Genomic DNA, 140,732 nt, shown 5'->3' on the forward strand with positions numbered 1-140,732 from the left:
AATCATTTGGTAACCATGACATAAACCTTTCTTTATATATTTTACCCTCTTAAATTTCTCTTTTTTACCTCTAGCATCTTTACTACTTCTTTGGTGCCAAGAAATTTTGTGAAGAGCTGAGATAGAATTTGAGGTGTATGTTGATCCTGATGACAAGTGGAAATGTACTTTACCATCAATGGAGAGCATTCTTACATGTAGTTTAGGAATATAAAAATAATACCTGTTCATCCAAAGCTTTAGCTAACTTGTGATGTTTATTCTTTTTTTTTTTTTTTAAGGAGTTTTATTTATTTATTTGACAGAGATCACACGTAGGTAAAGAGGCAGGGGGGAGAGAGGGGGGGAGGAAGGAGGCTCCCCGCTGAGCAGAGAGCCTGATGCAGGGCTCAATCCCAGGACCCCGGGACCACGACTGGAGCTGAAGACAGAGGCTTTAACCCACTGAGCCACCCAAGCACCCGTATTCTTTTTTTTTTTTTTTTAAGATTTTAATTATTTGACAGACAGTGATCACAGGTAGGCAGAGAGGCAGGCAGATAGGAAGGGAATCAGGCTCCCTGCTAAGCAGAGAGCCCTACGTGAGGCTTGATCCCAGGACCCTGGCTGGGATCATGACCTGAGCTGAAGGCAGAGGCTTTAACCCACTGAGCCACCCAGGTGCCCCTATGATGTTTATTCTAAAAGTAGAGTAAAGCTGAGGACTTCCCAAAATGTGACCAATGGTCTAGGCTATGCTTAACTGAGGATTGCCTTTTCTCTGAACTTCTCTGAAATCTGCTGGCATGATTTCCTAAACACTATTTTTCTTTAACTTTGGTTAGAGAAAATCTGGTAATACACTTCTTTCCTTGGCCTTTATTGGACCCCTCTTTTCACGCTATATTAAAGGCCTCTTTGGCCCTACAAGTGATGTACTGGGCAGAGAAAAAGGGAGATTTGCTACCAAGCCTGATGCATTAGGACTATTCTGGTTGCTGGAAGGCAGCATGGCATGGCATAACACAGGCTTTGGATTCAGATGGGCTAGGGCTTGACTTCTCTGAGGATTGTCTTCCATATTTTAAAGGGAGCATAAAAATAGCTATTACCTGTCAAGATTGTTCTTGGAATTAAATAGGATAGTGAAGGCATAGCACTTGGCACATAGTAGGTGTTTGGCGATATTCTGGATGGAAGGTAAGAGCAGTTTTAGGGATAAATGTTTCCCGGACAAATGGGTTAAAATTCCCTGAAGCTGAGATAAGGCAGTTACAAATCAGAAATTGTAAAAGAATCACTGATAAATGAATTGGCCCTGGCTGGCTTGCTATTCCTTGCTGGCTGCCTGGCTTGTTTCCTACAAGAAGAATGCAGTAACTCCTGACATTCCTTCCTTCCTCCACTGCAACACAAGTTACACAGGTGATGATGAAGTTGTTGATTGATGGGCATCCCATGAGCCCTCAGTTCAGTGCATTGCACACAGTAAATCAGTACATGTTTGAAGGATGAGAGCAGGGAGCTGCCATAACAGTGTAGCCTGTTTATTCTACCATCCCTCTAGTATTCCAAAGGAGGACGAGGTGGAATGATTAAAGAATGTATGTGTCAATAAATGTATCCTTTGGAGTTTGAAGTCAATACAGTGATTGATACATTCTTAATGCAATGATTATTGAGAACCTATCATTTTGTCACCTGCAATATAATATTCCCATCCCTTTTGGGGCAAAGCCATGGGAAAAGTTCTGCCTGTTGTCCCACTTTCTGATGTCATTTTAAAATCCTGTCTACCTTTTTCCAACCCTCCAGACCGCCCCTCCCACACACAAGTGATTTTCCTCTTCCACAGTTTTGTCTATATCTTTTTGTCTTTCAGGATGTCAGGAGATGGAACCAAGATGCCAAGTGGTGCCTGTGACTCAAGTCAACTACCGTCTACCCCAGAAAGAACTTCTGACCTCTGGAAGCCTAGATTAAACAGCTTTCTCTGACAGCTCTTTCTCCACAATCCTTGATTCCACTACCATTGGAAACTTGAGAACCATCTCCAACCATCCCCACCCCCAGGTGAGGGGACAAAGGAGAGTTATTGAGAACCTTACAGCTGCCCCCAAGTCCATTTCACCTCATACTTGACTACAAATGTGATCGTGTTTCAATTTTTACTGTGCAAAATAAATCAGGTATACCTGGTCCTCTGTCCAAGGTCTTGTGTAGGAAGCAGCTAAGATTCTAGAGTCAGGCACCTCTTTCTGAAGTGATGCGTAGGTATATTTGAGGTAAACTCTATAGAAAGCATAATGTGATAGGAGAGTGTAAGACATGGTTTCAAAATCTAGCATCAGCACTTACTGTTTGACCTTAAGTCACTTAACTTCTCTGACCTTAAATTCTTCCACGTGTAAGATTAAGAGATCTCTAAGGTCCCTCATATGCACTATGACTATGAGGTGATTTAGTTTTTTTTTTTTTTTTAAAGATTTTATTTTATTTATTTGACAGAGAGAGATCACAGTAGGAGAGAGGAAGGGAAGAGATCACAGAGAGAGGAAGGGAAGCAGGCCCCCTGCTGAGCAGAGAGCCCGATGTGGGACTCGATCCCAGGACCCTGAGATCATGACCTGAGCCGAAGGCAGCGGCTTAACCCACTGAGCCACCCAGGCGCCCCTGAGGTGATTTAGTTTAAGTGCCCTCTGCAGATTCGTTGCTCCAGCCCCAACGCTGTTAAATTCATTTATTCTAACAGCTTGTCGCTATTGTAGCCATTACCGTGTACCATGCACGATTTACATGAACTTAACTTCAACAGTTGGAAGTGTTACTAGTATTATTCCCATTTTATAGCTGAGGAAATTGATGCTTAGAAGAAATTAAATAATCTACCTAAAATTACACAGTGAATGGGAGATAGATCCAGGATTGATACTGTCTGGTTCCAAAGACTGCCCTATCTGTGTTCTTACCTGCCAGTAAAGACTACGTAAAAGAAAACCTGTGGTTCAAAGGAAATGACTAGCTAGTCTTTCCCATCTGTTTTTCTCCTACTCTCATTTCTCAAGAGTTTTCCTGCCGCAGTTCTCAAAGCTGCAGGATAGGTAACTGCTACTTTGGGCTAAAACTTCAGGTTTCGGCATTGCTGGTGTGTGTAACAGTTTAGGTCTTCCGCTCGCCCGGAACCACCCACACAGCTGTTTGTGCTGTGTGGGGCATACCTCTTCGGAGATCCTGGAGGTGGTCCCAGACTAGAGTGGCAGCTATAGGAACCAATGGGCCATGGGTATTGTCGGGCCGGAAGCCAATGAGGAGGAATCCGGTGACGGAGAAACGACTGCAATTTGTTTAAGCATGTAGGCACCGGTCTGAAGGAACATGGGGTTTTATCAGAGGTGGCGGCGGCTCCGGCTCCCAGGCTTGCAAACTTGCGTGCTGCACACGGTGCGTGAGGTACCTAAAAGTTATGAGCCGCGTCGCACCCAGCCCTGCTGTGGGTGTAGACTCTAAACCCAGCCTGACATCCCTTACCTCTGCCTTGAGTCGCTGGACCCGGCTACCCTAAGCTCTTAGTTGCAGCCATTTCTCCTAGGGTCGACAGACTGGCGAGCATAGGACTCCCACCCCTGTATGTCGTAGTCCTCTTACAGACTAGGGATTAGGAACCAAGATCACTTCAATATTCTCATCTCCCAGCAGCCCCAGTCCCAGAAAGGAATGATGGGACCCATGTTACCTCCTAACCTCTTTCCTTCCAGGCAGCTGTGCCGACCCCTCCACACTGGTTGACAGAGCGGCTTGGCCTTTTTGAGGAGCTATGGACTGCTCAGGTAAAGAGGTTAGCAAGCATGGCACAGAAGGAGCAGCGGACTATTAAGATATCACTCCCTGGAGGCCAAAAAGTGGATGCTGTGGCATGGAACACAACGCCTTACCAACTAGCCCAGCAGATCAGGTACCAGGCTCATTTTATACCTGCCAGGGTTATCCTTCTTCCTCTGTACTTCGAAGGACTTGAGCAGGAAATGAAAATTCTGCTTGCTTCTATTCCGTCCCTATCAAGATTGCCTTTTCCTGAGGATTCCTTTTTATTTGCATTAGTTTCATAGTGTCTACCCTCCGTTTATTATCCATCGGGAAAAGAAATGATAGGTTTTATTGCTCTGGTGACACCTTTCCCCATTTTCATGTTTGGAGTTGTTGAGAGATAAGTCCCTCTCTTCCCCTGTGGATTGTAACCATGTCTTTTTCTTTATCATCACCCCTCCTTTGGCCAAGTTCAACACTGGCAGATACTGCAGTGGCTGCTCAAGTGAATGGAGAACTTTATGATCTGGAGCGGCCCTTGGAGACAGATTCTGACCTCAGGTTTCTAACATTCAGTTCTGCAGAGGGCAAAGCAGTAAGTCTCTTCCTTTTTGGGAACACCGTGGCAATTCAGCTAAGGGATATACATATATGTAGAGAGAGCTCTAGCTATCTATATATATCTTTATATACTTTTTTCCCTTAATTTAAAATTTTTGTTTATTTGAGGGACAGAATGAATGAAAGATAGAGAAGGAGCAAGGGGAGGGGCAGAGGGAGAAGCAGACTCCCTGCTGAGCTCCCAGAGAGCTAGACGTGGGGCTCGATCCCAGGGCCCCAGGATCATGACCTGAGCTGAAGGTCAACCAACTGAGGCACCCAGGCACCACTCTATGTGTGTGTGTATTTTTTTTTTAAAGATTTATTTATTTTAGAGGGGGAAGGGGGGTGGGGAGAGATGGGAAAAGAGAGAGAAACCCAGCAGTCTCCGTGCAGAGCACAGAACCCAACACAGGGCTCCATCTCAGGACCCTGAGATTACAACCTGAACCAAGAATCAGATGCTTAACCAACTGTAACACCCAGGTGTCCCTAAACTAAGGGATATTTAAGTGGGCATATTTCTAGTATTTTGCCTCAGTTTCTCCATTTGCAGCTGGGACAGAGACATAACACACTCTGCTTGTCTTAACTGGACCTGGCTAAGCCAGAAACTTAGGAAACCAAGTCTATTAAGTAGACATCATTTGTACTAGTAAAAAGGAGAGATCATAAGCTGAAAATAGAAAGGTAATGCTGAAAATAGAAAATAGAAAGTTTAGTCCTTGCAACTCTACAGACATACGTTACAAGTTATCTGTAGCATGTATTTTTTAATTCTTTTTTTTGAAGATGATTTATTTATTTACTTATTTGAGAGAGAGAGAGAGATTGAGAGAGAGCATGAGCAGGGGAGAGAGGGAGAAGCACGTTCCCCACCAAGCCAGGAACCGGAGCTGGGGCTCAGTCCCAAGACCCCGGGATTATGACCTGAGCTGAAAGCAGATGCTTAACTGGCTAAGCCACCCAGGTGCCCCTACATTTTTTAATTCTAACTTGACTTGCACAACTGAGCACACAACTGGCCTCCTTCCCACTTTGTCGTCTTCATGTCAGCTTAGGTAAAATAGAGCTCATCTGTTAGGATCCAGAAAAATGGAATTTTGTCACCTATGTATAAAAGGTGATCAAATCCTGGAGGAGGGGTTGCATCACATTAGATTTCTGGAATGGTAAAAAATAGAACTAAAAGACCAAACAGAGCCCTTAGGAACTACCATCTTAATCTGAAGCCCTAAAAGGGGATGTTGTAAGAGCAACAAAAGAAGCCTGGGCTCCTGCTTCTATGCTCTAGGACTGGGAAGCACTGAGGAGTGGGGCAGGGGGCTACTGTCATCCGTGCATTGCTTATACTAGCCTTTTGTTTTCTATTCAGTTTTTTTTTTTTTCTTTTACTATTTAGTGTTCACCTCCAAGGTCAGGTTCCCCATTTTGTGGTAGTTTTTTCTGGAAGAGCCTTACTGGTTTCACACCAGCTTCTCTGAGGAGAGGATCAGAGAGTGAGGGGTTAAAGGAGATGATTATGAACTCCTTTCTTGTGAACCCAGGTGTTCTGGCACTCCAGCACCCATGTCCTGGGGGCAGCAGCTGAACAACTCCTTGGTGCTGTCCTCTGCCGAGGTCCAAGTACAGAATATGGCTTCTACCATGATTTCTTCCTGGGAAAGGAGCGGTAAGTAGTGCAAAGAAAGAGAACGATTCTGGGGTGCTTTCTTTTTTAGATATTTTACCGTATTTTATTTCATTTTTTGACTTTTTGGAGTGTAATTGACAAAGTAATGTATTTTTTTTTAAAGATTTTTAAATTTATTTGACAGACAGATCACAAGTAGTCAGAGAGGCAGGAAGAGAGAGAGAGAGGAGGAAGCAGGCTCCCTGCCAAGCAGAGATCCTGACATGGGGCTCAGTACCAGGACCCTGGGATCATGACCTGAGCTGAAGGCAGAGGCTTTAACCCACTGAGCTACCCAGGCGCCCCCAAAGTAACGTATTTAAAGTGTATAGTGCTTGCTTCGGCAGCAAACACACTAAATTGTACAGTGTAAGAGGTACTGGCTGGCTCAGTCAGAAGAGTATGCTACTCTTCATCTCAGGGTTGTGAGTTCAAGCCCCATGTTGGGTGTAGAAATGACATAATAAATAAACTTTTAAAACTAAAAAAGTGGGGGTGCCTGGGTGGCTCAGTGGGTTAAGCCGCTGCCTTCGGCTCAGGTCATGATCTCGGGGTCCTGGGATCGAGTCCTGCATCGGGCTCTCTGCTTAGCAGGGAGCCTGCTTCCCTCTCTCTCTCTCTGCCTGCCTCTCCTTCTACTTGTGATTTCTCTCTGTCAAATAAATAAATAAAATCTTAAAAAAAACTAAAAAAGTGTACAACCTGGTAATTTGATGTTTATATACATTGTGAAAGGATTCCCACAATTGAATTCATTAACATATTCATTACCTCAGTTCCTCACTTTGTGTGTGTGTGTGTATGAATGCTTAAGATTTGCTCTTACAAATTTCAATATATATACAATGTGGAATTATCAACTATATTCACCATGGTATACGTTAGCTCCTCAAATGTAATTCATTTTATAACTGAGTGTGTACCCTTTCACTGGGGTGGTTTCTGTCCCTTTTCTGGGGTATCAAGCATGTTCAATTTGGAGGAGAAAGTTTGGGGAGGAGCCTCTCCAGGCCTCAACTGTGACATTGGTGACATTGGTGCCATTTTCTCCACTAGTCCGTGCATTTCCTTTTCTGTCTAATTCTGCTTGAAACTTCTCTAGTCTTTAGGAATTAACTTTTACTTCCTCCTTCATTACTGTTGCTCTAATTTTGTCCATCCATGTTGCCTACATCCAGCTTTTAATTTCATACATAGAGCTTTTCCTCCTGCAGGAAAATTTATACCTGTCTGCCTTTGCCAATAATTCTATATTCTCTAGAGAGCAGGATTTCACCCCCTAGCCAACAGTTCTGGCACCCAGGTGATGCTTCTCAGCAGATGCAAGCCACCCAATTCTCATCTTTTCAGGACAGTCCGGGGCTCAGAGCTGCCTGCTTTGGAGCGGATTTGCCAGGAACTCACAGCTGCCGCTCAACCCTTCCGGAGGCTAGAGGTGTCTCAGGATCAGCTTCGCCAGCTGTTCAAGGTGGGGTGGAGGTGCACACATTTAGGAGAAAGACCCAGAAACGTGAGGGAAAGGGTAGCTCTCTCCCAGGACATCTATGTAGGAATAAAGACTTACCCTCATTCTCCTTCCAGGATAACCCCTTTAAGCTTCGCCTGATTGAGGAGAAAGTGACAGGTCCAATGGCAACAGTATACGGGTGAGAGTTGTCCAAATGGGTGGAAAGGGAGAGGTGGGATGCATCAAAGAAGGCCAGAATTGGGATGAGGGAAAGAAGGTAGAAGGTAATCTGTTGCTCTAGAAAAGGAATAGGAACAGGAAATAATTTTATATCCCATTGCTCCTGCTCTTCGTAGTACAGTTCTTCACTTTTTTTATTTGTCTGCTGAAGTCCATGAGAGGGAAAACACTAGAAGCTCAAGAATTTGGAAACCACTAAGTGGCCTTTTCTTTCTCCCAGGTGTGGCATGCTGGTTGATCTTTGCCGGGGCCCCCACCTTCGGCATACTGGACAGATTGGAGGACTGAAGCTGCTAACGGTCAGTTTTGAGGGCAAGGTTAGGTTGAGATCCCTGTGTTCACTGGGATGAGCAGGGGAATGGGAAGATGATCTCTCCCAGCCCCTTCTCTCCTCTAATAGCTGAGCGGAGAATCCAGAAGGAGAAAGATTTTTAGTTCCTACAAATCCTTTACCTTTTGCAAACATCCTTCCCGGGTCCCGAAGCCAATTCACATTCTGTAGTTGGACTTCAGTGGTAGGGAGATGGAGAAGGGAGTGTGTGAACAGGTTGGACAGAGTCACATGAGGAAGGCTTCTGTGGAGAGAGGGTGTATAGAACATCATATGAAGGGTTCAGGTAGAATACTATCAGTGAAAGCCATGCCTTTTATGACAATACTGTCCCTGGGCCAGGTGCTTTATTTATTAGTTGGAATCAGGAGCAGGAAGCAAGGGGAGAGGCAGGTATATAGAGCCAAAAGCGCTGGACTGAAAACCTAGCCATTTGTGCTCAGTCCTAGCTCTGCCACCAGTGAAGTATGTGGCCTTGGGTAACTCTCCTTACCTGTCTTCCCCACCTATAAAATAAGATTGTTGTAAATTTATATCCTGTCAGTAAATCCACATCACAGAGACAAAGTCAGCTAACATGGGAGAAAGTATTTGAGGAAAAGCTAAAAGTGCTTATAAAACATAGGCTGTTTCTTGTTAAATGGCTCAAGAAAAGAGCAAGCAGAGGCATTTGAATTTCATGTGGCCAGGAGTAGAACATAGTGTGGGAGGCTGATAAGTGGACGGATAGACTGACATCTGACCAGAGCTTAAGGTTACTCTGGTGAGCAGTTACTGGGAGAGGAGGGGGTGGTCCTAAGTACAATGGTGCCTGTGGGAGAATGGGAAGAAAAAGAAGTGGCAGGTTAAAGTTAGGCCTAAGCAGGACACAAGTAGGGATTTGGAGTCTGAGTGTCTCTGAGGCTATAAACATGACAGGAGGTCTGGGAGGATAGTGGTATGCTGGTGGGGGCACGGGGAACAATGAGCACTGAGAAGGGACACTTGCGATGCTTAAGCTCAGTATCAGATAAGCATCATCCAAGGAGAGCTTAGGTATCTACAGTCAACCCATCTTCTCTCTGACTCCCTTGTCCTCCCATAGAACTCCTCATCCCTGTGGAGGTCTTCAGGTGCCCCAGAGACACTACAGCGGGTGTCAGGGATCTCCTTCCCCACAGCAAAGGAGCTGAGGGCCTGGGAAGAATGGAAGGAAGAAGCAGAGTTACGGGACCACCGGCGCATTGGGAAGGTACAGAGATTGGGAGGAGAGGAGTGGGTGTGAAGGAACCTGATGGTGAAGTTGGGAGCAGATTACAAATCCAAGAGATTGAGCAGCTCCTTCGTCCCCACTTTGTCCCGTGAGTGACACTGCCATTCCTGCACAGGCACAGGAGCTCTTCTTCTTCCATGAACTGAGTCCTGGGAGCTGCTTCTTCCTGCCTCGAGGGACAAGGGTGTATAACGCACTGGTGGCTTTTATCAAGGTAAGGGGGACACAAATTGAGAGGAAGGAAGACCAGGGAGGAAATCAAGGCCCAGAAGATGCCAAGTGTTAAAAGTAAACATTGTAAAGTGCTGGTGTCCTTTAACAAGGTCCTAGGGTGGGAGTGTGGAGAGAGAACATGGTACTTAACAGATTGTGGCTGAGAGCAGCATGGCTTGAGATCTCAGGAGACTCACATACCTGCCAGCCATCCACCTCTCCCCCAGTCACTCTGACCTTCCACATCTATACTCTTCTCTCCAGGCCGAGTATACCCGCCGTGGCTTCTCAGAAGTGAAAACTCCCATGCTGTTTTCTACGAAACTCTGGGAGCTTTCAGGACACTGGGAACATTACCAGGAAGACATGTTTGCCCTGCAGCCCCCAGGCTCTGACAGGCTCGCAAGCTCCCTGAGTGACCACTCTGCTAGCCGTCCCACAGACACACTTGCCCTCAAGCCCATGAACTGCCCTGCACACTGGTGAGTGAGGAGCCAGGAGGCCTGGGTCCTCCCAGGACTGGGGATGGCAGCCAGGTTGCCCAATATGAAGTAACAGAAAGCGCCTTTTGCAGAGCACTGGGACACCTGATTTGAGTCTTGAATCTACCCTCCGGCTAACGAGAGGTGAATTTGGGGAAACCATACCTCTCTAAGCCTAGTCTCCTTGTGTAACATCAAGGGTTTGGGGTTGCTGTCCAGAGTTCCTCTTTCGCCTCAGTCCCTGTCACAGAGTAGGGGTGTAGTAAATGAGTCCACTGCTGCTATTCCTAAAGAATGTACTTTCAGCCATGCAGGGCTCAAATTGTGCTGAGTGGGATGAACAGGGCTCAGCAGGAGGGCATGCTAAGGCTGGAGAGGGTGCTAGCTGATGGCACAGAGAAAATAAGCATATTGGGTAGAGGAGCAGTCTGCAGGGGGTCCTTTTCCCTATGGCCCTAACCCTTCCACACCCCATCCTCAGCCTGATGTTCGCTCATCGGCCCAGATCCTGGCGAGAGCTGCCTCTGCGACTGGCCGACTTCGGGGCCCTCCACCGGGCCGAGGCCTCCGGCAGTCTAGGGGGACTGACCCGGCTGCGGTGCTTCCAGCAGGACGATGCTCACATCTTCTGTGCACCAGATCAGGTGGCCCTTGCCTAACTCGCCTGAGCATTTCCGAACCACTTTCCACTCTCCACATGAACTGCCAACACTCCCGACTGCCAGTCTCTCTCTTCATATGCTACAACTCAGTTACATGATACCCCTAACTGTCCTACGTGTTTGCCTTGTGTTTCCCCCCAAACTCCCATCACTCCAGAGCTCTAGGTAGCATATAGCTCACCCACTCGATTTTCTGCCCCCAGCTTGAAGCAGAGATCCGAGGCTGTCTTGATTTCCTCCGTTCTGTCTATGCTGTCCTTGGCTTCTCTTTCCGCCTGGCACTATCCACCCGGCCGTCTGGCTTCCTGGGAGAGCCTTGCCTTTGGGACCAGGCTGAGCAGGTATGTAGGTGAAGAGGCAGATAAACCACTCTCTGGTGGGGGAGGGGAGATGGGAATCAGGGTCCTCCTTAGAGGCATATGCTAAGTGGGTCATTTGTTGGGGACTGGAGAGATCCTTTGCTCGTAAAGTATAAGATGACACAGTTCTCTCTTGTCTCATTCCCTCATAAAGGTCCTTCAAAGGGCCTTGGAAGAATTTGGAGAACCCTGGGACCTCAACTCTGGAGATGGGGCATTCTATGGGCCTAAGGTAGGTTGGGGACCCTGCTAAGAGTTTTATTCATTCATTTATTATTTTGCTTTATTAGGTATTTAATAGACAGGAATATTTTTAAACTTGTGTAGGATGTAAAGAAGAGCAGTACGTCTCCTGCCCCCATGAAGCTTGTGGTCTTGTGAAAGGTATGGGAGGTAAATAGGCATTTGGGGGCCTCTGAATCTGCCCTGTGTAGGTACCAAGGGAGCAGGTCACTCAGGAAGGTCAGGAAAGGTCTCTGCAGGATTCTCTTTCTAACCTGAAAGTTCACTGTTCGCCAAGTCCAGAGGAATTCTAGGTGAGAACAGTGCAGGCAGAGGATGAGGTCAGGGTTCAAACTTGAAGACCAAGTTGGAAGAAGTAGAAGTTAGGGGGAAAAAAGGACCGGAAAGTGTCTGCTGGATTTGGTGAAAAGGCTGTTAGATATTGAAGGACCAGGGTGCCTGTGTGGCTAAGTCGGTTAAGAGTCTGCCCCAGCTCAGGTCATGATCTCAGAGTCCTGGGATTGAGCCCCACTTCGGGCTCCCTGCCAAGCAGGGAGCCTGCTTCTCCCTCTCCCTTTGCACATCACCCTGCTTGTGCTCTCTTACTCTCTCTGTCAAATAAATAAAATCTTTAAAAAAGAAAAAAGATATTGAAGGATCATTTTTGGTAAAGTGGAGGCTGGAGTTGGAGTATGAGCTGAATGAATGAACATAACTCTTTTGAGAATTTGGGGTCTTAAAAAAGTAAAGGAGAGGGCGCGTCGGTGGCTTAGTTGGTTAAGCGACTGCCTTCAGCTCAGGTCATGATCCCGGGGTCCTGGGATCAAGTCCTGCATTGGGCTCCCAGCTCCGTGGGGAGTCTGCTTCTCCCTCTGACCTACTCCCCTCTCATGCTCTCTCTCACTCTCTTTCTCTCAAATGGATAAATAAAATCTATTAAAAAAAAAAAAAAAGTAAAGGAGAGTAGCCAAAGGGGCATGGGTAATCAAAAGAGATTTTGGTGATAAAGGGAGAAATTTGAGAATATTTAAATGCTCTGATGAAGGAGAGCCTGTTAGGGTCAGGGAGAAATTGAAGTTGTAGAAGGGTTTCAGTAGAGGGAATTTCTTAGGGAGCTTTGAGGGGGTAGGATTGAGAGACCACCTTTGGCATCATATTGGAGGCAGGAAGAAAAGTTGGGGGTACATCCAAGGAAGTCTGTAGATGTGGTGACAGGAAGTTGAGACATCTTTCCATCTCATGTTATCATTATCTGATTTCCCCGTGAGATGGGAGACAGGATCATTTGCTGAGATGGGAGATGGGCAGAGGAGAGTTTCCAGTGAGGCAGTGAAGATAGGAAGAGGAGAAAGAGAATCCTTGAGAATAGGACACAAAACTGACTAGGGCAGCAAAGGACTGCTGACAGTAGCAAGGCCCCAGTTAAAGTTCAAACAGGGACTAGCATGGTGGCATCAGTTCCCATTTATGCATGGGGTAATGCATGCTAGGTGTGGTATGGGGCATGCGAGGCAGCTCGGGGGGTTTCTGTTGTAGGGCCAAGATGGTGGGAGGCCAGAGTGCCACCAGGCTGGGGTTTGCCGTGGGCATGGGACAGGAGAACAGTGGTAGAAGGGAACCAGGAAGAGTGGTCCAAGCTGCATGGGGAAAGAAGGAAAGGTGGGTAGGGAATGGGCTGTGAATGGGAAGGAACCTAGGAACTTACAAGCAATTCGTAGGAATAATTGTCGGAGCCAGAAGACCAAGGACGGTCATCAGAGGAGCGGGGTGTGTGATGTGGTCTTCTGGAGGTGCACAGTTCGGGGCAGTGACAAGATGAAGGCTGTATCTGTGCATGAGTGCTCATAAAGATCTTGAAGATGATGAAGTCAGGGAATTCAGAGCCCAGGGTGTGGGTGGGTCATTTGTGTCAATGTTGATGTCCCTTAAAGTCATACCATTACTGAGTAGAAGGAACCACTGCTGGAGTGCCTAGTGAGTGAAGTAATGTATGTTATAGCAATGACACATCTCAAAACAGCCTGCCATGTGGGTCAGTAGAAGGTAGGGGGCACATTCAGTAGAAGCTCCTGCTTCTGGTTGCCCTTACATCCTCCCATCTGTCTCCTCCAGATTGATGTGCGCCTCCACGATGCCCTGGGTCGGCCCCATCAGTGCGGGACAATCCAGCTTGACTTCCAGCTGCCCCTGAGATTTGACCTCCAGTACAAGGGGTACAGAGCCTCGCCCGGTCCCCTTTTCCCTTGGCTACCAGCAGAATAGGTGGAGAGCAACTTCCCCTTCTATCTTTGTCCCTAAAAATGAAACCCGAATCCTCTACACCTTTGCTGGAGCTAAATATTTCTTGGAAACTGGATGGTGCTCTTGGGTGCACATCTTATGACTCTTCCTCTGTTCCATCTATCCTCCTCTTTCCCTCCAAGGCAGGCGGGAGTCCTGGAGCGTCCAGTCCTCATTCACCGAGCAGTGCTAGGTTCTGTGGAAAGGATATTGGGAGTGCTGGCGGAAAGCTGTGGAGGAAAATGGTGAGACCTCTGGCCCCTGATTTCTGCTCTGGTCCTCAGAGCAGATGGTGCATGCTCCAGGTCCTGGTCTCCTCAGATCGCCTCTTCTGTTTTCCTCTCAGATCAACTCTCCGCAGCCACAGTTGCAGTCAGAGCCAGAGTAAATAGTTTGCCTTCCTCTCCTCTCTCCACCAGGCCATTGTGGCTGTCCCCATTCCAGGTGCTGGTCATCCCTGTGGGAACCGAGCAAGAGGAATATGCCAGGGAGGTGAGGAGAAGCTGGGCAAGGTGCACAGGGGCTGAAGCAGGACTACCTGGAGTCCAGAGCTGATCAGTGGGTAGGAAGGTGTCACATAGTAGAGTGGAAGGGAAATAGTATTTGGAGCCACTGGACTGGGCTGAAATGGCTGCCTGCCTTTATGCTGGAACCACATCTGAGAAATGAGACTTAATTCCTTGCCTCTGGGGATGCCTGGAAATTTAACAAATTAACAAATGTTAAACGCTGACAGTAGAGCACTTGGCACAAAAGGGACCTGGAGAAGTGTTGGTTTCATATTTCCTTTCTAGAGAGAAGTAAAGATGTGGATAGTACCAAAGTCAAGTAGCTAGTTGGGTAGTGCTGTGGCTAGAGCAGGCAGAGTTGGGGAATTGGTGGCAGGCTTGGCTCCAGTAGGAAGGAGACAGAAACTACGGGGGAGATGGGGACCGGCCTCAGTGCAAAGATGAACAAAGAGGGGTTGTCCGCAAGAATCAGAGACCTTTGAGGCAGAGGATGGAGGAACAGATCTGGGGCATGGGGAAGATTGGTATCAGACTATTCTAGCTTCTCAGCCTTCAGTCCCTGGCACCAAACCTCTGTCCCTCTGCCCCAGGTACAGCAGAGGCTGCAGGCTGCAGGTCTGGTCTGTGACCTGGATGCTGACTCAGGACTGACCCTCAGCCGGAGAGTCCGCCGGGCTCAGCTTGCCCACTACAATTTTCAGTTCGGTGAGTGACTAGCAGCACAGACCCTCAGAGCCCTGCACTCTCTGCCGGCCTCCCATGCTATTCTTTCTTATTAAATTTGCTTATTTGCTTATTTGGGTTAATTGGGGTTCATTCATTACCTGAGCTGGATTCAGGACCCCTGAGCCATTTGGGCCTTGGGTTCCTTTACCCCCTGACAATCAGTTCTCACCCTCAGAATAATTTCCTTTTTCTTCTTTTTAAAAATATTTTATTTATTTATTTGACAGCGAGATAGAGAGCACAAGTGGGCAGAGCAGCAGACAGAGGGAGAGGAGAAACAGGCTCTCCACTGAGCAGGGACCCTGCCTCGGGGCTCGATCCCAGGACCCTGGAATCTGACCTGAGCTGAAGGCAGACCAACACCTAGTACAAAATAATATTCTCAACAGAACAAAAAAAGTACAAAATCATAGACACTTGAGAAAACATTTGGTGAGATTTAGATTATTACAATGTATGGTGGAAAGTGAGTACCTTCAAGACTAGGGCTGGTTTTGTGTGTAGCCAGCCAGTGTTTGAATTTTACCCGATGGGCCCATATTTTCAGACATCTCCACTAAAGTTCCCCTTGAGACTGAGTGGGACAGTTTGAACCACATTGGCTCTGGGGATGTTGCCCAAGGCTCACTGTATTTTGATGCAAATACACTATTTCTTTTTGGACTCAATTTTATCCTTATAATTTTTGTATGTTTTACCATTTATTTCTAATTATATGCATAGTAACTCTAACATTAATTTCTTTCTTTATTTTTTTTAATTAAATTTATTTATTTTCAGCATAACAGTATTCATTATTTTTTCACCACACCCAGTGCTCCATGCAGTCCGTGCCCTCCATAATACCCACCACCTGGTACCCCAACCTCCCACCCAATTTCTTTATTTTTTAAATTAAATGAAAAAATTTTTAATTGACATATATTTGACACAATATTACATTAATAGTTGACACAATGTTACATTAATTTCAGGTGTACAGCATAGTGATTGGACACTTCTGTACATTACTCAGTGCTTATCACAATAAATGTAGCTACCATTTGTCACCATACAATGTTACTACAATAACATAGTGATAATGACATATGGGGCACCTGGCTGGCTCATTTAGTAGAACATGTGACTCTTGATCTCAGGGTTGTGAGTTCAAGCCCCAAGTTGGGTGTAAAGCTTACTTTAAAAAAAAAAAAAAAAAGTGAAATCATATGGTTTTTGTCTTTCTCTGACTAACTTTACTTAGCATAGTATCCTTTGGGTCCATCTATTTTGTCACACAATCTCACCCCTCCTTTTTTTTTTTTTTTTGGCTGAGTAATATTCTGTTTTGTGTATATGTATTTGTGTTTACCCCCCCACATCTTTATCCATGTATCTGTTGATGGACACTTTTGTTGCTTCCATATATTGGCTATTGCTAATAATGCTACAGTAAACGTAGGGGTACATACTTTTTTTTGAATTAGTGTTTTCTTTTAGCCAGGAGTCGGGGAGGTGGTAAATACCATGCAGTACCAATACTAGATATCTTATGGTATTTCTTTTTCTATTTTTATTTATTTATTTATTTTAAAGATTTTATTTATTTGACAGAGAGATCGATCACAAATAGGCAGAGAGTAGCGTTTCCGTAGTGTAGTGGTTATCACGTTTGCCTCACAAATAGGCAGAGAGGCAGCCAGAGAGAGAGAGAAGAAAGCAGGCTCCCTGTTGACCAGAGAGCCCAATGCGGGACTGGATCCCAGGATCCTGAGATCATGACCCGAGCCAAAGGCAGAGGCCCAACCCACTGAGCCACCCAGGTACCCGGTATTTCTTTTTTTTTTTTTTAATTTTTTGAGGAACCTCCATACTGTTTTCTACAGTGGCTGCACCAGCTTGCATTCCCACCAACAGTGAACAAAAGTCCCTTTTCCTCCCCGCCCCTGCCAAAACTTGTTATTTCTTGTCTCCTTGATACTAGCCATTCTGACTGGTATGAGATGATATCTCATTGTGGTTTTTTTTGCATTTCCCTGATGATTAGTGTTGTTAAGCATCTTTTTATGTGCCTGGTGGCCATCTCTATGTCATCTTTGGGAAAATGTCTATTTAGGCCTTTTACCTAGTTTCAAGTATGACTGTTTGGTGGTTTTTTGGTGTTTTGTTTTGTTTTTTTTAAGATTTTATTTATTTGACAGACATAGATCACACGTAGGAAGGAAGAGAAGCACACGGAGAGAGAGAGGAGGAAGCAGACTCCCCAGTGAGCGGAAAGCTCGATGCGGGACTCGATCCCAGGACCCCGAGATCATGACCTGAGCCGAAGGCAGAGGCTTAACCCACTGAGCCACCCAGGCGCCCCAGTTTTTTTGTTTTTTGTTTTGTTTTGTTTTTTGGTGTTGAATTGTATGAGTTCTTTATATGTTCTGTATATTAACCCCTTACCAGATATAGTGTTTGTGAATATCTTCTTCCATTCAGTAGGATGCCTTTCCAGTGTATTGACAGTTCCTTTGCTGTGCAAGAGCTTTTTAGTTTGATGTGGTCCCAGTAATTTGTTTTTGCTTTTGTTTCCCCTGCCTGGGAAGACATCCAGAATAACATTGCTAAAGCCAATGTCCAAGATATTATCACCTATGTTTTCTTCTAGGAATTTTATGGTTTCAGGAAAACGGTTTTCTTCTGACCCTCCTCCAAGCTGTTGGTGTCTGTTAGGTTAATTAACCAAAGGAGCATTAGAGAGAAAGGGACAGGAAGGACTAATAAGGTGTTAATTAGTTAGCTTTGTTTATTCTAGACCCAGATGGAGTCAGCCCTAAGGGATGATGAGAAAGAACTTAAGGAGAAGAGTCAGGCCACCTTGTTCCTTCTTTCATTTCTCCACTCGGAGCTCTGTCTTGAAGACAAGGAGCAGAAACTCCTCTTATCAGATCACTCAGCTTTCTTGGCTTTTTGTTTGTTTGTTTGTTTTTGTTTTTTTTAGATTTTATTTATTTATTTGAAGGACAGTGATCACAAGTAGGCAGAAAGGCAGGCAGAGAGAGAGGAAGGGAAGCAGGTTCCCTGCTGAGCAGACAGCCCTACGCGGGGCTCGATTCCAGAACCCTGGGATCATGACCTGAGCCGAAAGCAGAGGCTTTAACCCACTGAGCCACCCAGGCACCCCTCAGCTTTCTTGTTTTATACACCTACTCGCCCAGTGGCACTTAGAGCAAGTTGCCCCATGACCCCCTGGGCTTGCCTGTGAGTCTTGTACGGCTGTCACCCTTCCCTCTCTTTAATGCGGGGGGGCATACACACACAGTTTCTCTCTGGGTCTGCTACTTGCTCTGTTTGTCTCTCTCTGGCTGACCCTACTATCTCCAACCCCTAGGCTCCTGACTGGAAGTGATAAGGCATGGAGGGCATGTCTGGAACATTTCCTTATCTCGTCAGGATGATCAGGGGAACTGGAGAGCAAGAGACAGCTAAATATACCCTTTTCCTGAACTATATCTGGGCTGTGCTCAGACCCTTTTTAAAGATTGGGGTCTCTTGAATTTTTGCCTATCCCATGTGGGTAAGTGTGCCCTGACAGTCGCAAACCTCCTCTCTTCCTGCAGTGGTTGGCCAGAAAGAGCAGAGTGAGAGAGCAGTGAACATTCGGACTCGAGATAACCGCCGACTCGGGGAGTGGGACTTGACTGAGGCTGTGCAGCGGCTGCTGGAGCTCCAGAACACCAGGGTCGCAGATGCTGAGGCAGTGTTCTGAGCTTTTGTGTACAGATATGGCAGGAGCTGCCGGCTTCCCTTCACATGGGGAGACCTTGACCTAACTGCCAGAGTCTGGAGGCCCCCAGACCGATCAGAATTCATGTGGAGGCACAAGTTTGCTCTCCTGGAAAGATATTTGATCTGGGGGAAGCTCAGCTGTTTGGATGTGAGGAGCATGAAAGTATAAAGAATAAACTTGAAGCTCTTGGGTATGTGTCTTCATCTTCATCTCTGACTCCTGAGAGGGGAATAAAAGGGAATTGGATTCTGTCTCCGTCTCATTTGTCCCAGGGCACTGGGGAAACAGAAAGGGGGCAGCCCTGGCCTCTCACTGGTAGGGGAGCTCCTGGGGTAGCTGTCCTGTCCCCCACCCTGGACTCTTTAGTTCTCTATTTCCCCAACCCCAATTCAGCAGGCTGTACTGCTCCACAGTAGGCAGCATGAAGACAGGGAACCGAGGCATGAAATAATCTCTCTCTTTTTTTTTAAGATTCTGTTTATTTATTTGAGAGAGAGAGAGCACAAGCGGACAGGAAGGTCAGAGGGAGAAGCAGGCTCCCCACTGAGCAAGGAACCCAACGTGGGGCTCTATCCCAGGACCCAGGAGATGGTGACCTGAGCCAAAGGCAGGTGCTTAACAGACTGAGCCACCCAGGTGCCCCAGGTCTCAACATCTCTTACTCCATGAATCTCAGAATCCATTTCTCTGGGAATCATAAGAACGCTTTCCTCTTCTCAGCCTTGTTCTCCTCAGTCCTCTTAGGAGACCTCGGGGTGAATTTGGGAGGAGTGGCCACCAGAGGAGGAGCAGCTGGGACTGAGTCATGGCAGGAAATAGGAGGGAGGGAGTTCTCCCCAGATAGCCATATAAAAGGAGAAGGAACCAGCCCCGAGGTTCACAACAGCCGTAGCAACTGGAGAAGCAGGCTCCCAGTAGCCCAGCCCTTCAAACCCAGATCTACCTAGGACAACCCACCCGCTGGGTGCCAGCAACAAGTCTTTGCCCCAGGATGGGGACCATGTCCAGAGCAGCCTTGGTCTTGGCCTGTCTGGCTGTTACTTCTGTAGCCTCTGAGGGAGGTGAGTTGGGGTTGGAGCCAGTGCTTGGGAAGAGGCCCTGACCAATGTGGGCCTGGGGCCGAGGGCCAGCCATCCTCTATATGGCTCATTGCCAGTAGGGTAATTGCATACTTGGCCTTGCATTTCTCAGCAGATCTAAGGCGGGGCTGGGCACTGGAGCTTTTAAACTGGGAGGGGGAGCAGGTGCACAGGAGAGGGGTTCCTAGAGATTGCTGCCAGGAGACAGGAAATTGGGAGTCAAATGGACAACTCTTCAGAGGATGGGTGGATTCCCAGAATGAGGGGTTCCTGCCTCAAGAAAATATATATATGGGGCCTATCAAGCAGGGGAGAGAGAAAGAATGGGGCCTCCAGGCTGATCAAAACTGAATTGCTGGGCGCCTGGGTGGCTCAGTGGGTTAAGCTGCTGCCTTCGCTCGGGTCATGATCTCAGGGTCCTGGGATCGAGTTCCGCATCAGGTTCTCTGCTCAGCAGGGAGCCTGCTTCCCTCTCTCTCTCTCTGCCTGCTTGTGATCTCTGCCTGTCAAATAAATAAAATCTTTGGAAAAAATAAACAGCTGAATTGCTGACCCAGAGAGCCTTGACCAACTCCTTTCCTGGTTAGGAGGAGTTGAGAAGGTGTCCATCCACAGGGGACCAGGCCCAGTAACTCTATCTAGCACACACACATCTGCTGGATGCTGGACAAAACGGTACCAAGGGAAACAACTATTGAGATCTGGTATCCCTAAGGCCTGTGTCATTGTCCCGCCTAGGTGCTTGTCTTCTGTGATTGCAGATCAGCTCCAGGCGAAACCTTTCCCTGTGGCTGTGGGGCGATTTGCCTCAGGAATCCTAAATCATCCCAGTCCCTGGGTCCTAATTTGAGACCTAAGCTGAGGAGGAACTGGGACCAGCTAAAGGGGTGGCACTTAAAGTTAGAGGTGGCCTTTTCAGAAGGCCCGCAGATATTTAAACGGCCTAGAGTTGGTGAGCATTTGAAGCCCCAACCAGTTCAAAGTCCAGACTTGCTCCTCTGGAAAACTAGAGAGGCATCCTGGCTGAGAGACTGAAAGGAAGAGCCCAGAAGCCCTGAGGGAGAGACACTGACAGGAGATTAAGGCCTCCACCATCTCACTCCCCCCTGCTCCCAGTCCTATCCGTCACATTCCCTTCAGGCCTGGACTCAAGACCCAAGGCTTTGAGCCTGGTGGAGGTGAGGCTGACAGAATAGCATGGCTTTCTCAGAACCCAACTGGCACACTTAGGTGGGTTTGGACCGGGGGGTGGGTATTCATTAGGGAACGGGACAAGAGCAATACAGAGGGGCATCTGGCATCTTGCTCATCTTGCCTATACCCTTTACATCTACTGCCCCCACATCCTATGCTTGGGAACAAGAATGGGCTCCTCAAGCCACCTCTGACTCACCTTTCATCTGCCAGGCTCCGAGTCTCCAGGGCAGAGGGAGCTGGGCCCAGAGACCCTCACCTACCACATTCAAGAAGGTAAGAGTTTGGGGGAGCAGCAAGAGATGGGGGGCTAGGAGAAACTGTCAGCTCTGACCATCTCCCCTCTTAACCTCTAGTTGGCTATGCAGCACCCCCCTCCCCACCCCGGACCCGAGCCCTCCCCATGGACCACCCTGACACCCATCAGCGTGGCTCTGACTTTGAGGGACAGGGTGAAGGTAAGTCCACCATGCACCCTTCTGTTGCCCCTCCAGGTTTCTAGTCTGGCTTTACTTCCCATTCCTCACATGGGGTGGAGTGGGAAGGCCCTGGCCATTTCTTGCCCTGGCTGGGAGCACGGGTAGTCTGCTCACATACCCCCCTCCCTTCTGTAGTGCAGCCCCCTCGCTCTCTGGAAGCCATCCCTATCCAAGAGGAGGAGTTGCCTCCTCCCCAACTCCCTGTGGAAAACAAAGGTGAGCGCTCGCCCTTTCCTCACCACCAGCCCACTACAATCTTGCTGATGTCAGTCTGATCTTTGCTTCTTTGTGCCCTCACTCCTATCTTGTAGTGGACCCCCATTTCCCTCAGGAAGCCATCCCTCTCCAAGAAGAGCTGCCCCCTCCCCAGGACCCTGTTGAACAGAAGGAAAGTAAGTGACTCCCTCTCCTCATCACCCTCCTGCCTGATGAGCATGGGCTTTGGGGCTCTGCTACTCGCTAGCTGTGTAACTTCGGGTGAGTTGTCCCTCTAAGCCTTAGTTTCCTCATCTATAAAAATGGGGAAATAAGACCTGTTTTATAAAGTTATGAGATTAAATGGCATAAAAGTAGCATTTATTTTCACTTGCTTCTGTACTGACTTCCTCTTTATGAGTGGCATTTGGCCAGGTCCCCCTTTTCTAGCCCATCCCATGGCTTCTGCTTACACATCTCCTTCTATCCCAGTAGAACCATCTTTCCTACATCAGGAGGAAATGACCTTCCCATCTAAGCAGAGAGAGGGTGAGTGACAGCTCTGGTCTGTCCATTCCTCTGCTTTCGTGCTCAGGACCCTGAGGAGGGAGGTAGGGAGCCTGAGCCATGGGAAGCAGCACAGGGAACAGGCCTGGTTTGTGGGGCTATAAAGGGGAATCCTTTCATGCCCCGGTTCTCTTTCCTTTCCATCAGTCATTCTGAAGGCAAAAGCCACAAGTTCATTTCTATCCCCTATCCTCCCAATCTTTTCTCCTTAACCCCAAGTTCTTTCAGTCCTCTCAGCTCAGCCAGACTTTCTGTATCCCACTCATTCCCCTTTACACTCTGTTCTCCATTCTAGAAAAGCCAGCTCCTTTCATGGATCGTAGCCCCCCTGAGCCTGAGTCTTGGAATCCAGCCCTGCACTGCCAGCAGGGCCGATCCCGAGGGGGCTGGGGCCACCGGCTGGATGGCTTCCCCCCTGGGCGGCCTTCTCCAGACAATTTGGACCAGATCTGCCTTCCTAATCGTCAGCATGTGGTGTATGGCCCTTGGAACCTGCCACAGTCTGGCTTCTCCCACCTTACTCGCCAGGGTGAGACCCTCAATTTGCTGGAGACTGGATATTCCCGCTGCTGCCGCTGTCACAGCCACACAAACCGCTTGGACTGTGCAAAACTCGTGGTAAGTGTTGGGCTCTTGATGCCAGGGGTGTCCTATAACCTCCAGACAGTATGTGTATGTTTGAAGGACTTCTAGGCCTGGGAATGTAGGAAACTCAGGAACTTTTTCTTGGCCCTACCTTGTGCCTCCGCATTGTGCTGGGAGGGCAGAAGACAGCCTCTGCTTCTTTCTTATCTACCTGCCCAGGGTCCTTTTCTGGAGCCTGGGAGGAAGACAGGAATGTGGACAATGGGCTGCTGGGCTGATCCATCCCTCTTGCTCTAGTGGGAGGACGCAATGACCCGATTCTGTGAGGCCGAGTTCTCGGTCAAGACCCGACCCCACTGGTGCTGCAAACAGCAGGGGGAGGCTCGATTCTCCTGCTTCCAGGAGGAAGCTCCCCGGCCACACTACCAGCTCCGGGCCTGCCCCAGCCACCAGCCTGGTATCTCCTCGGGCCCCGAGCTGCCTTTCCCCCCCGGGGTACCCACACTGGACAATGTCAAGAACATCTGCCACCTAAGACGCTTCCGTTCTGTGCCACGCAACCTCCCAGCTACTGACCCCATCCAAAGACAGCTGCAGGCATTGACCCGGCTAGAGGGGGAGTTCCAACGCTGTTGCCGGCAGGGGAACAACCACACCTGTACATGGAAGGCCGTAAGTGGGCGTCCCGGTCCCAAGAACCTGTCTGCCCGCCTGCCCATCTCCGACCTCTGGTCCTGCTGATCCGTTCATCCATGCACCTCCCCAGTGTGAGCACGTCTACCCGTTCATCTGCTTGCAAGTGTCCGTCCATCCATTGTTTTCGTCATTTGCGTCTGTTCACCTTGAGCCTTCATCCTGCACTTCTGGCCTGGTCTACCCATGATCCCACACATGCACCCATGTGCCATCCATCCTTGCAGCTTTGGCCTTATCTGACCCCTTCGTCTACCCCAGACTATGTCCTGTGGCCAGCTCCAAGCCTCATTTGTGCTTCCATCCTTCCACCTTCCCAGCATCATACATCCACACTTGTCAGTCCTTGTCCTCTGGTTCCTTACCCTTCCCTTTTGGCACCTGTGGCCGGTCCCTCATCTCATAGCATAGGGCAGTAAGGGAAGCAGAGGGTCAGAAGAGAAGGGGCCAAGTGTCCAGGCTTCTGACTTCCCTCTCTCTGGCCCACAGTGGGAGGATGCCCTTGATGGATACTGTGATCAGGAACAGTCTGTCAAGACCCACCACCACTCGTGTTGCCACTACCCTCCTAGCCCTGTCCGTGATGAGTGCTTTGCCCGTCGGGCTCCCTACCCCAACTATGACCGGGACATCTTGACTCTAGACCTCAGCCGAGTTACCCCCAACCTCATGGGCCATCTCTGTGGAAATGGAAGAGTTCTCAGCAAGCAGTGAGTCTTGCCAAGTTCTTCCTCAACTCCCTTCCCTTCCCCAAAACCTCCCTCCTGGGGTACCCTGTGGGGCACTATTGATAAGAACAAAACCGTGGTCTCCGAGCACCATTTTGAAGCCTAGGGATGCTTAAAGACCCTGATCCTCTCCCCTTTCCCACCAACATAGTAAACAAATTCCTGGGCTGATCCGGAACATGACTGCCCACTGCTGTGACCTGCCGTTTCCAGAGCAGGCCTGCTGTGCTGAGGAGGAGGTAAGTGGGGCAGCAGGAGGTCATAGTCTCCCAAGAAAGGCAGGGAGGAGGGGAGAGAGGGCTAGAACTGCTGGCTATCCCTTCTCTTTAGTACCTCAGACCTGCCCACAGAAATAAAGAGGATGAGTGGGGAAGATCTTTTTTCTTGATTCCCAAAGTCTTCATTCCTGACCTAATCTGCTCCCCACTTCTGAGTTCTTATTATGTCTTTTCTGGGCCGCAGGCTTCAGGCATTTCCATATGGGCACATGTCTGTTACAAAAAATCTAACTGTGGAAGCCAGGGTTGAACTTTCTCTGGGCCCCAGGAGGGGACCTAGGGAGACAGCAGTAGAAGCTGAGGGAAGGGGAAATTTGAACAACCAAGTATTGATGCTTGACCTTAAACACTCCTCTCCCCATCATCTCTGCTTTACTTTTCTCCTTCAGAAGTTGGCCTTCATTGAGGATCTGTGTGGTCCCCGACATAATTTCTGGCGAGACTCTGCCCTCTGCTGTAACCTGAATCCTGGAGATGAACAGACCAACTGCTTCAACACTTACTATCTGAGGAATGTGGCTCTAGTGGCTGGAGACAGTGGGGATGACAAGGGCCAGGGCAAGCAGGGCCAAGTCGGGGAAGAAGTATCAGCCCCACCCCAGAGCCCAAGGAAGAGTGAGTCACCCCAGAGCCTTGGAGGATCAGATTGGGGGAACCCCACCCTCCTTGAGCACGCATTACAGTAAACACCTCTTGGATTTGGCATCCTCATTGTCTTTAGCATCTCACATACAAACACACCCTCCTAAGCCTGCTTGGATTTTCTTCAGGGACTGGCCTCTGAGGCCCACTGCCCTGCCCCTTCTGACTGAGCAGAACTATTCCACAGGCTATGATGGTACCATAACTAAATGTCTTAACTTCATTATTTGTCATCTTGAAGTTATTCATATATTTGAAAAGTAGTATCACCTTGTTAGCGAGCTATCATTTAAAGGCAAAAAATTATATATATATATAAATATATATATATATATTTATATATATATATATAGTTTCATGTCTTTGGTGAGCCCCCAAAATACCACAGCCCAGCCTAATATTTTAATTTTAATTTAGTTTAATTTTACTTTTTTGGGGGGAGGGGTGGGAGAGAAAGGATCTTAAGCAGGCTCTGCTCTGAGGACAGAGCCTGATGTGGGCTGTAGCTCAAAACCCTAAGATTATGACCTTAGCTGAAAAAAAGAGTCCCACACTTAACTGAGCCACCCAGGCACTCCCTACCCTGACATTTTAAAATTTTCACTTTTGATCCTTGGAGTCCACACCTTGATTCATCACTATCCATTTACTGAACACTTACAGTGTGCTATATGCTAGACCAGGGGATACACATCCAGAAAGCATGCACCCCTTCTGTCAAGCTGCTCATATCCCAGGAACATAGCAGGTGTGATAAGTGGTGTTGCATTGCATGGGGCTGCCAGATTGCCAGTATTCTCCGGGTACCAGAAAAGGCGGTCGGAAATGGGAGTAGGATTGAGGGCAATATGAGTACAATGGGAAAGTCTCTGTGGGTTTGAGGTAAGAGGTCCTCCAGGAGAAACAGAAGGCGCAACGGGTAGGTAGAACCCAGGCAGGATGGTTCTGGCAGAGAAACACAAAGGCTGAGAGGGGCCTAAGGCTGTGGTGGTCTCCTTCGGAGATGTAGATAGAATGGTAAGCAGGAGGTCCCTACGAATGCCTCATCCGCAAGGGCTTAATAAAGTGGATTCTGGTGCCTCTGCCCACGAAGACACTGGCAGCCTCAAGCAGAGGTGGTGTTCAGATTTGCGTTTTCCAACCTGCCTGTCTGTAGACAGACAAGCAGGAACCTGGAAGTCCAGTTTGGAGAGTATCGCGCCCATGCCTGAGGGGAGGGGGTTGGACCACAGGGTGCCAAGACCCTTCAGCCCTTAGAGGCTGCCCAAGAAACCGGAACCGAAAGAAAAGAAATGAAGACTCGTGAGGACAAGTCCTCTGTGATTCTGTCGCCAGGACAAGTCTCCAAAAAGGGGGACTCCCTGGCCCCAGCTACGGCGGAGGAGGATGAGGCACGGACTGCCGTCCTGACCCATCTAGAAACAAGCTGAAATCCGGCAGCTCCCAAAAGACACCTGGTACTTCCCTCTCCCAGGTCTATTATTTACTTATGCATCCTCCGCGGGATGGCTGTTTCTAACCACGCTGCGTCTCAGCCGCTCCTTTGTCTATCAGCACCGGGTTCAAAAAGCGCAGGAGAGCCGCGTGGGTGCCGCCCCTGTGCGGGCCACTGCGGCCTCTCGCTGAGGGTCACATGCTTGGAGAACATTATTGCGCCTGCGCGGGCGTCGGGCGGCGGTCTCGCGATCCTCCGGCGGCCGCTGAGACCCGGGGACGAGGCAGGGAGAGGCCAGGCCCACTCTTCCCCTCACCGCTCACGTGTTCCTGCCACTGAGCCCGGGGCTGGACTTGAGAAGGCGGAGCCGTGACTCAAGGAAGGGCGGGCGGATACGCTGCAGGGACATCTCTACAGGGCTCTGTCCCTTCAGGAGCTTCCCGGAGATGCTTTACGGCTGCATTTGCAACGCGCAGCGCTTCCAAGTGCTGGTGGGGCAGTCAGAAAGGTAGGACCGCCCTCCGAGCCGCTAGAAGATTAAGGTCTGTGGAGTGGACCAGGAGGGGCGCGGGACAGCGATAGTGAGCCGCGATAATGAAAGCCGCTCAGGTGCTAAATACGTGGTAAGCATCGTGAGGTGAGAGTTAAAAGAAGTCATTCTCTCTAGGAATCAGGGTAGTTGGCCGTGTATTGAAGAGTGCTGTTACGTACCAGAAATAGAGTGTTAACATTTACGGCAGTTAGTTGTACAGATAAAAATATTAAGATATAATTTATTAAGCTCGGGCGCGGGGGATAAAGGAGCCAGAGCCCCCTAAGTACTTGGAGGGACCCGGGAAGCTTCAGGAAGGAATCGAAGCTTGAGTAGGATTTTGCAAGAAAGAAAAGGGAGAGTGTACAAAATACTAGATATATGCATAGCTCCCCTAAAATAAACAGTGTTTTGTGTTAGGCAGAGTATTCTTAGGTAATGAGTCTAAGTATTCTGGCCATAAAGATGACTAAAGCACCGACCCCAAAGATTTTTATATCTGTGGAGACTTGTATGTCTAATGATAGATATATTCTTGGGATTCTGTGGGAGCCACCTAGCCTAGCTTCCAGGGAAGTCTTTGTGGAGGAGGCAGTAAGTTTGAAAAAGTGTGGTTGGTATATTTGAAGTGCTAATAAGTAGTAAAAATGGTGTGGGTGGGTAACTAGGCGTGAGGTGGTAAATTTAGGCTTAGTAATGCTTTCTGGCAGATCTTGAAGTTCTATGGAAGTCACGCAACCTGGGTATAAGCACCTGTAAAAGATTGTTAATGAAATTAATGATGTATTATAAGTCGGCTAATTGAATTTAAATTTGAAAAAAAGATTGTAAATGAAAAGTGATTTGACAGACTTTTAAATTTTATTTTAAATAGGCTCCACACCCAGCTTAGAGCCCAGTGCGAGGGTTGAACTCACAACTCTGAGATCAAGATTTGAGCTGAGATGGAGAGTTGGCTGGTTAATTAAATGAGCCACGCAGGTGCCCCAGTGAACAGACTTAAAAAAAAAAAGTAAATTAGTTGGATAGACAGGTAGACATGACTAGATACGCCAGAGAAGGAATAGAGATGGGGACCAGTTCAGAGGTTGAAATTGTAGTTCTTCGATAGCAATAAAATTTTGAGATCCAGAACTTTAATGGTACAGGGGATGAAGACAGAGAGGATATCTTTTTTTTTTTTTAAAGATTTTATTTATTTACTTGAGAGAGAGACAGTGAGAGAGAGCATGAACGAGGAGAAGGTCAGAGAGAGAAGCAGACTCCCCATGGAGCTGGGAGTCCGATGCGGGACTCCATCCCGGGACTCCAGGATCATGACCTGAGCCGAAGGCAGTCGTCCAACCAACTGAGCCACCCAGGTGTCCCCAGAGAGGATATCTTTTAAAGATATTTAAGAGGGGCACCAGGGTAGCTCAGTTGGTTAAGTGACTGCCTTTGGCTTAGGTTATGATCCCAGGGTCCTGGGATGGAATCCGGCATCCAGCTTCTTGCTCAGCAGGGAGCTTGCTTCTCCCTTTCCTTCTGCCTGCTACTCCACCTGCTTGTTCTCTCTCTCTGTCTTTCTCTCTGTCAAATAAATAAATAAAATCTTTTTTTTTTTTAAAGATTTTATTTATTTATTTGACAGAGAGAGATCACAAGTAGGCAGAGAGGCAGGCAGAGAGAGAGAGGAGGAAGCAGGCTCCCTGCTGAGCAGAGAGCCCGATGCGGGACTCGATCCCAGGACCCTGAGATCATGACCTGAGCCGAAGGCAGCGGCTTAACCCACTGAGCCACCCAGGCGCCCAATAAATAAAATCTTAAAAAAGAAAAACAAAGATATTTAAGAGATGGGACTGACAGACCCTGCTTGATGCCGGAGATATCTTAAAATGACTCCCAAACTTGAGGATTGGGTACCTGTAAGGTAGAATGTACAGAAGGAGGAACAGGTTTTACAGGAGGATGATAACGAGTTCAGTTTTGGAGTCTAAAGTAATCAGTGTCTTAGTGAAAACACCTTCAGGGGGCTCCTGGGTGGCCCAGTGAGTTGAGCCTCTGCCTTCAGCTCAGGTCCTGGGATCAAGCCCTGCATTGGGCTCTCTGCTCAGCAGGGACTGACTTCTCCCCCACCCCCTGCCTGCCTCTCTGCCTGCTTGTGATCTCTGTCTGTCAAATAAATAAATAAAATCTTTAAAAAAAATTTTTTTTAAAGCACCTTCAGAAGGAAGATGTTAAAACCACATTCTACGGGTGCCTGGGAAGTTCAGTCGGTTAAGCGTCTGCCTTCAGTTCAGGTCATGGTATCAGGGTCCTAGGATCAAGCCTCATATTGGGCTCTCTGCTCAGCAGAGAGAGCCTGCTTCTCCCTTTGCCCCTCCCCCTGCTGGTGCTTTCTCCCTCTCTGTCAAATAAATAAATAAAATCTTAAAAACAAAACAAAACACATTCTAGGGGTACCTAGGTGGCTCAGGCAGTTGGGCATCTGACTGACTCGGGCCATGATTTTAGGTCCTGGGATCAAGCCCCAGTGTTAGGCTTCCTGCTCAGCGGGGAGTTGGCTTGTCCCTCTGCCCTCTGTCCCTCTCCCCTTCTCCCCGACTTGAGCTTACTCTCTCTCTCTCAAATAAATAAACAAATAAAATCTTAAAAAAAAAAAAAAAAGAGCCACATTCTAGGGGCACCTGGCTGGCTCAGTTGGAAGAGCATGTGACTCTTGATCTCAGGGTTGTGAGTTCAAGCCCTACGATAGGTGTAGAGATTATTTAAAAATAAACTTTTTTTTTTTTTAAAGATTTTATTTATTTATTTGACAGACAGAGATTACAAGTAGGCAGAGAAGCAGGCAGAGAGAGGAAGGGAAGCAGGCCCCCTGCTGAGCTGAGAGCCGGTGTGGGACTCGATCCCAGGACCCTGAGATCATGACCTGAGCCGAAGGCAGCGGCTTAACCCACTGAGCCACCCAGGCGCCCAAAAAATAAACTTTTTTTTTAAAGCCCAATTCTAGGTAATTGAGTATGAATGGGACGTGAAGAAGAGGAGGCCGCATGTGCAGCCTGCTCTTTTTTTTTTTTTTTAAAGATTTTATTTATTTATTTATTTATTTGACAGAGAGAAATTACAAGTACACTGAGAGGCAGGCAGAGAGAGAGAGAAGGAAGCAGGCTCCCTGCCGAGCAGAGAGCCCGACACGGGACTCGATCCCAGGACCCTGAGATCATGACCTGAGCTGAAGGCAGCGGCTCAACCCACTGAGCCACCCAGGCGCCCCCAGCCTGCTCTTTAAATGTACTTCTGTCCTGTAGACCACTAGCTTACTAGATATGACACTTGGAAATATCTTAGGTACAACATATTTCAGCTTAGAACTCCTCTGGGTATGTGGGAAGATTTGAGAAAGAAGATAGAACAGTAAGTGAGTTGTAGAACCTAGGCAGTAGGTATATGCATATTCACTATACAATCTGACAACTTCTCTGCATTTTTGAAATTTTTCATAAAATATTGAAAAAAATAAGTGATCATCTCTACCCTCCAGCTGTTCCTGTCCCAGTGGGCCCCAGTTATTTAGGCAAGAGATCTGGGAATATCATTCTTCAGTTTCCTCCTTCCTTCTATTCCAGTCAGTCACCAAATCTCCTAAATACCTCTTAAATCCATCAACAGTGGAGTTGTCCCTTATACCAAGGTTAGGTTCTGAAGACAGTACTTAAGGCAGAAGTTACATAGTCAACATAACCTTTGAAAATCCATTAAACCACTCAGAAAATACAGTGGCCGTAGTCTTGTGTTCATAACTCTGTACCCAAAATGTATATACAAGTTTATATGGTAGGGTACAGTATGTCGTAGGATATACAGTATACCATTAAGATAAATTTTTTTAAGATTTTGTTTATTTATTTGACAGAGATCACAAGTAGGCAGAGAGGCAGGCAGAGAGAGAGGTGAAACAGGCTCCCTGCCGAGCAGAGAGCCTGATGCGGGGCTCGATCCCAGGACCTTGGGATCATGACCTGAGCTGAAGGCAGAGGCTTTAACCCACTGAGCCACCCAGGTGCCCCGATATTTTTAACTTCATAAAAAAAATGGGGAGATAGTGCTACATATAGTTGAACAAAGTTGTGAAATGAACACAAGGCCCAAGGACATTGTATTCCTCACCTCTCCAGTGTCTTCACCCTCGTCCAAGCTTCCACCAACTGTCATGATTATTTTTTCTTAAAGATTTTATTTATTTATTGGACAGAGAGAGATCACAAGTAGGCAGAGAGGCAGGCAGAGGGGGAAGCAGGGTCCTACTGAGCAGAGAGCCCTGATGTGGGACTCAATCTCAGGACCCTGAGATCATGACCTGAGCCAAAGGCAGAGGCTTAACCCACTAAGCCACCCAGTTGCCCCAACCCTCACAATTATTGAAGTGGCTTCCTAAATGGTCTCCTGGTGCTGTCCAGTCCATTCTCCACAGTCCAGGCAGAATGACCTGCTAACTGGTGCGATCAGGTCGCTTCACTGCTTTAAAATATCTCTGCGATAGGGCTTCTGAGTGGCTTAAGTCGGTTAAGTGTTCACTCTCCGTATCAGCTCAGGTCCTGATCTCAGAGTCCTGGGATCAAGATCTGCATAGGGCTACACACTGGGCATGGAGCCTGCTTCAGATTCTCTCCCTCTCCCTCTACCCCTTCCCCGTTTCTCTCATTCTCTAAATACATATATATATACCTCAGTGATATCCCACTGTTCCCTTACAACAGTGTCTGACACACCACCATTTGGCTGCCCAACCTTCCACCATCTGGCCTCTGCAGTCCTTAGACTTAATCACATATACCTCTTCCCTCTTATTCTGAAGGCCTCTTCAGAACTCGGCTGCTTACCTTTCCGTTCCTCAGATTCTCCATGTTCTTTTGTACTTGGGGGGCTTTGACATGCTGTCTTCTGAATGGAGCTCTGTTCCCCTCTCTGTAAAATGGGTAAGCTCTGTACCTCTGTGGCAAGACATCTCTTGCCTACTAAACAAGCCATCTTCCAATCCCCTAATACCTTGTTCTTGTTGAATTTTTAATTAAAAAAAAAAAGCCTTGTGTAAAATAACACATTTAAAAATTGTACTGAAAATAAATGTGTAGTTCAGTGGGTGATTATAAAGTGAAACTCCTTGCAACAACCACCTAGGTTAAGCACATGGACACTGCCAGCATCCAAAAGCCCTCCAGAATGCTGTTTTCTGTTCAAGCTCCTCACCCCTGTAAAGGAACAACTCTCCTGTCATCATATTTATTGTAATCATTTACTTGCTTTCTCCTTCCTTCCTTCCTTCCTTCCTAAGATTTTATTTATCTACCTGACACAGAGAGAGAGAGATCAATCACAAGTAGGCAGAGAGTCAGGCAGAGAGAGAGGGGGAAGCAGGCTCCCTGCTGAGCAGAGAGCCCGATGTGGGGCTCAATTCCAGGACTCCGAGATCGAGACCTGAGCCAAAGGCAGAGACTTAATCCACCGAGCCACCCAGGCACCCCTTGCTTTTTCATTATATTTTTGCCACCTAAATATGAATCCTAAAAACAGTCATTTAGGGTTTTTTGGTTGTTGGTTGGGTTTCGTTTTTTTTTTTTTTTTAAGATTTTATTTATTTATTTCACAGAGAGAGAGTACAGGCAGGGGGAGTGGCAGGCAGAGGGAGAGGGAGAAGCAGACTCCCCACTGAGCTGGGAGCACTACACAGGGCTCGATCCCAGGATGAGCTGAAGGCAGACTCTTAACAGACTGAGCCACCCAGGCACCATTTTGGGTTTTTTTGGTTTGGGTTTTTTTTGTTTTTTTTTAAAGATTTTATTTATTTATTTGACAGACAGAGATCACAAGTAGTCAGAGAGGCAGGCAGAGAGAGAGGAGGAAGCAGGCTCCCTGCTGAGCAGAGAGCCTGATGTGGGGCTCGATTCCAGGACCCTGGGATCATGACCTGAGCCGAAGGCAGAGGCTTTAACCCACTGGGCCACCCAGGCGCCCCATGGGTTTTTTTTAACAAACATTTGGCATTTTGAAAAAATTATTATTATCATTTTTTTTTTTAAAGATTTTATTTATTTATCAGAGAGAGAGAGGGGAGAGATCGAGCACAGGCAGACAGAATGGCAGGCAGAGGCAGAGGGAGAAGCAGGCTCCCCGCCGAGCAAGGAGCCCGATGTGGGACTCGATCCCAGGATGCTGGGATCATGACCTGAGCCGAAGGCAGAGGCTTTAACCCACTGAGCCACCCAGGCGCCCCATGGGTTTTTTTTAACAAACATTTGGCATTTTGAAAAAATTATTTTTTAATAGAGTTGACACACACTGTTGCATAGTTTCAGGTGTATGGCACAGTGATTTGACAAGTTTATACCTTGTGTTGTGCTCACCACAGACGTAGCAATCATTTAGTTTAGTTTTTTTTTTTTTTTTAAGCTTTATTGGCCACCTCCTCCCTGCCCTTAGTAACTTCTCATCCTCTTTCTGTCTCTATGACTTTGCTTATTTTAGTAACCTCATGCAAGTACTTCAATAATGGAATTATTTCTGGGGTGCCTGGTGACTTAGTGGGTTAAGCCTCTGCCTTTGGTTCAGGTTATGATCTCAGGGTCCTGGGATCGAGTCCTGCATCGGGCTCTCTGCTCAGTGGGGAGCCTGCTTCCCTCTCTCTCTCTGCCTGCCTCTCTGCCTACTTGTGATCTCTCTCTGTGTCAAATAAATAAATAAAATCTTTAAAAAAAATTGGAAGTACTTCTGTGTCTTGCTTATTTCTTTTAACATAATGTTTTCAAGGTTCATCCATGTTATAGCATGTAGCAGAGCTTCATTTCTTTTTATGGCTGAATAATATTCTGTTGTATGGATATGCCACATTTTCTTTATCCATTCATCTGTTGATAGATATTTGGAATGTTTCCACCTTTTTGCTATTATGAAGAATGCACAGTCACTTAATTTTACCCATTTGGGGACTTCATAAGAGTGGAATTAGAGGGGTACCTGGGTGGCTCAGTCGATTAAGTGACTGCCTTCAGCTCAGGTCATGCTTTAGCTCAGGTCATGATCCCAGGCTCCTGGGATCCAGCTCCGCATCCGGCTGCCTGCTCAGTGGGGAGCCTGCTTCTTCGCCTCCCTCTTCCTGCCACTCTGCCTACTTGTGCTCTCTCTCTGACAAATAAATAAAATCTTAAAAGAAAAAAAAAAAACACCTGGGTTGCTCAGTGGGTTAAGCCTCTGCCTTCTGCTCAGGTCATGATCTCAGGGTCCTGGGAACAAGCCCCATGTTGGGCTCTCTGCTTAGCAGGGAGCCTGCTTCCCCCTCTCTTCTCTGCCTGGCTCTCTGCCTGCTTGTGCATCTCTCTTTGTCAATTAAAAAAAAAAAAAAAAAAAAAAAAACCTTAAAAAAGAATGGAATTAGATCATATTTTTTGTATGTCTGGCTTTTTAAGCATGCATTCACATTTTTCCATATACCATAGTTCATTAATTTTCATAGAATTCCTTTTAGAAATATGCCACAATTATCTGTATTACTGTTGATGGATATTTGGCTTGTTTACAATTTTAGGCTATTTCAAATATGCTAAAATTTTAAAAAATGTGTGCATTTCTCTTGGGTGTACAGGGGAGCTAGGAGTTGGATGACTGAGTCAGTCTCCTCAGCCTAACTAGATAATGCCAAAGTGGTTGTACTAATTTTTATTCCTATCCGCAGGGTTTGAGAGTTCCTTTTACACATTCTTACCAACTCTTAAGGTTGTGTGTTTAGCTATTCTGGTAAGTTTGTTTGTATTGGGTTTAATTTGCATTTCCATATCTATAAATGAGGTTAAACACTTTTTATGTGTTGATTGGCCATTTGGATATCCTCTGTGAGATGTCTTCTCAAGTCTCTTGCATATTTTTTTCTGTTAGACTTTTCCATATATATTTGTAGTTCTTCCAGATACAAACTCTTTGACAGGTAATATATTGGAAATATTTTGCTTCTTCACTCTCTTAACAGTGTCTTTGGTGATGAAATGTTTTTAAATTGAATGTAATTGTCATTATGTTTAGTGCTTCTTCCATTTTTTCTTTCTTGTTTTAAGTAGGCTCCGGGGCACCTGGGTGGCTCAGTCCTTAAGTAGGCTCTATGCCCAGCGTGGAGCCCAGTTCAGAACTTGAACTCACCACTCTTAGATCAAAATCCGCTCTGAGATCAAGGGTCTGAGCTGAGATCAAGGGTCGGATGCTTAACTGACTGAGCCACCCCAGGTTTTCCCACAGTCTATAGCTTTTCTTTTTTTTAAGTCTTTTTTTTTTATTTAGGGCTGCCTGGGTGGCTCAGTGGGTTGAGCATCTACCTTCATCTCAGGTCATGATCCCAGGGTCCTAGGATCAAGCCCCACATCCGGCTCTCTCCTCAGCGGAGAGCCTGGTTCTCCCTCTCCCTTTGCTGCTCCCCCTGCTTATGCTCACAGTCTCTCTCTCTCTAATAAATAAACAAAATCTAAAAAAAAAAAAAAAAAAAAGACTTCATTTGAGAGAGAGAGCATAAGCAGGGGAAGGGGCAGAGGGAGAGGGAGAAGCAGACTTCCCACCGAGTGCAGAGTCCCATTCAGGACTCAACATCAGAACACTGAGATCATGAACTGAACCGAAGCCAGACACTTAACCAACTGAGCCACCCAGGCCCTCCCAGTCTGTAGCTTTATAACAAATTTTGGTATCTATAAGGCAGTCCTCCCCCATAGTTCTTTTTCAAGAGTGTCTTGGGGAAAAAAAAAAAAAAAGAGTGTCTTGGCTCTTGTCTAATGATCAGTATCAAACGTTAAGAATAGTCTGTACAGAGTATTTTATGTAAGTATGAAAAACAGAAAGCCCACATTGTCGTAATCTTTCTCTGAATGTTTATTCCGTGTCTTTCCAGTTTAGTAGCTGGCCGTGCTGTCCAATAAAGTAGCCACCAGTCACTGTGGGTATTGAGTACTTGAGATGTGGCTGGTTTCAACTGCCGTAGTCCTCTAAGTGTAAGGAACACCAGATTGCAAGGACTCTGCATGAAAAAAAAGAACGCAATGTATCTCAGATATCTTGTTAATAATTTTTGCATTGATTACATGTTGAAATGATATTTGGGGTATATTGTGTTAAATGAAGTAGATTATTGAAATTATTCTCATCTTTCCCATTTGATTTTTTTTTTAATTCCAGGATAGTTAACTTAAGTGTTAAATTAGTTTCAGGTGTACAATATAGTGATTCAACAATTCTCGATATGACTCCGTGCTCATCATGATAAGTATACTATTTTATCCATTCCCACGCACGTCCCCTTTGGTAACCATCAGTTTATCCTCCATAGTTAGCAGTTGGTTTTTTGGGGGATGCCTGGGTGGCTTAGTCAGTTAGGTGTCTGGCTCTTGATTTTGGCTCAGGTCATGATCTCAGGGTTATGAGATGAGCCCTTTGTCGGGCTCTGTGCTGAGTGTGGAGCCTGCTTAAGATACTCTCTCTCCTTCTGCACCCCTCCCATAATAAAAAAATTTAAAGAAACAGTATAGTTTTCATTTATCTTTTTTTTCTTTGATCATTTGTTTTGTTTCCTAAATTCCACATGAATGAAATTGTGTGGTATTTGTCTGATTCTGATTTATTTCACTTAGCTTTATACTCTGTAGACCCATCCATGTTGCATATGGCAAGATTTCATTCTTTTTTTATGGCTGAGTAATACTCCCGGGTGTGTGTGTGTGTGTGTGTGTGTGCATGCCTGTGCATATACGTCTACATTCATTCATCTATTTTTTATAGAATGTTCTTTTTTTTAAGATTTTGTTTATTAGAGAGAGAGAGAGTGCCTGCAAGCACAAGCAGAGGGAGAGGCAGAGGGAGAGAGAAAAGGAGAAGCAGGCTTCCCACTGAGCAGGGAGCCTGATGGAGGGCTTGATCCCAGGACTCTGGGATCATGACCTGAGCTGAAGGCAGACGCTTAACTGACTGAGCCACCCAGGCAGCCCTCATTCATCATTGATGGACATTTGGGCTACTTCCATAATTTGGTTATTATAAATAATGCTGAGTAAACATAGGAGTGCATATATCTTTTTGAATTAGTGTTTTTGTATTCTTTGGGTTTGACTTTTTAAATATTTTTCTATTTTTAAAAATTTAAATTCAGTTAATTAACATATAATGTGTTATTGGCTTCAGAGGTAGAGTTCAGTGATTCATCAATCTTATATAACACTCAGTGCTAATTATATCATGTGCTCTCCTTAATGTCTATCACCCAGTTACTCCATCCCTCAGCCCCCCTCCTCTCCAACAGCCCTCAGTTTGTTTCCTATGATTAGGAGTCTCTTATGGCTTCACTCCTTCTCTGATTTTTTCTTGTTTTATTTTTCCTTCCCTTCTCCTATGATCCCCTTTTGTTTCTTGAATTCCACATATGAATGAGATCATATAATTGTATTTCTTTGGTTGACTTATTTTGCTTGGCATAATTACCCTGTAGTTCCATCCATGTCATTGCAAAAATATGAATGTTTTTGATGGCTTGATAGTATTCCATGTTTGACTTTTTTTTTTTTTAAGATTTTATTTATTTATTTCTTAGAGAGAGAGCGCAAGCACATGAGGACAGAGTGGCAGGAAGAGACAGAGAGAGAAGCAGGCTCTTTGCTGAGCAAAGAGCCCGATGCGGGACTCGATCCCAGGATGCTGGGATCATGACCCGAGCTGAAGGCAGCCATTTAACCAACTGAGCCACCTAGGCGTCCCAATGTTTGACTTTTTTTTTAAGATTTTATTTATCTGACAGAGAGAGAGATCACAAGTAGGCAGAGAGGGAGGGGGAAGCAGGCACCAAGCTGAGCAGAGAGCCCAATGTGGGGCTCTATCCCAGGACCCTGAGGTCATGACCTGAGCCAAGGGCAGAGGCCTAACCCACTGAGTCATCCAGGCACCCCCCCCATGTTTGACTTTTTAAAATATGACTACTAAAGTATTTGGAATTATAAATGTGACTTGTATTTGTGACTCACATTGTACTATATTTGTACTAGAGAGTGTGGTAAGCTGATGGATGGCCCCCAAAGATGTCCAGGTCCTAATTTCTGGAATCTGTGAGTGTTACCTTTACATGGCAAAAGGGACTTTGCAGAATGCGATTAAAAGTATGGACTTTTAGGGGCGCCTGGGTGGCTCAGTGGGTTAAGCCACTGCCTTTGGCTCGGGTCATAATCTCGGGGTCCTGGGATCGAGTCCCTCATTGGGCTCTCTGCTCAGTGGGGAGCCTGCTTCCCTCTCTTTCTCTCTGCCTGCCTCTCTGTCTACTTGTGATCTCTGTCTGTCAAATAAACAAATAAAATCTTTGAAAAAAAAAAAAAGTATGGACTTTTATTTTTTTTTAATTTTTATTTTAAAGATTTTATTTATTAATTTGACAGAGAGAAATCACAAGTAGACGGAGAGGCAGCCAGAGAGAGAGAGAGAGGGAAGCAGGCTCTCTGCTGAGCAGAGAGCCCGATGCGGGACTCAATCCCAGGACTCTGAGATCATGACCTGAGCCGAAGGCAGCGGCTTAACCCACTGAGACACCCAGGCACCCCAAAAAGTATGGACTTTTAGATGGGGAGATTATTTTGGATTATCTGAATAGTCCCTGAATGTAAATCACAAAGGTCCTCATAAGAAGGAGACAGGATGGGGCATCTGGGTGGCTCAGTTAAGCATCTACCTTCAGCTCAGGTCATAATATCAGTGTCCTGGGATCCAGCACTAGCAGGGAGTCTGCTTTTTCCTCTCCCCCTGCCCGCTGCTCCCCCTTCTTGTGCTCCCTCACTTTCAATCAAATAAATAAATAAAATCTTTTAAAACATTAAAAAAAAAAAATGAGGCAGGGTGAGATATGGCATCAAAAGGGGAAAAGGCATTTGACTATCGAAGCTGAGTTTGGAGTGATGTGAACAGCAACCAAAAACTGAAAGAAACAAGCAAAAGATTCTTCCCTAGAGCCTCCAGAAGGAACCAGTCCTGCTGTTTGCCCCTAGAATTTGTCTCTTAAACACAACTACACTCTGGTCTTGGGTCTCCTTTGCAGAATGATTTGCTATCCTTCACATCTTTGACAGTGGTAGTTTAGTTTCTCCTAATACCTTTGGTAAGGTGCTGTGAAAGCCTGGAAATTTTTATTGAGTAGATGGTGTGTATAATATTAAATTTAAATAAAAATTTAGAGGGGTACCTGGGTGACACAGTTGGTTAAGGGTCAGACTCTTGGTTTTAGCTCAAATTGTGATCTCTGGGTTATAAGATAAAGACCCACACTCCACATAAAGACCCAGACACCACACTCAGTGTGTAGTCTGCTTATGACTCTCTCCCTCTTCCCTTACCCCTCCCCATGGTGCTGTCCCTCTAAAATAAGTTTAAAATTTTTTTAAAAAAATTTAGACTAAGGGGCACCTGGGTGGCTTAGTTGGTTGGGCATCTGCCTTCGGCTCAGGTCATGGTCCCAGGGTCCTGGGATTGAGCCCCGCATCGGGCTCCCTGCTCAGTGGAGAGCCTGGTTCTCCTTCTCCCCCTGCTACTCCCCCTACTTGTGCTCGCTCTCTCTCACACTCTCTTTGTCTGTCTCTGTTAAATAAATAAAATTTTTAAAAAATTTAGACTAATGCTATCTGTATTCATTTGTTATAGGTGCTGTAACAAATTCCTATAAATTCAGTGGCTAAAGGGGCACCTGGGTGGCTCAGTCAGTTAAGTATCCAGCTTTTTTTTTTTTTTAAAGATTTTATTTATTTATTTGACAGGCAGAGATCACATTTATTTATTTGATAGGCAGAGAGGCAGGCAGAGAGAGAGGAGGAAGCAGGTTCCCCGCTGAGCAGAGAGCCCGATGTGGGGCTTGATCCCAGGACCCTGAGATCATGACCTGGGCCGAAGGCAGAGGATTTAACCACTGAGCCACCCAGGCGCCCCTCTTTTTTTTTTTTTTTTAAACATATAATGTGTTATTTGTTTCAGGGATACAGGTCTGTGATTCATCAGTCTTACATAATTCACAGTGCTCACCACAACACATACCCTCCCCAGTGTCTATCACCCAGCCACCCCATTCCTTCCAACCTCCTCCACTCCAGCAAACCTCAGTTTGTTTCCTGAGATTGAGTCTCTTATGGTTTGTCTCCATCTCTGGTCTCGTCTTGTTTCATTTTCCCCTCCCTTCCCTTATGATCCTTTGTCTTGTTTCTCAAATTTCTCATATCATGGAGATCATATGATAATTGTCTTTCTCCAATTGACTTATTTCGCTCAGCATAATAACCTCTAGTTCCATCCATGTCATTGCAAATGGCAAGATTTCACTTTTTGATGGCTGCATAATATTCCATTGTGTGTGTGTGTGTGTGTGTGTGTGTGTGTGTGTGTGTGTGTTACATCTTCTTTATCCATTCATCTGTTGATGGACATCTAGGCTCTTTCCATAGTTTGGCTAATATGGACATTGCTGCTATAAACATTGGGGTGCACATGCCCCTTCAGATCACTACATTTGTATCTTTAGAGTAAATACCCAGGAGTTATACATCCACCTCTTGATTCTGGCTCAGATCATGATCTCAGGATCATGATATCAAGCCCCACATTGCTCTGCATGCTGCGCTGCTCTGCTTAAGATTCTCTCTTTGGGGGCACCTGGGTGGCTCAGTTGTTAAGCAACTGTCTTCGGTTCAGCTCATGATCCCAGGGTCCTGGGATCAAGCCCTGCATCAGGCTCCCTGCTCTGCAGGAAGCCTGCTTCTCCTCCCATTCCCCCTGCTTGTGTTCCTGCTCTTGCTAGGTCTCTCTCTGTCAAATAAATAAGATATTTTTTTTTAAAGATTTTATTTATTTACTTGAGAGAGAGAGAGTGAGACAAAGAGAGCATGAGAGGGGAGATAGTCAGAGGGAGAAGCAGACTTCCTGCCAAGCATGGAGCCTGATGTGGGACTCGATCCCAGGACTCTAGGGTCATGACCTGAGCTGAAGGCAGTTGCTTAACCAGCTGAGCCACCCAGGCACCCAATAAATAAAATATTTAAAGAAAAAAATGGAGCGCCTTGGTGGCTCAGTGAGTTAAAGCCTCTGCCTTCAGCTCAGGTCATGATCCCAGGGTTCTGGGATTGAGCCCCACATCGGGCTCTCTGCTCAATAGGGAGCCTGCTTCCTCCTCTCTCTCTCTCTCTCTGCCTGCCTCTCTGCCTACTTGTGATCTCTGTCTGTCAAATAAATAAATAAAAATATTTTTTTAAAAATAAAGGATTCTCGGGGCACCTAGGTGGCTCAGTGGATTAAGCCTCTGCCTTCGGCTCAGGTCATGATCTCAAGGTCCTGGGATGGAGCCCCACATCGGGCTCTCTGCTCAGCAGGGAGCCTGCTCCCCCGCCCCCCGCCTGCCTCTCTGCCTACTTGTGATCTCTATAAAATAAATAAATAAAATCTTAAAAAAAAAATTCTCTCTACCTCAGCCCCTATGCTACTTTTTCTCTTTCTCTCCCCCCCCCAAAAAAGTGACAATTCTGATGAAAAATAACATGGGTGTATATCCAGAAGAGAATATCAGAACTCTCACACCTCAGTAATAAAACAAACAATCCAATTAGAAAATGGGCAAAAATTTGAATGGACATTTCACCTAAAAGGTATAAAAATTGCTGATAAGCATATGATGACATGCTCAGTATCATTAATGATAGAGACATGGAAATCCAAACTATGTGCAAACCTTGTCACACCCACCAAAATGGCTATAATCTAAAAAATCAGACAATAGCAAATGTTGGCAAGGTGTGAGGAAATGGGAAGCCTCAAACATTGCTGGCAGGAATAAAAAATGATAGTCACTTTGGAAAACTGACAGCTTCTCAAAAGGCTAAACATATTTACCATATGACCCAGAAATTCTACTCTTTGGTATCTACCCAAGAGAAATGAAAACATATCCACATAAGGCCTTGCACATAACTGTTCTTTTGGGGGTAAGATTTTATTTACTTATTTGAGAGAGAGTGCACAAGCGGCGGCAAAGGGAGTGAGAGAGGCAGGCTCCTCACTGAGCAGGGATCCTGATGTGGGGCTCCATCCCAGGACCCTGGGATCATGACCTGAGCTGAAAACAGACACTTAAACCGACAGCCTTGCTTGTGCTGTCTCTCTCTTTCTCTCTGTCAAATACATAAGTAAAATCTTAAAAAAAAAAAAAAAATCTGAAGACTTATCCTTTCTTGTCTTTCTTACATAGCTTCCATTTTTTACAGAGAAACCTTGCCCATCCCCTGAGGATCTTTATCTCCCCCTTAGTGGAACGTGCTGTCAGTGGAATTGGCTTGTGACGAGCAAGGTGAAAGCTGTTACTTTGGCACCCTGGGGTTGGCTATGAGAGGGAAAGATGTGGAGTCTTTGGGATTTTCTGCACACATAGTCATTCTCTGTAAATATCAATATTTTTACGCCTTCATTCTAATCCTTTTGCCCCTGCATTTTTTTTTTTTTAACGTAGGGTCCATGCCCAATATGGGGCTTAAACTCATGACCCTGAGATCAAAAGTTGCATGCAGTACTGACTGAGCCAACCAGTACCCCAATCATTTTGCCTTTTACTTCTTTTTCTTTCCTTTCTTTCTTTTTTTCTACTCTGAATAGACCTCTAAGTAATGTTGATGGGAAGTGGAGATAGAGGGCATACTGATCTTATGTGGTAGCCAGCCTTCCAGATGGCCCTCAATGTCAATACCTTCTACTGGTCTTCACACCCTCATGTAGTCCCCCCTCATATTGTTTGTGTGACCAATTGAGCGTGGTAAAAGTATGTCGCTTGTGTGACTAGGACATAAAAGACATGGGGACATTTGCCTCTCTCTCATGGAAACTAGTTCTAGGGGAAGCCACTTCCCATCTTGTGAGAAGAGGTCTATGGTGAGAAACTGAGGACTCCAGCCAACAAGTAAAGAACTGTGGCCTCCTGCTAGCAGTCATGTGAGTGGCCTCAAAGGGGTCCTCTGACCCAAGTCAAGTCTTCAAATGGCTCTAGCCCCAGCTCACTTCTTGACTGCAACTTATGAGAGACCCTGAGCCAGAGCCACTCAGTTAAGTCACTTCCAAATTCCTAAAGCACAGAATCCATGAGATAATATATACATTTGTTGTTTTAGTCCACGAAGTGTTGAGGTAACTTGCTATACCATAATAAATCACTGACCTCAAAGGAAAAGCTTTCAACATTTCACCATTAACATGATGTTTGCTACTGGTGCTTTGTAGTATCCTTTGTCCTATTAGGAAAGTCCCCTTTCAGTCCTAGTTCACTAAGAGTTTAGTTTTGTTTTGTTTATTTTTTTAAAGTAATCTGTACCCCAACATAGGGCTTGAACTCGCGACCCTGCGATAAAGAGTCACATGCTTTAACAACTGAGACAGCCAGGCACCCTCGCTAAGAGTTTTGTATCATTAATATATGTCAATTTTTTTTAATTAAATATTTTTCCTGCAGCTATGGAGATGACCTGTGATTTTTCTTGTTTGGTTTGTTAACGTGGTGAATTCATTCATTGATATTTTAAAAATTAAACTTAGCTTACATTACTAAAATTGTAATAAACACAACTTGAACATGATGTGGCATTCTTTTTTTTTTTTTAAAGATTTATTTATTTATTTGACAGAAATCACAAGGAGGCAGAGAGGCAGGCAGAGAGAGAGGAGGAAGCAGGCTCTCCACTGAGCAGAGAGCCCAATATGGGGCTCGATCCCAGGACCCTGGGATCATGACCTGAGCTGAAGGCAGAGGCCTTAACCCACTGAACCACTCAGTGCCCCTGTGGCATTCTTTTTTACATATTGCTGAATTCAGCTTCCTAATATTTCCTTGAGAATTTTTGTGTCATTTTTCATGAATGAGATTTATCTGTAATTTTTCTTCTTCCATAGCGTATCAGGTTTTGGTATCAAGATTACATATTTTGGGGCACCTGGGTGGCTCAGTCAATTAAGCATCTGCCTTCAGCTAGGGTCATTATCGTGGAGTCCTGGGATTGAGCCCTGCATTGGGCTCCCTGTTCAGCGGGGAGTCGGCTTCTCCCTCTGATCCTCCCCTCTCTCATGCCCTCTCTCTCTCAAATAGATAAAGAAAATATTTTTAAAAAGTACATATTTGGGGCACCTAGGTGGCTCAGTGGGTTAAAGCCTCTGCCTTTGGCTCAGGTCATGATCCCAGGGTCCTGGGATCGAGCCCCATATTGGGCTCTCTGCTCAGTGGAGAGCCTGCTTCCTCCTCTCTCTCTGCCTGCCTCTCTGCCTCCTTGTGATTTCTGTCAAATAAATAAATAAAATCTTTTTAAAAATAAATAAATAAATAAATAAATAAATAAAAAGTACATATTTTATGTTTATGGTTTATATGAGGTGGTCGGTCAGATGCAGCCACAGAGGAGACAGAAGAGAGCGGGGGGAGCCCCCTAGAATGCACAGGTCCTAGAGACAGGAGACACAAATCCACCTTTTGCTAATTAAAAAAAAAATTGGGGGATGCGTGGGTGGCTTAGTAGTTGAGTGTCTGCCTTTGGCTCCGGTCATGATCCCAGGGTCCTGGGATGGAGCCCCACATTGGGCTCCCTGCCCAGCAGGGAGCCTGCTTCTTCCTCACCCACTCCCCCTGCTTGTGTTCCCTCTCTCACTGTATCTCTCTCTGACAAATATGTAATTAAAATCTTAAAAGAAAAAAATAAATTTTACAGGGCCACATTGGAAAGACACCAGGGTGGTCAGGAGGCAGAAAACAGTGGGATGTGGGAATATTTAGGCCTTTACAGGGGTTTCTGGGGAAAAGTCAGGGAAGGGTGTAGGACTGGCTAGTTGAGTAATTTTGGCCAGCTTTGGGCTCCAGGGTTGGTCCCTAGTTGCCTGGCACCTGGCCCTGGGATGATTAAGGCAGAGGAGTATTGCCTCCTGGGTTGCAGGGGCCGGACAGAGGAGAGACGGCCCTGGATGATGCTCCCAGCTGGGCCCTTTGCCATCTCTTAAGAATTGTCTCTCCCAAGCCGGGAAAGGGTTTTTCTAGGACGTCAAAACATAGTAAGATATAGAAAGTTTTAGGTTATTTACACTGATGTGTTATCTAGTTGTATCTGTGGGACAAGGTGAGCTTAGAGTTCTCCTAAGTCCTCCATCTTCTCTTTCTTTGAAAACTTTAAAAACACATGTATTTTTATTTTTTTTTAAGATTTTATTTTTTTTAAAGATTTTATTTATTTATTTGACAGAGAGAGAAATCACAAGCAGGCAGAGAGGCAGGCAGAGAGAGAGGAGGAAGCAGGCTCCCCGCCGAGCAGAGAACCCGATGCGGGACTCGATCCCAGGACCCTGGGATCATGACCCGAGCCGAAGGCAGCGGCCTAACCCACTGAGCCACCCAGGCGCCCCAAAGATTTTATTTACTTATTTGACAGACAGAGATCACAAGTAAGTAGAGAGGCAGGCAGAGAGAGATTGGTGGAAGCAGGCTCCCTGCAGAGCACAGAGCCCGATGTGGGGCTCGATCCCAGGACCCTGGGATCACGACCTGAGCGGAAGGCAGAGGCTTTAACCCACTGAGCCACCCAGGCGCCCCAATACATCTATTTTTAAAATGTGTGTGTTTGTGTATGTGTGTGTGTGACATTGTACTAGGCTCAAAATTAATTACTTCTTTTCTCTGAAAGAGTTTGTACAATATTGACTTATATCTTCCATAAATATTTGATAGAAGTTGCTGATGAAGCCATGTGGGCCTGGAACCTGTTTGTAGGGAAATATTTTTCCACCTTTCTTTATTTAAGATTTACTTATTTATTATTTTGAGAGAGAGTTAGCAAGAGAAGAAAGCATGAATGGGGGGGCGTGCAGAGGGAGAAGGAGACTCCCCACTGCGCAGGAAGCCTGATAGGGAACTCCATCCCAGGACCCCAGAGTCAAGACCTGAGCCGAAGGCAGATGCTTAACCAAAATTTTTAAACTAGGGTTTCAGCTCTTTTGAGTTATTGGTCTATTCAGAATTCCTGTTTCTTCTTGGGTATTTTATAAACTATCTTTTTCCCCTTGGGAATTTGTCCATTCCATAAAAATTTTCCAATGCTTTAGCTTAAAGTTCATAATATTCTCTTGGTTTCTTCCAAGGATCTGCAGGGACTATAGTAATGCCTTATTTCTCATTCCTGACAGGGTTCATTCCAGCCTTCTGTCTGTCTCTCTCTCTCTCTTTTCTATTTCATTTCACCAAAGGTTTATCAGTTTTATTAGTCTTCTCAAAGTACCAACTTGTTTTATTTTTATTCTATTGTGTGTATGTATGCTTTCAATTATCTTTGTTATTTCCCCATTTCTACAAGTTTAATTTGCTGTTCTTTTCTACTTTTTGATGCATATTTAGTTCATTAGTTTTTATATTTTCTTCTTTACTGATCTAACTATATAAGGCTATAAATTTCCATCAAGAGAATAGCTTGTATCCCACAACTTTTGATATGTAATGTTTTTAAATTATTTATTTCAGACTTTGTAATTTTATTATAATTTCTTCTTTAATTCATGAATTATTTAAATTTTTTTTGATTTATGAATTATTTAGAAATATATTGTTTTATTGCCAAATAATTTTCTGGGGTTTTCTAGCTGTCCTTTTGTTTTATATTTCTAGCATAATTGTGTTGTGGCTAAATAGTGCTAAATGATTTTAATTCTTTAGACTTGTTGAAACTAGCTTTATGGCTTAGTATATGGTCGATTATCATAAATAATAAACTCTACCCTCAACATGGGGCTCGAACTTATGACCCTGAGATCAAGGGTTGCATGCCCTACTGACTGAGCCATCCAGGTGCCCTTTCTTTTCACTTTTTTGATGGTATCCTTTGAAGCACAAAAGCTTTAAATTTTCATACAGTCTAATCAATCTATTTGTACTTTTTTTTAAAAAAGATTTTATTTATTTATTTGACAGAGATCACAAGTAGGCTATTTATTTGACAGAGATCACAAGTAGGCAGAGAGGCAGGCAGATAGAGGGGGAGGAAACAGGCTCCCCGTTGAGCAGAGAGCCTGATGCGGAGGACCCTGAGATCATGACCTGAGCCGAAGGCAGAGGCTTTAACCCACTGAGCCACCCAGGCGCCCCTCTAATTTTACTTTTCTTTCTTTTTTTAAAGATTTTATTTATTTATTAAAGATTTTATTTTTGTTTTTTTATTAAAAATAAATTTTATTTTATTTATTAAAGATTTTATTTGTTTGTTTATTTATTTATTTATTAAAGGCGCCACACCCCCCCTCTATTTTTACTTTAATTGTTTATGCTTTTGATGTCCTATCTAGAAAACCATTGCCTGGGGCGCCTGAGTGGCTCAGTGGGTTAAAGCCTCTGCCTTCCGCGTGATTCCAGGGTCCTGGGATCAAGCCCGGAATCGGGTTCTCTGCTTGGTGGGCAGCCTGCCTCCCCCTCTCTGTGCCTGCCTCTCTGACTACTTGTGATTCCTGTCTGTCAAATAAATAAATAAAATCTTTAAAAAAAAAGTTTAGAAAACCATTGCCTAACCTGAGGTCACAAAGGTTTACTTCTGTGTTTGTTTTCATCTAAGATTTTTATATTTTTAGCTATTACACTTAGATCTTTGTTCCATTTTGAGTTAATATTTGTATATTACATGAGGCGGGGGTCCACTTTTATTTATTTGTAAATGGATATACAGTTGTCCCAGAACTGATTGCTGTAAAAACTGTTTTTTCCCTATTGAATTTTTGACACTGGTATTGAAAATCAATTGGCCATTAAATGTAAGGATTTTTTCCTGGGCTCTGAATTCTGTTCCACTGACCTGTGTGTCTACCCTTATGCCAACACCACACCGGCTTGATTACTGTAGCTCCATAGTAAGTTCTGAAATAGGGAAGTGTGGGTCCTCTAAATCTTGTGGCTTTTAAAGGTGATTTGTCTGTTTTATTCTGACTGCTTTTACTATTTTCTCCTTCTCTTCGGTTTTCTGCAATTTCACTAATGTATAAGGCAGTGAGTTTCTTTTTTATTTTTCCTGTTTAGGAGTCGTTAGATTCTTAAATGTACGATTTAATGTGTTTCTTCAATTCTGGAAATTTTTGACCCATTTTTTTTCTTCAAATATTGCCTATGTCCATTCCTTCCTTTCCTTTCGGATGCTTCTTAGAACTTTTCATTATGACATCCACGTTTCTTACCCACTCCTCTCCATTTTCTTTCTTTTTACTCCATTATGCATCATTCTGGGTATTTTCTTCTAACCTATATATTCCAGTTCATTAATTTTCCTTTCTGCTATCTCTAACCTGCTGGTAAAACTCTCAGTTCTTAATTTGGGGTACTGGGTTTTAAGTTCCAGAATTTACATTTTTTTCCTGTTTAATATTTACAATATCTTTTTTTTTTTTTTTTTTTTAAGATTCCGTTTATCCACTTGACAGACAGAGGTCACAAGCAGGCAGAGAGAGAGGGGAGAAGCAGGCTCCCTGCTGAGCAGACAGCCCAATGCGGGGTTTGATCCCAGGACCCCGGGACCATGACCTGAGCCGAAGACAGAGGCCTAACCCACTGAGCCACCCAGATGCCCCTACAATATCATTTTTTTTTTTAAGATTTTATTTGTTTATTTGACAGACAGAGATCACAAATAGGCAGAGAGGCAGGCAGAGAGAGAGGAGGAAGCAGGCCTCCGGCTGAGCGGAGAACCCGATGCGGGGCTCGATCCCACGACCTGGGATCATGACCTGAGCCGAAGGCAGAGGCTTTAACCCACTGAGCCACCCAAGCGCCCCCTTACAATATCATTTTTAAAAATTTCTATTTCCCAACCAAATTTTCCATCCTTGGCTTTTATTCCTTGCACATAATAAGCATAATTGTTTTGTAATCTGTGATAGTCATCTCAGTATCTGGAGACCCTGTGAGCCTATTTCTATTACCTACTGTACCTACTGTTCTTACTTGTGCTGAAATCCTTGGGTTATCTTTGTGTACTAGACATTGTTTTAGAAAATTATTTATAGAAACACCCTGACGTTCAAGATAATATTGTCTTCCTCTAAATAGAACTTATTCTTTTGCCATCTCCTGAGGGCACTAGCAGTTGGAGCCACCTGACTTTGAAATTTCCACCCTAGCCTCTGGAGGAGGCTTCACTTCTCCGCTTTCCCATCCTCTCCAGTATCTCAGCATCTCAATTCAGCAATTCCTCAGATCTTGTTACTTCTCTCATTCTCTTAAGATGACTTTTAAAAATTTATTTTTATTGGCATTCAGACATATTTATTATTTACATAATAGCTAGGTGTCCAAATCCAGAATTGGTAGACCCTTTGATTTGAGGGATCCAACAGGCAGGAATAACTTCAGGAAGGGTGGGGTCCTCACTGTGCTATGGGATCAATCCTGATTGGTCTGAGTCAGTCAGGGAAACCCCTTCTCTCTGTGCCTGAGGTGGGCCTATGACCCATTTTTGGGAGAAAATAACACAAGAGGAAAACTCCTGGGAATTTGTGGATGAATTTTTGTGCCCATTTGAAAGAGAGCTGCATGGGAACCAGAGCCCTTTCTCCTCTTTTTGGGCTTTGAGATGATGTTATGTAAGGAAGTCACACTTGAATCTATGGCAACCCTCTTATGGCTGAAAGAAAAAACAAGAAGGGATATCCACTCATGGCCCTTGATATTGTTGAGCCAACTAAAAGCCCTGAAACTCTGCTTCCAGGCTTCTTAAGGAAATAATAAACATCTTTATGGTTTCACTGTTGGTAGGATTTTCTGTTGTGTGCAACCCAAAGCATTCCAAACTGACTTGTCATCCTTTGGGACTCAGCTTGAAATGCCACTTCCTCAGGGAGGCCTTCCTGAAACCTCCACATCAACACATTTGACAGTCTCTCTACTTTCCTTTTAGTGTCCCTCATCATATTTGTAATTATATGTGGAATGACAGTCCTTCTCTCTGGGCTGTAAACTGCATGGGAAGAGAGACCATGGTAGGGGCCGAGAGCCCAGCCCAGTGCCAGGCATGTTAGCCTCTAAATCAGTAATTATCCAAATAAACAAACAAAATAAAGGGTCAAGAGGCCAAGTAGAGGGAGGAACTGGATAAAAGTCCTGGTGGATGTGAATTAAAATTTGTGCATTTGTGCTTCTAACACATGAAAACTCTTAAAGATCAAAGAGTCATTATAGACGGGTTGGAGTGGCCATTGTGAGCATGGGTGTGAGTGTTTATCTGGTACAAATAAGAGCTGCCAAGCTGTGTTAAAGACCCAGCTGGGATTAGACCCCATAAATGTGCATTGGCATAAATCGGCAGAATTAAGAGATTTTCTCCAGCAGTGTCCAGCTGGCTAGATGTGTGAGACATGTTGGGTAATTAAGTTTATCCAAAGATGGGGACTCTCAGGACAGGCTGTTTTCTTTCTTTTTTTAATTTTAATTTTTTTAAAAGATTTTATGTATTAGTATGACAGAGAGAGCGTGTGTGCACAAGTAGGGAGAGGGTGGAGGAGCAGAGGGGGAGGAAGAAGCAGATTGCCCACCAAGCAGAGAGCCTGACCTGGGGCTCAATCCCAGGACTCCAGGATCACGACCTGAGCTGAAGGCAGATGCTTAACGGACTGAACCACCCAGGTGCCCCGAACAGGCTGTTTTCTAGTGAAGTAAATAGAAGTAGCTGTAGAATTTCATTTCCATTTTCTCAATAAAGTAAATCTCTTAGAATTCAAAGTCTTTTTGACTTTTTGTTGACCTTTTATGTTCCAAACTGCAGAATACCCCCTGGCTGGAGCATTCACCCCCAGAGCCTTCCCCCATCACCCACTTGCCATGGAAAGATTTGAGGGGGTATCTGAATTTCCTAAGGGGTGTTGGTGTGTGTGCACATGCATGTTTTTCTGGGGAGAGTGTCCAGAAAGGCGAGAAGCACTGACTTTGGGTTAACTCCTAGCCGTGGAGCACTGTGGGGGTCAGGGCTTGATGGCAGAGGAGTCATGGTCCTGCTTGTTGACAGGAGGTGGTGGCACGGTGGTAGATGTGCAGACCCCAGGGACGGAGGCATAGGCCGTGCCACATAGCTCCTCAGTTTTCTCCTCCATAAAATGGAAATGATAATCACATTCCTTACCTCAGAGGCTGATATACTAACATTAAATGAGTTAATACTTGCAAATGTTAGGATGCTTCCTCACACTTAGTGAGGTCCGATTTTTATTATAGCTAATTGTGAGTGATGCATTGGAATGCACGTCGTGGACAAAGACCTTGAATCAGAAAGCAGCATTTGAGGGTGCCTGGGTGGCTTAGATGGTAAAGCGTCTGCCTTCGGCTCAGGTCATGATCCCGGGGACCTGGGATGAAGCCCCACGTCGGGGTCCCTGCTCATTGGGGAGCCTGCTTCTCCCTCTGCCTCTTTTTCTGTCTCTGAATAAATACATAAAATCTTAAAAAAACAAACAAAAGGAAGCAGCATTTGAAGGCGCATGATTGTTGCTGATCTTGTGCAAAGCACACATCTAAGCATTCTCTCCCTTCTGGCACTTAGGGCAAGTTCCTTAACTGGCCTGTCTGTGCCTCAGGGATCTCACCTGCAGTATGTAGATGATAATAGTAACTACCTCACCGGATTGTGATAGGGGTTCTTGGCAGGCTCAGAGCAGCGGCTTCAACTCAGTAAATGGTAGTATTTTTTTTTTTTAATTTTTTAACCAGGCTCTAACGTGGAGCTTGAATTCACAACCCTGAGATTAAGGGTCATATGCTCTATGACTGAGCCAGCCAGGAACCCTTCTGCTGGTATTACGATTATTGCTGCCTAGGTACATTCAGTCTCCTTGTTTTGAGAGAGGCCCTTTCCAGGCGATTCCCACCGCCTTCCCTCACGCCGAAACTTCACAATTCACACAGCACCTTCACGCATATGCCATGTCTGCCTCCCAGCGGCAGAGAGAAAGTGACTACCCTAGGCCCCTCCATCTGCCCCTGCCTCATCGTATTCCCTTCCAAGAGTCTCCCCCACCCCGTCTCTCCCCAGTTCCCATCTATAGCAATCCCACTCCTGAAGCACCACACTGACCACAAAGCCTTCCCAACTGAGAATCCCCCTGCAGAACCAATCCCATGAGAGATGTCTGGCCAGTCCTGCTCAGCCTGCACCTCTCACCAAGATTCCTCCCACAGCCAAGGCCTTTGCCAGAAAGCTGCTGAATGAAGGAAATCAGAATGGTGATGATTCTCCCACCCCAAGATGTTCCCATCTTGAAGGGAGGGAAAGAGGAGACAACGAGAGACTGATCTGCACCGTGGACTAAGACTGAACACACAGGCAGTGGCCAGAGCAGATGGAAAAACAAAATTCCAACCCATGACCTGCAGAAACCTGCCCAGCAAACCAACTCCTCATCAACAAGAAAACACCCAGGCTATCCATAGGTCACATCTGTAAGAAGACTATCTCTAGTTACAATTCAGAAAGCGAAACGTGAACTTTCTGTAACAATTGGCTCAAAATGGCCAGAACGGTCAACTTCCCCAAGTTTTGTCCACATTGCAACTTAGAGCCAAACAATGTGGAAGACAGTAAATGGCCAAATATGCACCCCCAACCAGTCACACAGGATGCCTGGCTTCTAGGTACCTGCCTTTACAGCTTACCCAGGCAGACAGCCTGCAGAGAAGGCACATCGGAATCCTTCCCTTTTTCCTGCTATAAATAAAGCTTTCCCACCCCTCTGCCTGACCTTCAGTCTCTTTGAGAACAAGTGACCATGGCTGACTGACTCCCTTGATGTAACAAGCTCTGAATAAATAGGCTTTGCTCTTATCTGGTTGGTGTTCGTCTATTTCCCCAAGACCCAGGAATGGCAGCTCAGGGAGCAAGGCTCGGACCATCCTCCGTCAGTACCCTTGGTCCGCCTGGGGTGGAGCTCAAGCCCTCAGACAGCGGAGCTGCTGGCTGGTCCACTGGAAACGCTGATCAGACCTTTGGACTCCACTGAGCCAGAGCTGGAGAAGCCAAATTGACTCAGATTAAATCTTCCAGGCATAAAATCACAAAAGAGTTTTTGTTAGATGCTGATTGGGAAGGAGGGGCCCCAGAAGTCTGGGAAAAGGGTAGGACATCTGGGAATAGAGAAATGAGGGAGAGGCCGGAATTTTGCCTAGAACAGGAGCCAGAGATTGCCTGGGGCTGCTTTGGTGGGATGGAGAAGGGAGTCCAGATCCTTTTTTTGGGGGTGGGGGGTGGGGGGAGTCCAAATTCTTATCTAACCTCCACTGAGATCCTTTATTCAGTCCACAGACATTTACTGAGTGCCTAGGTTGTGCCAGGCCCCATTCTGCAGTGCTGGAGATGGGAGTTCACATCCTAGTAGGGGAAGACAGTAAATGGCTAAAGAAGTAAAATAACTTCAGAGTGGTAAGTGCCCTGAGGACCGTGGATGGGATGGTACTGTGGAAGGGACACGCCATGAGAAGGGGTGGCTGGGGAGGGCCTCCTGGAGCCACAACCTGGGGGCTGACCCAGAGGGAACCAGGGGTTCTGCCATCAGGGGAAACAGTTTTCCAGGCAGAGGGAGCTGCTGAAGCAAAGACCCTGATGGGAGACCTGGCTCTGACAAGTTCAATAAGGAACAGAAAGAAGGTTGCTGTGGCCAGAGCTGCGTGGACAGAAGGTGAGAATGGTGGGATGAGACCAGGAGGGACGTTCAGGGACAGCAGGAGTCAAGGGCCTTCCAAGCCATGCTAAGAGTTGAGATTTTATTTTGGTCTCAATATAATAGGAAGTTACTGAAGGAAGACACAAAATGGCTGTTTTGCTAAAGCTCTTTTGTCAAGGCCTTCAAAGCTCGCCTCCGATGAAATCTTGCGAAGATCTAGGTAGGTGAGGGATGTGTGAATGTGGGCAGACAGTGTTAAGGAGAAAAAATAGGGGTCAGACCCAGTTGCTGCAAGTCACAGCCAGAACCCCTTGCTGAGCAGGACAAAAGTGGTCATAGAGTAAACCCCTGAAATTATACACTAATTCTGTGTGTGTGCATGCCTTATTTTAGGGAGTAACCCAGAGTTTTCCAGACTCAGAGGAGTCTGCCACCAAAAAAGGCCAGAAAAGGAGAATATTGACCTGTATGCCTGATACACACGTGCCGCCTCAGTAAGGACCTGTGCACGATGCCCTGCAGAGGAGAGTGGGGGGCAGGGCAGGATGGGAAACTTCACTGAGTACCATGTGCTTTACCTATTTTTAAAAGTCCACTTCAGTGTAAAGGACTGAAGCTGGAGAGGAATGGATGGGTGGGGAAGAAGGTGCCAAAGCCTTGGTGTGGCCTGGGAGGGGCAGAGACACATACAGGCTGATCCTAAAATTGACTCTCCCACCCCCAGCCTGTGCACACATGCCTCACGCCTAGAGCAGTCTCACCCTGAGTCCTCAGAGGGCTCGGCTGCCCAGTGAGCACCACCTGCACTGTTCTGGGAGAGTGACAGAAACAGCTCTCCCAAAGATGCCCTTTGGTCAGGTCACTGAAGCCACTGTCCTCTGTCCATGCCCCAGGCTCCTCAGAATCCCGCACCTTCAAAGAGAGAATCCTGGACCCCCTGAGCACCCCACTGAGTCCCCCAGGAGCTCTTGGCTCAGATCCAAGCACACTTCAACTCCCAACGGCTTGGTTGGTCATTTTGCTTTGAATAGAAGTTCCCCGGTTCTGCCTGGGTTCGTGCCCGGCCCTAGCCTGGCGAATGGAAGCTGAGATGGGGCTGTTTTTCTCGAATTCTCTCCAACATCTCGGCTTGGATATGCTTTGCCTGCCCACAAATAGGTCTGGCCGGGCCTTCAGGACCCAGCTGTTCTCAGCCATCAGCCAGGGGTAGGAACCAGCCACCCTCGGGTATTCTGATCCCCGGTAATCTGGGGCCACAAGTCAGGGAGTGGAGTCAGCCGCTGATGAAAGGTCCCTGGCAGGATGCAGAGCAGGCTAGGGCCTCCTGGTTCACACTTGAGGAGGGTACCAGGGTGGCTATGTGCAGGTCAGTTAAACCCCAGAGCTCCTGTCCTGCTGCGGAACAATTGAGATCTTTCCACAACCTCCTGAGGCCTCTGGACCACATGGGAACCGGCACAGCCACTTCCACTCACAAAGCCAAACAGAATGTTCCTGCCCCTTCTTCTACTCCAGAATAAGTACATAATAACATCAACCAGTATTTTGTGGGGAGTCACTGTGGCAGGGCCCGATTCAGTGAAGACTCCATGTGTATCACCTCCCTAAAAGTCCCGCAGAACCTTTAGGTGGTGGCACAAGGAGGTCCCCTTGGCCCGTAGCCAACCAGGGAGCTGCAATGCGAACCCAGGCAGCCTGGGCACACCATGCCGGCAGCTGGTCGCAAATGAAAACAAAGTGATCTGCAGAAGGACCCTACAACCTCGCACCAAATGGTATCCAGTCCTCAGCCTGGTAGCCAGAGAACAAAAGTACGGGTCCTTGACGGTTCCACACACTGAGCTCAGAGCGTGCAGTGTGGGGCGCCTGCCAGCTCTGAAATAAGGGGACAGCCTGTACTTCTCCAGCCTTCCAGGCTCCCAAAGGCTGCTCATCACTTTGGATGACGGTGTCCATCAGTCCATCCTGCAGGGGTGCTCGGAGCTGGAAATCCTGGCTGACCCTCCAAACCTCTTCCCTACCCTGGGCACAGGGCAGGTGTGTGGGAGGTGCCTGGCTGGGAGGCGGGAGACTGGAGGGAGGCCTGGCTGCCTGGCTTAGTGCTTGGGGTCTCCTGCTTCATTTCTCTCATCTGATACATGGACTATCTACCAACGCGTCCTCACTTTATGAGGTTTGGGTGATGAATCTGAAAACTCTGTGGAGACTGTGAGGCCCAGGGCGAGTTCACGAATTTGGCGGTGTGGCGTGTCTCTTAGCCTCTCTCTGCTTGCGTTTCCCAGCCTCTGAGGCGGGACAGGATGCAGGGAGAGGACAGAGGCCGAACTGGGCATCACCAACACTCCATCCCCTGCCTCTGGCCAGTGGCCTCCAGTGGAAGGGACCCTTCCCGCGGGTGGAAGAAAGCAAGACAATCAGGTGTGAGAGCCTTCCATTGGCCAGATTGAGGCGCAGACACCGAGGAGGGCTGAGGAGGAGCTCAGATATGTTTTTCTCCTGACACCCGCCCTGGAGCTCAGTCCTCAAGGCTTCAAAGGAAGAGTCTCAGGGCCCAGATAAGGCAACTCAGTCGTCAAACACAGTCATCGCTTGGGCACTAGGTACCCGAGAGAGGAGAAAAGCAAGCTGCAAACTGCTCAAGGCAGAAGGCCTGCTGCCCATGTTAGGACCACAGGGGCGTGGAGCCTGCTGGCCATGGGCACAGGGAGCAGGCCCAGGGAGGCCAGAGTGGGAAGGCCTTGGAGCCTGGCTGAAGTCCGCACTGACCAGGTGGCCGCTGAGCAGAGACCAGGAAGGGCAGTGGTCACCTGAGAGCCCTGGAAATACCCTGGGACAATGGCACCTCCGACTCTAGGTGCACCCATGCATCTGTGTGGGGGGGGTACCCTGAGGCTGCGGGAGCTGAGTTGCCTCCCGCCCGTAGCAAGCCTCCACCCTCCTGGCTCTGCCTTTCTGTCCTCAACGTGTTGAGCCTCCCCTCCTGTTCTGCGACACCTGCTGGCCCCATGCACCCTTTTCTCCCCACAGAGTGCTTTCGCCACTCTCGGAGCTTGCTCACGGCACAGGGCAAACACTTCCTTTTTGGCGTGTGTCCCCAGTTCTTTTGGACTAATGTCTCTGTGGCCATTTCGAAGACTTTTGCTAAGGTTTCCCCTCTGCATACGCCACACACAAGAGGTGACTGAGAGCCGGCCCTGCAGGTGAAACCCAGAAGTTTAAAGCAAAGCTCCGGCCCTGAGCAATGGAGAAGCCAGTTACTGACGCAGTGCGCTTGCAGTCCGCGGAGAGCCGCAGGGACTAGCAGAGCCGGGTGCAGCTGGAGGGAGAGAAGACCAGCAGGGCTCCCTGAGAGAGGTGCCAGTGGAGCTGACCTTAAAGAAGGTCGGGTGTGAGGAAGGGGAAGGCGAGAAGGCATTCTGTGGAGGCTGTGATCACAGTGTCAGGCTTCTGCATCGATGTAGGAGGCCAGGGGAACTTCATTAGGTGATGGCCATGGAAAGAACGAGAACACATAACTATGTGAAGGCCAGAAAGTCAGTCTCTGGGCTCAGAGCCCTGGATTTCATATCTGTGAAATGACCTGAGGTCTAACTCTGGCTTTGCCAGGAACTGCCACAAGTGCTTCGCCTGTAAAATGAAGGACTGGGCAAAATGTCTCTAACGGTCCACACTATTCTAGAGCAAGGAGAGAAAGGACTCAGGTGACTCTAGGCTTCCGAAGAACAGTCCCAACAACAGGAGGTGAGAAATCAGGAGAGGAATCAGGTTTGGGGAGAAGACTTGAGTTTTAAGTAAACAGGCTGGACCCCACCCTGACCCTGCCTTCCACTAGGCTGACTGGGTCTGTCCCACAGCGTCCCCTCCTCTGGGAGCGTGACCCCACTGGCAGGAAGGTCAGAGCAAGGAAGAGGAACTGGCCTTTGCTCTGGGAGACTTGTCAGCTTCTCCCTCGGTGAATAAACACCTCTGTTGTCACCCACATGGTCTTTCTGGAAGAGGAGCTGATGCTGCAGAGTGCTTGAAGGCTGGGGTGGAATCCCCTAAAGGGACAGTTGAGTTTCCATCATCCCAGGGTAAGGGAAGCTTGAGCAATAAATTGTTGGGAAGTAAATTGAAATGTGGTTCCTTCATGCCCAGGTTCCTGCACCTACGTGAGTACCTGGTTCACAGGCAAACCTCCAGTGAGTGGTTCAGAGGGGGGCATCATGCTTAGGCATGAACACAACCCCTTGGGAACAGGATTCCCCAGGCTGGGGACTCGGTCCCTGTGATTTAATTATCCCCGTAGGCAGCTGTCAGTAGCACCAAGGTGAGAGGCTCCCTGGCTGGGAGACAGCTGCCGTGGCCAGGGATTGGGGCCAGGACAGGGATGGATGGAGATGGTCCTGGGAGACGAGGGGTTGGCTCAGAGAGACTGAGTGGGGGTTTGGGGATGGGGTGGATGTTCCAAGCGTAGAGGGGAGGGAGGGCAGAGGGCACTCCAGGCAGGGAAGGAGACACATAGGCCCTGGCTGAGGGGCTCTGCCTGTTTGGCGGGGTGTGAAGCTGGAGAGGCAGGCTGCGGTCACAGGGCAAAGCTCTGAATGCCAAGCTCAGAGCCAGACTAGATCCTGAAGCTGCCAAGAGCAGGGAAGGCTGTGAGCAGAGAGGGGAAACCATCTCCAGCACTAGGCACAGACGTGGCCCTTATTTGTCCACTCAGGGCACTTGAAGTCCCCAAATGAGCCGTGGCCTGTGGTCAGAGGGCAAGCCCACACTACCTCCTGCCTCGACTCGCCTTGCCTTCACATCATGCCCAGACACTTACATTTCTGACTTCAAGGCCTTGGTATGTATGAAATTCTTGCCCCTCCTTTGGCAGCCCTGCCCGCCTCTCTGGCCACAGTTTTGAGTTTGTACCCTTATTCTTGCCCTTTTATGTCTGCCTTTCTTGGGCCTTCAGCACAATCTGTCAAGATTAATTTGACACCAAACTGGCTTTCTCTAGAAAGAGGAAAGGCAGGGAAACTTCTAGGCACGAGAGCAAAATTCATGTCATATGGGAAGAATTACCGTGACCCCTTCCTTAAGGCAGTTAGAGTCTTCTGTGTCCCGTGACAACCCATTGGAGAAAGAAGCCATTTCTTGAGGCACAGGTAAGTAGGAATATGGATTCTGGCCCATGGAATCTGGTGCTCCGCTGGCCCTTCCCTGTTTTGTTCTGTAACTGCAAATGAGACACCTTCTTCAAACCACGAATAGGACCCTCATCACTTCCAGAACCTACTTTCTCTGTTTACCTCTGCTCTGCTTGGAAAATTCTTAATTTACATCTGGAATTAGGTATGGGGTAGGACATTGGGTCCAGTTATCACATGGACCTTTATTCTCTTGTAGGAGCCTCTCTGGGCTGGGAAGATAGGTTTCTGTCACCTTACTGGGGACAACATGCACTATTTCCTGCTTTTAATTCACATCTGTAGTTGATCTTGGAATTGGTCACAGTACTTTGTGTGGCCAGGACACTAAGTGCACTTCCAGACTCAAGAACGAAACAATAGGTTGCTCTGTTTTCTCAGAACGCTTGGAGTTCTGAAGCCTGGTCCCCACCACCACTAGGCAGTGCCTGCCCTTCTTTCTGTAGCCTAGCCCTTCTGCCCAGAGCATCTCTGCCCTGGGTTCAGCTCCCGCTGAACCCAAGCCAGCCCTTGTCCACTCAGGACAGAGCATCTCACGCTCTGGTCCAAGAGCCCCAAGGCAGCAAGGAGCCTGCCAAGTGGGGAAGACATCACAGAGCTCAGTCCTGGTAGTGGCTCTGCAGCCAGAGATCTTAGTAAGGAAGACAACTTCTGCCCAGACAGCAACATCACTTTTTTCCCCAGTCCCTGGCACAGAGGCTGCCCCCACCCCCCGCCCTCCCGCCATCTCAACCTGCTAAGAGAACACACGAATATGTCACTTTATCTCTGGCAAGTCCTTGCTGAGTCATCCTGGGCAGAGAACTCGGGGCCTCTAGACAGAACAGCTTGTAAGTCTTCACACAGGGCAGAGTCTTGATCTGTATGGCACGTCAGCTGGAAAACAATTTGAACAGCATCGTTAACCATAACACTGACCACCTTTTGTACAGGACTCTGAGCTCACATACACATGCTATCATCTTTATTTTGGTTTTTACAAGAACCTATGAAGTAGAGAAGCTGGGCACTGTTGTTAGTCCATTTTTAGAGATGACAAAGCTGAAGCCGAGCATGCCTGAGGCCACACAGGTCCCCAAATGGCAAAAAAAGGAACTGGAGTCTGGATTGGTGCCGGTTCTCCAACACTTCGTCTCTTCAGGACCAGGTGCCGAGTATCACCAGCTCGCAGTGGCAGCAACAGCTTGGACCTGGTAGCTGCAAGGGCATGTGGATACTTTTGAATGTTCTCTAAAATCCTAATGACAAGGCTGATTGGGAGCTTGCATCAGAGGGACAGGTGCTGGCCAGTCCTTCCCATCCCTGGAGACAGGTACCATTTTATTAAACCTGTTAAATTGGTTGTGTGGAGACTATCACAGAGGATATGGCCTGAGAAATCTTCCAACTTAGCAGACAATGAATATCCACAAACATCTCAGAGGACTGGTCCAGAAGCCCTAGCTTTATGGCCATGTCTCAAACACATATGGAAGAAGATATGCATATGAGCCCAAACCACTTAACACAGTTGTCAAAGTACCGACAATATTATAAACCTAATGGCTGCCAAGTTCTGTCCAATCAATTCACTCGATTCCACTGACATTTGCTGAGTGTGTTCGGTCTGTAGAACGCCGAAGAACAGACAGACACGTGCTCAGGGAGGTACTGAGGAAAAGTCTGTCACCGAGGACCAGGGACCTACCTGAGGGGCACTATTAGATTGAAATATGGAACTCAAATTGAGAAGAATTCTAACTTTGGGAGTTTCAGACCACATTTAATGTCTCCAGAGCAGTGACTAGGAAACCAGAGCGTCCCACTGTGTCTTGGTCCTTGGTCCTTGGTCCTTGTTTGCTGTTAGCAAACAGGTCACATTCTGTTTCTGCGTCATTTTATGACCCTAGAGCCCCTGGAGCCATGCTAGGACAAGACAGCCAGCAGAGCTAGAATGTGGCCGGAGCTAAGACGGTGCTCCCTATTTCTCATTCATGGGTTCATCCCATAAGCTTTTATTAAATGCTGCTATGTGCAGGGTGAGGTGCCCAGTGGTCCCACCCACTGGGTTCCTCGCAGGGAAAAGGTCACAATCGGTTGTTTTAATAACCTGTGGGAAGTGAGCTAAATGGGCCAAGGCAAAGCCTAATGGTCAGAAGAATGGCCTCAGTGAAAGAAAACAGCATGAGCCAATGTGACAGGATACTGGGAATCAACAGCTGGAGACCAGCCTGGTGTGTAGCGATTGGGAAAAGAGCGGCTCTTCTGGAACAAAGGAGTTGAGCAAACCATGATTCCGAGAGGCAGAAAAGCCAACACCAGGCTTTCTGAAAATGGTTACTGTGACCACAAGCCAAAAGACAGATGATTTCATACGGGTTCCTGGGCCCCACCTGTACACAGCAACATTATCTGGAATAAGGACAATGTCTCACAGGAAACAGTTAAAATTTTTACTTACTTCAAAACACAACTCCCTTAATCTACTACTAGAAAAAAAAAAGATTAAGCCAACTCAGCTAAATTTCTCAAAAATCTGTACATACATACATACATATATAGAAAATAGCTTCGACCTGTGAGATTTGGGGCAGACTACTGCATTTCTCTTGGTGGTGTTCTTTGCAGATCTGTTAAGATGAGCACCGTGCACAGAGTAAGTGCTGTACACATACATGTTAGCTCTATTATCATTAAACTGCTGTGTTAAGTTAAAAGTCAGACGGATACTCAGCCTGTCCCCCTCTTTTTCTTTTATCTGTCCTATCTCTACAGATGCTTTTGGGTGAACATCTAATTCTCACACAATCTTTGAAAAACACTTCTTTTTATCCTCGAGGCAATGTCCACAGATTTAATCTGGTACTTCACAAGTTGCTGAGCCATAGGAAATTCTTTCCTTTGTACGATATTTTCAGACCACCGAGTCACAGGAGGTGACAGCTGTAGTAAATCTTGTGGGCTCTTCAGTCCACAGCCACTTCTTAATGGAAAGGACTATTTCTGACCTTCAGTTCATGGCAGTTGCAAATGTCAAAGGCAGATCTTTTCCCTCCTCTCCCAGGCTCCCTCCTGTTCCGCAGTTTGCCTCCTCTTAGATAAATGAATGCTGATGGGATGTCATTCCCCGGACACTGAAAGATCCCTGACCTAAAATATCTTCCTCTGGCCCTGTGGGCTGGGTGTTTCGTCACCTGCATTGTGCTCTAAGGCCTGAGCAAAGGGGGGGCTTCCCCTCCAAACCCAGGACTATAAATACGTCTCTGGGTTAGGACTGTATCATCCACAGTCCCTAGATAAACTAGCCCTCCTGCGAGGGCAGCATTAACCCATTATCTCCCCAAGCTCTTTAGGAACACATGACCATTGCTAAAGATTTTTTTTTTTTTAAGATTTTATTTATTTTATTTGACAGAGAGAGAGATCACAAGTAGGCAGAGAGGCAGGCAGAGACAGAGGGGGGAAACAGGCTCCCTGCTGAGCAGAGGGCCCGATGCGGGGCTCGATCCCAGGACACTGAGATCATGACCTGAGCCGAAGGCAGCGGCTTTAATCCACTGAGCCACCCAGGCGCCCCTGCTAAAGATGTTTTAAGGAGAGGCACAAATTCGAGGCTTGTAGACAAATCTGATCAATAGTCATGTTTTGTGGAGTGTACTTACTGTCCTAAGAAATTTTTTTAGTGACTTTTCGATATTTTCAAACCAGGGTATAACTTCTCCTGAAAAAAACAAAAACAAAATACAGAAGCTCTCGCAACATGGTCTTGAATCCCCAGAAAATCACAGCAGTCTCTGGTGTCCCCACTCGGCTTACCTACCTGCCCACAGGCCTCTGAGCTGCAGTGAAAAGTTGGGAGAGAGGGCCTGGGCACCTGGGACTCATTTGTTCTGTAACATTCCAATTCAAATATTTATTTTAACCCTACAAATACAGGGGGGGAAAAGCACAAAGTATGAAAAAATAGAGATGATACAAAGTAGCCTAAATAGTCCTTGTCTGGAAAGAATGTAAGGATTTATTGAGAAAGCAAAATATGCATGCTGGGTTTCAAATAAGGAAACAATTCTAACATTTTAAAAGCACATTGTATTTTCCCTTTCCTCATCTTTTCCAGATAACATTTATTTTGGTTGAGTTCAAGTGTTTAGTTCCCCATGGCTAGCTGTCTCCAACTAGACCCAGCTCCTTGAGGCCATATACTGTCTTCTGTGTCCTCAGCACTAAGTGCAAAAAGGTGCTTTAGAATCCTTAGGTGTGGGCGCCTGGGACCCTATGATTTTGTGGGATGTAAGAGGTTGTTTCTGGAACTTCTATTTTTATGTTTTTCTTCTTCTTTTTTTTAAATTTGACAGACAGAGATCACAAGTAGGCAGAGAGGCAGGCAGAGAGAGAGAGAGAGAGAAGGAAGCAGGCTCCCTGCTGAGCAGAGAGCCCAATGAGGGGCTCCATCCCAGGACCCTGGGATCATGACCTGAGCTGAAGGCAGAGGCTTTAACCTACTGAGCCACCTGGGCAGCACCCTCCCTCTTTTTTTTTAAGACTTTTTTTTTTTTTTTTTTTTTTGACAGAGAGAGATAGCAAGAGAGGGAACACAAGCAGGGGGAGTGGGAGAGGGAGAAGCAGGCTTCCCACCAAGCAGGGAGCCGGATGTGGGGCTGGATCCGAAGACCGCCCCCTCCATCACAACCTGAGTGGGAGGCAGATGCTTAACGACTGAGCCATCCAGGCGCCCCCATGTTTTTGTTTTTCAAGAGAAGCTATGAAATATCTGGTTTTAAAATATTGAAAAGTCAATGTAAAAAACAAAGTTTGAAAATACTGAGCACCTGGGTGGTGCAGTCCACTAAGCTTTAGTGTCTTGGTTTTTGCTCAGATCAGGATCTCAAGGTCCTGATATCCAACCCAGAGTCCTGGTTCTGCATTCAGCACAGACTGCTTGAGTATTTTTCTCCCTTTCCCACTGGCCCTCCCACTAGTGCTGTCTGTCCGCCTGTCTCTCTCTCTCTCTCTCGGAAATAAATGAATAAATCTAAAAGAAAGAAAGAGAAGAAAATACTGAGTAAACCCAACAATGCACGACTGTGGTTCACAAGTAGATGGCAATTAAAAATTTTAAATAGTAGGGGCGCCTGGGTGGCTCAGTGGGTTAAGCCACTGCCTTCGGCTCAGGTCATGATCCCAGGGTCCTGGGATCGAGTCCCGCATCGGGCTCTCTGCTCAGCAGGGAGCCTGCTTCCTCCTCTCTCTCTCTGCCTGCCTCTCTGCCTACTTGTGCTCTCTCTCTGTCAAATAAATAAATAAATTCTTTTAAAAAAAATTTAAATAGTAGTGACCATTTCTTCTCTATGCCAGCCATTTTGTATAAATTATTGTTTTATTAACAAAACTAATAACATAGATAATGCTCCTGAGTGAAAATTCAAACAGTATATAGGCGTATGGACTAAAAAGCAAAAGCCTATTTTTTCCTCCGCAGGTGTTGCCACCCATTCCGGGTTTGGGGTGCATTCCTCCAGCTACGGATGGACAGACATATCTGCAACCTTGTCATAGTTATCAGATTAGTCCCATTTTACAGATATGAGGAAACAGCACAGAAAGGTGGGAGTCTTCATCTAAGATCACGGAGCTGCTCCTGGAGGGAGCCAAGATTCAAATCCAGATCCTATGACTCACAGGTCAGCGCATTCTTTCTGCTACGCCCCATGTGTAAAATTTTGTGGATAAAGAAACCGAGGCTCATGGAGGTCTCCGAGCTGTGTCACACCACACAGCTCGCAGCCCAGTCCCGGAGAGGCAGGGGTAACCGGGCTCTCAGGAAGGCGAGCGCGGGGACACCCGCTGGCCCGGGGTCCCATGGCTCATCCCGCTGCAGCGCGCAGCTCCTCTCTGCGCGGGGCTCGCCCACGCCGCTCGGCGCCCCTTGCGCAGCCCGCCCCGACCCCGCTCGGGAAGCCGGGGTCTCGGGAGTCCAGAGCCCCGGCCGGGTGCAGCGTACGAGCCCAGCTACGGCTGCCTCCGCAGGGGGTAGGGACCGCCGCGGCTTCGCCCGAGCCATGGTCCGGAGCCCGGCACGCGGAGGTGGTCGAGGCCCGCAGCCCTGGGGTGGGTGGCCCAGACGAGCAGCGGGTGTGGGGCCGCCGGGGGGCGCGGGCTGGGCGCGTGGCGGGCGGGGCGCCGGCGGGCGGGGGCGGGCGCGGGCGCGGGGGCGGAGCCGCGGCCAGAGGCAGCAGTGTCCCGAGCCCGGCTCAGGGGCCGGAGTGGCCGCCACGGAGCCAGGCTACCTCCAGGCAGCGCCCGGGCACAGAAGGGTTAACGGGCCACCGGGGCCCGCGCAGAGCAGGTACAGACCCCGTCGGGACCCCCGGTCCTGGCCGCCCTCTCTCCCGGGTCCCGTTAGAGTCCCCGCCGCGCGCGCCCGCGCAGCCCCAGCTCCCCGCGTCCCGCGGTCGTGCCCCAGCCGCGACCCCGGCCCCAGCTCTGTAGCCTCGGAAGATCTTCTAGTTCCTGGGGTCGAATTCCTGGGGAGGGGGTTTCGGATCCTGTGGAACTCTGGCCCCATCACCCCGGCGGAGTATCCGCCAAAATTCCTACTAAGTCACGGAGTAAAGTTGGAAAACATACCCAGGACCTCCCCGCACTCGCCGGGGCCTCCTTCGAGGATGTGTGCCCCTGTCACCCCCCGTAAATCCAGGAGCTGGGGTCAGGGACGCTGGGAGGGTTGCGCAGGGGTGCCCTTGATCTGGCAAAGCCTGATGACTGGAAAGGAAGGACACCTGTTTGGATCGTCCTCCAAAACCCATGAATGGAGGGCACAGTGAGGACCAAGGAGTTCTGACCCAGGGCAGGGACTCTCCAGCCAGCCCTGAAACACGCTGCCCTACCCTCTCCCTTGCAGCAGCAGCCCATTTTCCAGAAGTGGGTCCCTCTGGGGTTGAAGGGGTTAGCCCTGCCCAGGTCTGTCCTTGATCCTCACTGGCTGGTGTGGAGGTGTGGCCAGGAGGGGCCCAGGTTTGTCCAGACCAGTGTCCGGCCTGCCACGGGGATGACCACTTTTGACCTCTCCTTTCCTCACCATGGGCAGTGAGACACACCAGATGAGGAACATGAAAAGGGGTGAGGAGCACAAATGTGTGTCTGTTTCTGCAGTGGAGGGGGTGTGGGTCCCCTGCCCAGCTGTGCAGGGGGTGGGGTAGGACTTTTCCAGAGAGGGAGCCAGGCCTGGCCAGGGCTCCAGGAGTTCACGTCACCCCCACCCCCCACCCCTCACTTCTCCAGGGAACTGCCAAAACCAAACCCAGCTCAGGACAGGATTATGTGTACTGGGTAGACCCATAGAGAGAGAGACAGCAAGATGGGGGGGCCGGTGCTGAGGGGGGCAGAGAGAAGCAGAGCCTGAGAGGGAGTGGAGAGGGTACCCAGCAGTACAGAAGGGGCAGACAGTGACCATCCGCCCCATCTCTCCTCTTTGACCTCAAGCAACAGGGCCAGGGAGAGAGCTGAAGGATTGGGTGGACCGTTGGCCCTTCTCTGGAACCCCTACGCCCCCATCAGGGTGGAGTTGCTGACCTCAGTGGCTAGCCCAGCCAGGGGAAGGAGCAGTCATCAGCAACCCCTTCCTAGCCCCAAACAGCTGCGGTGACCCTGGGAATTCAGGCTCGGCCTTTGCAAACCCCCCCCCAAACTTCCAGGTCTTGGGGTCTCAGGGAGGGGAGTAGGACTGAGAGTGTTGCTACCCCCAAGTACATTCCTGCCCTTCCCTCTGTCATTTTCCTGCCCCTAAGCTGGCCCACCTCGGCATTAGCTCCTTGGATTCCTCTCCCGGGTGCCTTTCAGATCCAACAGAAACATTTTTTTTTTCCTGGAAAGCAGAACTAAGAGCGGGTTGAGGAGTGGGGGTGGGAAGGGCTCGTACTGAGCAGCAAGGGGCTGGAGAGGACTGGGGAAGCGGTGGCTTTGAGACCAGGCTAGGGTTCCAAGCTCCACTTCCCTGATGATGAAAGCTAGACTTCAGGATGGACTTCCTGGCTCCTCAGGATGATAGGACTATGACTGGGGAGCAAGGGCTGCATCTCTCCTTCCCAGGTTCCCCCAGCCCATCATCACCTGGCCTGAAATGAGCCCTCACTGAACCAGTGCTGAGGGATGCTGGTCCCTAGAGGGAGGTTAAATAAAATGGGAAAAGCACCTGGTTCTCTAAGAGATTAAAGCATCAGCCCATTTAGTTTATCTCTTGGCTACAAAGTGAGGCCAGCAGAGATGTGCCACGGAGTTCCAGAAGGAGCCTAGTTAAAATAAAACGGAAGAAGAGGCTGGGAGGCAAGTAAGAACAGGAAACCTCAAGGGACTTCGTCTTAGCTCCTTAGAGTAGGTATCTGCTGCCCTCACCCATGCCTTCCTTAACTGTCCAGGACCTTCCAGAGGGCAGGAGGCAAACGAAGTAAAAAATAATCTTAAGGAAGACACGTGTGCATGTATGGCCTGAGCTGGCCGGTAAACAGTCACTAGTCGAGAGGAGGGAGGAGCTGAGAAGTTCCTGCAGGCTGAGGGGAGGGGACTGTGCCACAGTTGGGAGGTTGAGGTCAGACCCCTCACCCTTTAGCGGACAGGAAAGGGCAGCATTACTTCCCGCTGTTACCCTTAGGGTCATAAAGGGATGGGCCAGTCTTCCTCCACCCCTCCATCCTTACTGGGAGATGTCCTTCTGAGGAGCCATCCCTGCCAACCCCTGGCTCTCTGGAGCCTGGAGAGGTAACCACCAGGCTTCTGTCCCTACAGAGCGCGCCCACTCCAACCCAGATGCCTGAGTAGTGTGTTTACTTCCGGTCCCCTCTCCCAGGCCCGGGGCATCGAGGGAGGAGCGATGGAGAAGTGGGCGGGCAGGTAAGTGCGGGGCTGCGGGCAGAGGGGCGGCTCTGTCTCTGCAAGTGAGGGAAGGCCATTACTGGGCTGGGCGGGGGCAAGTAATAAGAAGCATCTGCTTTCTGAGAAGCTGGCATTAGGATGTGGGGAGCCTGCTGAGGGGGAGGGGGCGTCATAACACCATCTCTGGCTGGTTTGCAGGCCTCAGTTGTGTCTGATGCTGCTTCTGTCCCTCCCTGAGCTCGGCCTGGATCAGGAGGTGCGCCAGGGACCAGAGGTTGTGATACTGTCATCCTCCCTAGCACCCACCCCACTTCTTCAGGCCGGGCCTCCCGTTTTCTGAAGCTTCTGATAAAACATGGCGCCTTTCACATTTGCCTTCTCTTCCCACTCCCCCACCCCCAACTAACTCCTTGCCAAACAATATCAAGTCTCACTTCCGCTATTGACTCTGACCTTGGACCAGTAACAACTGCCCCCACCCTCGGGTCCCGGACTAGATACCCTGTACAGTTCCCTCGAAAATCCTTCTGATTTTGTCTGACTTTTTTGTCCACATAGGTGTTGTCTGGACACTCTCTTCAGACACTCCCCGAGGAGGGCCAGGGTCCTGAGGGTGTCTGGGGTCCTTGGGAGCAGTGGGCCTCTTGCTCCCAGCCCTGTGGAGTTGGGGTGCAGCGCAGGAGCCGGACATGTCAGCTCCCTACAGCTCAACTCCACCAGGACCTGCCCTTCCCACCCCGGCCCCCAAGACATCCAGAAGCCCTGCTCCCCCGGGGTCAGAGCCCCAGACCTCAGACTTCCCGAGGAACCCTCCCCCTGTACAGGCCACAGCCTAGGGGAAGAGGTGGCCCACGTCGAGGTCCTACTTCCCAACTAGGGAGAGCAGAAATCCGGGAGATTCCAGGAACTCGGAGGTGAGGGGTGGGGCTTCGAGGGGGAGGGCGGAGCCTGTCGTGAGGGGTAGGGCTTCAAGGGGGGCGGGGCCTTGCTTGAGCGGCGGGGCTTAGCAAATGAAGGAAAGGGAGCAAAGGATGCAGGGCTTAGGGAGGCTTATCTTGGGTGCTAGAAGTAGGCTGGGGAGGCTGGGCAGGAGTTGGCCAGAGCTCTGACCCCATGTCTGCTACACATTCTTAGGTCCCGGGTTCGAGACCCCATCAAGCCAGGAATGTTTGGTTACGGGAGAGTGCCCTTTGCTTTGCCACTGCATCGTAACCGCAGGCACCCCCAGAGACTGCCCAGAGCTGAGACCTCCCAGACCTCAGATCTTCCATCCCTGACTCCAAGAACAGAACCATTCTCCACAAACCACACAGCTCAAACTCAGCTCGCTCCTACAGAACTTTCTGCCCGGCCCCCACACCCCCCAGCAGAACCCCCAAACCCTGAAACTACTCAGACAGAAGTGCCCTCTAGAACGAGGCCTTTCCCCACGCAGCCCCACCCCAGAGCCCAGGCCTCTGGCACAGAGCCTGCCTCGTCCATCCCCTACCCAGGAGAAAGTAACTCCTTCCATGTGTCCCCTCAGCCAAGAATGCCAGATTCTCAGGGTTCGGCCAGTCTCCAGGTGGCTGAGAGATACCCTAATCTTTTCCTTTCTGTCCCTCGGGGCAGAGGCCACCAGAGCCAGGAGCACTGGAAACCTGGGGGGAATCTCCATGGGTCCCTCATGGAGCCTGCCCCCCACTATCCAGATGGCTGGCTGCCTCTGCTGAATGATGGCCCCCACTCCAGTTCGCTCTGGAGCCTCTTTGCTCCCAATAGCCCTGTGCCAAGGTGTTCTGGGGAGAGTGAGCAGCTGAGAGCCTGCAGCCAAGCGGTGAGTTCTTCCTTGGACCATCCCCTCTCCAGACTTGCACTTCTGCTTTCCTTGGCCCTAAGTCTGGGTCCTTAGCTTGTCAGATCTGGACCTGAGGGTGAAGGGCCTTGGCATCTGACCTCCTCAGGGTAGGGGCATTGGAGCTCTTCCACGGACCTGACCTCCCCCCCACCCCCAAATCCAGCCCTGACCCATACCCCCATTTTCCTCCCCAGCTTTGACTCCTCTGTATCTCCCCACCTCAGCCCTGCCCCCCTGAGCAGCCAGACCCCCGGGCCCAGCAGTGTGCCGCCTTTGACTCCCAGGAGTTCATGGGCCAGCTCTACCAGTGGGAGCCCTTTACCGAAGGTGAGGTTTCCAGCCCCCCTCCACCCCCCACCCCGGGAAGATGAGCTGGTTTCAGACTGGGGGATGATGGGGAGAGGGAGACACCAGCCCCTCTATTTCTCTTCTGTAGGCCCTTGCATTTCTCCTCTGTGTAATATTTTCTTTCTTATTTCTCAGGGTTGGGGTGAAGAGACAGCACAGGCTGGGAAAGGGGAGTGGGTTTCCGACAGGGCCCAGCTGTCAGATGGTGAGGGATAACCCCGCAGAGGGATCAGGCTGGGAGAGGGAGTATACAGAAGTGCCCTACGGCTGCCTTCCTCCAGGAAGAAGTCCATCCCAGGAGGTGGACCTGACAGGAGGAGGGCATGGCCAGAGAGATCCTGTCCGGTGATGACATCAGAGTGGGGGTGTACCGTGGGCCCTCGCTAATACTAGACCACTTGTTCCCAAGTTACTGTCCACTTAATTTTCGGCCTGTGTCAACCCAACGCCAAGAAACCCCTTCATGAGCTCATGTAATCATAGGTTTCAGGTATCTGTTCTCTCTCACAGCTCACAACCCCTTTGCTGATCTCAGTGACCTCAACTGACCTGACTCAGTTTTTGTATGACCCTCAAAGCAACCTTTCAGAATACAGAATTTTTTTTTTCCCTCCATCCATGGCGACGTAGGCGAGCTCAGGATGTCCTATAGCCAAAATGGAACCTTCGCCAGCCCCCCAGCCGGGACCCCAGCTAACCACTCTCCCACCCTGCTTCTTAGTTCAGGGCTCCCAACGCTGTGAACTGAACTGCCGTCCCCGTGGCTTCCGTTTCTATGTCCGTCACACGGAAAAGGTCCAGGATGGGACCCTGTGTCAGCCTGGAGCGCTAGATATCTGCGTGGCTGGACGCTGTCTGGTGAGAGAGGATGGAGTGTGTGTGTGTATGTATGCACACATGCGTGCACACACGTGGGCATGCACACAGTCTCCTCAGTCATCATCACAGAAACAAAACCCCAGGCTGACATTGCAAAAAGGAAAGTTCTCACCTACCCGCTGGAGGTGAGAGCAGAGCCAGAAGTGAATTGCAGGAAGGAACCCCACAGGCGCGTGCACGCTTCCCTGAGGCTGGCTGGGGGTGATGGGCTGGCACAGGAACACCTTCTCCCTCACAGTGTAAAGATCGAGATGCAGGGTGAGCTGGAGGGTCCCGAGAGGACCAGGCGGGGTGCGGCGGGGTCTGGCTTCAGGTAGCCCCTGCCTCACTCTCCCCCAGAGCCCCGGCTGTGATGGGATCCTCGGCTCTGGCAGGCGTCCAGATGGCTGTGGGGTCTGTGGAGGGGATGATTCCACCTGCCACCTCGTCTCAGGGAACCTCACAGACCGGGGGGGCCCTCTGGGCTATCAGAGGATCCTGTCAATTCCTGCCGGAGCCACGCAGCTCCAGATTGCCCAGCTCCGGCCCAGCTCCAACTATCTTGGTGAGCTCTCCAGATTCTCCGAGTCTTGGGTCCTGTTCCACTCCTGGTCTCTTGGTTCAGCCATCCACAACCCCACTGAGCACAGGAAATGGACCAAGCAGAGAGAAGTCAGGGGCTCCTTCCCTTGCGGAGGTGGGAGGAAGCCGAGAGAGTGCGGGGTATCGGGCTCTCTGTGGCTAAGTGGGGTGTAGGTGGAGGACATTATGACTGACCCTGTGCCCTGACCTCCAATCTTCAGCCCTTCGAGGCCCTGGGGGCCAGTCCATCATCAATGGAAATTGGGCCGTGGATCCCCCTGGGTCCTACACGGCCAGTGGAACTGTCTTCCTGTACAACCGGCCTTCCCGAGAGGAGGGCAAGGGGGAGAGTCTGTCAGCCAAAGGCCCCACGACCCAGCCTGTGGATGTCTATGTGAGCTTGGGACCTGGGAAAGCTGGACTGCTGGAGAGGGGGGCCTTTCCCTCTGGGGGCAAAGCTGTGGGGCACAAGATGGCGGAGAAGACTAGCAGTATGCCCCCCAGCCTCCTCCCCCAGACAATTCATTATCTTCTCTCTCCCCAGGTGATCTTTCAGGAGGAGAACCCAGGCATTTTTTATCAGTATATTATCTCTTCAGTTCTTCCAGACCTTGGGAGCACCACCCCAGAGCCCCACTTCCCCCAACTCCAGCCAGGTGAGACTCTGCTCCCCAGACCTAGGAGGTGGGGAGGGGCTGCCGGGGGAGCTTCAAGGCCGTGGGGGGTATTTGATTTGCCTACGCAACTGTCCCTGCACAGAGATTTTGAGGGTGGAGCCCCCACCCGCTTCGATGCCCCGCCCTGCCCGGACCCCAGGCACCCTCCAGCGTCAGGTGCGGATCCCCCAGATGCATGCTCCACCCCATCCCAGGACACCCCTGGGGTCTCCAGCTGGATACTGGAAGCAAGTGGGACACTCGGAGTGCTCAGCATCCTGTGGAAAAGGTGAGACTTCATGCACCAGCCTGTATTCCTGGCACCCTTAGCTCACATCCCCGACTTGGCACTCCTGATCCCACACCCTGGACTATGGTCCATGCCTTGACTCTGTAACAAGTCAAATCCCAGCATCTGGGACCCCACCGAGCTCTGAGCCATCCTGCCTCCTGTGGCTTCCCTCTCATCCCCTTCAGGTGTTTGGCGCCCCATCTTCCTCTGCATTTCTCGTGAGTCAGGGGAGGAGCTGGATGAACACAGCTGTGCCATGGGCGCCAGGCCCCCAGCCCCCCTGGAGCCCTGCCATGGTCCTCCATGCCCCCCATAGTGAGTACGGCCCACAGGGAGGGCTAGGGTCTTAGGAGCACGAGAGCTGTCCCAGGCAGACACGTCCACACTGCCGTAGGATCTCACCGTGGGCTCTGCACCCAGCTCATGGGATCAGTGACAGTATTTGATTAGGAAGGCTTATATTCCTGGGATGCCTGGGTGGCTCACTCGTCTGACTGCCTGCCTTCTGCTCAGAGCATGATCTCAGGGTCCTGGGATGGAGCCGCGCATCTGACTCCCTGCTCAGCGGGGAACCTGCTTCTCCCTCTGCCTCTGCCTGCCCCTTCCCCTCCTTATGTGCACACACTCCTTTTCTCTCAAATAAATAAATAAAATCTTTAAAAAAAGAGAGAGAAAGGCTTACATTCCCTAGACAGGAAGAAAACCCTGGCAGCCTGAGCCCCACAAGGGACCTCAGACTCAAAGTGATGAAGATTCCCCCTCTCCTCTGTGGGTCCCCCCAGCCCAAGTCTGTCGTTCCTTCCCCACTACTCATCTCTGTTTCCCTGCTCTGTGTCTCTGCCTCTTCCACGTCTGCTGTGCACGCGCAGCTGGGAGGCAGGCGAGTGGACGTCCTGCAGCAGCTCTTGTGGCTCGGGCACCCAGCACCGCCAGCTGCGCTGCCGCCAGGAGTTTGGGGGCGGCGGCTCCTCGGTGCCTCCCGAGCGCTGTGGACACCTCCCTCGGCCCAATGCCACCCAGCCCTGTCAGCTGCGCCTCTGTGGCCACTGGGAGGTTCGCTCCCCCTGGAGCCAGGTGAGTGGGACCTGGCAGGGAGGCTGCTAGGTGAGGAAGGAGCCTAGGTGAACGGGCACCCGTGGGTAGGCACAGTGGTCTCTCCAGTCCTTTTTAATTAGCAGAGACTTTTTTTTTTTTTTTTTTTTAACTAACGAGACCTCTTGAGAAGCCCCTATCTATAAATCCAAATAAGACCCTGGACAGGGTTTGGGGGCCCAGAGCCACCAGCCTGCCCCTCAGCCCATAAAGCCATGGAACCGCTCAGTCAGGGGTCAGAGGCAGGTCCTGGTTCAGAGGCCGTGGAGCTGGGGGCCCAGGGAGGGGGGGTTGCCGGGGGTGTCGGGGGGTGGGGTGGGGAAGTCTGGGAATCTTTCAGAGGCTCTCCTACCCTCAGTGCTCAGTGCGGTGCGGGCGGGGCCAGAGGAGCCGGCAGGTTCGCTGTGTGGGGAGCAACGGTGATGAAGTGAACGAGAGGGAGTGTGCGTCGGGCCCCCCGCGGCCCCCCAGCAGAGAGGCCTGTGACATGGGGCCCTGTACCACAGCCTGGTTCCACAGCGACTGGAACTCCAAGGTGGGCCCTGCACCCCTCGTCCCAGTCGTGCGTCCCTGGTGCCCCTAACCTAAGATCTTTCCAACACGTTTCCGTATGCATATACTCAGCAAGCCCTATTATGGGCTAGATGCCACTCGTACTGGGAACTGCGATATAAGTGAGGAAGAACTTGCATTAGGGTCCTCAGCCCCCAGGACAGGTTCCGCTTAGCTGGCTGGTAGTCGGGGCCCTCCCTAACTCTGGGGATCCAGGATGCATCACCCTCAGCCCCTCCTCCTCCCCCCCAAATCCATCACCTTCTCAACAGTGCTCAGCGGAGTGTGGGACAGGAATCCAGCGACGGTCTGTGGTCTGCCTTGGGAGTGGGGAGTCCCGTGGGGCAGGCCAGGAGGAAGCAGGAGTTGGGACCACTGAGCAGAGCTGTGCACCGGGAAGCCGTCCCCCGGACATGCGTGCCTGCAGCTTGGGACCCTGTGAGATGACGTGGTGCTGGTATACGGGGCCCTGGGCCGAGGTGAGTGAAAAGCCTGGGACAGGACTGTCCATCAGTGGGAGTCCCTGTGGGCTGGCAGGAGTCACCCCTGTTCTCCCTTCCTCTTGCACACCCTCCCATTCCTTTGCATCAGTGCTCCTCAGAATGTGGCTCTGGCACACAGCGTAGAGACATCATCTGTGTATCCAAACTGGGTATGGAGTTCAATGTGACTTCTCCCAGCAACTGCTCCCACCTGCCTAGGCCCCCTGCCCTGCAGCCCTGTCAGGGGCAGGACTGCTACGACCGATGGTTTTCTACGCCCTGGAGTCCGGTGAGTGCCTGGCCCCCTTGTCCTACTAAGCGCGGACTTCAGGGAAGGGGAGGCTCCTCTCATGGCATCCCCACTGTGTCCTAGGACGAGGCCAGCTGCAGTCGGTTTATCATTGTCCTATTTCCATGTAGACATGGAGGACAGGTGGGCCCCGTCCATGTGGGATTTCATAATGTTCAGGAGAGGCCCCACATGCACACACTACTTTGAGAGAAGGAGGTGGCCTGGGGGTCAGGAGGAACCTGGATCATAACAAAGGTCTGATTTGATAGCGGGGTGTCCACAGTGCTCTCGCTCCTGCCAGGGGGGTATTCAGACGAGGGAGGTCCAGTGTCTGACCGCCAACCAGACCCTCAGCGTCCGATGCCCTCCTCACCTGCGGCCCTCCAGGAAACGACCCTGTAACAGCCAGCCCTGCAGCCAGCGCCCCGGTAAAGAGCCCTTCCCCCACCAACCCCCCAAACAGTGGAGTTAACTGAAGTATGGGAGGGATGAGAGAGGACCAGTGGGAGTGGGCACTGCACCTCCAGAGGGAAGGGTCTGGGTGACGTGCCCACTGGCCTCCTCTTGTCCCCAGATGATCAATGCAAGGACAGCTCTCCACATTGCCCCCTGGTGGTACAGGCCCGTCTGTGCGTCTATCCCTACTACACAGCCACCTGTTGCCGCTCTTGTGCCCATGTCCTGGAGCGTTCTCCCCCAGAGCCTGCCTGAAATGGGTACAGGAGACCCTCTCCTCATGGTTTCCTCATGCCACCATCAGTCACCCACCCATCAGCCCACTCTGTACTCTCTGGCTCTCCGGCCTGCCCTAGTCTCATCAGGGGTGTCCCCTAGGATGGTTGAAGGTGGCAAAGACGACTGTCAAGATATGTGGCTGTGTGTGTGTGTGTGTGTGTGTGTGTGTGTGTGTGTGGTGTGATGGTCCGTGTGCACACGTGCACCACATGGGTATTGGGGGCCTGCATGGATGGATGTGCTCATACACATACTATTTTTCAAAAAAAGAAGTGAAACAGACTGAAGAGGAGTGGAGAGTGGACGATGCCTGTTTCCCTGAGACTTTTCTAGGCTGAGAGGAAAGCAAGTTTGCAGCTCCTTAGTAATCCAAACTGCACAGCATCTGGTCTCCCCATCAACCTGACTTTGTGCCCTAAACTTCAGTTCTCATGTTCAGGCCTCACCTCTTCTAAAGCACCATTTACCATCTGATCCCTCCTCCCCACACTTAGTCTCTCCATCCCTACCTCTCAGAATCAGCTAGGGATGGGCGTAAGCCACTGCCAGTCCTGCCTTACCCCAGGAAGAGAGACTATCTCCCCAGAGCAGGGACCAGCTGGGCAGAGGATGGAAAAAGAAAAAAATAGAACAAGACACCCTAGCCCCTGCTTCCACTCCCCACCTCCGAAAATGGTTCCCCCCCCAGAACTAATTTATTTTTTATTAAAGATGATTATGACAAATGAGAAACAGGCTCTTTATTGTCCTGATGGGAACCCATTCACCTGGGCCCTAAACAAGCAGTGTGAGGTCAGAATGAGCGGTGGGAAGGGGGAATAGTACCTATAGCCCAGGCAGAGAGAGTTTGGGCCCAGATAGGATGTTAAGTGAGCCCCAATCCCGGGAGGGGATCCTGGCCAACCATAGGCCCTGCAGGTTGGCCATCGACCACTAGAGGTCACCACTTCTCCCACTTTAGGTATGGAGTTGGGAGCTTGGTTCCAGCGCTGAGGAAAAACTGCATGGCCTGTGGTGGGTTTCTCCATAGACTGAGTCTTTCTGTAAAGTCTCTTCGAATCCAGTAGCCCTGCTTTCCGTCTGGGGCTGAGCTGAATAGCAGTTGGCTTTGCAGGGGTCTTTTCTCCTGTTCTCTTTTCTTTGGCCCTCCCTGCCTGCTTCACCCATCTTTTCTGCCCTCATTTCCCATTTCCGCATTAAGCTCTCGGTTTATTGCTTTTGCTAGGGTGGGGCAAAGGAAGTGACTTCTGCCCCTCCCTGCTTCCCTCTGCGGAAAGGACTGGAGGAGGAGGAGCCTGGCCTGGCCCGGCTCTAGGGGACTTAGGGCGGGGTCGAGGGTGGAGCCAAGGCAGTACTGGATGTCCTGCCAGAGACATTCTTCAGAGATGCATCATGCTAGTCTCCCTTCCTGCGGTCTTGTCATCGCTCAAGGTAAATAGCTTGCTAAAGGTGGTATGAGAGCGGGCAGCTTATTCCACAGTACGGACCTCTGCAATTCTGAGGTCTGAGTTCCAGATCTCTGCTTCTGGAAGCCAGATTTCCTGGGGGTCCCTGTGTCTAGGAGAGGAAGGGGGGCAGTGCAACAGAATCAGATTCATCCCCATTGGAAGCATCCCTCCCCCAGCTCTGCATCTCTACAAGTCTGACCAAGTAAGGCCATTAATAAAGGCCTGTGGAAACAGTTGAACTCAGTGATGACCGTTTCCTTGAACACACTAAGACCCTGTGAAGGATACCAGAGTTGCCCAAGGATAGAAGATTTCTACTCTAGCAGCAGACTGGGGTCATGCTGTTGCCTGGGGACTTTTCCTGGGTTGGAAGTGGCTGAGAAGGAAGACTTTGGGCAACATCTTGGAAGGAAAATGGGTGAGGAAGGAGGCCAAGGGAGTGGAGGGAGAGGAAAATGAAACTGACTCACCCTGGGGGAAGGAGTGAGGAAGAGGGCAAGTGCAGTCTCGGTGTCTCTGTTCTGCCTTAAGAGGAGCTATTAGACATATTCTTCTGTCTCTGGGTGAACCTGTAAGGGGATCAGAGATGGGGAGGATCAGGGAGGGAAGTGGGCTCTGCCCCAGCCCAGTAGATACAGAGGGCAGAAGGCGGTGTCCCAAGACCGAGGGCGGGGGTGGCAGTGACTAGCTGGGGCCCTCCCAGCGATTCCTGGAAGCTGCAGCCTGGGTGGTGGCCCCAGCTCAGCTGACTTCTCCGAAGTTCCCCTCCCTCTTAGGGCCTCTTAGGGCTGTTGCTGGGCAGGTTTGGAGTTTGGCCCGAGTCTGAGAACCAATCACAGGTGGGGATCGCAGCCGCAGCCCCTCTTGGGGCACCCCCAGCTTCGGCACCTCCCTGCTCTTTGTGGCTGCCCCTGAGCTCCCTGACAGCCACCAGCCTCTGACTTCTCAGAATATGGGTTTTCGTTTGGGGGGTTGCCCCCTCCCCTTTCACTTTAAAGCTAGGATTCAGTGCAGCCCCTAAGGGTTCTTTCCTCTGGTCATGAAGTCAGTATGGGGTCAGTGTGGAAGCTTTCAGGAAGGGGACTTTGACCCGGAGCAACCCCTTTTCTTAGTCCCTTCTAGGGGAGTAGTGTGGCCAGACACCTCTCCTTTGACCTCTGAAACCCTCTAGAGGGACTTGGGAGAGAGGAAGCTGTGAGCCAAGGCCAGAGAGATGTGGTAGAGTGGCCCCGAGGTCTGGCATACTGGGGGGAATTTAGGGAAGGACGCAGAGGAAGTGGACCTCTGAGAATTGAGGTGGGGGTGGGGAGGTTATAGGAATAATCTTGGTATGCACAAGAGAGATCAAGTGTGCAGAAACTGGCCAGCGTCATTTCTGAGTGCTTGCTGGGGGAAGGGGATTGTGGTTCTGTATCTGTACTTGGGGGTGAACTTGTGAGGTCTCAGTTCAGCTGGGTCAGAATTCCTCTCCTCTCGCCCCTCCCAGCTTCCCCAGGGTAACTACCCATTCGATAAGCAGCAGCCTTCAGACTAAATTTATCTCCTAGACTTCCCCACCCGCCTGGGCCTCCCTGCAAGCAGGTGCTCACAGCTGGGTCTGTGGAGACCAGCACTCTTCACTGAACCAGCTTCAACCTTCCTGCTAACTAGGGGTGCGGCAGAGCGCAGGGCCCACAGGCTGCCCCAAGCGTGAGTGGCCAGCCTTGAGGCTCCCTCTGTCAGGAGCCCTAGAGAGCAGAAATATGGAGGGTCTAGACAGGGGGACAGAGAGGGAGGGATAAGAGTGAGAACAACATGCAAGAAGCTCCCCTCCAGATTCTCTCTGACCAGATCCTCTTTCATTTCTCACTCTCCCCTTCTGCCTGGTTTTACAGATAGAGACTTCATTTTATTTTTACTTATTTTTTTTAAAGATTTTATTTATTTATTTGACAGACAGTGATCACAAACAGGCAGAGAGCAGGCAGAGAGAGGAGGAAGCAGGCTCCCCGCTGAGCAGAGAGCCCGATGTGGGGCTCCATCCCAGGACCCTGGCATCATGACCTGAGCCGAAGGCAGAGGCTTTTAACCCACTGAGCCACCCAAGCGCTCTATTTTTACTTATTTTTTAGACACTTCACTTTAACTTAACGTGCTCCCGCACTAGAATGAACTGAGTCAGGGAGCTGCCCCCTCTCCTTGAAACACGGAGAATCAGCCTAGACTAGAGATTGTAGTTTGGGTGTATGTGGTAGGGGTTCCCAGGTTCCCACGCTCTCCTACCAACACCCCTCAAATCCACCACCTCTGGAGCTGGGAGGCAACTGGGTGGGCGAGTTAGAGAAGAGGGGGCTTATTTGTCACAGGCAGGTGATGAAGAGGTGTTAGCTTTAAAGGGTGGGGGCAGGGGAGGGGCTTCTTCCACAGGAAGTGGAAAGCCTCAGGAAAGTACCTAAGTCGGAGTCTATCAAGAGCAATAAACAGTTTGGGTTAACCTCAAACTAGACAGCACAAGTTCTGAATCTGACTTTGGGCCCTTGACCCGGGAGACTGGGGAAAATCTAAAGGGTGTTCTGGGGCTGAGGTCTGAAAGTAAAGAGAATTTGAGGGATGAATGTGTAACACTAGTCCAGAACAAGGTGCGCATGAGGCATGGCAGTCAGATCCCAGTGAAGCAAGCAGGCCTCAGGGGAAGGGGAGGTGTAGTAAGAAGCTGACAAACCAGGGGATTTTCTCAGGCAGCACCAGAGAACTGTTGGAGTGGCCTGGGGAAGAACCTCAGTAGTTAGAGGCGGGATGGGTGCAATTTAGGAAGATCCCTGCCTGGGGTTAGATGTGCAATGCTGTACTCTTCTGTGCCTTGCCTGAATCTCTTTGAGACACAGCTTCACAGGGCACCTGGCTGGCTCAGTCAGTGTATGTTTGGGGTTGTGGGTTCGAGCCCCACACCGGGTGTAGAGCTTACTTTAAAGAGAAAAAAAAAAAAAAAAAAGACACAATGCTATAGAACTTTGAGGAGGAAACGAAAACCAAGAAAGATGGTAGGATTATTCCTAAAATGGAGCAGACTGTGTCCCTGGGATCTGTGGGCTAAAAGGTATGGTGCAGAACGCCCTGCCACTGACCAGAGGGACAGAACTGATCTGCTCTTGGAACCAGAGTACCCCTCCTTGTTTTCATCTCTCCCTCCCCACCCTGCTACTGACTCCTGGTTGACCTGCGTCTTTCATCACACAATGTGACTCCTTTTTGGCTCTGGTAGGGGAGTGAGCAAACTTTTTCTCTGAAGGACCACAGAATAGGCCATAGTATCTCTCTGTTGTGACCAGTTGACTCTGCTCTTGTAGCACAAAAGCAGTCAGAGACAACCTATAAACAAATAGGCCATGGCTGTGTTCAGATCAAATTTATGACACTGAAATTTTAATTTCATGTCATGTTAACATGTCACAAAGTGTTTTCCCAACCACTGAAACATACAAAAATCACACTTAGCTTCCTGGCCACATAGACACTAGGGCAGAGTTGGCAGGCGGGTAGTTTACAGACCCCTGGGACTTTTTCCATCTGGCTGAACTTCTGCTCCACCTGGCCATGGAGAATCCTGTTTGTGTCACCTCTGGCCTTCACAATATAGCTGTAGAACCCTTTCAAGGTCCTGTCTAATGATGGCTGCTTCCTAGTGGCTTCTTCAGTGACTTGGAAATGGCCAATAGAATAAACCCTTAAGGGACATTTCCTAAAATTCCCTATGTTTTGGATAAGTGCTTTAGGGTAAAGCAATTGTATATATTCTCTTTAAATCATCACAATAATAAAATAGGGAGGACAGTTAAATCCAGTTTATAGGGGAGAAAACAAATGCCTGAGACCTAAGGTAGTCGTTTCAGTCTTCAAATTCTACCCAATTCCTTTGTTCTATTACTCAATTTCACTCCCATAAGGTACCCTTTATCAAAATATTCAGTAATTTGGGCTGCAGTGATCCAGAACTTGGATGGCTGTAAGTGTTTTTGTTGTTTTCAAATGCCTTTCATGACTTGCCAGCATTTCAGGAAAATCCTATCTAAATTTTCTTTTTCAACCCAAAGTTTCAGGGAATTAAAAATACTTTCAAATGTATTCAGCATTTTAGCCCCAAGGAAATAATTACATATACATGGTCTTTGTTTAAGGTACACTGTCATGAAACCTACACTTGGGTATTACTAGAGTCACAGCTTTTTCCCTTAGACAAACTTTATCGCTCCAAGTTCTGTCCTTAAAAGGAATGCAGCTGCATTTCTTTTTAAAATAACCTATGTCTGGGGTGCCTGGCTGGCTCAGTCAGTAGAGCCTGTGACTCCTGATCTTGGGGTTATACGTTTGAGCCCTACATTGGGTACAGGGATTACTTAAAAATAAAATCCTTAATAAAATAAAATAACCTATATCTGGGATTGCTTACCAAATCCTTATTCTGTATTTGGAGTTTTTCTTTGATTCAGTAGCACTGATACATCCTACATGGCTCATCATGGGGAAGGAAGATACAGAGATCTTTTCTGTTTCAGACTTGACCCCAACTACCAAACTCTATAAAGACGGGGAAGGGGTCAGGGAAGCCAGGGCAAGAAACCTTTCTCCCCATTATAACCAAGCTCCTCCAGAGCTGTTCCTTAAAGCTGAAAATAAGCCACCTCATTTCAAAACACACACACACACACACACACAAAACATTTCATTTCGACACGAAAGTTATTTCCCTCTTTCTGTTTCTCTGCTTTGCCTGATGAGGGATTTCTGAGAAATGACATGTCACCTCCCACAACCTCAGTCTGCAGTTTTGTTTTTCGAAATGAAGAGAGAGGGGGTTAGAAGAAAGGCGTATTCTGCCATAAGCATACAGTATTAATTCAAAACTTGACCACAAGAGAGAATTGCCCTTCCCAAAACCCTTCAGCCTGGGTGGGCCCACCTTGCCTTAGATCTGGGCTTTCAGGGGCTAAGGAAATAAACAAGCTATCTTCTCAGGAAATGTCAATAACAAAGCAGTGAAACCTAACAGCTGCTCTTTACAGCACCCCAGCTGTCCTCCTCCCCACGGTTCCCACCAAGGGTAGGAGAGGGGTAGGAATTGCTCCAGGCAACCTCAGAAGTGGAGGTGGGAGCTGAGGATGGGGATGCATAGAGATTCAGGAGTAAAATGCACACGAAGCTAAGGTTCCCAGATAAAACCCCTACCTCCTCATGAACTCTGAACACCACTGTCAGATCAGCCAAGTAGGGGAGACTGAACTGGGTAGCAAAATTTTTGAAACCAGCTCCTCTTACTAGCAAAGAAACTAACTTTTTTTTTTTTTTTTAGGGGCACAGAACTGAGGTGTTTCGTAATCAAAGTGGAAAAGTCATCAAATCCAGGATGAAACACAACAGTTAAACATTCTTTTCCTTGTCTGCTTCCTTGCCCGGCTTTCCCAGCACACCTTGTCCCAGGCTAACTTGAATAAACACACACATGTGACCACAGGAGGGCGGGAAGAAAACCAAGTGGGGGTGGCGAAATTCTGAATGGAATGCAGCCCCAGCTAGTTAGGGGGCCCTGGCTGAGACCTCTGGCACTGGCAGTGGATTTATACAGACAGAGAAGCCAAAACAATGAGCTCATGGGCAAGAATGCAGCCTGTGGGGAAGTCTGGGCAGTCAGAGCAAACTGGTTTTTTAACTAGGATGGGAATAGCTGTAATCGAGTCTCCCACGGGAATAGGATTAGAGAGCGTGGAGCCACCATTCAGTATCTTGGGGTCCAGTTTAATAACTTTTGAGGGCTGTCCTTTATTCTCAAAGTCTTCTGCAGAGAGCACAGCACTCTTGGGTCTATATTCAAGTTGGTTGCTTTCCCTGGTGAGTGAACTACCTACTCTAGATGAGGCTCTTAAGACAACCTTACTCAAAGCAACTGGATCTAAAGCAGGTTTGCCAAAGCCAGCCCTTCAACCAAGATCCAGCGATAGCTGTGAGCCCAGAGACTCTGTGTACTCAGGGCTGCCACTTGAACATGACAGAGGAAACAATCAATGGCGTCTGTCTTTCTGTCTTTTTTACTTCCCAAATAAACACAACCCACCCAGCTGTGTCATTTAGACCCAAGTCAGACTTCCAAGACCAAAGACACATTTTTTTTTCCTCCACCAGTGTTTTTCACTACTTTTATAGAAGACCCCAAAAGGAAGAAATTGAACAGATACTACATTCAGTGGCTATGTATGGTAAAGGGGAAGGAAGGCAGGGAGGGAAGAAATGAGAAGAAAAAAAATTATCTGCATCTCCCCACCCTCCCCCTTCGCTCCTGGAGGTTCTTTCCTAACACCATACTTTTGTGCATTTTGTTCCCTTTTCATTTTAAGGTTCAACCTAAATTTTTTTTCTTAAGATTTATTTATTTTAGAGACAGAGAAAGTAAGCATATGGGGGAGGAGCAAAGGGAGGGGGAGAAATAACTCAAGCCAATTCTGTGCTGAGCAGAGCCCAGTGTGGGCCCTAAAAATGTTTTTTTGAGGCCTTGACCATATCTGCTTCCAGAAGTGGTCACCCTTTGTCCCACTCCTTATCTTAGAATATCTTTATCATGGCACTTTATGCAATGTATTCTATTTTTGTCCATGGTTGTCACTCCTACAAGACTGGAAGCCTTGACATCTTTTTTTTTTTTTAAAGATTTTATTTATTTATTTGACAGAGAGATATCACAAGTAGGCAGAGGGAGGCGCAGAGAGAGGAGGAAGCAGGCTCCCTGCCCAGCAGAGAGCCTATTGCGGGCCTCATTCCGAAGACCCTGGGATCATGACCTGAGCCCAAGGCAGAGGCTTCACTCACTGAGCCACCCAGGTGCCCCTAAGCTTTGACTCTTGCCACAACTGGCTTTCTCATTCTATGGTTTTGTAATACAATCAACTCTTCAGGCACGTATCCCGAGAACAAGAACTTTCTCTTACATAATCAATCATACTATAATTAAAACACACTCAATTTAACACTGATACAGTACCGTTTAACATATTGTCCATATTAAAATTTCCTCAACTGTACACATGTCCCTGATAGTTTTCATCTAGGATCCAATCAAAGATCGTTCTACCATTAGCTGTCTGTTTCTTTCCACTGTTCCCTATTTTTTTTAAAGTAGTCTCCATGCCCAATGTGGGGCTTTAACTCACAACCCTGAGATTAAGAGTTGCATGCTCCACTGATGAGCCAGCCAGGCACCCCAGTTCTCTACTTCTCTTTCTTGAGGAAGTATTAGTCCCTTTAAAATTTCAGTGTCCAACAGTGCTTGGTAAACAGCAAGCAGTCCACTGCCATGTAATGAATAAATGAAGAGACTCCAACGAACATCTGGCTGCCTAGAGCTCATTAAGTGTCCCAGCTCATTGCAGAGTTGAAACATTCTTAAACTACAGTAATCCTTGAACAGGAAATGAGAGCAGGCAAAGTGAGTAATGCAGAAATACGCCATGAAAATGGAAACTTGGAAGGGGTAAAATCTGGAGTAGTATCCGTGGTCCTAACAGGTTTCCCACCAGTCAGGAACAATTATTCTATGCAGGTAAAGAAAGGAACTGCAAAGGGAAACCAAGTATAGTGTGGGAACAAAACCTGCCACATGTATTCTTTTTTTTACCTCCCAAGAATCATGAGTAAGGAACACTGAATTCTCAGGGCAATTGGCTGACTCAGTTGGTAAAGCAGGTGACTCTTTATCTTGGGGTTTAAGATTTGAGCCTCATATGGAGTACTGAGCTTACTTAAAATATATATATATTTTTTAAAGATTTTATTTATTTATTTGACAGACAGAGATCAGAAATAGGCAGAGAGAGAGAGAGGAGGAAGCAGGCTCTCCGCGGAGCGGACAGCCCGATGCGGGGCTCGATCCCAGGACCCTGGGATCATGACCTGAGCCGAAGGCAGAGGCTTTAACCCACTGAGCCACCGAACAATGTATTTAAGTAATCTCTACACCCAACATAGGGTTCAAACTCATGACCTGGAGATCAAGAATCACACACTCCGGGGCACCTGGGTGGCTCAGTGGGTTAAAGCCTCTGCTTCTGGCTTGGGCCATGATCCCAGGGTCCTGGGATCAAGCTCCACATCGGGTTCTCTGCTCAGCAGGGAGCCTGCTTCCTCCTCCTCCTCTCTCTCTCTCTGCCTGCCTCTCTGTCTACTTGTGATGATCTGTCAAATAAATAAATAAAATCTTAAAAAAAAAAGAATCACACACTCCTCTGACTGAACCAGTCAGGTACCTTACTTTTTTTTCATTAAACTAGGCTCCATGCTCAGCCTGGGACCTGAACCCACAACCCTGAGATCGAGTTGCATGCTCTATCAACTGAACCAGGTAGGTGCCCCCCAAAATTCCAAAGTCTAAAAAAAACAAAACAAAAATACCCCCCCCAAACCCCCACTGAATCTTCAGATGCCTGTTCCATCTGCATTCCCAACCCCCATCTTCCCACATGCTTCACATAACTAAGATAACAACTCTGAAACTACAAAGCTGGTCCAGTTAAATTTTCAAATCTTGAAAATGAGAAGCCTTTGAACAGTGCGGGAGGATTCAAGAAGACAAGTTCTGTCATTGAACAAGTGGGGCCAGAAAGAACTAGGGATAAATTAAGACAGCAGATCATTCTGAACTCCAGGAATTAACAGCCCATGCTCTGAGCATCTGGCTGGAGCCATGCAACACACCAGTTGTGCAAGTTATTTCCCTTTAATTTTTGTAAGATATACCAGCTGTCACAACTGCTTTAACATTTTCTGAAAGGAAACAGTATGAAGCAAGAGCTCTAAAGTCACAAAACAGGAACTGAAAGACAAAGTCTGGTTGTGTTAAACGAAGGGAAGTGTTGATTACTTTGACTCCCTCAGTGACTCATGTTACCTAGTTACCATTTGAGCCAATGTTCAACTACAGAACTGGCTTCACAGCACAACCTACCAATGGAGCGACTGCACTGCACAGAACTCAACAAGGGCCCAGATTTACACCCTTGGGTCCAATGTTACCCTCCCTCCAACCCTCTGCTTAGGAGTGCACTAGTGTGTAACAGCTCTGTAATGATAAAAAGTTGCCATCTCCTAGGAGGGGCTTCCAAGCAGAAATGAACTTCTAAATGCACAAAAGCACAGAATCCTGTTTGTACTATTAGTACAAACTAATGGTGCTCAGGGCTTGAAACCAATATGCAAACTTCACATTTGCACATTTCCATGGTGATTCAGCTCCATTTCATGGTAGCTGAAAATAAAAAAGACAGGATAGGGTTTCTGTAATTAATGTACTTATTCTCACCTTTGTTTTGGGGAGACGAAGAGGGAAAAGTACCAAGAACCTTATCAAAACCCTTAACTGTGGGTACTAATTCTTCTAGCTCCTTCATCTAAGAAGGCGGAGATGGGGAACAGAGGAACCACAGTAATGAATCTGCTCATGGTGACTAAAAAACCAGGACAGGGATTTTGACTGTTAAAATGTATGAATTACAGCAGTTAATACATTTCAAAACCCAATACCTCTAATTTGAATGAAGGAAGGGGTTATTTGGAAGGGAAGCATCCTTTGCTCTGAAGCAAATCAGCTTTATGAGGCTTTTGCTTGTTAATTCACCTGTTATTTATTCACTCAGCCGGACTTCCTTAAAAGGCTTGTCTAAGTGGGGGAAGGAAGACAGTCATGGATTAGAAAACACCCGTACCACACCTTGCATTTGAATAAAAGATTTATTATTTTCTTCTCAGGAAAAACAGGAAGTTAGGGAAACACACTACATTTTACAGCCCACATTAATTTGTAGTTGGTCCTAACCCTTCCTGGCACAGCTGTCAACAGCATTAGCTGTTTTAACCAGAACCAAGGTGTTCACCCCCAACAGAGTGTACATGGGTACTAGAGGATTGCATGTTTTTCCCTGAGAGAAGCATAAGACAAGTTGCTGAGAGCCAGCTTTCCAAGCAGCCCCTCCCTTTCCATTCTGGAGGATTTGCTTGAATTATGCAGCTCGTCAGCACTTAGAACACGTGCCTCCTCCTCTCCCTAGAAAACCACCCACCCTTCCCTAAAGCACTTGGGCTCCCTAAGCCCTGAGAGCCCAACCCAAAGTTTCAACTAACATCCTCCTCTACATTTCAGCAGTTAACACCTAGTAAATAGGGAGGTGGGTTCCCTAAACTCCTCCAATTTACATCTATGTGCTTATTTCCACAACTGCATATGGGGAGACAGGCCTTTTAGTCACCTTCACCAGATTTTAAGATTAATTAGAAACTACATAAAGTGCTTTTAGGTCCTTAGAGATAAACCTGACATAAATAAATGGTTCATGATCAAGAATGATAAATACATAGGTAAAAATAGCTCTAGCTAGATGACCTTATGGCTCGATGATGGGCAGGCAGGGCAATCCTTCCCTATTACATTCTTAGTCATTTTATTCATACCTATTTTCATCTGGAGTCCATAGACTAAAGGTCATGTTCTATGGATGAAGCTTTCAAATGACCCTAGGTCTACTACAGAAGCTTTCTTCAGTTTACCAGTAGCTTTTATGTAAGTCTTTGAGGTTTAACAGAGCCCGTCTCTATGATTTTAAATGAGCATTTTTGAACGCAAAGGAACCTACAGAAAGTCACATAATTTGCTGTCCCTTCCTTTGAAAATTCCTAAAGGGACTTTTAAAACTCCCCCCTCCCCGCCCCAGACAGGACAAAGCAACTGAAAAGGTACCAATCCAAGGAAAAGGGACTCCTCCTACCACGTGACTGTTATGGTCATGGCACCCACTGTACCACCACATCCCAAGAATAAAATTCATTAAGGATGAAGGTCTCTGGTCTCCTGGGGTGGGGGTTTAGGGGCTTACGTAGGGTTCATAGTGCCAAAAATTAAAAGGGCTAGTAAGAGTTCAGGGATGGCAGGGTAAGGGTATTAAGAACTGAAATAACTATCTATAGAGGGAGAATTAAGCAGCAAAGACAGAAAATAAAAAGTCAGGTTCAATAACATGTCAAGTCTGAAATCCAAAGAGATGCCAATACAAAAATCTGAAACAAAGTTTGGGAATCATTAATAGAAATGAAACATAAGTATTTGTTTTATTCATATACTAGGCTTAGACCTGTGTTTAAACAAGCAAGCCTAATAATAGCACCATGGTTAGAGTGTAAGCCTGCTTTTCCAAGTCATCATTTTACAATTTATTAAGCAAACAAGGGATCAAATATCTCTCATCCACTGATGTGATCTTTTTATATACATACTGTTAGTAAGTCCCACTTGGAACAGCTGAAAATCTTTTAGCAAAAGTTTTGAAGATGAGCTCATAAACTCAATTTAAATTTCACCAGTTAAATTAGGTCAAATATAAGGAACTCAAGTGAGTAGCTACTCACCAACCAGAGCCCATTATTTTGTAAGTTATCAGCCCACATGTGCCCCTGCCCCAAACTTAAACTCCACTTTGACTCAATTATTGAAAACCCGCATGTAAGGAGGTGAAAAGGAAGAATTTCCACTCCTCAATTTCTCAATCCCAAGTTTAAAAAAACAAAAACAAAAACTGAGGAATACTTACCAACCAGATAGCAAAATTAAAGTCTGCATAGTTATGAATCAGTATTGTTCCATTATAACCAAGTTGTGTATAACTGCACCAATTGGTTCTGTATACAATCTAGAACTGACCAGGACAAAATTTAGAATAGTAAAGCTGTAAGAAATAGAGTCCTAACTACAGAAGTTGTAAATTTCAAACGGGTATGAAAAAACTAATGTATTTCGAGACTCTTCATCCCTTTACATTTCAAAGAAATAGACTTTCTGTAAAAATATATACAATTTTTACAGACAATACAAATGTATTGTCTGTAAAAAACAAGTTGTTTTTGCCTTAAAAATTGAGGATATTCTCATATTTGCAACTCTGATTATTGAGCCTTAAGTCAAGTATTCTTGGCCATTACTAGGCTAATAAACTAAACCATTCAACCAAGCCAAAGTAGAACAGGTATAAAAGTCCTGAACACTTGGGACTTTCCACTCAATAAGTATACCTGGGAAGGCTAATTGCAGAGAAAAAGCTTCCCTTCACACACTGTTGTACAGTACTGAGGCTTCTAGTCATAGTTCTATTACCTGTAGCTAAAATCCATTTTATACAGATCAATGCCATTGTTAGTGCTTCTCTTTTAACACTTTAAGAAGTTAATGAATTCAGTGGACATATTTATTGGACTCTATGACTAGCCTGGCTACTGGCCACTCTCCTGCTCTAGACAAGGAAATTAAGTCTCTTCAACCCTACCATCTTCACTAAATCTAAAAGTTCTCCTCCATGGCCTCCCAAAGTTTGCCTGTTGCTGAAACTGAACTTTGCTTCTTTTAGACAGTGACTCTTCAAGGGGGACTACTTTTCCCATGTATTTATTCCCGTTAGCCATAATCCTCTTGCCACTTGCTGTTCTACGTTGCTGGAGAACTCTCGGAGGTTACAGCCTGGACAGCTCTAAGTCCAACTTCATAAATACATTTGATTTCACAGCAGTCACACATGGTTTTGTTGCCTGGGGTTGGTTAAAAGTCAGTTATTGCACTTAAAAGGCTATCTTATTAGATATGCCAAACCAGCTCCTACTCCAGCAACACCTGCAAAAGCCAGCAGCACATTTCTGATGCCACCTTCTAGGTCCTCTACATGGAAGAACTCCACAAACCCATCCTAGAAAACAAAAAAGAAAAGCACATTTTCAAGTATGGGTTTCCGTTGGCTTAAAAACACTATTCATAAAGAAAAGAATTTAAAAAATCTAAAGTTCTGCCCCCCTCAAAACATAATGAACCAATTATTTACCCAGCCTACAAAAGACACATTCATTTGGGGGGGGGGGGATTTGCAGCGCAGCTCTCAGAAATTTAGTTTACTATTATCCTCAAGTGACTAGTTTTTTTCACAATTTGAATCCACCGAAAAGTATCCAGTCAAATTACAATACCAAAAGCAAAAGACTCAACACCCAGTAAAATAGCCTACAGAAAACCGGATTTATTTTTTATTTTTTTTAAAGATTTTATTTATTTATTTGACAGAAATCACAAGTAGGCAGAGGCAGGCAGAGAGAGAGGAGGAAGCAGGCTCCCTGCTGAGCAGAGAGCCCGACGAGGGACTCGATCCCAGGACCCTGAGATCATGACCCGAGCCGAAGGCAGCGGCTCAACCCACCGAGCCACCCAGGCGCCCCAGAAAACCGGATTTTTGATGAAACAATTCAAGTCGGTCATACACACTATCTCTGTGAACTCACTACTTAAATCAAGGTTAGGCAAACAGAGATCCTAAGTTGGGAGGCTGAAACCTGAGTTGTGCATCCTAAAAAGCTTTAGAGAGAGAGCCCCAGACTTTCTCTATAAAATCCTTCATTCCATTTCCACTCCAAAACCCCTCTTCAACCTTAAAACAAACTTACCCAGCCTCTTTGTTTGACTAGCCAGTCTCGTTTTGTCCTTACGAGAACATCTGTGATGCTTTCTGCTAATGGTTCGATGCAGCTTTCTTGGTTTATACTCTTCAAGTGTTTGGCCACAAAGGCACCAAAAGAAATAAGAGTCACAATCCTGCCCCAGTTTGTTACTCCGTCACTGAAAACATGGACCATCACTCGAGACAAAGATTTGACATCGTCTTCGTTTTTGATGTCCAGTTTCCGAAGCATGCCTGAGAGGAAGAAAAGCATGCAGGTTCTCACGGCCTCCTTTGTCTAAACCAGGGCATGATTTGTCCGCCCACCCACGGCGGGGGAAATCGCTATTTGGGGTCTATAGAACTCAGTCCGACCCCAGTTGAAAACTGACATCCCACCCTTTCCGGGCTTTGAACAGAGCTGCCATTTCCAAAAGAATTAAGATGGGCGGATACAATGACTCACGGCCAGAAAATTCTGGGTTCAGAAATAGATTACGAGTCATTTCAACACAGACTTGTTTTCGGTTTCCACCCACTTTTGGTGGGTGAGTCCAGGGACAGGTGAAAAAAGGCAATGCAGCCTCGGCGACTAACCCCCTTACCTTGGAAGGCCGTCTCGTGGTTGCGCTGTACCCCGTCCCCGACCCGTCGGAGGGTCTCTAACGCCTTCCGGCTGGCAGCCCCAGGCCCGCCCAGTGGTTTCGCGTCCTTGGCGCCCGTTGCCTGCTCCCGCAGGTACCGAGAAATAATCTCCAGGGACTGCCGGTACAACTCGTCTTCCTCCTCCTCTGCTGGGGGTGGCGTCGAGGGCAGTGAGCCGTCCGTGCAGGGGCCACTGCTGGCCTCCCCCACCAACTCCAGCAAAGGCAGGACAGCAGGCCTCTTCCCCAAAGGTTCCGGCTCGTACCCATCCAGCTCCTCTTCGGGCGACATGATGGCGTCGGCAGCTGGGCCTTCCATCTCTTCAGGCGGCGACACGCGGCGGGTAGGCTCGAAGAACAGCAGCCTCGGGGGGGTCGCGGTGACGTTGGGGCCCTCGGCGCCAATGGGCGAGGGCCGCGCGACCCTCCGGGCGTCCGGCGCGAGAGTGGCCGGGGTACTCGCGCCGGCGCTTCCGCCAATCACCGCACCGGCTTCCCCTCCCCCTACCTCCCGCCGGGCCGTGGCCTCCTTCCCCGAAGCCAAAAGCCGCCCTCCCGAAGAGGAGGCGCCCCCGCTGCCGGCCCCTAGCCCGGCCCCCCCACAGTAGAGGTTGAGTCCGATTACTGCGTTTCTTTTGAGGCCAAACATCTCAAGCTGCCGACGCCGACGCCGCCTCCCAGGTGAGAAAAATGGGGGATGAGCCTAACTCCTCGGTGGAAGGAAGCGGAAGTAGGACTGTGAGAGGAGCTTCTGTGTCTTAGTTTTAGGGCCAGTCCTATGGTGGCGTCAGCAAGTTAAAAAAAAAAAAAAGTGTAGTCCCATAAAAGGGGAAAGGGGCGGCAGCTTCCGGAGGTTGCGCACGGCACCTCACCGGCCGGTAGAGGTAGGGGCGGGGCTTAAGGGCTGGGCGGGGTCTTCCGGCGCCCGAGCGGAGCGCGGCGGGTTACGTAAGGGCGGCGCGGACGCTTAGGCTCTTGGGTTCCAGTTTTTCGCAGGTGCGGGTGTGGGCCTGCTAATGGTTTCCTCGCTTTACTTCCCAAACACCTGGTTTCGAGCCCCCGCTGTCGCTCTGCCGCAGAGGCTTTTTTTTTTTTTTTCGGTGCTAAAGTCTTAACCCATTGAATCACTCGGAGATTGAGGAGAGGGGATGGGACAGTTCTGGCACGGCTGGGGAGCAACAGTCTAGCTATACGGGTCCTTAGGGGCACTGTTGGGGACCTGAAGTTATTTTGCACAACCTTTGCTCTCAGTGCAACATTGTTTGGAGATGGGGACGCTCCAAGAACTGCCCTATGGATCATTTATATGTAAGTTGACTAAATGAAATTGTTCTGCCCCTGGTACGTTTTATTCCTGCCTCCCTACTTGTTTCCTCTCATCCCCCATCTATGCTCCACGGTCTCTGGTTATTTATGTGTAAGCCTTACTCTGTTGGCACCTATTCCGAGACTCCGGACACCTTTTATTTTTTTACTGAGTAGGAGGCACTTTTGATTCTAGGGGTAGAAACCTCTTGAGGATAGGGATCCTGCTTGTGTGCCATATGTGTGAGTTGACATTAAAGGAAGCAACCCCTTTTTTTGTTAAAAACGTCTGTAGAAATAATAATAATACCTAAAATTCAAGAGCCAGGTGATTGAGGCACATAAGCTGGAAAGGTGAGCAAAATATCACAGTTTAATAAGGAGATAGGGAACCCATATCCCATAATTATGTATTTGGGCAAGAACTAGAACCATGGGGATTTATAATATGTGGCAGAGAGGATGGAGAGAAATATCCCGTGGTTGTAATGAATAAGAAATGGTTTCTCCAAACTGGTGCAGCCACTGTGGAGAACAGTATGAAGGTTCATCAAAAAACTAAAAATAGAACTACGCTGTGATCCAGCAATTGCACTATTAGGCATTTACCCAAAGGGTATAAAAATACAGATTCAGAGGGGTGTATGCACCCTGATGTTTATAGCAGCATTATCAACAACAGCCAAACTATGGAAAGAGCCCAAATGTCCATCAACTGATGAATGGATAAAGATGTGGTAGACACACACACACACACACACACACACACACACACACACGGGAATATTACTCAGCCATCAAAAAATGAAACCTTGCCATTTGCAACAATGTGGATGGAGCTAGAGTGTATTATGCTAAGTTGAAGTAAGTCAATCAGAGAAAGACAAATACCATAGGATTTTACTTACATGTGGAATTTAAGGAACAAAACAGATGGAAGTATAGGAAGGGGGGAAAAGGGGACAGGGAAACAAACCATAAGAGACTTAATGACAGAGAATAAACTGAGGGTTGATGGAGGGAGGTAGGTGCGTGATGGGCATTACAGAGGGCACTTGTGAGGAGCACTGGGTGTTGTGTGTAAGTGATGAATCACTGAATTCTGAAACCAATATTGGACTGTATGGTAACTAAAATTTAAATAAAAATTTAAAAAGAATCATTTCTCTAGTTTAAGAAACTTTTTAAAAAAGATTTTATTTACTTATTTGACAGACAAGTAGGCAGAGAGGCAGGCAGAGACAGAGAGAGGAGGAAGCAGGCTCCCCGCCCAGCAGAGAGCCAGATGCAGGGCTCGATCCCAGGATCCTGGGATCATGACCTGAGCCAAAGGCAGAGGCTTTGACTCACTGAGCCACCCAGGCGCCCCTAGTTTACTAAAGTTTTAATCTTGCACAGTACTAACCATGTGAGATGAAATATATGCTCTCTAGGAGGCATCAACAATTTATTTTTGGAGTTGAGAGGTTGGAAAAATCACTTTGGGCTAGGGGAGCCAGATGACCTTATGGAAGATAGCTTTTTTTAGTGGGCTTTCTAGAATGCAATTTTATCGGATAGACAAGGGGAGAGAGAGTGAGGAAACAGCAAGTGCAAATGCTTTATCTTTCTAAAGGCTGAAAAAGGAAATGCATTGCTGGTTTCATTTTAAGTTTACAGCCAGAAATCTCAAGTGCTCAGCATTCCTGTTGCATTTCTTCAGTTCACTCCCTTATGGTCCAAGATGACTATGGCACACCTTCTCTTCTGTCCCCAAACCTCCAATGTTTCTTCCTGCCCTCCTCATTCTCAGCTGTTTAACTTACTTCACTGAGAAAATGGAAGCAAACAAAAGAGAAAAACTTCATTTCTCACCACCAAATCTACTAATTTATTCCTGCCACCATTCTTCCTGTTTTTTTTTTTTTGTAAAATAAACGAACCCTTCCTGCCCAGCCTCCTCACTTGTGCATTGGATCCCACTTCTTTGTCTCAAGTACTTGCAGTTTTCCCTTTATGATTTGTTTTGTTTTGTGTTAAAGATTTTATTTTTAGAGAGAAAGAGTATGCACATTTGTGAGCGGGGAGGGAGAGAGAATCTGAAGCAGAGTCCACGCTGAGCTGGAGCTCACCATCTTGAGATCATGACCTAGCCAAAACCAAGAGCCAGATGCCTGATGGGCTGAGCCACCCAGGCGCCCCTCTCCATTTACATTCTTGTGTCAGTTTCTCTCTGTTGAATCATTGCTGTCAACATACAAACCTGATGTCCTCTCTCACATCCTCAAAAAGCCTTTCCTAGAACCAAGATTCTTTGATTCTCTCCTTTATGCCAGTCATCTTCAATCTCCTTACCAGCTTTGTCTCTTGAACCCACCCCATTCAAGCCAACATTGTCACCATTCCACTGAAACCATTTTTGTCCTGTCATCAGTGACTTCCACACTGGCAAATTCCAGGGGTCAATTTGTAGTTCTCATTTTACTTGATCTTTCATGGTATTTGATGTGGTCGATCACTCCTTTTTTTTTTTTTTTTTAATGATCCCTCCCTTCTTGAAACACTTTCTTTTCTTTTCTTTTTTTTTTTTTTAAAGATTTTATTTATTTATTTGACAGAGAAAGATCACGAATAGGCAGAGAGAGAGGAGGAAGCAGGCTCCCTGCTGAGCAGAAAGCCTGACGTGGGGCTCAATCCCAGGACCCTGAGATCATGACCTGAGCTGAAGGCAGAGGTTTTAACCCCTGAGCCACCCAGGCGCCCCTTGAAACACTTTATGTGCTTTTAGGGCACCTCACTGCACTGGTTTTCCTTTTCCCACCCTGGCTACTCTTCAGTTTTGTCTCTTCCACTGGCTGTCCATTTAATGGGGACATTTACTGTGTTTCCCTCTGTAACCCTAGCTATGCCTAGACACTCTGTTGTTGAATGGATGAATCTGAATGTTTACTAATACAGGCTATGTAAAGGCTAGAAAAGTAGGATGGATGATAACCACTGAGGACTTTGAGAGTCAAAGAGCTTTGAACTTTTTCAGGCAGTTGGGATCCACGGAGCACTAGAGTACTGTGATGTATGCTGTAATTTAGATTCAGTATTCTAATTGTGGGTTTTAGAATGAATTGAGGGAAAAAGGATTGGAAGCAAATAAATTAGGAGGTACTACAATGTGATAGGCAAGAATTAGAGGTGAACTGTGCTTAGGTGATGGCAGTGGAAATGAAAAGGATGACATGGAGAGACTGTGGAGGCAGAGTCTATAGTGGTTGATGTCTAAGAGGATGACAGAACAGTGTTGACATTATCATAATATAGGCATCCATATTACATAAGATTAACAGGTAGACCCCCTTCCAGACTCCTGTGGACTGCGTTAGAGAACCACTAATCTCACCAGTCTGTATGGCTTAGAAGCAAGGAGTCAGCCTATCTCCAGGATATCTGGAAGGTCCTGTCCTCAGGGAATTTGAGTTCGATTAGGACTTCTGATCCCTAGTATTGTTCAGAGTCGGAGTAACCTCCGGATTTGTATACACACCTATCAAGAATGGTTCTTGTTCTTAGGTTAACTATTTTGGCCACAGTCCTGACCCTCAGTAGAAAAGCATTGTTGACATCCTGACTGTGCCAATCTTTCTGTAAGCATGTATTAAATCCTTTGAGACTTCCCCAAACTGTGAGCACATTTCCTCTTCAAAATGTGCCTTTGTTTCAGAGAATCCATTTACATCATTTCTTTTAAAATAGAAAAAAAAAAAAGTAGGTCCCAGTTTAGGAACTATGATGTATTCTTTCTTTGTTGTTTGTTTGTTTGAGAGAGTGCAGGTTGGGGGTAGGGAGCAGAGGGAGAGAGAATCTTAATAAATAAAATCTTTAAAAAAATGGGGTGCCTGGGTGGCTCAGTTGAGCTTGGACTCTCCATTTCAGTTCTGTCATGATCTCACGGTTCTGGGGTGGAGCCCCACATTGGGCTCCATGCTCAGCACGGAGTCTACTTAGGATGCTCTTTCCTCTCCCTCTGTCCCTCCCCTCCCCCAGCTCTCTAAATAAACAAAAATCTTTAAGGCTTTACTTATAAGAGAGGGGGCGGGGCAGTGGGAGAGAGAGGCATCTCCAGCTGACTCCCTGCCGAGTGCAGAGCTTGACTCCACAACCCTGAGATCCTGACGGAACTGGAATCAAGAGTCCCACGCTCAGCTGACTGAGCCACCCAGTTGCCTCAGAACTAAGATGTATTTTTTTTTTTTTTTCTAAAGAGCTTTTTTTTTTTTTTTTTAAGATTTTATTTATTTATTTGACAGAGAGAGATCACAGTAGACAGAGAGGCAGGCAGAGAGAGAGTGAGAGAAGCAGGCTCCCTGCTGAGCAGGGAGCCCGATGCGGGACTCGATCCCGGGACCCTGAGATCATGACCTGAGCCGAAGGCAGCGGCTTAACCCACTGAGCCACCCAGGTGCCCCTAAGATGTATTCTAATAGCATTGTTCTCCATCTTTGGGGCCTGAAATTGGGTATACTTAATATTTCCTGTTGCCTTTCCTCTTCTGTAATGAAAAAACTCTTGCTCTTTATTTATATTTTATTTTTTAAAAAGATTTTATTAATTTATTTGACACAGAGAGAGAGACAAAAGAGAGAACTCAAGCAGGGGAAGAGGGAGAAGTAGGCTTCCCGCTGATCAGGGAGCCCGTGGGATCATGACCCAAGCTGAAGGCAGACGCTTAACCAACTGAGCTCCCCAGGCTCCCCCCATTTTTTAGCCCTATTTATAACTTGAATTTTGGGAGGATCTCAACTCTGCTGATAGAAATTTCCAGAATTACTGGAGCACCTGTTCTCTTCCACTAAGGAGCACCTGTTCTCTTCCACTAAGGTGAAGCTGATCTTTTGCCTTTAAGCTCTAAGGCCTCTTTATGCCATACTATTTCTTTTTTAACACATTTCACATTTTTATTTACCTCAATAATAAAGAAATTAACACAATGGCAAAACTGATTCCATGAAGATACGAAAGTTGAGATTTGTATTATTAGGGAACTGTTGAAGAAGGATGCTAAATTAGATACAAAAGCACTTAATTTCTATAAGGCAATAAATTAACTTTTGGGGTTATCTTTTTTTTTTAAAGATTTATTTATTTATTTTTAGAGAGAGAGAGCACAATTGGGAGGGGCAGAGGGAAAAAGAAAGAAAATCTCAAGCAGACCCCGAGGTGAGCATAAAGCCCGCTGCAGGGCTCAATCCTGGGACCCTGAGATCATGACCTGAGCTGAAACTGAGTCAGGCACTCAACCAGCTGTGCCACCCAGGTGCCCCTGGGGTTATCTTCTTTAGTTGATGAGAAAAACATCACTGCATATTACCCTCTAACTTTTGAAGGTTATAAAACTTTTGGGTGCTAATCAAACAAAATTATATTCCCCAAGATAAGTTGGTGACCCTCAGGCAGATTTACCTGGAAATGTTCTAGCATGATATTAAAAGACCACATGGTCATTTTTTGGCCTTATTTCTAAGGTGTGCTTAATTTTTCCTAAACAGCCCCCCATGATCATATTCTCTAATGGCTATTCTCGCTTATACACCAGTATGGTTGATCTGGTTTTTGTCAAAATCGTTAATTGAACTTCTTGCTTAGTTGGCCATTTTCGACACTTCTACACCTCTTACTGCATATCATATCCCGTGCCTTTAGCATCAGGATTTGCCTGCCCTCCCATTGCAACACCATAATTGTTATCTTTGCCTAGAGGATTGCAATTTCAGACCCTAATCCGCACAGGTTAAACTAGCATATAACTAGGGTTCAGTAGCCTCTCAGAAGGTGTGACAAACATTGCTAGTTGCCCTCTCCAATATTCATTCTTATTCCTTTCTGACAGAACCCAAAATTGGCATGGTGGATCTGTTATGATTAGAAACTCCTATTTCTTCTAATATGTTGTTCTGGTTTCTTCATACATGCTTTTTTACTTCATGGCCCAAGATGGCAAGCTTCACCCATGTTATGTGCATTCCAACTAGCAGGAAGGAGAAAAGAGTATCTAGTTTCCTTGAATGATGTATTTAAAGGGTATCTAATTTCCTTTAATGACACTTCCCTTACTATTCTGCATACTGTCTTTGTTATTATCATGTAAGTTAGAAATTAGTCACATGATCTTTTACCTACAAGGGATGCTATGAAGTATAATCTGTTCTGAGTGTCTCTATGCCCAGCTAAAAATTGGGGATTCTGTTATTCTAGAAAAAAGGAAGCACAACCAGTAGATTCTACCACTATGTGCAAACCTATGTGGAGAAAATTATAAAACTCTATGAAATACATTTTACAAACCCAAATAGAGATATAAACCATGTTCATATGTAGATGGACCCATAATTGTAAAAATAAGATCTCCTTCAGACTGATACACATGTTGAATGCAGTTCCAAATAAGGAGCTGGGTAAGCTGATTCTGAAACTTATAGGGAAGACCAAAGGGCCAAGATTAGCCAAGACACTCTTGAGAGAGAAACAAAAAAAGGACAATAGAACAACACGTTGGACATGACTTATGAGTCTATAGAGAAAAAAGACAGTGTGGTATCAGCAGGGAGAGACCAACAGATTAATGGAATAGAGAACCCATGAGTAGACTTACATGTATATGGAAACTTGGTAAGAGAAGCAGCATTGGTGATCAGTAGGGGAAAGACAGATTGCTCACTGCATGGAGCTAGGACACTGGATATTCATATAGAACACAGTAAAACTGGATCTCTGCCTCATACTGTATATATAAAAATATTCCAGGGGGATTGAAATTGAAAACATTATATATAGGAGAATATTTTATGAACTCTGTGTAGGAAAAAATTATTAAACAATATAAAAAGCAGTAACCATAGAGGAAAAAATTGGCAAATACAAGGACATTAAAATCAAACCATGTTTGGTGCCAAAAGTAGACTTAAGAGCAAAATGTATAAGCACCCAGAGGAAGGAACAATGCCTTGTTTAACTCTGCCTTGGGAGAAAGTGATTTTGAGCTGGGTTTTGAACTGTGTGTGAGTGTTCATTGGGATTACATGAGGCAAAACATTCTAAACAGAAAAGCTGTGCAAAGGCACAGAGCAGAAACTGTGGTGTGTTCAAGGAGCTGCCACAGAGAAATACACAGAAGAGGAGGCTGCGTGACAACACGGCCTTTCGAATCAGTTCAACTGATCTGATTACCAATTTACCAATTGCTGCCAATTACCACATCAGTGACCTTGGGCAATTATTTCCTTTCTTTTATTTTTCTTTTCTTTTAAAAAATATTTATTTATTTAAGAATGAGAGAGTGGGGCTCCTGGGTGGCTCGGTGGGTTAAGCCGCTGCCTTCGGCTCAGGTCATGATCTCAGGGTCCTGGGATCGAGTCCCGTATCGGGCTCTCTGCTCAGCAGGGAGCCTGCTTCCCTCTCTCTCTCTCTCTGCCTGTCTCTCCATCTGCTTGTGATATCTCTCTGTCAAATAAATAAATAAAATCTTTAAAAAAAAAAAAAGAATGAGAGAGTGTGTGTGTGAGCGGGAGTGGGGGCAGAGGAAGATGGGGAGACTCTCCAACCGACTCCCTGCTGAGCCCAACATAGGACTTGATCCCACGACCCTGAGATCACGACCTGGGCCAAAACCAAGCGTCAGACACTCAACAAACTGAGCCACCCAGACGCCGCTAGTTTCTTTTTTTCTTTTTTTTACAGGTTGATTGATTGAAGTATGGTTGATATATTAAGTTTCAGGTCCACCACATCGTAATTTTAAAAAATCATATACATTACAAAATACTCACTATGGAAGTGAAGTTATTTTCCATCACCATATGAAGTTATTACAGTATTATTATTATTTTTAAAGATTTTATTTATTTATTTGACAGAAAGAGATCACAAGTAGGCAGAGAGGCAGGCAGAGAGAGAGGAGGAAGCAGGCTCCCCACTGAGCAGAGAGCCCAATGCGGGGCTCGATCTCAGGACCCTGGGATCATGACCCGAGCTGAAGGCAGAGGCTTTAACCCACTGAGCCACCCAGGCGCCCCTATTACAGTATTATTGACTATCTTCCTTATACTGTACTTTTCACTCCACTGGCTTATTTATTTTATAATTGGAAGTTTGTACTTCTTAATTCTCTTCACCTATTTTGTCCATCTCCCACTCCCCTTCTCTTTGGTAACCACCAGTTTGTTCTCTATGAGTGTTTCTGTGTTTTGTTTTGTTTGTTTGTTCATTTGTTTTTTAGATTCTACATATAAGTGATATCACATGGTATTTTTCTTGGTCTGACTTACTTCATTTAACATAAAACCTTCTAGGACACCTGGATTGCTCAGTTGTTGGGCATCTGCCTTCGGCTCAGGTCACAATCCTGGGATCCTGGGATTGAGCCCTGCGTAGGACTCCCTGCTCAGTGGGAAACCTGCTTTTCCTTCTCCCACTCCCCTTGCTTGTGTTCCCTCTCTTACTATCTCTCTGTCAAATAAATAAAATCTTGGAAAAAAAAAAAACAACAAAAGATGAAAACATAAAACCTTCTAGGTCTATATCTGTTGTCCCAAATAACAAGATGCATTCTTCTTTATGGTTGAGTAATATTCCATTGTGGACATATACCACAATTTTTTTATCCATTCATCCGTTGATGGACACTTAAGTTGTTTCTATATCTTAGCTATTGTAAATAATGCTGCAATGAACATATCGGTATATGTAGCTTTTTGAATTAGCATTTTCTCCAGGTAAATACTCAGAAGTGAAATTACTGGTTTGTATGGCATTCCTACTTTTAATTTTCTGAGGAACTTCTACACTGTTTTCCATAGTGGCTGCACCAATTTACATTCCCACCAACAGTGCACAAGGGGTCCCTTTTCTCCACATCCTTGCCAACACTTGTTATTTCCTGTCTTTTTGTTTGTTTTAGTATTTATGTTCTTTTTCTTTCTTTTTTTTAGAAGGTTTATTTTATTTATTTATTTGACAGACAGAGATCACAAGTTGGCGAGAGGCAGGCAGAGAGAGAGGAGGAAGCAGGATCCCTGCAGAGCAGAGAGCCTGATGCGGGTGGCTCCATCCCAGGACCTTGGGATCACGACCCGAGCCGAAGGCAGCGGCTCAATCCACGGAGCCACCCAGGCGCCCCTGTTTTAGTATTTATGGTAGAAATAGATTGATTTCCTGTCTTTTTGATATTAGTCTTTCTAACAGGTGTGAGGTAGTATCTTATTGTGGTTTTAATTTGCATTTCCCCAATGATTAGTGATGTTGACTATCTTTTCATGTGCCTGTTGGCCATCTGTAGGTCTTCTTTGGGAAAATGTATTCAGGTCCTTTGCCCATTTTTAAATTGGATTATGATTTTTTTGGTACTGAGTAATATAAGTTCTTTATATCTTTTACATATTAACTCCTTATCAGATATAGCATTTGCAAATATCTTCTCCCACTCAGGAGGTTGTGTTATCATCTTGTTGATGGTTTCCTTCATTGTGCAAAAGCTTTTTACTTTCATTTACTTCATTTTTGCTTTTGTTTCTCTTGTCTGGGGGAAGATATCGAGAAAAATATTGCTTAGGCCAATGTCCCAAGAATTTACCACCTCTACTTGTTTAGGAGTTTTGTGTTTAAAAACTCCTACATTTCCATTTAGAGTTTTTTGTGTGTGTATGTTTTAAGAAAGTGGTCCAGTTTCATTCTTTTGGATTTAGCTGTCTGGTTTTCCCAACATCGTTTATTGAAAAGAATCCTTTCCCCATTGTATATTCTTCCTTCCTTTGCTGTAGATTAATTGACCATATAAGTGTAGGTTTATTTCTGGGTTCCTCATTCTGTTCATTTGGAAACATTTCTTCCTCTTTCATTTTTTATAATAGTTTGAGAAGGATAGGTATTAACTCTTCTTTAAATTTTTGGTAGAATGCACCTGTGAAGCCATCTGGTCTTGGACTTTTGTTTCTTGGGAATTTTCTGATTACACATTCAATTTCTTTACTAGTAATTGGTCTGTTCAGATTTTCTATTTCTTCCTGAGTCAGTCTTGGAAAACTACGTTTCTAGGAATTTAGCTATTTCTTCTAGGTTGTCCAATTTGTTGGTGTATAATTGTTCATACTAGTCTCTTGTGGTAGTGTCTGTGGTATTGGTTGTAACTTCTCTTTTATTTGAGTCCTTTCTCTTTTTTTATTAATGAGTCTGGCTAACGGTTTATCAATTTTGTTTATCTCTTCAAAGAATTAGCACTTAGTTTCATTGATCTTTTTTATTGTTTTTAAGTATTTATTTCTACTCTGATCTTTATTATTTCCTTCCTTCCTGGGAATTGGTATTTTCTCAAAAATAAACAAAGTGAGCCAGTCACTTTAAGGAAAACAACTAACAGCATTTGTACCGATGATAAAATTTGAGATTTCAAGCAAAACTTTTAATTTTGGTGAGCTTGACAGCTTCCCAGTGCTTAAAGATTTGCTGATGGGATTGGTTGTGATTCTTAATAAATGTGTTTTAAAATTTATTCCTTCCTTTTCCCCTCTGTCTCTTTCTTTCTTTCTTTCTTTTTTTTAAAGATTTTATTTATTTATTTGACAGAGAGAGAGAGATCACAAGTAGGCAGAGAAGCAGGGGGAAGCAGGCCGCCTCCTGAGCAGAGAGCCCATTGCAGGGGGTCAATCCCAGGACCCTGGGATCATGACCTGAGCTGAAGGCAGAGACTTAACCCACTGAGCCACCCAGGCTCCCCCCTCTTTCTCTCTTTCTTTCACCCAGCATGGGGCTTGAACTCACCACCTTGAGATAAAGAGGTGTGTGCTCCTCGGAGTGAGCCAGCCTAGTGCCCCTTAATCAATTTTTTTTAATTGAGTAATGAAATGTGTCAACATTTGGGATATCCACATAATTGAATGAACCAGTATTTTCCAAATGACCTAATACATGATGTTTTAAAGTCATGCGTGGATAAAAGATTCATTCAAATTGCAAGATACGGGGTGCCTGGGTGGCTCAGTGGGTTAAGCCTCTAGTTCAGGTCATGATCTCAGGGTCCTGGGATCGAGCCCTGCATTGGGCTCCCTGCTCAGTGGGGAGACTGCTTCTCCCTCTTCCTCTGTCCCTCTACCCCACTCATTCCCTCTCTCTCTTTCTCTTAAATAAATAAATAAAGTCTTTTTTTAAAAATTGCAAGATACACCAATGGGTTTTAATTAATAGAATACAGAAAGTTCACTGATATGGTTTCAAATACCACATTACAATTCACCTTGAAGTAACTACTATTTGTCATGTTTTGGTGTACAATCAAAGAAGAATACCCAAAATTATCTGAAAAGATATTAAAATTTCTGTTGCTTTTTCCAATTACTTATCTATATGAGGACAGATTTTCTCTAAATACTTCAGTCAAAACATATCAAAACTAGAAACAGATAAGAAAACCAAACTTTTTAAAAAATATTTTATTTATTTATTTATTTGTCAGAGAGAGAGAGAGAGAGTGAGAGAGCATGATAGTGCACAAGTAGGCAGAGAGGCAGGCAGAGGAGGAGAGAGAAGCAGGCTCCTTGCTGGGCAAGGAGCCCGATTCGGGACTCGATCCCAGGACCCCGGGATCATGACCTGAGCCGAAGGCAGTGGCCTAACCAACTGAGCCACTAAGGCGTCCCGAAAACCAAACTTTAAAAAAAAGATTTTATTGTGTATATATACCACATCTTCTTGATCCATTCATCTGTTGATGGACATGGATGGAACTAGAGCGTATCATGCTTAGCGAAATAAGTCAAGCAGAGAAAGACAACTATCATATGATCTCCCTGATATGAGGAAGTGGTGATGCAACATGGGGGCTTAAGTGGGTAGGAGAAGAATAAATGAAACAAGATGGGATTGGGAGGGAGACAAACCATAAGTGACTTTTAATCTCACAAAACAAACTGAGGGTTGCTGGGGGGAGGGGGTTTGGGAGAAGGGGGTGGGATTATGGACATTGGGGAGGGTATGTGCTTTGGTGAGTGCTGTGAAGTGTGTAAACCTGGTGATTCACAGACCTGTACCCCTGGGGATAGAGTATTATGCCTCCATCAGAAAGGATGAATACCCAACTTTTGTAGCAACATGGACGGGACTGGAAGAGATTATGCTGAGTGAAATAAGTCAAGCAGAGAGAGTCAATTAAAAAAAAAAAAAAAGATTTTTTTTATTTATTTGACAGAGAGAGAGAGATCAAGAGAGGGAACATAAGCAGGGGAGTGGGAGAGGGAGAAACAGGCTTCCTGCTGAGCAGGGAGTCCTGATGTGGGGCTCCATCCCAGGACCCTGGGATCATGGCCTGAGCAGAAGGCAGAGGCTTAACGACTGAGCCTCCCAGGTGTCCCTAAATCATAGCTGTTAATATGCAGTGGGAAGGAGCACAGGGAAGTGGCAGGTGCCAGATTGACCGTGAAATGCCATTGATAGCTTTCCAAGCAGGGAATGACAGGACTGAATAATCTGAGAGCCGTAGGCAAGACCTGGGAGAGGTTAGTTCCTGGAAATCTAGCTAGGAGGTTATCATTATTGTCTGGGATAGATTTGACAAGGATTTGAATGAATGTATCTAGAACAGGAAAAGAGGAAGAGACCTAGGTTTGAGAAACATTTCTCAAGGTAGAAGTAGCAGGATCTGATCCGCGATTGGATGTGACGTGAGAGAAAGGAAAGAACTGGGGTAACTGTTAAGATTTTTATAATGGGAGACTGGGTAACTAGTAAGCTTTTAACAAGATAAAGGTATATATTTGGAAAACAAGATTTCTTGGGGAAGACGACATGTATTGAACCTGAAGTTCCAGTGAGAATCGTAGGTTGGGCATCTAAGAGGCTGGCAGAATGTAGAGTTGAGGCTCCAGAAATTGTCAAGGCTACAGATATTGTTTCAGGAGTTATTAAGAGATAGACGACAGTGTAAAAGGGAGAAAAATAACATTTATTGTCTGCTGGATGCTGTAACTCTAGTAGATGTGCGTGGGTAGGGCATTTGTAATTGATGGCCCCAGTTTTCTCTGAAAGGGAAACCATATGTGAGGGCATGGAGGCGTGGGCAGCCACATGGACTTCATGAGAAGACGTTGGGACTGTACTTTGGGACTTTAACCACTTAAAAATTCACACAGACAACATGCCTGTCTTGGCTGAGGTTCTTTCCTTCTGATGAAATGGAAAATTCATTGGAAAGGATAGAAATTCCTTTCTACTTTACCTTAAAATTTAGCTATCTTCACAGAGCATAGGCTTTGGTACCAGAGAGACTGAATTTAATCTGCTTCTGTCCCTTAGTAGTTGAGTGATTCCGGTCAAGTAATTTAACCTTCTGGTCTGTTTCTGTTATCTATAAGATGAGTAAAATAGCTACCTTGCTGGGTTATTATGAAGATTAAGTGAATAAAGAGGGTAAAACAATTATTATCCCAGTCCTTTACACATAATAAGTACTGAACAAATGGTACCGTCATCAGCATCATCTTCCTCCCAACAACTCTGTGAGATAAATATTAATTATCCCCATTTTTACAGAAGAAGAAAATTAAACATAGATTCAGAAACTTATCTACAGTCAACTTTTATTATTATTTTTATTTTTTAAAGATTTTATTTAATTAATTTATTTTGTAAGATTTTATTTATTTGACAGAGAGCGAGAGAGGGAACACAAGCAGGGGTAGTGGTAGGGGAAGATGCAGGCCTCCTGCTGAGCAGGGAGCCTGATGCGGGGCTCTATCCCAGGACCCCAGGACCCCAGGACCATGGCATAAGCGGAAGTCAGACACCTAACAACTGAGCCACCTAGGTGCCCCAAGATTTTTTTTTTTTAAGTAATCTCTACAACCAGTGTGGGGCTTGAACTCACAACACTGAGATCAAGTATTACATGCTCCTCTGACTGAGCCAGCCAGGCGCTCCTAGAGTCACCTTTTTTTTTTTTTTTTTTAAAGATTTCTTTATTTATTTGAGAGAGCTCTTGCAAGCAAGTGTGCACAAGTGGGGCAGGGGGCAAGGGAGGAGAGAGAGAATCCTCACCCAGACTCCCTGCTGAGCACAAAGCCCTTCTTGGAGTTCAACCCCAGGATTCTTAGATCATGATCCAAGTGGTAACCAAGAGTCAGACACTCCCCTGAGCGTGCCACTCAGGTGTCCCTCTACAGTCAACTTTTAAGTGGTGGCTAGCATCTGAATGCAGAACTGATTTTAGGGCACCTGTGTGTGTCAGATCCTGATCCCAGGGTCCTGGGAGTAAGCCCCATGTCAGGATCTCTGCTGGATGGGAAGCATGCTTCTCCCTCTCCCCCTATTTGTGTTCCCTTTCTCACTCTGTTTCTCTGTGTCAAATAAAGAAATAAAATCTTAAAAAAAAAAAAAAAGAAAAGAACTAATTTTAGAGCCCTTTCCCCTGCATAGAAACTATATAGAGAAAGAGAGGAGAACCGCACAGAACTCTGAGGAATACCAAAACTTAAGGGGTGGACAGGAAAAGAGATCACATCAAAGAAGAATCAGAGATAATAGTTTTTTTTTTTTAAAGATTTTATTTATTTATTTGACAGAGAGAGATCACAAGTAGGCAGAGAGGCAGGCAGAGAGAGAGAGGGGAGAAGGCTCCCTGCCGAGCAGAGAGCCCGATGTGGGACTCGATCCCAGGACCCTGAGATCATGACCTGAGCCGAAGGCAGCGGCTCAACCCACTGAGCCACCCAGGCGCCCCGAGATAAGTTTTTTAGGGCTGCCATAATATAAAGTGCTCTGGGCTTAATCAACAGAAGTTCATCTTCTCACAGTTCTGGACGTTAGGAGTCTGAGATCAAAGTATCGTCAGCGCTGTTATTTCTGAGGTGTCAGTCCTTGTCACATGTAGCTGTTTTCTGTCTTCACATGCTCTTTACTCTGTGCACACCTGTGTCCCGACTCCCTTGGTAAGGACACCAGTTACATTGGATGAAAGCCCCCCCACCGCCCACCTCATTTAACCTTAATTACCTCTGTAAAGAGCCTATTTCCAAATGTAGTCAAATTCTGAGCTACTGGGGATTAGGACTTCAATACATGCATTTGGGGAAAACAATTTACTTTATTATATATTATAGCATTCTTAATTTTCCTTCACAGCATCTAGAATAATTTTGTGTTTTAATAATTCTAAATTATTTTAATTATTATATGTTAAATTTCTATATTTTTAAAAAAGATTTTATTTATTTGTTTGACAGAGGGAGAGAGATCATAAGTAGGCAGAGAGGCAGGTGGGGGTGGGGGGAAGCAGGCTCCCCACTGAGTAGATAGCCCGATGCGGGGCTCGATCCCAGGACCCTGAGATCATGACCTGAGCTGAAGGCAGAGACTTAACCCACTGAGCCACCCAGGCATCCAAAATTTCTAGATCTTAATTATACCTTTTAAAATTTCTTCTCATTTTTATAGTCTTTTATCCTTCAGTCATACTTACATTTCCTTTAAATTTATTAAACATACTTATTTATATGATGTATTATGATTCCGGTAACCAAAGTCTCTGTGGGCTTAGTTCTGCTATTTATAACTTCTGCTCATTCTCATCCTCGGTGCCTTATTTCCTGTTGCCTTGTGTTTTGGGATTTGTATTTGTGAACTCATATTTGAAGAAGTTTTAGGGAATTTTTGAGGTCTGGATTGAAGATGCCTTTCTTCAGAGAGGATTTGTGTTTCTTTTCTTTTCTTTCCTTCTTCTTTTTTTTTTTTTTTTTTCTAAATTTTATTTTATTTATTTGACAGAGAGAGATCACAAGTAGGCAGAGAGGCAGGCAGAGAGAGAGGAGGAAGCAGGCTCCCCGCTGAGCAGAGATCCCGATGCGGGACTCGATCCCAGGACCCTGAGATCATGACCTGAGCCGAAGGCAGCGGCTTAACCCACTGAGCCACCCAGGCGCCCCCTTCTTTCCTTCTTCTAAGTAGGCTCCACACCCAACATGGACCCCATAGGGCCCAGTGTAGAGCTTGACCTCATGACCCTGAGATCAAGACCTGAGCTGAGGGATGCCTGGGTGACTCATTTGGTTAAGGGTCTGCTTGGGCTCAGGTCATGATCTCAGGGTCCTGGGATCAAGCCCCACATCGGGCTTTCTGTTTGGTGGGAAGCCTGCTTCTCCCTCTCCCATTTCCCCTACTTGTGTTCCCTTTCTCACTGTGTCTCTGTCAAATAAATAAATAAAATCTTAAAAGAAAAAAGACCTGAGCTGAGATCAAGAGTTGGACACTTAACTGACTAAGCCATCCAGGCATCCCTCTTTATTTCTTTCAGGTGCCTAGAGATACTACCAACTTGTGAATGAGTTTAAAATAAAATCTGAGTTTAATTATTTCTGCTTATTCAGGTAATATGAATCTAGGTTATAAACCCATGAGAGGACCAACTTGTAAATTCTAAGGGGAGATCTTTTTCTTCTCATTTTGAGCCAAGACTGAGATAAGGACATTTATTTTCCATCTCTTATCTCAGGGTGGATATTTTCTAGTTTGCCCTTCCACTGAGAGTGGAGTCTGCAGGAGGCCTAGCCTTGTTTTGGGGCATTCCAATCCAGTTGCTCTTTTTGCACAAGCCCTAGACTTTGTCTGCTATCCCTTGAGAAACCATTAAGATGGAAGTTCTGTCTCTGGGGGTTAGCAGATGTCTCTAGAATATTCACCAATTTCAGCCTTATGTTTTCAGACTCATGCTTTTGCTTTTTATATTTGAGCTGGTGTTTTGAGGTGTTTTGTTGTGGAATAGTTGTCAGGTTAACTGGTGTGTTATACTGCTAGATTCTTCATTGAATGTTGATGCCCTCACACCCTCCTGCCTCCCTCACTACAAAGTTCCATGAGAGCAGAGGGTAGATCCATCTTACTACTGCTATTTTCTGGCACACAGAAAGTGATCAATAAATATTTATTGACTGTATGAAAGTAGAAAGAAAGGAGTTCCCTGAAAAGAGAGGGAAAAATTCAGGTAAGGACTGAAAATAGTCCACTGTACTTAGCAATTAAGTAATTTTGAGAATAGATTTTGTACATTAATGAGGGCAAAAGCTGAATTTCACGGATTAAAGAGTAAATAGTAATTGAAAATTTCTTTATCAAGAAATTTTAGAGTGATGAGAAAGCAGAGGGTGTTTGGGTTGAAGAAAGAATGGGGGTTTCAAACCTTTGTAGGTTAGAGAGAATGATCTTCTGGCATGAAAGAAATTAGAAAGAAGAAAGAAGGGGGGCACCTGGGTGGCTTAGTCAGCTAAGTGTCTGACTCTTGATGTTGGCTCAGGTCATGATCTCAGGGTTATAAAATCGAACCCTGTGCTGAGCCCCGAGTGGGGCTCTGTGCTCAGAGGGGAGTCTGCTTGAGATTCTCTCCCTTGTCCTCTGCCCCTCCCCCCACTCACACACACTGTCTCTCAAATAAATAAATCTTTAAAAAAATTATTTGAGAATGAAAGAGAGAGAGAGAGAGAGAGACAGAGCACAGGTAGAGAGAGGGGAAGAGGGAGAAGCTGATACTCTGCTGAGCAGGGAGCCCAATATGGTACCTGATCCTGGGACTCCCAGGAGCCAAAGGCAGACACTTAACTGACTGAGCCACCCAGGTGTCCCAATAAATAAATCGTAAAAAAAAAAGGGGGGGGGGAGAGAAGGGGCAATTGATAGAGCATGGTATTCCAGAAGAGACAGATGGGAGGGCAGAATTAAAGCCTCTATAAGGAGATTCTGTTATTTAACTAAGTAAGATGGGGTGCCCACTCCTTTTCAGGTGGAATGCAAGGTGGTCTGCAAAAGCCAGAGGCTTGAACTATAGTGAGGTGCTTGAGGAGAACAGCTCTGGGAAATTCACAAGAAATCTAGCTTCCATGCAGACTGCCACATTAAGGCTGGATATCACACGAGTACTAGTTCTGACTCCCATCAGTGGTATCCATAAAGCAGCAGCCTAGAACTGGTAGTAGAGAAAACACACCTCTATCCCCACCCAGTACCTAGAACAACTCTTGGCACTTCAGTAGGCAGTTGGTAAGTATTTCTTAATAAACAAACAAAGATTAGCATTAGAAGTGGGGAATAGTGAGGCAGTTGGGACCAAAGAACAAAAGACAAAGGTAATTGAGGGTGTGGCAAGTGTCTTGAGGTAGATCATTGTCCATGGAGCCTCAGGTGGACCAGGTAAAAAGTGAGGCCACAAGGGATCTGTTAGGCTGGTACTGTGGTTGGCCAAAAGTGAACAAAACTGAAGAATGACTGAAATTTTGTTTTTAAGATTTTATTTGTTTATTTGACAGAGAGATCACGAATAGGCAGAGAGGCAGGCATAGAGAGAGGGAGGAGGAAGCAGGCTCCCCACTGAGCAGAGAGCCCGATGAGGGGCTCGATCCCAGGACTCTAAGATCATAACCTGAGTGGAAGGCAGAGGCTTAACCCACTGAGCCACCCAGGCGCCCCTCAGTGTTTTTCCTTTTGGCCTGTGACATGGAACTCAGATTGACTTCTCTTCTATAAAGTCTGACAATGGGACCTGCAGCTGCAGGTTCCAACTGAACCAGGCTCCTGATTGTTATAAGCTGAAAAGGCAATGTGAGCACTATCCAGAATCCCATTAACTAATAATAGATTAATACCAAATTAGAGGTCTCTAGTACATTCCACCAGGCTTTGACCTGGGAGCTGTCATGTTCAACGTTTGTACAGATGGTTTTGTTTAGAACTGATGGCAGTCGCACCTGGCTGTGTGTGATGGTCTACAGTTGGTAGAACATTGATGCTTGATCTTGAGGTCATGAGTTTGAGTCCCATGTTGGGTGTAGAGATTACTTTAAAAATCAGTTAATTAATTTTAGAATAAAGAACATTGATGACAGATGGTTACATTTGTTGATAGGAAGACTATGGGAGGGGTAATGAATATATTGTTGGAGAACAGAATCAGAATGCAAAGAGAATGCAGGCTAGACCAAAGCTAACAAGATTTAGTTTAAATGGGCTAAATGTAAAGTGTAGCACAAAGAAGGTTATGTGTGTGTGTATGTGTGTATGATATGGGAGATATAGCATAATACGATTTGAAAATTACTTAGGAAACTGAATAGTAATATGGGCAAAGTAGAGGGGCCTAGGTGGCCCAGTTGGTTAAGCCTCCAACTCTTGGTTTTGGCTCAGATGGTGATCTCAGGGTGGTGGGATCAAGCTCCATGTTGGGCTGTGTTTAGTGCAAAGTCTGTTTAAGACTCTCTCTCCTGGGGCACCTGGGTGGCTCATTGGTTAAAGCCTCTGCCTTCAGCTCAGGTCATGATCCCAGGGTCCTGGGATTGAGCCCCACATTGGGCTCTCTCTCAGTGGAGAGCTTGCTTCCCCCCCTCCTCTCTCTCTGTCTGCCTCTCCGCCTACTTGTGACCTCTGTCAAGTAAATAAATAAAATCTTAAAAAAAAAAACAAACTCTCTCTCCCTCTCCCTCTGCTCCCATCCCCCGCATGCTCACACACACTCACTCTCTCAAATAAAATCTTTTTTTTTTTTAACATTTTATTTATATATTTGAGATAGAGAGTGTGCACGAGAGAGAGAAGGAACAGGGGCAGAGGCAGAGGTAAAGGGAGAAGTAGACTCCCCACTGAGGAGGGAGCCCAACGCTGGGATCATGACCTGAGCTGAAGGCAGACACTTAACTGACTGAGTCACCCACATGCCCCTCAAATAAAATCTTAAATAAATAAATAAATAAATAAATAAACACGGGCAAAATAGGCACATAAACTAGAGGACATACAAATGGCATATACATACATACACACTCATACCTATATATATACATACGTATACATGTATGTGTGTGTTATTATAGGAGATAACTTTTATTCATCTTTCTTATTGGCAAAAATTTAAGACTGCTAATACCAAGTGTTAGCAAAAGTATGGAGAATTGTCCAAGGTATTCACATAAGTTGGTGGGAATATAAATCATTTTAGGGCAATTTTAAGTATATATTAAAATTTTAAAAGTACAGATCCTAAAACCTAGCAATTCACTCTTTGAATGTTTATTGAAGAGTCTCAGTTGGTTAAGCATCTGACTCTTGATCTTAGCATCTCAGCTCAGGTCTCAATCTCTTGAGTGATGCCTACTTAATTTTTTTTTTTTTTTTTTTTTTTTTTACCCCAAAGAGATACTCCTGTGTAGCACTAAGAGTCATAAAGAATCTTCAATGAAACATTGTAATAACAACAACAACAAAATGGAAACACTGTGTGTGCAACAAGAGACTGGTTAAACCATTACCTCCATACTATAGGCCACTGTTTGGCAGTTATAAAAGGGAGATGGCTTTATTCATACTGATGTGAGAAGTTCTCTGTAATGTGTTAATGTGAAAAAAGATGTAGAATAGTACAAATCATTTGATACATTTATGTTTTAAAAATCTCTTACAACTACATATTTCCACATGAAATATATATCCATGTAAAATACACAGGAAAAAAGTCTGGAAGAATATATAACCAAAGTGAAACAGTATGTATCCCTGGAAGGAAAGGACTGGGATTTGGGATATTGGTCCAAGGAAACTTTGGATTTGTCTGTCGTTTTTTTAAATGAAGATTTTGATCTCTATTATTTACATGTTTTATAAAGTAAATGCATTCATGTTATTTATGAAGTCAAAACAAATGAAAACAACCCCACCTCACCCCGTAATTACACTTGTAGGTTTTATGTAGTATCGGTTTTATTTCATTTTTTTAAAAAGCTTTTTATTTTTTTAAAGCTTTTTATTTTTATTTAAAAAGCTTTATTATTTTTATTTTTTAAAAAGATTTTATTTATTTATTTGACAGAGAGCACAAGCAGTGGGGGAGCAGTAGGCAGAGGGAGAGGGAGAAGCAGGCTTCCTGCTGAGTGGGGAGCCCAATGCGGGGCAGAGCCTAGGATCCTGAGATTATGATCTGAGCAGAGGCTTAACCCACTGAGCCATGCAGGCGTCCCTGTAGTGTGAGTTTTAATGAGTCAACAGTGTGCAGCACTTGGGTGGCTCAGTTGGTTAGGTGTCTGCCTTCAGCTCGAATGGTGGTCTCAGGGTCCTGGGATCACAGTCTTCCTGCTCAGAGGCAAGTCTGATTGTCCCTCTGCCCCTCTCCCTTCTGTGCTTTCTTTCCCTCTCTCTTTCTCTCTCTTTCAAATAAATAAAATCTTAAAAAAATGAGTCAGAGGTGTGATAGGGTAGGCAGTGAATCTAAGGATGCCTAAGGCTCTCCTACAGTCCAAGTCTACAACCAACCAAGTGATGGTTTAGTTCTCCTTGGCTCAGTCAGGCCACATCTGGACAAAACTTAGGCACACTGACATATTTGAGCTCTTCTAGAAAGCAGCCAGAGTCATGCCAGGAATGCATATCACGTCAAGGAGAAATAACTGAAGGAAGGGAGATTGTTTAGGCTAATGAAAAGAGATGTAGAGATATGTAGAGTATTTGATACATGAATGGTTCTAAAGATTTATTTGAGAGAGAGGGAGGGAGAGAGTGCGAGTACACATGCACATGAGCTGGTAGAGGGGCAGAGGGCAAGAATCTTCTAGCAGAGTCCTGGCTGATTGTGGAGCCCCACATGGGGCTTGATGTCACAACCCATAAGATCATGGCCTGAGATACTACCTTTCCAATGGCAATGTCAGCTTTCCTGACATTGAGATGATGGATTGAGATGATGACATTGAGATATTTCTACGGCCACCACATCCCCTCTCATTCTTTTGTTTTCCAGAGGTCCATTCTATGCAGAACCCTTTGCAAAGAATCCCACTATGCTTCCACAAAGTTATTTTGAGGATTTAAACTGGCTCCATACTTCCAGGATTAATATATATTTGACATTTTGTCAGAAAGGAGTGCAGTTACTATCAAGATGTAACTGTTTACTTGGTGATCCCAGGCTTTGTTGCTAGCCAAACTTTGCCTTGAATTCTCTCTGCCATGAGTTATACTCAGTCTAATGAACATCCTTTACCCAGAGACAAATATCAAATGCTTCAGTGGTCCCTCAAGGCCTCTCTTTCTAGGCTTGAGGAGAAGAGAGAGGTGCCTCTGACTGCTTCTCCTTGGGGTTTGGTGCAGCTCACAACAGGGCCGTAGCTGTCTCCAAAGAAATCTATTATATCTTGGTACCCCGCCTAAAACATCCAATTTAATTTTTTTTTTTTTTTAAAGATTAATTTGAGAGAGGGGTGCCTGGGTGGCTCAGTCAGTTAAGCATCTGCTTTTGGCTCAGGTCATGATCCCAGGGTCTTGGGATGGAGTCCTGTGCAGGGCTCCCTGCTCAGTGGGGAGTCTGCTTCTCCCTCTCCCTTTGCAGCTCCCCACCCTCCACTCGTGCTTGCACTCTTTCTCTCAAATCAATAAAATCTTTATTTTTTTAAAAAAGACTTTATTTATCTGACAGAGAGAGAGAGAGATCACAGGTAGGCAGAGAGGCAGACAGAGAGAGATGGGGAAGCAGGCTTCCCACCGAGCAGAGAGCCTGATATGGGGCTCGATCGCAGGATCCTGAGATCATGACCTGAGCCGAAGGTAGAGACTTAACCCATGGAGCCACCCAGGTGCCCCTAAAATCTTTATTTTAAAAAGATTTTAGTTGTTTATTTGAGAGAGAGAGATAGAGAATCTGAGCAGGGGGAGTGGCAGGCAGAGGGAGAGGGAGAAGCAGACTCCCCACAGAACTGAGAGCTGGACTCGGGGCTCAATCCTAGGACTCCAGGATCACAACTGGAGCTGAAGGCAGATTCTTAACCAACTGAGCCACCCCAATGCCCCTAAATAAATCTTTTTTTTTTTTTTTTCCCTAAATAAATCTTTAAAAAAAAAAAAAAAATTTGAGAGCCAAAGTGTGCAAGCAGGAGTGGGGGGAAAGTGAGAGAACTTTAAGCAGACTCCCCGCTGAGAGTGCAGCCCAATGTGGGATTCGATATCATGACCCATGAGATTATGACCTGAGCCAAAACCATGAGTCAGGTTCCTAACCAACTAAGTCACCCAGGCATCCCTCAATTTAAAATCTTACCAAGGGGCACCTGGATGGCTCAGTCTGTAGAGCATGTGACACAATTTTTTTTTTTAAAGAGTTATTTATTTATATGGGGTAGAGGGGCAGAGGGAGAGAGAGCTCCAGCAGAGACTCCCAGCTGAGTGAGGAGCCCGAAGCTGGGCTGGATCCCATGACCCTGAGATTGTGACCTGAGCCAAAATCAAGAGTTGCATGCTTAACTGACTGAGCAACCAGGCACCCTGAGCACATGACTCTTGATCTTAGGGGCATGAGTTCAAGTACTATACTGGGTGTGGAAAAGATAAGAAAAAAAGAAAAGGAAAGGAAGAAAAGAGAAGAAAGAAAAGAAAAGAGGCACCTGGGTAGCTCAATCTGTTAAGTGGTTGCCTTTGGCTCAGGTCATGTTCTCAGGGTCCTGGGGTCAAGCCCCACATTGGGCTTCCTGCTCAGTGGAAATCAGCTTCTACCTCTCCCTCTGCCTCTCCCCTCAGCTTGTTTGCACCCTCTCTCTCAAATAAATAAAACCTTTTAAAAAATTAAAAAAAGAAAAAAGGCACTCTAAGTGCTTTGTCAATAAATGAATAAAATCTTATTAAATATAGGGCCCCCTGGCTGGCTTAGTTGGTGGTGTGTGTGACTCTTGATCTCGTGGTTTGATCTCGTGGTTGTGAGTTTGAGAGCCACACTGGGTGTGGAGATTACATAAAAATAAAATCTTTTTTTAAAAAAATATTTTATTTATTAATTTGACAGATCACAAGTAGGGGGCGGGGCGTGGCGGTGGGGAGGGAGCAGTTTCCCTGCTGAGCAAAGAGCTGGAGCGGGATGCGATCCCAGGACCCTGAGATCATGACCTGAGCCCAAGGCAGAGGCTTAACCCACTGAGCCACCCAGGTGCCCCCCAAGTAAAATCTTATTAAATATAAAACACAACTTGGTTTGTCAATTCTGCTTTACAGCCTTCCCTGTTTCCTCCCTGGGGTCCATGTGATTCAGTCATACTTCACAGGCCGATTCATAGGGTAGTCAGCAAGTTGTTCTGACATGGTCTGGGCATGTTCCCCTTTAGGAATTAAAAAAAAAAAAAAAAAAGTCAACCCAAGGCCTAGGGCTATACAGCAATTCCACTGGCCATGAGATGGAAAGTTCAGGACTCTCTCCTGGCTCTAAACCTAGTTCTCCATGAAGGTTGAACACAGGGCACTGTGGTTTGGTAGAATAGCCATGGACTTTGGAGTCTGTCAATTACCAAGTGACCTTAGATAAATTACCTTTTCTGAGCTTCATTAAAGTTTTGTAAAATATAAAATAGTCTTTTAATTCAAAATTTAATTTTTTTTTTAAGATTTTATTCATTTATTTGACAGAAATCACAAGTAGTCAGAGAGGCAGGCAGAGAGAGAGAAGCAGGCTCCCTGCCGAGCAGAGAGCCCGATGCGGGACTCGATCCCAGGACCCTGAGATCATGACCTGAGCCGAAGGCAGCAGCTTAACCCACTGAGCCACCCAGGCGCCCCTCAAAATTTAATTTTTAATTACACAATTAATAAATAAATATTCTCCTTGGAAAAAACAAAACATGACAGATGAGACTAAATTTCCTGGGATCACCACCTTCAAGCCCACTCCTTAACCCTCTCCCCAGTGGCCTCCCCAAGGTCACCACAATTCTCAGTTTACTATTTATCTTTCCAGGCTTTCTTCTTCTTTTTTAAGATTTTACTCATTTATTTGACAGACAGAGAGAGAGAGATCACAAGTAGGCAGAGAGGCAGGCAGAGAGAGAGGAGGAAGCAGGCTCCCTGCCAAGCAGAGAGCCTAATGGGGGCCCAATCCCAGGACCCTGGGACCATGACCTGAGCTGAAGGCAGAGGCCCCAACCCACTGAGCCACCCAGGCGCCCCAGGCTTTCTTCAGTTAAACTTTTTTCTTTCTCTTTCCGGGGGTGTGTAGTGGGAGGGCCAGAGAAGTGGGGAGAGAGAATCTTAAGCAGGCTCCACAACCAGTGTGAGCCTGACATGGGGCAGGGCTGGATCTCACAGTCCTGAGATCATGACCTGAGCAAAAACCAAGAGTCAAAGCTTAACCAACTGAGACACCCAGGTGCCCCTCAATCAAATCAGTTTTACCTATAAAAATAGGATAGTAATATCTATTCTATGAGCTAGAACAGTGGATAAAATGCAAGTCCGTGTTTTCTTCTTTTTCCTCAGTGTGTTGGATGAAGCTAAAACCTCCTGCAGGAAGAGAAATTTTACCTATTTCTTGGGGGGGAACTGCCTGCCCTCTATGTGGTATTAGAAAATACCAATTTTTGTCTGTCTCCCCTCCCCCCCAAAATTCAACAGACATCATGCACAGAATCTACAGTAGGAACAAGCCTTGGCCTGTTACACTGACAGAGTCAGCCTCCTCTTGGATAGAGGTCTGCTGGAGGAGTGTAGCCAGAGCCAAAGGTCAGAGAGCATTTTACCTCTTTTTTATTCTTCCATTTTAGCCAGGCAAGGATAAGTTATTATCTTGTGTCTTCTCTTCCCTGTGGCTTTCATTTTAAATTGCAGAAAGGAAGAGATCATACGCCCAGAGTTTTTCTTCCAGAATAGCTTTCTGAGTACAACAAAGACAAAAAACAAAGCAACCCCTGCCCCACACCCCCATTCTGCTCTTCTATCACTCCACAGGACAACGGGTACTCCCACAATCGCTTTTTCTTACTATCAGGAAGCACAAGCCAAGATTTCCAAAGGCATGAGTGGTTTGTTCCCAGGTGCCCCAGAGCAGGATTTTATTTTAGTGTAAGAACAAATTCCATTTATTGAGCATCTTTTTTTGCCAGCCATGATACAAGTTTCTTTACATATATCTAATTAATTCTAACAAAAGCCATATAAGTTTTGTATTATAATTATCTTACTACAGATGAAGGGATTGATGCTCAGAAAGGTTAAGTACTCTTTTTTGGGGGAGGAGGGACAAAGGAGAAGGAGAGGGATAGAGAATCTTTTTTGTTTTTCTTTTTTTAATTTATGACAGAGATGTGAGAGAGGGAACACAAGCAGGGGGACCTGGAGAGGGAGAAGCACGATGTGGGGCTTGATCCCAGGATACTGGGATTGTTAACCTGAGCCGAAGGCAGATGCTTAATGACTGAGCCACCCAGGTGCCCCAGGGATAGAGAATCTTAAGTAGGCTCTGTGCTCAGTGTGGAGCCCAGTGCGGGGCTCGATCTCATAACCCTGACATCATGGCCTGAGCCAAAATCAAGAGTCGGACGCTTAACCCACGGAGCCAGCCAGGTGCCTCCCCCACCCCGCCAAGTTATTCTGTTCTGAAACTGTGACTTCCTGAAGCAAAGGAGATATTTAAGAACAGTACTCGTCAGTAAGAAGTGGCATCTGGAAGCAGGAATGAGAAGCATGGAAATCTGTGGAGAACAGAAGAGGTAGGATAATAACAAATTAAGAAAAATGCATGCCCCGGCAAGAACTGCCACTCACCCCTACCACTAAGCCTGGGCCATGCTTTCGGGGTGTGTGTAAACAAATCTCTATAGTAACCATCTGGTTTCTGTCTTTCTACGATAACACAGGCTTGCATGTGTCTAAATATGGGCACTGGTGAGGATGAGTGTGGCTGGGGAGGGGAAGTCGACGGCTGAGTCAAGAGAAAATTGTGCAAAAAAGGCAGATTCCTTTGGTATGCCCTCATCTACCTCTCCCAGCCCAGCCCCAAGGTAGGAAAAGGGCTTAATGCCCTGATCTCTCCTTGATTCACAGTAGTCACAGTTAAGAGCTAAGGTCTGCATAAATTTTGTCTTATTTTAACCAAGTATGTAAATTCTCCTGCAGTCAGGGGGATCCCCTTGGTGAAAGAAGAGGAGGGTAGAAACTCTTGCTTCCCATTTCACCCCAGGTGCCACTTTCGGGGCCACTGAGGGTAGAAGTTGGAGGATCTCATCTATTGAAGGGATGGTAGCCCTAGAGGGAAAGGTGAGGGAGAAAAGCCAGGCACAGGGCTACGGGAGCGCGGATAGGCACTGGTGAGAGGATTAAATGGGACCAGGACTGAGTTACAAGAGCCCCTCAAGTCAGCACAGTGGATCTCAACCATAGGACCCTAGGGGACATTTGGTAATTTGGGGGGACTTTTTTGTTGTTCTGACTGAGCATCTAGTGGGCACAGGACAGAGCTGTTAGCATCTTAAAATACACAGGACAGCCCCCATAGCAAAGATGCGTCTGGTCCAAAACGTCTAGTCTCAAGGTAGGGAAACTGGGTGAGAAGAGCCCTCTCGCTGGTCCACAGCAGGACCCCAGCATGCATGACTAGGACGGGATACATGCACGGCAGCTTGTCCGCCTGGACCCTGAGTTCCTCTCAGACTTCCAACCCAAGTATTTAGTTTGTTTACTTCTAATTAAAGTAAATGAAAACCGGAGTCCCAAATTTGCTGTGAAACCATCTTCTATTTTTTCTAATATTTATTAGAGAGAGAGAGGGAGAGAGAACGTGCACAAGCAAGGGGAGCAGCAGGCAGAGGGAGAGGGAGAAGCAGGCTCCCAGCTGAGCAGGGAGCCCAATGCCAGGACCCCAGGATCATGACCTGAGCCAAAGGCAGCCGCTTAACCAACTGAGCCACCCAGATCCCCCTGAAATCAGCTTCTAGAGAAGAGAGCTTTGGGTATAGGAAAAGCTGCCTGACAGAGGCTGTGCAACTGGGCAAAAGGTACCAGCTCTTGCCCTCAGTTTTACCATTGGTGAAATGAGCACCCTGAACACAACTTGTTCCAGAACTTGTCCTTCTATTTCCCATAGTTGTACCAGTTCGGGTCATGGGAAAAGGAAATGACTCAGAAATTTGAGGAGGGAAGTCTGAGGGTGACTCAGACTTTCCTACTCATAAAAGGCGGTCCAGACTGGACCTTAATGCTGAGCCAGGACTCCTGATCACTCAATGATGCCAGGACTTCCCTTTCTATATTTGAGTAGGTGGTCTCATTTTAGGTAATTTTAACAACAGTAAGATGCTTCTGCCAACCGACCCCCGACCTCTGCCCTCTGCCAACAGGTCTGCTAATGCATGAGCACTTTCTCTCTAGTTGAAAATATAAATATTCTAGTTTAAGTATCAGTTTGGTGTTACTAACTGGGTTTGAGGCTGTAAGGGAGATAGCTGGCAGTAGGTCAAGAATGGTGCTTGTTCGTTGGCATGGAGCCCTAGCAGTTAATTTGAATACTTTGAGAAAAGTTCATATACTGTGTCAATTCTATTTAGTTCGAGCTTTACAACTAAATATCATAATAAAGATTTAATAGCCAAGAGTTCATATTTTGTATTAATCTCTTATATCTACCTATGATAAATATGTCAAAACAAGGTTCAAAAAAAGCCCATCTAAATACACTAAGTGCCTCTGTCACCAAACTTCCATTTATATCAAAACCTTTTTTTTTTTTTTTTTTTAACCTGAAGGGGCCACTTTACCACAGTGTGGTTATCAGTATTGAGCGTTCTCTTCCTGTCATGAGGAGACGATTTTAATGTCTTAAGAAAAGCTATCCTTGGTTGGTAAGAGTATTTGGCTCTTATTTGTTCTTAGTCGTGTGGTTCATCTAAAAGTTTTCCAAAAGAGAGGCCCAGTTCTGTCTGGGGAGTAACCTTCCCATGTTGTTCTCTCAGTGGTTTCATCTCTCTGCTTATCCACTATTGCTGAAAGAGGTCTACTCTTCGTAATTTTTTCTGAGTATTGATAGACTCACAATGAGCAATTCCTTCAACAGATACTTACTGAGCACATATTATGTTCCATTCTTGAAGGCGGGGATATGCCAATAAATAAGACAAAGTCCTGGTAGTTCAATACGTACTTGTGAAATGAGTGAAGGACCCTCTTCCAGTTGTCTGCTTTAGTCTAGCCTACTTGGTCCTCTTTGTCTCCCATCCAAGTACTAACCAGGCCCGACCCTGCTTAGCTTCCGAGATCTGACGAGATCTGGCGTGTTCAGGGTGGTATGGCCGTAGACTACTTGTTCCTCTTTGTAATCAGTTTAAAACTACTGCTCCATTCTCTTTTTTCCCCTAGAATGCCTTCTCAGAGCTGGCACGTTTAACTTACCACTCAGCACCTGTCACTCAGGCAGGCCTGAGACTGGGCTTTATAACCCACTGGGGCCTTCAGTCAGCACGGATACCAAACAACTTTTAAAGCAAAGCTGGGAACCTTAAGGTTAATTCATTGCAAAAGGGGTTTGGATTCTGCCCCAGATGTAGAACTCTCCCACTCACTTATACGTTCACCTCTGGTCTACGCATTTCTCTGATGCCTCACACAGAAACTCTTTAGAAAATTTCCCTCAACCCACTCATTCAAATTACATTTTGGTTTCCCCTAAGACACTGCTTTGTTTGCAGCCCTAGAGGTTTTTTTTCCCCCTTCCAATGTCAGGAAGTGGGGAAACTGAAGTACTTCTAGCTCCCTAAGGTCATTTTCAGGTCATTATTCTTCCAAGGTATTTACATGCCATTCCTCTTGCTTTGGAGTTCATTCCATCAGGCTCAACTCTCCTTTATGATCTTTGCTGATCCTGGTCACTTCTATACCAGGATGGTACTAGGCCTGATCTTCTCCCTAATCCTGCATAATTCTGGATTCATTCCAACAACCTGATTTACTGATCCAACATTCCACACCCATAATTCTTCTTTGTTATTATTTTCTAAGCTAAATGCTTTAATCTTTTATAAAAAAAAATACAGTTGGGTTTAACAAAAGGTAACAACAAAACCACAAATACATGAGCCACCTACCTTTGCAACTGGATGTGGGAACTCCCTTGTTCTTTAAACATTCTAATGACCTTTATTTTTACTCCACTTCAGACCCCCGTTCCTATTACCCATGTCATTACATAGAAGAGTTCCAACTCTAAAATCTTCAATTCTTAACGTCATACCAGGTCCCAAGCTTCCAGCTTAATCACTTCTTTGACTTCTAAATCATCAGCCCTTTGACCTTATCACGACTCTTCTTGACCAGAGTTGATCATACTTCTTTAGCCTGCCTTCTTAGCCGGTCTGAATCAGGTAGATTTCTTGAACTCTCCTCCAGCACCTTTCATCCCCTTTTTCCCTTGTGAGTCCACTCCCTGTGTCTACAAATCATGATCCAGGAGCTAAACGATAATGTATCTTCTCTGATTTTGTACCCAGGCAGCTGGGTGTTGCTAGAGAAAGTAGCAGAAATATACAGAATGGTGACCATTCCAGTAGATTACACATTCCAAGTGTTATACGGTCATGGTTTCCAATCTGTTAGGCCCTCAACACTGTTCCCTAAACCTTTTACTTAGTAGTATTGTCAGCTGTCTTCCATTCCTTTCCCTTTCATCCTCTCTTCTAAACTATGGATACTCTTAAACCCCCTAACTCCCACCTCCCTGTCAACTAGGAACTTTACATCTCCACCAAGAACAATGAAGCTGTCAGACAAGGACTCCCATCGATCAGCGACCCCCAGTCACAAACGCTGTGAGTTTACCCATTGTTATATTTTCACCTTGAGTCTCAAGCAGGCTGCAGTATCTTCCTACTTGAGACCGATTTCCTACTTAGCTGGCTTTCCGCTAGACTAACCCCAGCACCTCCCCTTGCATAGTGGTTGGTGCATAATAACTGCTTAATAAGTGTTTGTTGAAGTATTTAATTGACCATATCCACCTGAACTCATTTTCATCCATTCCTTTCTCTTCAGAACCAAAGTTATCATTTTCTTCTGAGCTTCGCCTTTTACTTGTTCCTTTCACTCAGTCAGTAAATGTGCTTAAATCATGCCCATCCTAAAACAACATCAGTCTTCCCACACTACTCAGTTCGATAGACAAGATGATCCATTGACACTGGTGGGTCAAAATGGTTACTAACTGCCAAATTAAATGGACATCCTTTAGTCCATTTCTTAAAAATTTTTTTGAGATTTTTATTATTTTTAGAATTAAAGTGACCTCTATCAAATATATGCTCATTGCCAAAATCTTGGAAAGTACAGGAAGTGGACATACATGTGGCACATTTCTTTGACATTTTTGGGCATTTTTTATTACATAGGTGAGATAGTCTAATTTTTTGCTTCATCAACCTCCAGTAGCATTTTACATTATTGACTGACTGACTGACCCAGTTCTTCCAATAAACTGCCACTGCGCACCACCATATCTTCCTGCTTCTTCTATTTTGTTGGGCCCTTTTCTTTATTCCCTTCACATGTTAGCTTTCATCAGGATCAGGCCTCCAGTCTTTCTGCTCTTATATGCTTTCACTTCCATGGTTTTACTAAATATATCTTGAAATCCAAAGAATCTACATTTCCTATTTTGACTTCTCCAACCTCTAGTCTCATAAATCCAATAACTTCCCTGTCATCTACTCTTGGATGTCCTAGAGGCACCTCGTATCATCCCTTCTGCAACACTGAACTCATTATCTTCCTTGATAAACTTGCCCTTCCAGTAGTGGTGTCTCTCTAAGGTTATGGTAGCATCTTCTACCCAGTAACCCAGGAATTTTTTATTAGAGTCCTGTCTCTTCTCAAGTCACATGCCCCCATCAAGTTCTGTTGATTGTACTTTCCATGTATTATCTGTTGAGTTTGTCCACTTTTCTTCATCCCCACTGTCTTTACCTTTTGTAATTCCTAATCATACCTAACCTATACCACTGTAGCAACACAATAGTCTGTCTTCCTCATAACTAGCCCATGGAAACAGATAACTGAGTGGAGTGACTGCACTTCAGTTTCATTGCTGCTTCGAATTTATTCTGACACCAATTGAATCAGTGTCTTTCTTTTCACAACCATATCCCTTAACTTTAACCTCTTAACAGCGCCTCTAAATACATCAATTTTACCCTCTCCAGTCTCTTGCCCACACTGTTGTCAGAAAGATTTTCCTCAAGAGCCAATCTGATTATGTCATTCCCTTGCTCAAAATTTGGGCCTTTTGTGATTGGACTCTCGCTTCCCTCCACCCATTTCTCTGCACCCCTTCTGCTCTTTGGTATCCTACAGCTACTCCCAATTATTATTCTTTTTTAAAGATTTATTTATTTTAGGGAAAGAAAGAGTACACAAGCGGGGCAGGGACAGAGAGGGGGAGAGAGAGAGAAAATATCCAGCAGATTCCCTGCTGAGTGGGCCCAGACTCTTGACCCTGAGAACATGACCTAAGGTGAAACCGGGGTCTGGACACTCAACTGACTGAGCCACCCACATGCCCCTCAGTTATTTTGAGGTCCCAGAATGCACTACCTCTAAATCTTTTTACATGCTGTCCTTCCATTTGGAAGACCCCCCCTTTCCCAGTCTAACCCCTTTACGTGACTATGTCCTACTACTCCATCAGATTTCCGCTTATAAACTACTCTCTGTGAAAGGATTTTCCTGACTATTCTTCCACCTCCAAATTAGGTGTGTGCTTCCAGAGCATTTTGTGCTTATCCCCTCTTTCCCATTTGTATTCTAATTATCTGGCTACCAGGCTTTATTACATCCTCCTACAGTCTGTGAGCTCCATGAGCACAGAAACCACATCTCATGTGCTTTTACAATCCCTGAAGGGCTTTACATGCCTTATTTTGTTTAATCAGCACAAACACCCTTTATGTAGGTACCATATCATTCCTATTTTACAAATGAACTGAAGCAAAGAGTTTAGGAAACTTGTCCTGAGTTACCAAAATAGATCAAAATCAGAATTTAAAAACCAGACAACTTGGGGTGCCTGGGTGGCTCAGTGGGTTAAAGCCTCTGCCTTCGGCTCAGGTCATGATCCCAGGGTCCTGGGATCGAGCCCCGCATTGGGCTCTCTGCTCAGCAGGGAGCCTGCTTCCTCCTCTCTCTCTGCCTGCCTCTCAGCCTACTTGTAATCTCTGCCTGTCAAATAAATAAATAAAATCTTTTAAAAAATAAAATAAAATAAAAACCAGACAACTTAACACTAGAACCAGTGATTGCTAAATCCTTCACCTTTAATTTAAATCCCTTCTCCACACAATTTGGCAGTAACCTCCCTAAAACACAGATCTGACCAGGTGTTTTCTCTGTCATCCCCTCAGTGGTCCCGAGGCCTGCCTGCCTGCCATATCCTCTGTCATCTGGCTCCTGTCTACCTTCTTGGCTGTGGACCAGCCCCTCCCTGGGACTCAATCCTGTTGCTGAAGCACCACCCATTCCACACTGTCTCATTCTCCTCTGACTGTTGGTCTATCAAAATGCCCCTTATCGGGGCGCCTCGGTGGCTCAGTGGGTTAAGCCTCTGCCTTCAGCTCAGGTCATGATCTCAGGGTCCTGGGATCGAGTCCCACATCAGGCTCTCTGCTCAGCGGGGAGCCTGCTTCCTCCTCTCTCTCTGCCTGCCTCTCTGCCTACTTGTGATCTCACTCTCTGTCAAATAAATAAAATCTTAAAAAAAAAAAAAAGGCCCTTATCTCCTTATCTTTCTGGAGAAGCCCTGTTCCTCTCTCAGACCTTACTTCATGAAAGTCTTCCTGATCACTCTTTCCCTAGCCCTTTGCAGCTATTGGAGTGACTCGTGCCTCCACTCTCAGAAGCTATGGGACTTGGGCAAGTTATTGTTTTAGTTTCCTCATTTGTGTAATGGCAGCAGGATGACCGCCTACTCAGAGAACTGCTGTGAGGAATAAATGAGAGGATGTAAATTAAGCACGTAGCATGGGGCTTGACACATCCTAAGTACTCAAAACATTTAGCAATTACTTACTCATCCCTGTATCTCTATGTAGCTAGGCCTCTACAACCCAAGTGTAACACTATAGTGTGGATTCTTCAGGTGGAAAAAGAAAGCACATATCACTTTTATTTTAGCACAGTGTCTGGCATATTTTGGACTTTTATTACGTAATTGAACTGGACTATTTATTATTTTTTAAAGATTTATTTTTAGAGAGTGGGGGCAGAGGGATAGGGAGCACAGAGCCTGACCTAGGGCTAGATCTCCCGACCTGAGCCAAAACCAGGAGTCAGAGGCTTAACCACCCAGGTGCCCCTTGAATTGGACTATTTAAGTACCACCCATCTTTCAAGGCCCAGTTCAATTTCCATTTCCACCAGTAATATTTACCTAATGATTCTAGCCCTTTGGATTTTCCCTTCTGAGAATCTGTTTTTATTTTTTAAGATTTTATTTACTTATTTGACAGAGAGAGAAAGAGTGAGAGGGCCCAAGCATGGGGAGAAAAAGGCAGGAGAGGGAGAAGCACACTCCCTGCTAAGCAGAGAGCCCATCCCAGGACCCTGGGATCGCGACCTGAGCCGAAGTCAGACACTGAACCAACTGAACCACCCAGGTGCCCCTGCAATTAAAAAAAAAAAAAAAAAAAGATTTATTTGAGAGAGAGAGAACCCAAGCAGACTCTGCCCTGAGCGTGGAGCCTGATGCAGGGCTCAACCTCATGACCCTAACTAAGATCACCACCTGAGCGGAAACCAAGAGAATTCTTTTACCACAGCCTGACTGCATCATGCTATGCAGTCTTGCATCATATGTTGAAGTGCTGTTTCAATGAAGCTCCAAGTTCCTCCAGGGCAAACACCATCTCTTATATTGTCTATCTGCCCAACAATAGCTGATGTTTCTAATTGCAAAGTGAGTGTTCAACAGTTAGATGTGAATGAACAGACTGGCCCAAGCCTCTGGGATGCCTCTACCTTATCATTAATGAGCCCCCAATCTCTAAGAAATTTCAGCTATCAACTTACCTCCTGATTCTCCTTCCCTTGGCTCTTGGCATCCTGCTTAGAATGACATGAATTTGCATTTATTTTTATGCTTCCTTCCTGGCTTAACTTCCCTTTCCTTGGTAACCTCCCTCAAGGCCCAGTAGAGGGCACTACGCACCCCAGGGCTGCTTGTGTGGGTGCTGCTTCTCACTGCAGATCTTCTGAAAGGCAGCTCTCCAAGTTATTTGTCTTTTACCCAAGGTTTTCCATGCCCAGGCCACATCAGCTTAAAATAAATGCTGCTGGACAATAATCATGGTGACTTCATCCCTGCCACCCTGTGTATCAGATGGCTGAGAGGCTTGTCAGCAGAATCATCACTCAGCCATGTTGGAGGAATGAAGAACTCTTGACTCCATTCTTTGGAATATGGGCAGGAATTGCGCTTTGAAGCAGTGCAGAGCAGTCTGTTCTAGTTGCGTGGCGGTACAGTGTAAGAGTGAGGGAGAAGGGATGGCAAGGTTTTATACTGTAACAGAGACTGCCACAATCCTTTCTTGGCACCCCAGGATTCCTAAGACTACAGCTTAAAACCAAGGACCAGGGAAGCCACGAATAATGGAAAAGTCATATAAAAGCCTAGATATAAGGCGCCTGGATGGCTCACTTGGTTGAGCATCTCAGCTCAGGTCTTGATCTCAGAGTCCTGAGTTCAAGCCCAGTATTGGGATCCATGCCCAGCATGGAGCCTATTTAAAAAAAAAAAAAAGCCTAGATACTATCTCAAGCTCTTCAGTGAACTAACTTTGCCACCTTATAAGTAATTTATCTTTATACTTCCACTTCTTTATCTGTATTAAAAATGAAACTGCACTGAATGATCCCACATTCAGCCTCACTGATCTCACTCCCCAGCAGTATCCATCTGGCAAACATACACTAGAGAAGGCATGCTCAAAAAGAAGTCATGGGACTGGTTTAAGGGGAATAGGGATGAGAAGACTCGCTAACCCCACCACAGTAAACATTCTACAGTGTGTGTGTGTGTGTGTGTGTGTGTGTGTGTGTGTAGCTCCTAGCTTTGAGTTTATAACTTCTGAAGTAGTATGTGAACTTCCGCATAACTTTTTCTTCCACAAAGACAATAAACCCCACAAAGGCAGGGAATGTTTTTAATGCATCTCCATACCACTAGCTTACTCAGAAAGGCCAATGGTTAGGAGGCATCACAATCCCCTGGGTAAATCAGGAGAGAACAAGTCAGTAACATCCTGAGTAGCTGAACATATTTGGAAACCTTCTGATTAAGGAGAAAGAATGAGTTAGATGCTGAGAACAACATTCCTAGTCCAGTTTGGAAGTATCCTTCCCCCTCAGTGAGCTCGAGAGTTGTCTGGAATATCTAGGCCGACTGGACCTTTGTTTTATCTTCCTTGGTGCATACTCATTTGAGAAGCCAATCACATTTGGGAAAATATAATATACTCTCCTACTCAAAGCTGGATAAAAATGGGCAAGTAGACTACCACATGTGAATGTTGTGTGTGTCAGACAGAGGTGAGTTTTTTGGTATCTTTCTTTTCTACAATACATTCATAAGCAGTTTTTACATTCTTAAGTGGCAGGATTCTGGCCATGCTTCGGAAGTGGTGAGGAAAGGAGTCACTCTGCCCCCCGCTGGCCACAAGCAGAAAGGCTTGAGTTCCTTTTGGCTTGTTACTAGAGGTCACATTTCTCCTTCACAGACAGAACTTATGAAAGAATGGAAGACTGAAAAGGGAAGAGGGAGAGTGGGCTTTTCTTTTTTGCTTAGCCTGAACTAAGCTGTAGGTGTTATAAACTATTTAGGTCAAATTCTTCATTTTGTGAGCCAAAACCTGAGGCTGACACATCTTCTACATTAGCTACAGAAACAAAAGGACAGATCTATATGCTAACATCCCTAATTCCCTCTCCCGGAGTGATGGAAGCAGGGAGCCCAATTCATATCCCATATTAAGGGCCCCTATTCCTTAGAACTCAAGGCCCCACACCAGCTTCTCCCCTGAATGGTGTCTTTAGTTTCATTTTCTTCCCTTTCCCCAAACCCCAATAAAACACACCAAGTGCTTCAGAATATTTCTGGGTTGTGTTTTTTTGTGGGTCGTCGTCTTTTTTTTTCTTTTTTTTCTTTTTTTTTTTATTTCAAATACTGAAAAAGTCTCCTGGGCTCTGTGGGTCTCCCCACGCTCATGGCCCCCTTTCCCCACATTCACTGCCCTTCTCCCCACAGCAAATCTATTTCAAGGACAGCACTTTTTTCAGTGAGCAATTAACATTAACTGTGTTCTCAGCTTGCTCTGCAGAACCAGAGGAGCTGTTTCCATCTGTCATATATAGATGGACAGTTTTTTTTTTTTTTAAATCTGACACCAGATCCCCAGCCACATCCAAGCAAACAAGGCATTTTTCTACAGAGCTGAATTAGAACTCCTCATCTGGAGTCTATGCCATTCCTCCCCCTCACACCCATCCCACACCAGCCACATGGTTAGGAAGGATAGTCAGGAATGTTTTTATCAACTCCAAGCCCTATTTCATATCCCCCACAAATTTCCCACCCCACCCTCTTAAACACCACACCCACAACCCCCCACCCCCTCCCATCCCCTCCAGGATTTCACTGAGATTTCTCCCAACAGTTATTTGGAAAAAGGTAAAACAAAAAAGGTTCAGGGTCTTGGTGCTCAGCCCAAGGGGCTCCATGCGCTGGGACACCGACGGGCAGGGGCTTCTGCCTCTCCAGCCCGCACCCGAGCCACCTCCTGACCCCTGGCTGCAAAAGCAGGGAGGGGCAGGAGCCAGCACAGGACCCAGGAGGGCAGCGTCTCAGGATCTGGCGGAGCCCCGAGCAACATCATTCAACTTGGCCACTGCGGACGAACACAGAAGAAGAAAAAGAAAACACTGTCAAGTAATAGGGGAAAAAACCCGATGTTCCATCCCCGTCCCTACCCCAGGACTCTTCCATACTTAACAGTCATTAGGCTACCTGGCACAAGCCTGAATCCAATCCACTGAGAGTTGAAGAGAAGAGAGAGAGACAGAGGAGAGGGGAGAGGGAGAAAGAGGGCGGAGGAGAGGGAGAGAGACAGAGAGGAGGGAGGGAGAAAAGGGGAGGGGAGAGAGAAAGGGAGGAGAGAATTTCAGTTTTTTTCTATCCACAAAACAAAGTGTTCTCCATCTTTCTGGAAATACCCATGAAAGCAATACAGAAAATTCTTTAGACAAGATCAAAATAACTCAAGGTGTGCAGGAGATTAAGCTGCCTGGCTTAGGGCAGGCTTGGTTTCACAGGCATGGCACAGCCAGCTGCAGCAGCATAGGCTAATGGGGACACACACACAGTGATGAGGAGGGGACAGCATGGAAGCTGGGGTCTGGCAATACACATGTTGTTCTGAGTGGATTTAATAATCTAGGTTTAATCGAGGTGATTTGGATTTGGATTTGGGAATGACCCTTCTTTGCCACAAAGTGATGTATTTCATACTGTGCAAACAGGTGGCAAATACACAATGTGGCTCGTTTCTTTGTTTTCTTAGCCTTGAAGACGACCAGGTACAGAGAGCAAGCAAGACCAACAGTTTCTGATTTCCCTATTTCCTCTGTTCCTTCCTAAAAAAACAGATTCGTGACCTCAGCCTTGAGGATTCAAATGACCAATAGAGAAGGCAGCTCGGACAGAAAAGAAAAAAGTACAAAATTCGAGAGGATCGGAGATGAAGAAAACGTACAAAATTATATATATATTTATATATATAATAACATGACATATCTATATGTACAACATGGCTGCGACAGTTGAGGAAACTATACAAGGATGTTCGGCAATTTCCCCGTCCCACACAGACTTTAGACTAAGGAAGACAGCATGAGGAATGGAGCAAGAAACACAAAAATTATATACAATTACAAGTGACAGTCAAAGGAGTCTGGGGGCCAGGGAATCCAGGGATCCTGCTCTCTCCATTCCTTCCTCACCAACTCCCTCCTATCCAGTCTGAGCGACAGCCTGAAAAGTGAATGGCCAGTCAGGAAAGAAGTATACACACCTGCCATCACCCCACATGTGCATCATCAGGCCAAATGTTTGGCATATCAGAATTTATGAGGTAAGAGGGCAAGAGAGGATTACAGAATCTTGCTCTCTTGAACAGTTGGTTCTTTCCCTGGCCATCTCTGTGCTAACTAGCAGTAGGATTCAGGTCAAGTTAAGTAGGCTGAGGGTGCTGGCCACCAGCACCACTCTCCCCCACCTGCTCATGAGTCCGATTGCTGCTACTCATCCCACAGGGGCTGAGTTACCTGCATCTAGGATGGCAGAGCTTTCTCTCCCTTATCACCTTCCCCCACCAGCTTCCTCCCAGGTAAATCATCTTCCTAAGAACCTGCTGCTCTAGCCTTGCCACAGTTCCAAGGCCTGGAGGCTGGCTTCAGCTTGTCCCTTTTCTTCTGTTCTCCCTAAGAACACACCTGGCATCTGACTACATCTGAAACGTGGGAATCCACCAAATATGTGTGACTGAGCATGTGTCCTCAGACCCACAGCTGGGCTGCCACAGCAGGTTTTTGTAGCAAAGGTTCAGACTGGAGGCCAGGAGAGTGGGTGGGGCCAGAGACAAGAAGCTTCCATAGAAGCTAGCTTCTTAGAACTTTTTCTTTGACCCTTAAGACCACGATACTTCTGAGGCCTCCTTGACTGAACCTGTACCTCCCAAATCTCAATGTCCTCTCTCCTCATGCAGTCCTCAAATGGTTCCCCTCTGTGGGCTCAGCCACAGGTCTTCCTCATTTAGTTTTACAAAAATAGCAAAGACTTTTTTTTCAGCTGGCAGTTAAATGAATTTTAAATTTGAATCAATCCTATCTATATTCACTTCTGTTACAGATGAGGAAATAGAAATCCATAGAGGTTAAATGACTTGACCAAGTTTACACACCAGTTCTGCTCAGAGGGCAACTAGAACCCACATATCTTAACTCCAAACCCAGTGCTCTTTCCACTACCCCATACTTGCAAAAGCAACATGCTGGAAGAGAGAGAGAAGGTACCCATTTCATGTAAATGATGTGCTCCAATCTTTACATTATGTAAGAGCCAGGGCCAACTGTCAGAGACTCTCTGAGTAAGGGAGGTTAAGTGGGCACTGCAGTTTGAGGCAAGCAAACCACTTTTTCTTTTTGAGGATTCTCTAAACCTGCCATAATGGAAACACGAAGCAATAGCAGCCTAAGGGAAAAAAACACTTAGAAGCACAGAAAACAGATCTCATTCACTCTACCTTTCCCAGCTATGTCAAGTTAGCCTCTGGATGTAAACCTACCAAATTATTCCCAAGACTTAGCCCAGCCAGTTTTGGGAGAGTCTCTTCCAAAAGGAAAAATCGCATCTCCACAGTTTCTCATACAAAAGAAAAAAAGAGCATTTGCAGCAAGATCTAATCCTAGTCTCTCACTCTTGGGACCCTACCTGGGCTACAATGAGGGTGTGGAAATCTCAATTTAATCAAAGAAATGAACTCAGAACCCCTTTCCAACCCACATCACCTTCTTAGCAGCCCCCAGCAGAATCACAGTCATTTCTGGCTAGCAAGCTGAGAAGAGCTAACTAGTGCTCATTCCATCCCTGCTTATTATATACAAAAGTCCAGTGGGTGAGGAAGGGGACAAAGGGGGGGCCCAGGTTACCCCGCAAGCTTGCTGGTGACGAGTGAGGACTTTCTCTGGGGAAGATCCTGTGGGGTGGGGATGTGGTCACCAGTCACGAGGTTCTTGTCTGGTCCTGCACTTGGCAGCTGCTTATTCTTCATCTTGGCTTTGGCCATGTTGTAGTCTCCTGAGTCAAAGTACTTTTGCTAAGAGACAAGAGGGATATTTTAACTGAGTGAGGAACTCTGGCCTACCTCAAAAGCAAGGAGACTCACATCCATTATAAACCCTCATCATCTTAGATCTTTCCAGTCTTCCTTGATTAACCTCATGCACACAGAGTTTAGCATTAAGTACCTGTACTATGTCTTCTCCCCTTTGTGTTCTGACCTTTTCAGGTATGTAAGTAGTTTCCTTGCTACAATATAGATTTTAGGAGTTAAGGGATAGCCCCCACATCCTTTATACACCCATCTGTACTGTATGGTTCAACCAAATTACTGACTATTCATAAAGGCTTACTGAGGACCGGTCAGTGTCCCAGTGATCTGGTGCCAAGGAAATAAATAATAAGATATAAAGAAGCATCAATCTGGCAACCTCAAGTCAACAATCTCAAAATTAGAAATGATTCCCTCAGACCATGAATAGAAACTGGGTTTGTTCATGAGGATTATGTACTTTTCCTCTGACTCCCACTGCTCCCACACATGTTCCATGGCTGTGACAGCCTGCCCACGCCTGCCTTGCCTACGGCAAGGTAAACTGCAAATCAGCATCACATCATCATCTGTGACTAAGACTCAGTAACTAGGGTTCTCCACAGGGAATCTGTTTTACTGTCCATTTCATCCATACCTAGGAACACACTCCAGTCTAATGACTTATAATCCCTCAGTTAGTTTTAGGTACTTCTGGGGACAGAGAAACCTGATCAGGAGCTACACGGCTATGAAGGCGCACCCTCCCTTGGTGAGGAGGGCTACCCTGGATGAAAAAATATCTCTTGAGGGAGTACAGTTACTGACTGGTACTAATTTCAAGGGTCTGAAGAAATCTATTCATTTCAAGTTGAAGAAGTCTAGAGGACAGATGGTTTGATCTTTTTTTGAAATCATGCACCCCAAAATGTAGCTCTCACCTTAAAAAGTATAGTCCTAAAACTCCCATCATCTAAACACACATATGCCTGGGGAAGTCAGCATTTCAGTTTCTAATGTCCTTCTTTCCCTCAATCCCCTAATGCCCCATACCCAAATGTTTCAACATTAAGCCTTAATATCCTGTATGGTACCATTATCAGGGACTTATAATCATTTGCCTTGCTCTTTACAAGTTTCTAATTGCTCTCTACTACTGCCCAACAACAAAACCTCCAGATAAGCATTTAAGAGAAGCTCTACAGTTCTCATCCCAAAAGCCCCCTTTGGCTCCAAAGTAAGAGAATAAGATATTGTGTCCCATACCCCTTTCTGGAGTCTCTTCATGAGGAAGTCTGAGCCTCCAGGCTTTTGTCCTAGGCTTGGATATTTGGCCTTTAGCTTTGCCTCCTCGGCTCTCTCAGGGAGAATACCTTCTTTCTCCTGTGTGTCCTGGAGGAAACAAATGGGCCAATTATACCGAGAAGCAACTGCTTCTATTATCTAATAACTTTTATACTATTAATTTTTCCTAGTGATCTACCTCTTGTAAACATTGTTTCTATTCTGCTCCCAAATAAAGCTAGAACTTTGTTCAATCGATGAAGTTCAAGATGACTGTATTGTGAAGAAACCCAGACAAAGAGAGAAAAAAGCTAACCAGGGCTTCTGGTAACCCAAGATGAATAGGAAAGTTCCCTGGCTGTCCCTAACATGCAGTACAGGTCAAACATAAAATTAAATGGGATAATTCTACTGAGATGTTCTCTTTTCCAGAGTCTAAGGTAATCATCTGATGAGTCTCTCTATGGAGGAGACTAGCGCTATGTGGCCTCCAAAAATCTCCATCTTAGTAATGGAACAACATTGCTTCAGCATTTCCATAAACATTAGGTAGGAAGGTGACAGGTATACAGAGATGAAAATGACACTATTTTTAAGCTCAGGAAAATTAAGATATAGGAGGTTCACTAGTATTTACTCACAGTTGTTGCCAAAAAGTCAACACCTTCCCAAGTGGGCCAAGTGATGGAAGTTTGAGGAACATGTCAAGAGCATTCAATTGGTTTGCAGGAGGGTCACACTGTTGTTATTACTCTTTTGCTTTTTGTGAGCCCCGATGCTCTTTTCTTTCGTGGCTTTTTTTAAAAAAGGACCTAAAGCCAAATTTGTGGCTCTTTTAATGCAATTACATTCCCTTCCCTTGACAATCCGGCAGTTATAACCAGCTGCCTTTCACGAACCTCTGAGCCCCGTACTAAATGTTGTAAGTCAGATACAAGCCCCAATAAGAGATTTACGTGGGGTATTTTCACCAGAGAACTGTGGGTGAACTAAGTTCCACCACCCTGGAAGTCGGGGTGGTGGTGGAAAGAGGGTGGCGTCTTTCTTGTCACGACTCTTTTGCTGTCTTTTCTAGGTTTAACCTCCATTATTCTTTATGGAACTCTAGTCCTCTTCAAGCCTATTCGTTCCTGACTTGAGGGTGGGGAACCGACCATCCCTAACCGTCAAAATAGGTGTCTCGAGAAAGTTGCCGCCTTAAACTAGCCATAGTAATTACTACTTCTCTCTTTTCGGTGCCGATCTTTTAAACGTCTTTACCTCCACCTCTAGCTTTCTGAAGCGAGGCCCTGGCCTGGGTTGTTGGGTCATTTACCCCCATAGACCAATAACACACATCGCTTCCCAGTACCACCGGCCCCCTTTCATTCACCCAGTGTTTCCAAACACCCGCCCCGTGCCCAAGCTTGGCCAATGACAGCACAGCTTCAATAAGTAGAGCGGTAGGCCTATTGGCTAATCAGGAAGAGCAAGGCACTGACTGATAATGGGCCCAACCAATCAGCGCCAGAGCTGCAAGCTGTGTTGAAGCTCACCCGGCGTGATGCAAGTAGTGGCCAACCCCTGTAGAGCTTGAGACCATGGCGACCAATCCGCACTGGTGGGAGACCGTCTCCCGCCCCTCACAGTCGCCCCCGACTCGCCCGCCCGCACCCCCTCCATTTCACCTGCTTCTCCTCGCCGGTCTCCTCCGCAGGGTTCTCCTCTTCTTGTTTCTGGGACATGGCGGGACCAGGACTGTGGAGTGTAGGGGGCCCGGGAAGTCAACCGGAGAAGGGAAGGGGGAGGGGAAACGGGGACAACCTGCGCTGCTGCTTCAGCTCCTGTCACTAGGGTTGCTCAGTCAAAATGGCGGCCCCTGCCTGTGACGTTGTGTCCGCCCCTTCCAATGGGAGCCAATGAGAGTGGGGTAGCTGGGACAATGACGTAACGATCTACCAATAGTTACTGGCTAAAGGTGGATTCTTTGGAGGCGACAGGCAAGCTGGAACACCAATCTGGAATGAGAGTGAGCCCCAAGGACCAATTGGAAGCCCGTGGGGGATCCTAGGGGCGGTGCTGCTAGCCTTGGCATTTTTGCTCCTTTGGTGGGACCAGATTTCCATCCGCTCTAGCACTCGGTTTCCGGAAGGCTTTGCTGGGCTTCGAACTGGAGAGCGGAAAGGATGGCGACCTTTTACTTTCAGATGGAGAGGATTAAGCTTTGCGCAGTGTTAGCAGAAAACTATCAATCTCCAGAAAATAATTTGGAGGTCAGGGTGCACCTTAAGTTGGTACTGATCACTATTGCAGATGTACTTGGCGTGTGGAACGGAGAGACTGGGACCCCCAAACCAAGTTGTCTTGCACAGATGACTTTATGTTCCATGATTTAACTCATCTGTACAGTTTTATACTTGTTCAAGGTCAGCCCATGGAGAATAAGTTCTTGAAACGGAAAGCACAGTTCTAGGTACATGGTAAACATTTAGTAAATACAGTTAACATTAGTTAACGTATCCTGAGTCACAGTTCAACAGTATTTGAGTGTTTGTGTGTAGATGGTAATGTATTAGTTTTACAGCGGTACATACAGAGTAAGACAGTCTCTGCCCTTAGAAAGCTTAGTTTAGTGGGCATGAGGGGAGGGTTTTCACAGTGTGCCAGGTGTAGTCTAAATCCCTAAGACGAGATTTTAGACATATCTTACTGGAGCCTTAGTCCACAGTTTTATATTAAAAACAAACATTAGTTTAAGACTGATAACACTGCAAAAATTCATACTAAAATTTAATTTTCCAGGCAGCTTCTTGTGACAGTCTTGGGGCTATCTCCTCAATTTTCTGTATAATTAGGTGTACTTCTGGAAAAGTCTGGAAGCACTGTAAATCACAGATTATTATAGAAGGCAAAATCTGGTAAGCATTGAAATAAAAGTGTTAAAGTGCTTATAGGGGTTCAAAGGAAGACTAATTCAGTTTAGATTCCACACCCCCAGCCCCCAAAAAGACTTCATGAAGGAGGTGGTATTTGAAATAAGTTTTTTTTTGTTTTGTTTTGTATTCAAAGAAAGAATGTACTGCGTGGGGGAAGAGGCAGAGATAGAATCTTAAGCCGGCTCCATATCAGTGCAGAGCCTGAAGTGTGTTGGGTGGGGAGGCTCCATCCCATTACTCCAAGATCATGATTGGAGCCAAAATCAAAAGCTGGACCCTTAGCCAACTGAGCCACCCATGCACCCCAGAAATAAGTTTTGAAGAACTTAGCAGTTTGCTGGGTAAAGATGAAGGCAAGAAGGGTATTCTAGGTACAGGGCTCAAAATGAAGGCCAGAAAAACAGAATTGAATGCAGATATGTAGGGCTTTAAATGCCAGGATAAGGAACTTGTGAATAATTTAGTAAGCCATCTGAGACATTTAATATTTTTAGGCCAGAGAGTGGCAGATCAGAACTGCCCTTTAGGAAGATTAATGTGGAGGTAATGAATAAAAATAATTCAGAATTACAGGCAGAAAGACACCAGAGACCTGGCCCTCTAGCCAGGAGTGTACTGCAATATTCTAGGTGGGAGATAATTGGGATTTAAACTAGAGAGTGCAGTGCTTGCTTCGGCAGCACATATACTAAACTAGAGAGTGTAGAAAACTGAATCTAACTGAGAAAGTCTTTGGCAATGGAGTATTTGGGATTAACAGCTGAATGCATATAGGGAATTTGGACCCCATGTGCTTCAGGATTACTACAGAAACAATAAATTCAAGAAGAAGGGTGCCTGGGTGGCTCAGTCACTAAGCATCTGCCTTTGGCTCAGGTCATGATCCCAGGGTCCTGGGATCGAGCCCCGCATCAGGCTTCCTGCTTGGTGGGAAGCCTGCTTCTTCCTCTCCCACTCCCCCTAATTGTGTTCCCTCTCTCGCAGTGTCTCTCTTGTCAAATAAATAAAATCTTTAAAAAAAAAAATTCAAGAAGAGGAGTCAATGTGGGAATGGAATTGGAAATAGACATAAAATGAGGTATTTCATTTTGACTTTTTAAAACCAGTGGGCCATTTTGTGGAGATATCCAGGCAATGAAGCCTTAGATAAAGACCTCTGAGATCTCCTCCAGAGCTAAATATTTAGAGGTCTAGGAAATGTAGACCTAGAGTTTGGGAGAAAAGTAGAAGGTAATTATGAATAAAACTTCTTAATATAAATGTAAATAAAGTTGTGGAAGCAGATGATATCACCAAAGGAGAAAGAGATAAAGAGCCCCAAAATGGAAACCTGGGCAAAATGTGGCGAGGGACACAGACACACAAGATCAAAGGGGTAAGGAGAAGAACAAGGAAAAAAGTGACACAGAAATTAAAGATGGAGAGGTCAGGGGCACCTGGGTGGCTCAGCTGGTTAAGTATCCAAGTCTTGATTTCACTTGGGTTAGATCTCGGGGTCCTGGGATCAGGCCCTGTGTCACCCCCAACTTCCGTTGAGCTCTGTGCTTGGCAGGGGCTCTGCTTGAGGATTCTTTCTCTACCTCTCCCTCTGCCCCTCTCCACAGCTTGTGTGTGTGTGTGTGTGTGTGTGTGTGCGTGCGTGTGGGTGTACATGCTCTCCCTTTCTCTCTAGAGTGAATAAATAAATCTTAAAAAAAAAAAGATGGTGGGGACAAAACTACTTGCATGTGGTTAAAGAGTGAGGAAGTGGTAACAGTATTGAACAGTAAGGCAAAGAAGGGAATCATAGCAATGAACTGAAGAGGGAGCAGTAGAGGATTTTCTTTTTTGGAAAACAGTAAAGATTCAAGCATGTTTTCAGAAAAGGCAAGGGTCTAATTGAGAGAAACTGAAAATGTAATTATCCATTTTAAAGAGGAGATAGTGAAAAAATTAAAGTCTCAGAGGAGACCATTAGATCAAGAGGGAAAGAGGCAGACAGGCTGGAAGGGAAATGTACAGAGAGATCTTGAAGTAGCTAAACATTTAGGGAGGTCACATTGAATGGCCTTGCTCTCTGAGATCAATCTTTGGAGAATAAAAGGGATGGAAGGGTGGGATAGAGAATCTAGGGAAAATGGGGGTAGAAACAGCACTATAGAAAATAGCAATGGTTCAAAACGGCAAGAAAGATCTGAGATTGGATGGGTATGCTTTTGTAATAGTCCTAATCACCGGGGCTTTGGTCAGTAACTCCTGACTGCTTTGGAATGGAGAAAACAGACATCCTGTTAACAAGGGCAAAGGACTGCAAAAGAAGGAGCAGTGGAGGAAGGACAATGAGGAAGTCTAGATTGCTTTGCTGGTTTGTTGGTCATCTAGGCTTTTCAGGAAAGACAGAATAGAAAGGAGATGAAGAACTGGCCATGACACAGATGAAGCTCAGATTTGGTGGGAATAACAGGAGGTGGCAGAAGAGTAGGAGGTTGCAGTGAGAGGGGAATTTCACTGTGTATCTAAGAAGGTGGAGAAATTATAGGTTATGATGAGCTCTAGTCTATAATTATAATTGATGGCAGATATGGCATGGCTATAAAGTCATGACTTTGATGTGATCAAGTAAATGTGAGGTCACAAATGTGGAAGTCTCAGAGCATAATCATAGGGAAGGAGGTTAGGATGGGGTAACTGTGACCTCTATGTTGAGAATGAGCTATAGGTCTCCAACACATATATGTTATTTAAATACATAAGGCACCACACTGTAATACCTACAATATTAGGTAAATATCTATGACACTTACCAAATAAGTTGTATTTGTGTTTATTTTTTATTTTTAAATGTTTTATTTATTTATTTGACAGAGAGAGAGAGAGATCATAAGTAGGCAGAGAGGCAGGCAGAGAGAGAGGGGGAAGCAGTCTCCCCGCGGAACAGAGAGCCTGATGCAGGGCTCGATCCCAGGACCCCGAGATCATGACCTGAGCCGAAGGCAGAGGCTTTAACCCACTGAGCCACCCAGGAACCCCGGTATTTTTAAGTGTTTAAAAGAACATCTCTGGCTGAGCTGGTTAAGGAATGTTTCAGACAAGGTAGAACCTAAACTGAGACCATAAGGATGAATAGGAAGGTCGGAGATTGGTAGGCAGCAGGAGGGAGGAAAGGAAGACAATTTAGAGGACCTCCTTATCTTATAAAAGATTAGAGGGTAAATGAGGACAATGGGAAAGGGAGAAAGAAACTATAGCAAGAGTAACAACTTCCTCGGGGAAGAGAGATCCTACTAGCCCAATCTGTATTTTTGAAAAACTCCCCAAAGAGAGTCTACAGATAAGGCTGATCTGGGAACCTGTGTAGAAACAGCAAAACATGAAGCTGTTTAGGTCGCTGGGGTCCTGAGGAGATTAGTAAGTCATGCCAAAGTTTTGGTGTTTCATGAAGACAAAGGGGAACCCAATTTCAAGCAGGAAAATGGTACTGTTATTTTTTTTTAAAGGTGGCATTATGAACTTAATATTTTATTTATTAATTAATATTTTATTTAATTTTTTAAAAAGATTTTATTTTATTTATGAGAGGCACAAGAGAGTGAGAGGCAGAGGCAGAGGGA

At 46.3% G+C, this 140,732-nt stretch overlaps 5 protein-coding genes, 2 long non-coding RNA genes and 1 pseudogene across 21 annotated transcripts; 5 read left to right on the top strand and 3 right to left on the bottom strand.

The window, feature by feature from the left end:
• Positions 1 to 3,285: 3,285 nt before the first annotated feature.
• On the top strand, positions 3,286 to 18,783 carry TARS2 (threonyl-tRNA synthetase 2, mitochondrial). Of its 5 annotated transcripts, none has more exons than XM_032360828.1 (18): positions 3,286 to 3,429; positions 3,735 to 3,931; positions 4,255 to 4,378; positions 5,931 to 6,055; positions 7,406 to 7,523; positions 7,637 to 7,701; positions 7,963 to 8,041; positions 9,158 to 9,304; positions 9,441 to 9,539; positions 9,803 to 10,020; positions 10,502 to 10,664; positions 10,886 to 11,023; positions 11,196 to 11,273; positions 13,376 to 13,476; positions 13,687 to 13,788; positions 13,963 to 14,035; positions 14,643 to 14,757; positions 18,363 to 18,783. In XM_032360828.1, the coding sequence occupies exons 1-18, from the start codon at positions 3,355 to 3,357 to the stop codon at positions 18,509 to 18,511; spliced, it is 2,166 nt and encodes a 721-aa protein (XP_032216719.1). In that variant the 5' UTR covers positions 3,286 to 3,354; the 3' UTR covers positions 18,512 to 18,783. The 5 variants fall into 5 exon arrangements, 3 of the variants coding, with proteins under 3 accessions (XP_032216719.1, XP_032216720.1, XP_032216721.1); XM_032360829.1 differs by having other exon boundaries at positions 3,286 to 3,420; XR_004289743.1 differs by lacking the exons at positions 14,643 to 14,757; positions 18,363 to 18,783 and having other exon boundaries at positions 13,691 to 13,788.
• Positions 18,784 to 19,378: 595 nt separating this feature from the next.
• On the top strand, positions 19,379 to 25,195 carry ECM1 (extracellular matrix protein 1). Its single transcript, XM_032360831.1, is given in 12 exon segments — positions 19,379 to 19,593; positions 21,019 to 21,081; positions 21,162 to 21,263; positions 21,420 to 21,500; positions 21,596 to 21,676; positions 21,972 to 22,028; positions 22,342 to 22,664; positions 22,929 to 23,303; positions 23,814 to 24,034; positions 24,204 to 24,291; positions 24,720 to 24,903; positions 24,906 to 25,195. Coding segments are annotated over 12 exon segments (1,689 nt in total). The 5' UTR covers positions 19,379 to 19,523; the 3' UTR covers positions 24,950 to 25,195.
• Positions 25,196 to 25,505: 310 nt separating this feature from the next.
• Positions 25,506 to 52,804, top strand: LOC116600657. The gene is made up of 2 exons (XR_004289745.1): positions 25,506 to 27,030; positions 52,162 to 52,804. It is a non-coding gene; the product is annotated as an uncharacterized LOC116600657 (long non-coding RNA).
• A 319-nt stretch (positions 52,805 to 53,123) lies between these two features.
• Positions 53,124 to 76,117, top strand: ADAMTSL4 (ADAMTS like 4). Of its 11 annotated transcripts, none has more exons than XM_032360824.1 (21): positions 53,124 to 53,398; positions 53,549 to 57,820; positions 58,342 to 58,467; positions 64,275 to 64,476; positions 67,577 to 67,681; positions 67,862 to 67,937; positions 68,222 to 68,577; positions 68,798 to 69,479; positions 69,725 to 69,827; positions 70,570 to 70,706; positions 71,067 to 71,271; positions 71,510 to 71,682; positions 71,833 to 71,944; positions 72,048 to 72,233; positions 72,422 to 72,551; positions 73,106 to 73,310; positions 73,687 to 73,863; positions 74,153 to 74,359; positions 74,472 to 74,651; positions 74,938 to 75,082; positions 75,229 to 76,023. In XM_032360824.1, the coding sequence occupies exons 4-21, from the start codon at positions 64,466 to 64,468 to the stop codon at positions 75,363 to 75,365; spliced, it is 3,327 nt and encodes a 1,108-aa protein (XP_032216715.1). In that variant the 5' UTR covers positions 53,124 to 53,398; positions 53,549 to 57,820; positions 58,342 to 58,467; positions 64,275 to 64,465; the 3' UTR covers positions 75,366 to 76,023. The 11 variants fall into 11 exon arrangements, with proteins under 11 accessions (XP_032216715.1, XP_032216713.1, XP_032216716.1 ...); XM_032360823.1 differs by having other exon boundaries at positions 53,131 to 53,178; positions 53,275 to 57,820; XM_032360822.1 differs by having other exon boundaries at positions 53,124 to 57,712.
• LOC116600656 lies at positions 65,928 to 67,570 on the top strand (annotated as a pseudogene).
• Positions 76,115 to 78,735, bottom strand: LOC116600658. Its single transcript, XR_004289746.1, has 2 exons — positions 77,308 to 78,735; positions 76,115 to 76,946 (listed from the first exon to the last, which is right to left on the bottom strand). It is a non-coding gene; the product is annotated as an uncharacterized LOC116600658 (long non-coding RNA).
• A 7,830-nt stretch (positions 78,736 to 86,565) lies between these two features.
• MCL1 (MCL1 apoptosis regulator, BCL2 family member) lies at positions 86,566 to 91,715 on the bottom strand. The gene is made up of 3 exons (XM_032302193.1): positions 90,921 to 91,715; positions 90,323 to 90,570; positions 86,566 to 89,577 (listed from the first exon to the last, which is right to left on the bottom strand). The coding sequence occupies exons 1-3, from the start codon at positions 91,606 to 91,608 to the stop codon at positions 89,461 to 89,463; spliced, it is 1,053 nt and encodes a 350-aa protein (XP_032158084.1). The 5' UTR covers positions 91,609 to 91,715; the 3' UTR covers positions 86,566 to 89,460.
• Positions 91,716 to 129,215: 37,500 nt separating this feature from the next.
• On the bottom strand, positions 129,216 to 136,105 carry ENSA (endosulfine alpha). The gene is made up of 4 exons (XM_032302196.1): positions 135,895 to 136,105; positions 134,210 to 134,335; positions 132,783 to 132,949; positions 129,216 to 129,964 (listed from the first exon to the last, which is right to left on the bottom strand). The coding sequence occupies exons 1-4, from the start codon at positions 135,949 to 135,951 to the stop codon at positions 129,949 to 129,951; spliced, it is 366 nt and encodes a 121-aa protein (XP_032158087.1). The 5' UTR covers positions 135,952 to 136,105; the 3' UTR covers positions 129,216 to 129,948.
• Positions 136,106 to 140,732: the final 4,627 nt, after the last annotated feature.

The sequence above is a fragment of the Mustela erminea genome, chromosome 10, assembly GCF_009829155.1.
Source record: "Mustela erminea isolate mMusErm1 chromosome 10, mMusErm1.Pri, whole genome shotgun sequence".
NCBI lineage: Eukaryota > Metazoa > Chordata > Mammalia > Carnivora > Mustelidae > Mustela > Mustela erminea.

Coding starts and splice junctions, on each gene's coding strand:
- TARS2 (XM_032360828.1), top strand. CDS start 3,355: ATGGGGTTTTATCAGAGGTGGCGGCGGCTCCGGCTCCCAGGCTTGCAA. Junction 6,056..7,405: donor TTCTTCCTGGGAAAGGAGCG/GTAAGTAGTGCA, acceptor TCATCTTTTCAG/GACAGTCCGGGGCTCAGAGC. Junction 9,305..9,440: donor ACCACCGGCGCATTGGGAAG/GTACAGAGATTG, acceptor ATTCCTGCACAG/GCACAGGAGCTCTTCTTCTT.
- ADAMTSL4 (XM_032360817.1), top strand. CDS start 64,540: ATGGAGGTCTCCGAGCTGTGTCACACCACACAGCTCGCAGCCCAGTCC. Junction 73,864..74,152: donor ACAGCGACTGGAACTCCAAG/GTGGGCCCTGCA, acceptor CCTTCTCAACAG/TGCTCAGCGGAGTGTGGGAC. Junction 75,083..75,228: donor GCCCTGCAGCCAGCGCCCCG/GTAAAGAGCCCT, acceptor TCTTGTCCCCAG/ATGATCAATGCAAGGACAGC.
- MCL1 (XM_032302193.1), bottom strand. CDS start 91,608: ATGTTTGGCCTCAAAAGAAACGCAGTAATCGGACTCAACCTCTACTGT. Junction 90,571..90,920: donor CCACGAGACGGCCTTCCAAG/GTAAGGGGGTTA, acceptor TCTTCCTCTCAG/GCATGCTTCGGAAACTGGAC. Junction 89,578..90,322: donor TAGTCAAACAAAGAGGCTGG/GTAAGTTTGTTT, acceptor TTTGTTTTCTAG/GATGGGTTTGTGGAGTTCTT.
- ENSA (XM_032302196.1), bottom strand. CDS start 135,951: ATGTCCCAGAAACAAGAAGAGGAGAACCCTGCGGAGGAGACCGGCGAG. Junction 134,336..135,894: donor AGACCGGCGAGGAGAAGCAG/GTGAAATGGAGG, acceptor TGTTTCCTCCAG/GACACACAGGAGAAAGAAGG. Junction 132,950..134,209: donor TGAAGAGACTCCAGAAAGGG/GTATGGGACACA, acceptor CTTGTCTCTTAG/CAAAAGTACTTTGACTCAGG.